This window comes from Cryptomeria japonica, chromosome 5 (genome assembly GCF_030272615.1).
Source record: "Cryptomeria japonica chromosome 5, Sugi_1.0, whole genome shotgun sequence".
NCBI lineage: Eukaryota > Viridiplantae > Streptophyta > Pinopsida > Cupressales > Cupressaceae > Cryptomeria > Cryptomeria japonica.
Window position 1 is genome coordinate 844,826,188 of NC_081409.1, and position 144,179 is coordinate 844,970,366.

The 144,179-nt window shown below is 36.7% G+C and overlaps 2 protein-coding genes across 5 annotated transcripts; one reads left to right on the plus strand and one right to left on the minus strand.

The window, feature by feature from the left end:
* The first annotated feature begins 5,455 nt into the window (after positions 1-5,455).
* Positions 5,456-64,558, plus strand: LOC131062719 (uncharacterized). Of its 2 annotated transcripts, none has more exons than XM_057996434.2 (2): positions 5,456-6,920; positions 62,621-64,558. In XM_057996434.2, the coding sequence occupies exon 2, from the start codon at positions 62,716-62,718 to the stop codon at positions 64,471-64,473; it is 1,758 nt and encodes a 585-aa protein (XP_057852417.2). In that variant the 5' UTR covers positions 5,456-6,920; positions 62,621-62,715; the 3' UTR covers positions 64,474-64,558. The 2 variants fall into 2 exon arrangements, with proteins under 2 accessions (XP_057852417.2, XP_057852415.2); XM_057996432.2 differs by lacking the exon at positions 5,456-6,920 and adding an exon at positions 60,514-60,914.
* LOC131062720 (probable serine/threonine-protein kinase PBL28) lies at positions 61,077-79,585 on the minus strand. Of its 3 annotated transcripts, none has more exons than XM_057996435.2 (8): positions 79,183-79,585; positions 68,013-68,585; positions 66,433-66,546; positions 66,235-66,348; positions 65,430-65,648; positions 65,193-65,308; positions 61,717-61,977; positions 61,077-61,628 (listed from the first exon to the last, which is right to left on the minus strand). In XM_057996435.2, exons 1-8 carry the CDS (start codon positions 79,271-79,273, stop codon positions 61,428-61,430), a joined length of 1,689 nt encoding a protein of 562 aa, XP_057852418.2. In that variant the 5' UTR covers positions 79,274-79,585; the 3' UTR covers positions 61,077-61,427. The 3 variants fall into 3 exon arrangements, with proteins under 3 accessions (XP_057852418.2, XP_057852420.2, XP_057852419.2); XM_057996437.2 differs by lacking the exon at positions 79,183-79,585 and adding an exon at positions 68,865-69,291; XM_057996436.2 differs by lacking the exon at positions 79,183-79,585 and adding an exon at positions 68,687-69,291.
* Positions 79,586-144,179: the final 64,594 nt, after the last annotated feature.

Sequence of the window (144,179 nt, forward strand, 5' to 3'; positions counted from 1 at the left end):
CAATCTATCCTTATTCCTTATAACTTGACCATTCCCATTCAATTTATTCCTAAAAACCCATTTAGTTGCAATGACATTTTTATTTTTAGGCCGAGGAACCAAGGTCCATGTGTTATTTTTCTCAATCTAATCTAATTCTTCTTCCATAGCTTTCAACCAGTATTCATCTTTACATGCCTCAATTACTGATATCGGTTCAACTTGTGAAATTAAACATACCTCATTAGTTTCCAGTCTTCTTCTTGTCGTCACTTCATTGCTCTTATCCCTAATGATCTGATCTTCTGAATGATTCAATCTCACATACCTAGGAGTCTTCTGACTTTCCGTTCCTCTTCCTTGATCTTCAGTTGCTGTAGAATTCTGTGATATACTGCCGGAGTAACTGGTTCAACTCTCTGTTCTGGTAAAGGTGCTACTGGGTCAGATATAATCATTTCTATTGTCGGTTTCTTCTAATAAACTCTGATTTGACTTCTGTTCAACTCATCTACTTTGACATAAACACTCTCCACAATTCTCTGCAATCTCTTGTTATAACATCTATATGCTTTGCTTTCGCTAGAATAACCAAGAAATATGCCTTCATCACATCTAGGATCAAATTCCCCAATGATATCATCTCTCTTGATATAACATTTACTACCAAAAATTCTGAAACACTTAACTGTAGGTGTATTGCCAAACCATAATTCATAATGTGTCTTACCGGTTTCTCCTTTGATATGTACTCTGTTGAATGTATAAATCGCTGTGCTCACTGCTTCTCTCCAGTAGATATGAGGTAAACTAGCTTCCATCATCATTATTCTAGTAGCATCCAAGATAGTTATGTTCTTCCTTTCCACAACTCCATTCTATTGAGGTGTCTGGGGAGCAGAAAATTGTCTTCTTATACCATGCTTGTCACATAAGTTATTAAACTCACCGGATGTGAATTCTCCACTATGACCTGATCTCAAACATTTAATCTTCAATCCTGTCTCAGTTTCCACTTTAACCTTAAAGATTTTAAAATTTTCAAATGCTTCAGATTTTTCTTTTAGAAAAGTAACCCACATCATTCTAGAATAATCATCAATGGTTAGCATGAAATATTTATCACCATGAAATTTTAAAACTCTAGCAGGGCCACACAAATTAGTATGAATAAGATCAAGAACATGATTTGATTTATCTTATATACTCCTAAAAGAGGTTATGACCTGTTTACCCATTTGGCATTCCTTACGTACCAGATTATAGGGCTTCATAATCTTAGGTATATCTCTAATTGCTTTAGTTGAACTGATCTTCACAATGCAATCAAAATTAACATGACATAGTTTTTTATGCCACAGCCAACTCTCATCAATTTGTGTAATCAAACATGTCTTTTCACCAGAGTTCAAATGAAATATATTACCTTTTGTCTATGTACCAGTTGCAATCTCCAAACCAGATCTGAGAATGATTTTGCATTTTCCATCCTTGAATTGTAATTGAAATCCCTTATCTACCAATTGTCCTACACTCAAAAAACTATGCCTCAAACCTTCAACATAATGAGCATTGTCAGTATTGTTCTTACCATCCAACGATATAATTCCTTTTCCTTTGATCATACATGCTTTGTCATCTCCAAATCTAACTAGACCGCCATCAAATTCTTGCAAAGACAGAAACTTCCCTTTATCTCTAGTCATATGATGTGAACAACTGCTGTCAATTACCCATTCATCTTTGTCTTTAATTTTAGCACCAAGTTCCTTCTCTTCAAGTACATTCTCTTCCAGTGTCGGATCATCTTCCTTGATAGCTAGGAACACCCATTCCTTCCCATTGCTGGAACCACTAGCAGAGTCTTTTATCGATTCATCATCAAAATCAGTAATGCCTTCTTCATCCGCTATGTAGCATGATTTGTCTCTGTTTTTCTTGTATTTATACTTGTTCTAATATCCAGGGTTAGGCTTAAATGATCTTCTAACTCTTTCTTCAAATCTTGAATTTCTTTCAAGACATCTAGATGCAAAATGACCAATCTTATCACATGCAAAATATTTAATAGGTGTTTTTCCTTCATACTTACTTCCTATCGGTCTTTTAGGTACTCTTCTAACAAATAGTGCTTCAAGTTGCTCAAACTCATCATCTTCTCTCTTCATATCTTCCATTTCCTTTACATACAAAGCTTTCCAGTCTTGCTTATTGGTTGTAGATGTAGATGCATGAAAAGCAGGTTCAGACTTCATAGCTCTAGAAGGTCCAAATTCTTCAAGGTCAAAAGTAGATAGTTTCCCAACCAAAGTATCTCTATTGACAAATGTATTAGCCATTGTTCTCAACTCATTAATAGAAGTAGCCTTCATTTTGTAAGTTGGTGGTAGGGCTCTTAGGACTTTAGAAACAATTTCATCTTCGCTTAGAGTTCCACCACAATATTGAATTCTCATAACAATCTCATTTAGCCTTTCCATGAATGCAGTGATCCTTTCATTTTCTTCCATCTTCAGGTTTTCATATCTCACCCGGTAACCATCAAGTTTAGCAATCTTCACTGTAGGGTCACCTTCATTAAGAGTCTCTAATTTATCATCCCATATAGCCTTTCCAGATGATTTGTTGGTTAATCCCATTATTTGTTGATCCGAAAGTGCACATAAGAGCACTTCTCTTGCTCTACAATCATTCTCAAGCTCCTTGTTCAGGTTTGCTGGAGGAGGATTGCCAAATCCCAGATTATAGGGTGTGACACCATTCTGTGTGATTTCCCAAATATCCTTGCCAATACATCTTAGATGAGTCTCCATCCAAATCTTCCATACTGTGTAATTTGTTCCATCAAGCCTCGAAATATCCCTTCAAAAGATAGCTCCAAAAGAATTGTACGAACTTGAACACTTAGTCGCCATAGGATCTTTCTCAAGCGGTTAAGCTTTTTGCAAAGAGGACCAAAGCTCTGCTACCAATTGTTAGACAGTTCAAATAACCGGAAGACAACTGAGAGGGGGGGGGGGAGGGTGAATCAGTTGTCACAGATTACTAGAACCATTAGCAATTTAAACTTTAATACTAGAATCCAAAACATTAATACCAGAATAGCAGTTAAACCAATTAAGCATAAACAATAACCATAGAATAAAAGCCATCCACATAACACCAAGATTTATACGTGGAAAACCCGGTAAAGGGAATAACCACGGTGGGAAGCCTACCCAAAGTCAGATAATACTTCTATAGTAAGTATGTGAATTACAATTTAGGGGCCTGCACTTGCAGGAAGACCAACAACCTAGAGTGCACTGCCATCACAAAAGGAGCCTCATTGACTACATAGAAATCCAAACTACAATCTGGAGAAGTGTTGAACTACAAAAGATAGCATCTCCTATGCCTGAGTATAGTTCCGATTAAGTTCAATACTGGATGACTAAATCCTCTTACATAATCCCAATTTGATCTCCAATGATTGACCAACTCCTCTACCTGAATGATATTATATTATTCGCACATTACATTCCTTGACCATGACCTCTAACAATAACCATGATATCTTCTACAATGAGATCTTCCATCTATATATACAAACCCTCGACCATAAAGGTCGGCCACCAGATAATAAACCAATTATATAATTACAAACCATGTCGGCCTTAGACCAAACAAATAATATCCAACACATAAGATATCCTGAAAATACATCGAGAGGTCCAATCCACATGTTACATTAAAGCCGGTCCATAACCCAAATCAACCGGGACCCCGTATAGGTCCACACGCTATAGCAATGATCTCCATTCACCAAGTCTCGAACATGATCACTGACAACATCCTGAAACTCCACCAGAAGTTGCATCAACACCACTTATGCAATTCATCAAAGATCTTCATCAAAAGATCTGCCGGTGAAACCCTCGTCGGAACCAGAAACCAAGCTTCTAAGCAAGCATGATAACATCTGATCATCAGACCTAAACCAACTGACCAAATATGAGCATGAGTATCATGAACAAGCCAATTCTATCACCAAACTATACTAGAGCCTACCGGATCATGCCGGATCCAAGTTAACCAGCAACCACTCAACCTACCGAGACCAGAAGGGTGTCGGTAAAGCATCCAAACAACTAGTGTTGGCATCAATGACAAAACATCAATGCAACACATAATCAATTCCACCAAATGACCAACAAAGATGGGATGTCTAAATGTTTCAACAATGACATCGAGGTCAAACAAGGGTGTCCTTTATCTCCCACTTTGTTTGGCTTATATATTAATAATCTTGAAGAGTGGTTAAACAATACTAATGGGGAAGGTATCCAGTTAGCAGGATATATGGTGAAATTGCTTTTATATGCGGATGATCTTATTCTTATTGCAAAATCTGCACAAGATTTAAGAGAGCATTTGAAGACTTTTGAGTTATTTTGTCAGGATGTTGGGATGCAAATGAATACTAGCAAGACCAAAGTCATGATCTTTTCTTTGAAAAAGAAGAAGCAATAGGTCGATTTTATATTCAAGAGCAGCCCCTTGGAGGTAGTGGTTGCATACAAGTACTTAGGAATTGATTTTCACAATAGGCTCAACTGGGAAACATGTAGATCAAAGAGGATCCAAGGGGGTTGGATAACTTTATACTTTCTTCAAAATCGATGTAGGAAAGTAGAGTTGTGGGATTGGAAGACTAAGAAAACCTTTTGCGGTTTGTTAGCGGTTCCAGTTATCCTTAATGGGTGTGAAGTTTGGGGGAATAGCATGTCAAACCTTAAATGGAAACAAATAGAGAGAATGTTGGGGGAATAGCATGTCAAACCTCAAATGGAGACAAATGGAGAGAATTCAAAATCATCTAATCACTAGTAGCCTCAAAGTCAAATCAACAATATCATATGAAGTTCTTTTGGTTGAAGCTGATATGTACCCAATTGAGGCTTTAGTAGTCATTCGATTGTTACGCTACTTGAAAAAGATAGAAAGTATGGATAAGCACCGTTGGCCCAACTTGATTGTTGAAGAGGACTTAAGTCATAGGAAAAATACTTGGAAGAAACAAAATAGCAAGTGGATGAACAAGTGGGACAAAAATTTACACGACTGTCCCAACAGTAAAGAGGAGATAAAAAAATGGTTGTTATAAATTCAAGAATGCCATGTGGACAAACCAGCTAAAGAAAAAAACGTACTATATTAAAGAATTCAACCCTACTTGGGAGCATGATGAAAAAGCTTACTTGAGATCCGTGATCAATGGAAATGCCAAAATTCTAATTACATAATTAAAAATTGGATCTCATCATTTAAGATGTGAAACATGTAGATAAAAGGTACGAAAAGAAGATTGGGAAGAAATAATGTGCATGTTTTGCAACAAAAAGACAGTAGAAACAAAATGACATTTCATAATGGGATGTGCATCGTAGCCAGTTTGATAATGAATTAAAAGTAGACAATGAACTTTTTAAAAAGTCAAGACTTCACAAATTTTTAATCAGGATTTAAAAAAAAAATCCAGCATGAATTTTTTTACTAATTTGAAGCCTCTCGATCTCTTAGACGGCTGGATCTAATGGACATCATTAAAATTCCTGTGTTCATTCATTCGTAGTCTTGTAGAAAAAAGTAAACAAACTTATATATTTGGGTGATATTCTTCAGGGAGGTCGAAATGAGCTGATAACTGGCACGGCAGGCTTGAATACTAAATACCTGGACGTGGAGTCAAGGATATTAAACGGAGGGCGCTACTTACCTCTATTTCCAGGTCGCGGGTTTATGCAGAAGGAAATATAGTGCGACTCTTATAGAATCCAGGTCGAGGGCACTTTGGAGCTTTGGAAGGGGTGAAATTCATTTTATCAGCTGATTGTGTATTCTGGAGGTGAAAACTGGTGCGTCTCCCTCAGATAATGGCGCGATTTCCTTCCTGATGGGTTTGCAAATGCTTTCCAGAGCCATTGCTTGTTCAGAGGTGGCGTGAGCTTTGGGAAGGAGGAATCAAAGCAAGAAAGAGGCATAATAAAATCGTTTTTTGATTTTATTTGGAACTGCATCCACTCACTGATTGCAACATTGGTCTGTAGCGAATACTCTGAACACCTTCTGCTGATTATCTCAGAGGTTAGGCACTACTTGTATGCCATTCTATATACATATTGTAATGAATGCCTCTTGTTAGAAACTGTATCGAGAAGAATTTCGAATAAGCCCTACTCTAATTCCTCTATAAGCGTTGAAATCTTCGTGAACTGTACCTAAATCTGTGAAGTACATTTTATATTTGTTAATTGCATAATTTACACAAACAAAGAATCTCAGTTTATCAGCAATTTTCCATCAAATCCTGAAAACTTCAAAAAGGGGGTTTGGAAACTTCGCATTATTATGGAAATTTCCAAAAGTGATCAGCAAAAAAAATATAATGATTTTGTCTTCAAGATGAGACCGCCTCTTTAGATGGCTATGAAATCACCATGACAGAAATGAAAATGGCTGCAGAAAACTTGAAACTGCTGTTCCAGAAGTGAAAACTACTGCACTGGAAATTTAAATCCCTGCTTGATGACAATCGGTGGTTTTGTCATGATTGTTGGAGTCCAGAATTTGAAGCACATAGTTTGATTCTTCCACTTAAACTTCCACTCTTGGTTTCTTCTACTGCATGAAAAGGAATGTTCTTGAATCTATTTAAGGGTATGGAGACCGTGGGTTTGATCATTGGAGGCTTGTGTGAGCGTTGTAGTGATCAAAATAAGATAAGTTCAGTTGATTGAGTTATTTTGAACTTGACAGAAAGCATAGGAGCAATTTCTAGTTGTATCTATTCTTTGTAGTCGTTCTTGGCCACCAATAACATTGGGATAGATGTGCAATTGCTGCTAGCAAGCTAGCTTTTCATCTTTAGCAGTTTTCCAGGATATTTTCGGAATTTCATGGTGATTTTCCTTTATTTCCAGGACTCAATTTAATTTTTTTGAGCAACATTTTATTCCAAGTGCTTTTATATGTTTAAACAAGTAGCACAGTACTATTATGCATGTTCTATTAATTTCTAATTAGTGAATTTGGGAAATTACGGACCATCTGATTAATTGAGTGCGTTGGGTTTTTAGAAAAGCCCTGATTCTGGAAAAAAAATAGAATAATATTACTAGATTAATTTGATATATGTGCTAAACTCTGTTCGATGAAGTATCACTTTTTGATTTCAAATTAATTGCTCAGACAAGCATTGAACTATAGCACATGAACTGACTGAGTGCATTCACAACATAACAAATATCTGGTCTAGTATTGATCAAATACATCAATGATCCAATCATCTGCCGGTAGAGGGTGGAATCTGCTGATTTAGAACTTGCAGCTGTCTCTCTTAACTTGTGTAAGTTTGTTTCCATGGGAGTGGACATAGGCTTACAATCCATCATTCCAAACCTTTTCAGAATGTCAATAGTGTATTTCCCTTGATTTAGGATAATCCCATCAGTCTGCTGCCATACTTCTAAATCGAGAAAATAGTGTAGAAGCCCTAAGTCCTTCATGTCGAATTCAGATGCAAGGTCTTGTTTACACTTGATGATGAGATGCTCTTCGCCTGTGATTAACAAGTCATCAACATAAAGAATAAGAATTAGCATATTCCATTTATTACCTTGAAGTAAAGGTTCGGATCTGCATCATTCTTTGAGAAGCCAAGTCCTGATAGATAGTGATCTATCCTTTCATACCAGGCTCGAGGAGCCTGTTTGAGCCCATACAAGGCTTTCTTCAATTTGCAAACATGAGAGTGTTGTCCATGCACTACAAATCCTTCAGGTTGTTCCAGATAGACTTCCTCCTCTATTACGCCGTTTAGAAATGCATTCTTTACACCCATTTGATGGATTTTCCATCCCTTTGATGCAGCAATAGCAATCACAGCTTTGACAAAAGTGTATCCGGCAACAGGAGCAAATGTCTCTTCATAATCAATTCCCTCCTTTTGAGAGAAACCTCTGGCAACAAACCTTGCTATGTATTTTTCAATACTTCCATCTGCCGCATGTTTGATTTTGAAAAGCCACTTAGAAGACACCATTGATTTGTTCTTAGGCCTAGGTACAATGTCCCAGACATCATTCTTGAGAATAGACTTATACTCTTCTGTCATGGCTTCTTTCCAGGCTTGATGTTGGGAGGCTTCCTCAACATTAGAAGGTTCTAAATTTATGATTTCACTCATTAGTGCAACATAGCTGGAGAATCTATTTGGTCTTTTATTTTCCCTGAAAGTTCCTTTTGGAGCTGTATAATTTTTAGCCTCCTCAATCATCTTCCTGGCCCATAGTGGTCTTTTCTTAGTCACATTAGTGTCTCTAGGTTCGTCATTATAGTCCATAGGTTCAATGTGATTGTTCCCTTCAATTGATTCATGAGTCTCCCCCTGAATCTCAGAGGAGTGATCCTTTTCACTGTATTGAGGAGATTCATCATCTGTTACATTAACATCTTTAGATCTTTTGAATGCAATATTCTCTTCAAATGTTGCATCCCTGCTTAGTTCAATTTGTCTTTGACCAGGAATATAGACCCTATAGGCTTTAGAAGTTTCACTATACCCGACAAAGATTCCCTTTTTTCCAGAGGGTTCTAATTTAGATCTTTTCTCCTTAGGGATGTGAATGTAAACAAGGCAGCCAAAAATTCTTAAGTGACCTATGTCAGGTTTGATTCCTGTGAATGCTTCTTCAGGAGTTTTGTCATCAAAAAAGGAATGGGGACATCTGTTTTGGATATACACAGCAGTACTAGAGGCTTCGGCCCAGAAAGAGGTATGAAGGTTCTGGTCATGCATCATGGCTTTGGCCGCTTCTACTATAGTTCTGTTTTTCCTTTCTGCTATCCCATTTTGTTGAGGGTTGTAAGTATTAGTGAACTCCCTCTTAATACGAGCATTATTACAAAAAGTTTTAAAGTTTTCAGAGATGTATTCCCCCCCATTATCTGATCTAAGGGTCTTAATACTTTTACCAGATATATTTTCTACTAGAGCCTTGAATTCCTTAAACCTTTGAAGGACTTCATTAGACTCTTTACACTTTAGAAAATATATCCATGTCTTCCTAGAATAATCATCTACAAAAATAACATAATACAAAAATCCTCCTAACGAGGATATTGACATAGGTCCACATAAATCAAAATGAACAATTTCTAATACATTTTTGGATTTACTTTCACTACTATGAAATGTGCCCTTGGTATTCTTTCCTAAGGCACACCCTTTGTAGATTCCTTCATGTTCTTGAGTCATCTTAGGTATGCCTGTCACCATTTTCTCTATAGAGGGTAAAGCACGAAAATGAAGATGCCCTAATCTTCTATGCCATAATTCACAAGTGTTAGAAGATTCATGAATAAGTGCTTGTGAAGGAGAGGTGCAAAGTTTGTACAGACACCCATGTTGAACTCCGATGGTGTGTGCCTTCTTGATATTTGAGTTCTTAGGCCAGGCTAAGACTTTTCCATCCATGAAGGTGATTCTGTATCCCTTGTCTTCAAGAGATGATATGGAAACCAGGTTGCGTGTGATGCTCGACACAAATAGTACACCTGTTAATTTAAGGGAGATGCCTGATTTTAGTTGAATGGTACAGGTTCTGATCCCTTTCACTGGGTAGTTTGAATCATCAGAATTTTCTACCATGGTGTCTAGGTGCTCTCTAAACCCTGTTATATGTCGGGATGCCCCATTGTCTATTACCCTGATGTTTAGGCTGGTAGATACTTGACTGGAGAGAGCTGAGTAGAATACAAGTCTTTCGGAATTTGAGTTGGTCTTACTGACTTCTACAATCGAGGCTTGAGGCTTGGGCCTACTTGGGCACTTTACAACAATATGACCATATTTATCACATCTAAAGCATTGAACTTTAGATAGGTCCCTTCTCCTTTTGAATGAACACTTCTCGGTTGAGTCCTTGCCTTTCTTCTTCTTGAAGTTATTTTTCTTTCCTCTTTTGTGCAACTGAGAGCTTAGGACTTGCATGTCTTCATTTGTAGAGTTTATTCCAATCCCTTTAGTGATCAATCTTGATTCTTCTTGTATGCAATCGGTTTTTAATCGATCAAATTTGGGAAGTTTGGATCGTGCACTAATCCCTTGAATAAATGATTCCCAAGAGGTAGGAAGCCCGTTGAGTGCCAGCATGGTTAACTCCTTGCTATCGAATGTATGACCAATTGTAGATAGTTGGTTCCTTAGCTCCGTTATCCTCATGAAATATGAAGTGATAGTTTCTCCTTGGTTCATCTTGATATGGTGGAGCTGCTGTTTTAGAGCAAGAGCCCTGCTAGTATTATTTATCTCAAACATATTCTCTAGAGTTGAGAACATTTGATATGCTGTATTTAACTATTGAGATAATAGGGACGATGTGATCTTTTACTCCACCCACCAGTAATTTCATGGCTTTGTTGTTGTTCCTTGTCCATTGAAGTTTCTCATCTTCTTCATTGGGTTCGGGTATAGCCTTCTCCACAAACATGTTCAATTCGTGTTCCTTTAGTGTGAGCATCATCCTAAACTTCCATGATACAAAATTTACAGCTCCTTCACGACGATCCTCGGGTCTAACTCCATTCACTATTTTGTTGAATATAGAATTCTAGAAAATTTAATGGAAGTTAGTTGTTTCTTCTTGTAAATCTGATCAGATCTTTCCTCATGCTAGCTCTGATACCATGTTAATGTTGATCAGATTTTGAAAGTAGAGGAGTTTTAATTTTATTCTTTATTGTTGTTACTGCTGATGAGAGATGAATACTAATATTTCAATTTAGTTCGACTTGATCTGGTGTATATCTGAGTATCAATGAAATTGACTTGCACTTTCGATATTGTACTTGCCATGAATCGATACTCATCTCCATATATATATTATTTGGAGGAGCCATGTCTTCAAAGAGTCATGGTCATGCCTCTTTGACGAGGCATGCTCCTCTAAATTAATTGGCTGTGATTAGACAGCGATTACATAATCGAACAACATTCTTTAATATAAGATCGATTCATAATTAATAGTAACAGATCAATACATAATCGAATCTCATGATAACGATTAGTTCTCTTTATTGATTTATATATGATCGATTTAATATAATGCTAGTATATATATCACCGATTCTCTTAATCGGTTTATATGATCAAGGTGGATTAATATATGATTAGTTTATATAATCGATTCTCATAATCAGCATGATTAACAATTACATACAATACAATTCTAAGTTATGTATATATGTGCTTACTGTTGACGTGTATTTTGTACACAATCATACACAGAATAAAATACCGACAGGCATCTTATCCTCTCTTGAGAAAATAGTCTCTAACTGCTGAAGATCTGCAAAAAGGATCAGTTAGATGGACTCCAAGGTTCTTTTAGTGGGGTCTCCACGTGTAGACAAGCTTTTTAGTGGTATGATGTGATTTGCTGTTTCCTCCAAGGCGTCTTACGTATTCAAAGCTCGAAGATTTTACTAGTCTAAAAGGAACTTTCAAAAAAAAGGGCAAAAGGACAGGGTTTAAGGAAGTCTAATCTAGCCTAACCCTATGAACGACTTAGCATGAATGAGATTTGGCAAGACTCAACCAACTTCAATTTTGCCATAAGATAACAACTCAATTGAAATTAGTGCGATCTTCTAAGGTAATAATGGTGTTCAATGCATCAAAGACCAAGGACACTACTATGAAGGTACATATCCTAGATACAAAAATGCTTGAAGGTTAAGGATGCAAAGTGTTTTCCAGTCGACCACGCAAGGCATTCCTACAATCAGCAAGAAGCTAGTGGTTTGGATTGCGAATCCTACCAAATATCAAATCTCACACTTAGTCTTTCAAATTAACAAACTACTTTGATTGAGCGTGATTCAAGTACATCCAACAACCATGAAGATAACTTAAGAAATTTGCAACAAAACACCATAACTTCAATATTTTATTGATTTCCAAGTCATCATATACAACAATTGCTTGAATTTCTCTCTTCAAGACTCAATCTTGCTACAAAATAAAAATTGCTTACAACTCTAATCTCTCTATTTCACTCTTAACTCTCTTACAAATGAAATGAAAAATGGGGGTATAAATAGCATCCCCAGTTACAATGAAAGGTCCAGATTGAAAGTAAATCAATGGACAAGATCATGACACCTAAACCCTAATTAGGGTTTGTTACAAATGACCTCCTTTTTACTGAACAATATTAAATACATAGCCAAATATTAAATTTGGCACAAAAATCTAGGAGGTATCAACCAATGAGAAATAAGATGTCATGTCATCTGTAACAACCTTTCATCTAGAATCTTATTCCCTTTCCAATTCTCTTTCTTAGCATATGCAATGAATTTTGTCACGATTCCTTCGATTTCTGTGTTGGGAATCTCGGGAAGATTCTTGATACTCTCTTCTAAGTGGATAACCTGATCAAATGCATCTAGAAGAGTTGTGTCCCAAGTAGGTTCAAGTTCCTTTGCTCTATCAATCAGGAGCATGGTGGCATACATCTGATCATATTGCTCATCTGTAACATCTGCGTCCTTGCGAAAGATGATCTTGATTCTATCCTCAAATTCTTGTAAATCCACATCTGTCTCGACCTCGATCCTTCTGCCAAGAATGGTACGAAGTACCTCAAATACTCTGTCCTGGATCGGATTGATCACCTCCTCAACTTGACCACATCTAACACTGATGTCCTCGAAGAGAACACTCTTTATATGGAGTAAGGTTGACCACTGAAACAAACTGTGAGAATCACCTTCTAAGATCTTCTCTTGTGCTAGAATTCTTCTAGATGTATGTCTTATAACTTTCAAGACAGGGATGACAACGTCCTTGGTATGGGCAAATGCAGCTACTGTTGCCATCAATCTGTGAATAATCTCAAGAACTTGGATAGCCTGATGGGTGATCTTCGACATCCTTGTAACAAACTCAATGGCCACCGTGTGAGATCTATCCATCCAACTACATGTACGCTGGACCGTATTCCTGAATCTTTCTGCTTCATTGATTGATTGAAGGGGCAATGCCTGCAATGGTGATCTAACTGGATCCTGACGTCCCAAAGGTTCATTGATGTGACTGAAATATGTCCTCCATGCACCGACCTCTCTCTCAAGCTTTCTATTCTTTTCCACTTCTTCTCTAAGCTTGCCTTTCAGGGCCTCAAATGTGTCGGTGGCATCATCTAAAGTCTGCTCTGCTGTGGATGGTCCTAACTCAATAGTCTGTATATGATAATCCTCTGCTAGGATCTCACCCTCATATTTGTCTGCTGCCGGTGTAGCTATCTGCAGTTTTCTTGATCCAGTCTCATCTCGAATCATCTTGGACATCTTTGTAGCCTTCTTTTTCTCTGTTGTCATATGTGAGCGTCCAACAAGGCTCTCTAAATCAATTACACTGTCCTCGTCCTCAATTACGATCACCTTAGTCAATCTTTCCTTCAACCAATCTGGGATATTTGATCTTGTCTCTTGAACTTGAATCTCCTTATGTACCATTTCTTCTTGTCTGGGAGGAGATGTTACTTCATTATCATTATCTAAATCATAGTCTTGGAGAGATCCATCGGATGAAACATGCTGTGCCTGTCCTTCCTCCTGTCTATCATTCTGTACCATCGATTCCATGGATTCTTCCACTTGAACTGTTCTATCCTCTGGCCTGGAAGAAGTACCTGGTGTTTGATCTTTGTTGGCACCTTGCTTTTTCTTGGAAGGCTCTTTCTTTTCTGATCTTTCCTTTCTCTTTGAACCTCTCGAATGGAGATTGCCCTCACTGGCACATCGAAGGTTACCTTCACCTGAATTCCTAGGATTAGGATTGCCTTCACTAACACTGGCTCCACCTTCGGCTGGCTTTTCTTCCAAAGTAAAAGACATGGCTATGCCTTGTTCTCTCAACTTCTGATGCTGAACGTCTACCCATCTGCGAGTACAAGACAAGACTGGTGCCATCAAATCATCTAAATCCACGGCCTCGGGCTCATTCCAATTCAAACTTATTGTTTTGCTTTCTCTATCATATGAAGATTGGATGTGCCTGCCGTTGTCCTGAGCTTGGTCGGCTACTCTGTAAATCTTACATTTCCTGATGAAATCCAAAGGCAATCTAGAATGTATCTTTCGTTTCACTTCGAGATCATCTAAGAGATTCATCATAAAATCTTCAATTTGGTACTCATGTCTAAATCTTCTACCGACCGTCTCCTCTAAATGTCCATGTGGATCAAAACTATTCCTCCAAGCAAAAGATGAAAAAGGATACAAGGCTAACTCCTTCTCTGCGTCATCCATGGCTAAGACATTAGGACATACCTCAACTGAATTACCCAAAATAATAGGTACCTGAACTCCATTCTGATGTCTGTGTCGGAATGCCTTCACATATGCTGCCAACTGCCTTGTTACTTCAAGTAACACAATTCTATCTGTCGGGTACCTTGGCAACATGTATGGAGGTAAAGGACATCCATGCACTCTAATGTAAGTGAACTTGGGAAACTGAATGAACCAAGCACCGTACCTCTTGATGAATTCCTGGGCATCCTGAGATAATCTGTTGTGAATCCCTCCTTGCAACGTCCTTGTGATGTTCATTGTGAAAGTATCATTGATTAACTTGTAGTTCTTCCCTGGTGGATGATGCAAGTAGGTATAGGATTCACAAAATCTGACCTCGCCGGGTCCTGTTCCAATCACTCCTCTGTGAGGTAGTCCTGCGTACTCAACGCTCCTGATTAAGGCATAGATGACGTATGAACTCATGTGGAAGGACTTAGTAGCCCTGAGTCTTCTCAACTGTACGTCTAAGCAATGGCTAATTATCCTAGCCCAATGTATGGTACCCTTTCCTTGAACAATCACCTGGATGAAGTAAAACATCCATTTCTCAAAATAGAAGGCATGAGGTGCCCCTGTAACTCTGTTGAGCATGGTAATCAAATCTCTGTACTCCTCCTGGAAATCAATCCTGTGTGGTGTGTTCGGTACTTTGCTTAGACGGGGACGACTCTTAAGTAGCCAGTTCTTGTTGATTATGCTTAGGCAAGCATCTGGATCATCATCGTACACTGATCTGGCTCCTTCAATGCTCTTGTATATCATGTCCCTGTGCTCTGGAAGATGGAAGGCTTCACTTATGGCTTCCTCTGAAAGGTACGCCAAAGTGTTTCCCTCATTGGACACAATTGTCCTGGACTGTGGATTGTAATGACGGGCACACTCGATCATCAACTCGTGGCACTGAATAGCTGGAGGAAAACCGGCCGCCTTAATGATGCCACTCTCTATTATTCTCCGGGCGACAGGTGATGGCTTGCCGATGTAAGGGACCTCCCGGAACTTCTTTGTGCTAAAATTCCCCAGGTTGGTATCTCCAATGTTGCTCCACTTGGACACGATCTTGGTCTCCACTTCTTCAGTCTTCTGATCTTCTTTCATGAGAGCCGAGCGACTGGTGGATGCTCCCGCCTTTGGGGTCGCCATACCTACACAACATTTCATTATAAGAAATAGATTTTTGCAATAAATAACGTAAATAAGAGAGATAAACTTTAGGAAACCTCATGATAAGTCTCTAGAGTTATCATTTCCTAAAATACAACAATTGAGCCAAGAGAAATTCAAGATTCAAAATTTCAAAATTTGAAATATGACGATGAATGAATAAAACAATAATAATTAAATCGCCATACCTCGATAGAGAGCTAACTCTAGAATGCAAAAATAAAATTTGCCTAGGCAAAGTTGAGGTATAAAGATAATCTTCAATATGATCCCCTCAAAATTGACTTCGCCACCTCTGGATAGAATGTGATCTTCACTTATCGCCTTGGACGTGGTCTCGAATGGATCTTCAAATTCGCACTAACAAATCTCCAAGTCCTTAGCAAATTCCCCTTTGGCGTGGTCTTAGATGGATCTTCAAATTCGCATCACCTTTTGATTGCTTACGCCACCTTTGGTTTGAATTCGCACCTCTTCAAACACACTTCGCACTCCACACAAGATGATACTAGCGCCACCTTTGGTTTGAAATCGCGCCACCTTTGGATGAATGAAACTCGCACTACATTTGCCTCTTCTCAATTCGCATGAAGGAAGGTAAAATAATGATGTAGAAAATGATAATTCTACCCCCCTTATATAGCGCATTCATCCTTCACCCCTTAGGCCGACTTAACAAAAATAAAACCATTTTAAACGATTTTTAAATGATTTGCAATGAAATAAGAAGGCCGACCTCCATATATGAGCGCTTGAAATCGATTTTTTTTTTTATTAATTAATTAATTAATTATTTAATGCCTTGCGTTTTTTTATTTGAGAATTTCGATTTTAAATAAAGGCAAAATAATTAATAAATGTCTAACGCCATATTAAATGCCAATTTAAATAAGATTTTCAATTTTTAAATCGATTTAGCATTTAAGGAAATTCGAATTGTTTAATTTGGCGCCAAAGATATGAAAATAAAGGGACGTACCTCATCGCTCTGGTCCCTTGGAGAGGGACAGGAGCGATCCATGATTTTGGTCTAGATTCTTGCGTTTTCAACGTTCAACTCCTTTACTTCCACGTCCCAAATTGATCATCTGGTGGTCCTTTCGAATTTGAATGCCTTTCTTGTGCGAGCAAATGCATCTTATGATCATTATCGCCCTGGTCCCTTGGAGAGGGACAGGAGCGATCCTAAGTTTTTTGCTTGAAATTATCCATTTTGGTACGATCCTTTCCTTGTATCATCTTCCAAACGTCATTTAGAACCATGTGCGTCCTTGTCTTAACGTGACTTTCAAAGAATGTCATGTGTTTTATCTAACATCGCCCTTGTCCCTTGGAGAGGGACAGGAGCGATCTCCATGTCTTCATGTTCATCTTGTATCTTTGACCTTCGAAATATCAATGCTTGTGTTCTTTTGCGCTTATTCCCATTTGCTTTTATTATGTGTTTGGATGCATTAAAGGGACCATCGCCCTTGTCCCTTGGAGAGGGACAGGAGCGATCCATTATTTCTCCTTGATCTTGGCGACTTTTAAACTTCGATCTCCTTTGCAATGTCCTTCAAACGTCGTCCTTCGCACTTCCTAACCTCGCTTCGCCTTGATCTTTGAAGGAACGTGAGTGTTTTGATAGTATCGCCTTGGTCCTTGTCCAAAGGACAGGAGCGATGTGGGGCCTTTACACGATTTGGCGATGTTTGGACGTTCAAAACTCTTGTTTATCACCTTGTTATCATACCATGGACCCTCCAGAACATTGCAATATATTGTCCTTACGTGAATTTTGTATGAAATGATCAATACATCTAATATCGCTCTGGTCCCTTCCTGAGGGACAGGAGCGAAGTTCATCATTATGTGCTTGTTCTTGTTTGTACCAACTTGCAATCAACTTCATTGCGTGGAATGACGTCCTTTCGACCTTCTTGGTTGCTCGAAACTTGTTTGCCTTTTGAAATCTACGCCATTATGTAGATATCGCTCTGGTCCCTTCCTGAGGGACAGGAGCGATCTGGGTCTTTAGAGCGCAAATCCTTCCATGTGATGACCTTTACAACCTTGCGCTTGATGGAAATGCCTTGAAATGTCTTCGCCACCTTTCGTCTTGACTTGGAGCGGTCTTGAACTTTGGAGGAACGACCTTGAACTTGCGTAGAGAGTATTATCATCATCATCGCCCTGGTCCCTTGGAGAGGGACAGGAGCGATCCTTCCCTTGTGGCCACTATCTCACTTTGCCTGGTTCCAAGTTTATATTCAACGGACTCGTCCTTTTTCCCTCTATTCGTTCATGCCTTGACATCATTTGTAACTTTGCAAGAAAAGCAATTATATCAAAAATCGCTCTGGTCCCTTCCTGAGGGACAGGAGCGAACTAGGCATTTAGCACTGGTATGGACGTCCAAAAAATCTTCAAATTATATTCAATGCATTCATCTCATGTTCTCCTTCGTTTTTGAACGTAAACTTGCCTTGACCCTTGTCTGGATTTTGCAAAATGGAGGAAGTCGCTCTGGTCCCTGAGAGAGGGACGAGAGCTACAAGGTACCTCGCCCTGGTCCCTTGGAGAGGGACAGGAGCGATTTAGTCAATATAGGTCATTTTCCTTCGTTTTTGCATCTCAAATTATATTCATTTGGCAAAGCATCTTCCCTTGGACGTCCTCAAATTGTTAAGTTATCAAAATCTTGCAAGGACGAAACGAAATTTGAATCGTAGCTCCGGTCCTTCACTGAGGGACAGGAGCGATTTTCTTCCTGGAGGCATTTCTGTGCTCATGAAAATCTTCAATTTATATTCAATGGAAAGATCTCGTCGTTCTCCATCACTTCAAACGTAAAATTTGTCTGGACTCTGCAAGGATGATGAGATATTTGAAATTGAGCTCCCGTCCTTCACTGAGGGACAGGAGCGATTTTGCTCCTACAGGCCAAAATAACAAGATTTTTCACATTTTAACACTTCACGAGGCGAAAACAAATCAATTCCAATGCCCAGGATCAAACTTCAAAAAAGTCAAAATTTGGTCAAAATATTCAATCAAACAAAAATTCATATTGACGGTCAACACTTAGACAAGTTTAAGCTCTGCATGAACATTCCAATTGAAAATTAGACCAATTTGGCGAATTCATTGCATTCAAAATTTGCATTCTAGAAAAGAAGCTCAAAAGCTCTCAAAAATGACTGGATTTTGGCTTGAAAAGGCAAAATTTAAAACCCTAAGGCTTGGCCCTAAATCCAGACGACCAACTGACTAACAAAACCCTAAAAAACGAAAGCGAAAACGAGCGAAAAACAAGCAAAAAGAGGGGGGTCCCCATTTGGTATGGGGCGATGTGTGAAATGGTCACAACATCTGGCGACACCACTGAGAAATGTTGCAAAACATTTGGGAATCAATCCTTCTAAAGGAAGACTCAGAAAACCTCCCTCAACAAAACCAGGAGTTAAGAAACACTTACAAGAAGAGACCATCATATTGAGACAAAGTATCAAGTCCACAGTTACCCATGTGTGTGCAAATGCGTTAATTCCCCTCAACAAGACAATCATGATCTCCAGGTTCCCCTGTGATAAGCTACGTAGTTCGTCTAAACTCCAAAAGCATCCTGGATAGAGCCTCGCTCCCAGTCAGACGTCCATAGTCCCGACGAGGTTATCGCCGCAAGCTCACGAACATTGCTCCATTGCCAGCCAGGCGTCTATAGCCCCGATGGAGTTACTCGAAAATTCCCTTTAGCCAATTTGATATTTCCTTTTAGCTCATTTCTCTTCTTTTGATCTTTTCTCATTTTTTCATCTTTTCTTTTGATACTGCTTTTCAGTTCTGTCAATTCTTTGGCTCGTGAGTACTAAAAACTCACTAGGGCTTGAGGATTGCGGTGGCGCTGAAGCTAGACTTTAGATTTTTCACTGATCACAGCTTCGCCTGTAAACCATAATGACTCGGAGATTATAAGTATGTGAAAATATAATAACTGAAGGACAAAAATACGTGAGTTCAATAAGCTAATCTACTTCAATGCAAATACGTCCTGACTCAAAGCTTCATTAAAAGAAACTCCCTTGGTAATTCCAAAAGACCTCATGATTTTCCAAATGCATCCAACAATCCAGCAGGAAGTCAGAGCGTTACATAACAAAATCACCCAATGTCAAATGGATACCCCTCAGGACAAAACAACCTAACCTAAAACAAAAACAAAAAACACCTAAACTAAGAAAAACAAAAGGGCAAAACAAAACGAGGAAAACAAACAAACGGAAAACAACGAAAGCAAACTAAACTAATTATGTACAAGGGAAGGCCTTGGCATTTTAGGATTGGAAATAATGTTTAAGATATCTCCCATTGACAGGCAACGGGATGTCTTCTCCAGTTAAAGTCTGCAACCTAAATGCATTCTCTCCTAATATCTCTGAAATTTGATAAGGACCTTTCCAAAGCTTATCAAACTTATCATGTTCCCCTCTTTTCTCATGTGCTTTGTCCCAATACAGGACGAGATCTGAAATTCAGAACGCCTTGACTCTTGCTTGTCGATCAAACCATCTCTTCACCACTCCTTGGTGTTTAGCAAAATTTTCTAGCGCTTGATCTCTTTTCTCCTCTAAGTTCATCAACTGTGTCAACCTGGCTTGCACTGCATCTATGTCTTCCATGTACTCCTGAATGAATCTCAAGGTCGGAATCCTGAGTTGCATGGGGAAGACTGGGTCTTGGCCATAGACTAGAAAATAAGGCGAAATGCCTAATGCGTTCTTTGTTCTGATTCTGTCTGCCCATAAAGCAAATCTCAACTGGGTGTGCCATTCTCTGGGGCTTCTCTCTAATAATTTCTTGATGATACTGAGCAAATTTTTGTTTGTGGATTCTGCTAATCCATTACCCTGAGGATAATAATTTGATGAAAACTTGAGGGTTATCCCGTACTCAAAAGCCCAATTTGAGAATCTCAATGATGTGAACGCCGATCCATTGTCGCAAACCAACGCGTAAGGGCATCCAAACCTTGTGATTATGTTCTCCTCTAGAAACTTGATTACAACTTCAGTAGAACAAACCTTAAGTGCCTGTGCCTCTGACCATCTGGTACAATAATCTGTAGCTGTAATGATGTACTTGTGTTGTGCTGAGGATGCGGGGTTGATGACACCAATAAAGTCCATTCCCCATTTAGCAAATGGTCTGGCTTCAATCACCGGATTCAGTGGCATGGCAGGATTTCTTTCTCTAATAGCTGCGACTTGACATGTGTGGCACGTCTTAATGTGATTGAATGTATCTTTAAAAAGCGTAGGCCAGTAATATCCTGCTCTTAGGATCTGGTGGGCTGTGGCGAGGTTGGCTCCATGTCCGGTTCCAAACTTGGAATGGAAATGTTCAATTATCTTCTTTGCTTCGTCTTTGCCAACACATCTCAGGTATACTCCTTCATAGTTTTTACGGTATAGAACAGATCCTTGAAGCACGTAATGTTGACACTTTAATCTTAATGCTCTCTTTTGTGTAGGTGTCATATGAGCAGGACATCTGTGATTAAGCAAATATGTCACAATGTCTTTGTACCATTCATTGTGTGTGACATCTTCCAATTCATAAATTTGTTGAACTAATCCTGGCCCATCTATTGCCAATGTTTGTGCCAAAGCTTGTCCTCGGACAAGTTTCATGGGCTGTATTTCAATATCAAATTCTTGGATAATGGCGACCCACTTTCCTCTTCTCTCTCCTAATTCATTTTGCATGAGAAGAGTCTTGACTGCCGCATCAGGCACTATTGCATAAATCTTGGCTCTCAGGAGGTAATGTCTGAATTTCTTAACTGCCTTTACTAATGCGTATGCTTGCTTTTCAATGTTTGGATATCTGAGTTCTGCATCTTTCAATGGGGTGCTCATGAAAGCAATTGGGTTTTCATCCCTCTCTTCACTTCTTTGGGTGAGAATGGCGGCACAAGTGTAATCGGAAGCGAAGGAATATAAATAAAATGGTTTGAGATAATCTGGACTAATCAAAACTGGTGCTTCCATGATGGCGGTCTTTATTTCTTCAAATGCCCTTCTGGCTTGTGGAGTCCACTCGACCTTTGCATCTTTCTTTAACATTTCATTTAATGGCCTGACAATCTCGGCAAATCCGGTAATGAACTTTCGGACGAAGTTGATCTTGCCGAAAAATGATTTGAGCTCTTTCTTACTTGCTGGAAAATTGATAGTAGATATGGCCTTCACTCTCTCAGGATCAATAGATATTCCTTTCTCTGAAATGACATGTCCTAAAAGCTTTCCTTCTGTGACTCCAAATATGCATTTCTTTGGATTAAGGGAGACACCGTACCTTCTACATCTTTGGAAGACCTTTCTCAAATCCTCTACATGATCTTCTCTCTGTCTGGAAAAAACTGTGATGTCATCCATATATATAATAATGCTTTTACCAATTAAATCTCTGAAAGCGATATCCATAGCTCTCTGGAATGTGGCCCCGGCGTTTATGAGTCCAAATGGCATTCTCTTATAGGCAAATGTTCCCCATTTGGTGGTGAAAGCAGTCTTCAGTCGATCTTCAGGTTCGACTAGGACTTGATTGTATCCTGAATATCCGTCTAGGAAGGACATCATCTGTGATCCATTGACGATCTGCAGTACTTCGTCTAATGATGGGAGCGGATAGTTATCTTTCTCTGATGCTCTATTGAGATTTCTGAAATCAACACACAATCTGATCTCTCCATTTTTCTTTCTAACAGGTACCAGGTTGGCGACCCACGTCGAGTGTCTTACTGGGAAGATGATCTTGGCTGTGAGTAACTTCTTCACTTCTTGGTATATCAGTGGTTCCAACAAAGGATTGACGGGTCTTTGTCTTTGCCTGAATGGCTTGCTTCCTGGCTTCAACGGGATTGTGTGAGTGATAATCGCAGTGTCGTAGGTCTTAAGATCTTCATAGCTCCATGCGATGACATCTGGGAAGTCCCTCATGTTCTTTAGGATTCCATCTTTTTCAGTCGCTGTGCAAGACTTTCCAATGAAGACATTCTTAACTTGTGTCTCGTCACCTAGATTGATCGCGTCGCACATATTGCCTTCTACATTGTGATTTTTCTTTTCTTTCAACTTGTCAGGATCAAAAATCCTTTCTAATTCAACCATTCCTTTCGGAATAGTGTTTGTCTTTAAGTTCAGGACTCCTTCGGCATCGAACTCAGCTTCACCCACTTCATCTTCATCTATGATCTGTGTTAAGAAGACGTCCGTGCTGGTTAGGAAGTCTAGAATGTGCTTATCGTCTTCGAAAACTTGGAAATTGGTGATGTTATCTGGGACCGAAGGAACTGATATTAACTCGATGGTAAACATCGCTAATGGAATCAATGAGCTCGCGGCCTGTGCAAGTGAATTGGCCACTTGATTTTGATGTCTATAAATTGAATTGATATTGAAAGCATCAAAACTTTCAATTAGATCCCAGACTCGATTTCTATACTTAGTTAGCCTTTTGTCATGGCAAACATATTGCTTCCTAATTTGCCTTATTGCGATTTCTGAGTCTCCATATACTTGCAGTATCTTTGCCCCCTTTTGGATGGCTAATAATAATCCATGAACCAAAGATTCATATTCTGCTACATTGTTGGTACAAGGGAACTGCAATCTGTGAGCGGCAAGGTATGTTTCTCCTTTTGGACTAATTAATTCATATCCAGCTCCGGATCCTTGTTTGGACTTAGATCCGTCGAACCTTAGTGTCCATATTTGATTTTCTTGATTGTCTGTTTCTAGACTTTCATGACTTTCATTTGTTGTATCGGACGAAACTTCATCTTCCACAGAACTTTCGGTGTCTGTAGAGCTTTCATTCTCTGAATCTTGAATTTCTTCTATAATTGGTGTCTGTGGGACCCTTTTGTATACTTGTTCCAATGCGGTCTGGCATAAAGCACAAGATAATTCTGAGTGGACGGCATTGTGGATTCTACACCAATTCGGAAGAAGCAGATCTCGGACGGATGCTAGGTTGCCAAGTTGCACACTTTGCTGGATGTTTCTTTGTACGAACCTTCTGAAGTTTTCAAACATCCCTTCGTCCTCTTGGTCGGATCCTTGATCGCTTTCAATGACGATCTCAGTTGACTCCATGACCTCTTGTTGGATATCTTCATCTTGTATATCTTGTATCATCAAGATCTCCTCTACTTTTGGTTTGTATGTTCCTAGGTCGGACTCTAAAAATAGGACTTCATTGTCTTCCCCATATTCAGTTATCATCAACCTCAACCTTGGGGTGCTATCAATTTTAATCTGGTTCGGGACTCCTCTCCATGGTAGTGTTGTGACCATTTCACACATCGCCCCATCGCAAATGGGGACCCCCTCTTTTTGCCTGTTTTTTTCGCTTGTTTTCGCTTTCGTTTTTAGGGTTTTGTTAGTCCGTTAGTCGTCTGGATTTAGGGCTAAGCCTTAGGGTTTTAAATATTGCCTTTTCAAGCCAAAATCCAGTCACTTTTGAGAGCTTTTGAGCTTCTTGTCTAGAATGCAAATTTTGAATGCAATGAATTCGCCAAAATGGTCTAATTTTCAATTGGAATGTTCATGTAGAGCTTAAACTTGTTTAAATGATGACCGTCAATGTGAATTTTTGTCTGACTGAATATTTTGACCAAATTTTGACTTTTTTGAAGTTTGATCCTAGGCATTGGAATTGATTTGTTTTCGCCTCGTGAAGTGTTAAAATGTGAAAAATCTTGTTATTTTGGCCTGTAGGAGCAAAATCGCTCCTGTCCCTCAGTGAAGGACGGGAGCTCATTTTCAGATATCTCATCATCCTTGTGGAGTCCGGACAAATTTTACGTTTGAAGTGATAGAGAACGACAAGATCTTTCATTTGAATATAAATTGAAGATTTTCATGAGCGCGGAAAGGCCTCCAGAAGGAAAATCGTTCCTGTCCCTCAGTGAAGGACCGGAGCTACAATTCAAATTTCGCCATGTCCATGCAAGATTTTGATGACTCAGCAATTGGAGGACGTCCGAAGGAAGATACTTTGCCAAATGAATATAATTTGAGATGCAAAAAATGAAGGAAAATGACCTATATTGACTAAATCGCTCCTGTCCCTCTCCAAGGGACCAGGGCGAGGTACCTTGTAGCTCTCGTCCCTCTCCCAGGGACCAGAGCGATTTCCTCCATTTTGCAAAATCCAGACAAGGGTCAAGGCAAGTTTACGTTCAAAAACGAAGGAGAACATGAGATGAATGCATTGAATATAAATTGAAGATTTTCGGGACGTCCATACCAATGCTAAATGCCTAGTTCGCTCCTGTCCCTCAGGAAGGGACCAGAGCGATTTTTGATATAATTACCTCTTTTTGGAAAATTCCAAACAATGTCAAGGCATGGACGGATCGAGTAAAGAAGGACGAATCCGTTGAATATAAACTTAGAGCATGGCAAAGTAAGATGAAAGCCACAAGGAAAAAATCGCTCCTGTCCCTCTCCAAGGGACCAGGGCGATACAATGGTGAAGATACGTCCCTCTCAAGTTCAAGGTCGTCCCTCCAAGGTTCGAGCCCGATCCAAGCCAGGACAAAAGGTGGCGAGGACATTTCAAGGCGCTTTCATCATGCGTAAACACTTAAAGGACGTTAAAATGAAGAAATTGACACCCTATAACATAGATCGCTCCTGTCCCTCAGGAAGGGACCAGGGCGATGTTAGATGCATTGGCCATTTCATGCAAAATTTACGTAAGGATAAGACATTACAATGTTTTAGAGGGTCCATGGTACGACAACAAGATGATAAACAAGAGTTTTGAACGTTAAATAATCACCAAAATGGATCTAGGAACCATATCGCTCCTGTCCCTCTCCAAGGGACCAGGGCGATTTGCTTTGGATTCCTTGTTTGTTTCAAGTTCAAGCTAAGTCAAGACGTCCTAAGATAGCATATGGTCCAAGGCGTCGTTTGAAGATAATTCGCAAGGGTTTTGAACGTCCAAACATCACCAAATAATGTAAAAGCCTCACATCGCTCCTGTCCTTTGGACAAGGACCAAGGCGATATCATCAAAAGCACGCACGTTCCTTCAAGATCAAAGCGAAGAAAGGTTAGGTAAGGTGAAGGACGACGTTTGAAGGACGTTACAATGAAGATCGAAGTGCAAAGTTGACAAGGTCAAGGAAAGGACATGGATCGCTCCTGTCCCTCTCCAAGGGACAAGGGCGATGATCCCTTCAATACGCTCAAAACTTCATGCGAGCAAATGGAATAAGCGCAAAAGACACGAACAAAGGATGTTATTCGCCCACAATAAAAGATCGAAGTTAAAAGATGCAAGATGGACATGAAAACAAGAAGATCGCTCCTGTCCTTTGGACAAGGACCAAGGCGATGTACACTCAAAAGGCACTTAAACACACATGCAAGAGGATCAAATGCGAAGAACCTATCAAGATGATCAATTTTTAACGCGGAGATGAAGAAGTTGATCGTGAAAAAATGCAAAACCAAGACAAAATAATGAATCGCTCCTGTCCCTCTCCAAGGGACCAGAGCGATGAGGTACGTCCCTCTATTTACATATTTTTTTGGCGCCAAATTAAAACAATTTGAATTTTCTTTAAATGCTAAATCAATTTAAAAAATTGAAAATCCATTTTTATTGGCATTTAATATGGCGTTAACACTTATTAATTATTTTTGCCTTATTTAAAAAACCGAAATTTGCAATTTAAAAACGCAAGGCATTAGTAATTAATTAATTAATTAATAAAAAAATCGATTTGAGCGCTCATAGATGGGGTCGGCCTTGTTATGTCATTGCAAATCATTTAAAAAATGGTTTTATTTTTTATTAAGTCGGCCTAAGGGGGTAAAGGATGCAAGCGCTATATAAAGGGGTAAAAGTTATCATTTCTACATCATTATTTTACCTTCCTTTATGCGAGTTGACAAGAGGCGAATATAGTGCGAGTTTCATTTATCCAAGGTGGCGAAGACACTCCAAAGGTGGTGCGAATTGCATTGAAGACCAAGGGTGGCGCGCTTAGACATTCCAAAGGTGGTGCGACTTCAAACCAAAGGTGGCGTAGACATTCCCAAGGTGGTGTGAGGCGTGCGAGGTGTGTTTAAAGAGGTGCGAATTGCATTGAAGATCAAAGGTGGTGCGAATTCGAAGACCACACCAAGAGCGAATTTGAAGATCCATCCAAGACCACGCCTAAGGCGAATTTGCTAAGGACTTGGTGATTTATTTGTGCGAAATTGAAGATCACATTCTCTCCAGAGGTGGCGAAATCAAATTTGAGGGGATCATATTGAAGATTATCTTTATACCTCAATTTTGCCTAGGCAAATTTTGTTTTTGCATTCTAGAGTTAGCTCTTTATCGAGGTATGGCGATTTAAATTTTATTGTTTTATTCATTCATCGTCATATTTCAAATTTTGAATTTTAAATCTCTTAGCTCAATCGTTGTATTTTAGGAAATGATAACTCTAGGGACTTATCATGAGGTTTCCTAAAATCTATCTCTCTTATCTACGTTATTTATTTCAAAAATCTATTTCTTATAATGAAATGTTGTGTAGGTATGGCGACCCCAAAGGCGGGAGCATCCACCAGTCGCTCGGCTCTCATGAAAGAAGATCAGAAGACTGAAGAGGTGGAGACCAAGATCGTGTCCAAGTGGAGCAACATTGGAGATACAAACTTGGGAAACTTTAGCACGAAGAAGTTCCGAGAGGTCCCTTACATCGGCAAGCCATCACCTGTCGCCCGGAGAATAATAGAGAGTGGCATCATTAAGGCGGCCGGTTTTCCTCCAGCCATTCAGTGTCACGAGTTGATGATCGAGTGTGCCCGTCATTACAATCCACAGTCCAGGACAATTGTGTCCAATGAGGGAAACACTTTGGCGTACCTTTCAGAGGAGGCCATAAGTGAAGCCTTCCATCTTCCAGAGCACAGGGACATGATATACAAGAGCATTGAAGGAGCCAGATCAGTGTACGATGATGATCCAGATGCTTGCCTAAGCATAATCAACAAGAACTGGCTACTTAAGAGTCGTCCCCGTCTGAGCAAAGTACCGAACACACCACACCGGATTGATTTCCAAGAGGAGTACAGAGATTTGATTACCATGCTCAACAGAGTTACAGGAGCACCTCATGCCTTCTATTTTGAGAAATGGATGTTTTATTTCATCCAAGTGATTGTTCAAGGAAAGGGTACAATACATTGGGCTAGGATAATTAGCCATTGCTTAGACGTACAATTGAGAAGACTCAGGGCTACTAAGTCCTTCCACATGAGTTCATACGTCATCTATGCCTTAATCAGGAGCGTCGAGTACGCAGGACTACCTCACAGAGGAGTGATTGGAAGAGGACCCGGTGAGGTCAGAGTTTGTGAATCCTATACCTACTTGCATCATCCACCAGGGAAGAACTACAAGTTAATCAATGATACTTTCACGATGAACATCACCAGGACGTTGCAAGGAGGGATTCACAACAGATTATCTCAGGATGCCCAGGAGTTAATCAAGAGGTACGGTGCTTGGTTCATTCAGTTTCCCAAGTTCACTTACATTAGAGTGTATGGATGTCCTTTACCTCCATACATGTTGCCGAGGTACCCGACAGACAGGATTGTGTTACTTGAAGTAACAAGGCAGTTGGCAGCATATGTGAAGGCATTCAGACACAGACATCAGAATGGAGTTCAGGTACCTATTATTTTGGGTAATTCAGTTGAGGTATGTCCCAATGTCTCAGCCATGGATGACGCAGAGAGGGAGTTAGCCTTGTATCCTTTTTCATCTTTTGCTTGGAGGAATAGTTTTGATCCTCATGGACATTTAGAGGAGACAGTCGGTAGAAGATTTAGACATGAGTACCAGATTGAAGATTTTATGATGAATCTCCTAGATGATCTCGAAGTGAAACGTAAGATACATTCTAGATTGCCTTTGGATTTCATCAGGAAATGTAAGATTTACAGAGTAGCCGACCAAGCTCAGGACAACGGCAGGCACATCCAATCTTCGTATGATAGAGAGAGCAAAGCGATAAGTTTGAATTGGAATGAGCCCGAAGCCGTGGATTTAGATGATTTGATGGCACCAGTCTTGTCTTGTACTCGCAGATGGGTAGACATTCAACATCAGAAGTTGAGAGAACAAGGCATAGCCATGTCTTTTACTTTGGAAGAAAAGCCAGCCGAAGGTGGAGCCAGTGTTAGTGAAGGCAATCCTAATCCTAGGAATTCAGGTGAAGGTAACCTTCGATGTGCCAGTGAGGGCAATCTCCATCCGAGAGGTTCAAAGAGAAAGGAAAGATCAGAAAAGAAAGAGCCTTCCAAGAAAAAGCAAGGTGCTAACAAAGACCAAACACCAGGTACTTCTTCCAGGCCAGAAGATAGAACAGTTCGAGTGGAAGAATCCATGGAATCGATGGTACAGAATGATAGGCAGGAGGAAGAACAGGCACAGCATGTTTCATCCGATGGATCTCTCCAAGACTATGATTTAGATAATGATAATGAAGTAACATCTCCTCCCAGACAAGAAGAAGTAGTACACAAAGAAATTCAAGTTCAAGAGACAAGATCAAATATCCCAGACTGGTTGAAGGAGAGATTGACTAAGGTGATCGTAATTGAGGACGAGGATAGTGCAATCGATCTAGAGAGCCTTGTTGGACGTTCACACATGACAGCAGAGAAGAAGAAGGCTACAAAGATGTCCAAGATGATTCGAGATGAGACTGGATCTAGAAAACTGCAGATAGCTACACCAGCAGCAGACAAATATGAGGGTGAGATCCTAGCAGAGGACTATCATATACAGACTATTGAGTTAGGACCATCCACAGCAGAGCAGACTTTAGATGATGCCACCGACACATTTGAGGCATTGAAGGATAAGTTTAGAGAAGAAGTAGAAAAGAATAGAAAGCTTGAGAGAGAGGTCGGTGCATGGAGAACATATTTCAGTCACATCAATGAACCTTTGGGACGTCAGGATCCAGTTAGATCACCATTGCAGGCATTGCCCCTTCAATCAATCAATGAAGCAGAAAGATTCAGGAATATGGTTCAGCGTACATGTAATTGGATGGATAGATCTCACACGGTGGCCATTGAGTTTATTACAAGGATGTCGAAGATCACCCATCAGGCTATCCAAGTTCTTGAGATAATCCACAGATTGATGGCAACAGTAGCTGCATTTGCCCATACCAAGGACGTTGTCATCCCTGTCTTGAAAGTTATAAGACATACATCTAGAAGAATTTTAGCACAAGAGAGGATCTTAGAAGGTGATTCTCACAGTTTGTTTCAGTGGTCAACCTTACTCCATATAAAGAGTGTTCTCTTTGAGGACATCAGTGTTAGATGTGGTCAAGTTGAGGAGGTGATCAATCCGATCCAGGACAGAGTATTTGAGGTACTTCGTACCATTCTTGGCAGGAGGATCGAGGTCGAGACAGATGTGGATTTACAAGAGTTTGAGGATAGAATCACTATCATCTTTCGCAAGGACGCAGATGTTACAGATGAGCAGTATGATCAGATGTATGCCACCATGCTCCTAATTGATAGAACTAAGGAACTTGAACCCACTTGGGACACAGCTCTTCTAGATGCATTTGATCAAGTTATCCACTTAGAAGAGAGTATCAAGAATCTTCCCGAGATTCCAATCGCAGAAATCGAAGGAATTGTGACAAAATTCATTGCATATGCTAAGAAAGAAAATTGGAAAGGGAATAAGATTCTAGATGAAAGGTTGTTACAGATGACATGACATCTTATTTCTCATTGGTTGATACCTCCTAGATTTTTGTGCCAAATTTAATATTTGGCTATGTATTTAATATTGTTCAGTAAAAAGGAGGTCATTTGTAACAAACCCTAATTAGGGTTTAGGTGTCATGATCTTGTCCGTTGATTTACTTTCAATCTGGACCTTTCATTGTAATTGGGGATGCTATTTATACCCCCATTTTTCATTTCATTTGTAATAGAATAGTCAGTTAATAGAGAATAGAGTTAAGAGTGAAATAGAGAGATTAGAATTGTAAGCAATTTTTATTTTGTAGCAAGATTGAGTCTTGAAGAGAGAAGTTCAAGCAATTGTTGTATATGATGACTTGGAAATCAATAAAATATTGAAGTTATGGTGTTTTGTTGCAAGTTTCTTGAGTTATCTTCATGGTTGTTGGATGTACTTGAATCACGCTCAATCAAAGTAGTTTGTTAATTAGAAAGACTAAGTGTGAGATTTGATATTTGGTAGGATTCGCAATCCAAACCACTAGCTTCTTGCTGATTGTAGGAACGCCTTGTGTGGTCGACTGGAAAACACCTTGAGTCCTTAACCTTCAAGCATTTTCGTATCTAGGATATGTACCTTCGTAGTAGTGTCCTTGGTCTTTGATGCATTGAACATCATTATTACCTTAGAAGATCGCACTAATTTCAGTTGAGTTGTTGTCTTATGGCGAAATTGAAATTGGTTGAGTCTTGCCAAATCTCATCCATGCTAAGTCGTTCATAGGGTTAGGCTAAATTAGACCTCTCAAACCCTGTCCTTCTTTCCTTTTTTTTGAAAGTTCCTTTTAGATTAGTAAAACCTTCGAACTATTGAATCTGTAAGAAGCCTTGAAGGAAACAGCAAATCACATCATACCACTAAAAAAGCTTGTCCACACGTGGAGACCCCACTAAAAGAACCTTGGAGTCCACCTAACTGATCCTTTTTGCAGATCTTCAGCAGTTAGAGACTATTTTCTCAAGAGAGGATAAGATGCCTAATGGTATTTTATTCTGTGTATGATTGTGTACAAAATACACGTCAACAGAATTGGCGCTAGAAGGAGGGCTTCTTTAGTTTCAAAGTTCGAAGTCCAAAGATTTTGAAAAGAGAAAAATATTGCGAACATGATCATGAAGTACGATGGTGTTGCCAGATGAAGGACGGAATCAAGTGGTGCAACCCAATTTGCAAATAGGCAATACCCAAGAAGACATCATTTCCCAATTGAATCAAGTAGCTTGGAACGCAAGGAGAAGCCAAGTCGAATATAACAGAGTTAGAATCATCTTAGAGCAAGAGGAAGATATAGCCGAAGAACATCAAAGGGTCATAGCTAGGAATCTTCGCAATCAAAGGAACCCACAATAATCCTTGCAAGACTTCACACTGGATCGCATTAGTTCTTTCTCGCCCGAGAAACATCAAAGGTTGTTGAGGTCCACACCAGGCATCAAGGATCTAAGTGAACTTCAGTTTACTTCCAAAGCAAAGCGAGTTAAAAGAGAGGACACTCCCAAAGAGTTCGAACTAAGATTGGAAGAATCTCCTGAGTCATCACAAGTTCTTCAAGAACAAGTCCAAGCGGCAATCCAATCTAGTATCCAGGCAATTTCACAAACAAAGAGCCAAGCTAGTTCATCAAGTTCAGTTTCAAGGAATACAATGGCTCATCGTGCTCCACCACCACCTCCTCCTCCTCATGTACTCAATGGTGCGACGTGGCTAGTCAACAATCCATCACCATTGGAATTTGCAGTTTATCATGATATGCCGAAGAATCCAGAACACTTTTGTTCCAAGTTCAATGTTAGTGATTTCCATCGCACAGCAGAAGATCACATCAAGATGTTCGAGGACCTTCTTCGAAACAGACAAATTGAATATGGAGATGTGGCATGTAGGCTTTTTCCCTACTCATTGGGAGAAGAGGCATACTTTTGGTTTATTCATTTGCCTACAGGATCCATCAGGACTTGGGACGCGATGAAAGACGCATTCATTGCCAAGTTTGGCATCCCAACTACACCAGCAGAGTTATACAGACAGTTTGTTGAGGTTCGAAGGAGAGAACATGAACCTATTACCTCCTTCAATGACAGATTTCACCGAGCATACACAATGCTACGTCCTCCTTATCTTATTGCAGATCCAAGGGAAATTTACTATGGAGCCTTAGATCATCTCACAGCTATGTTCGTAAGGACACATCCAGCTCCGAATGATCTAAATGCGGCATACACAAGAGCCATTGAAGTGAGTAAGCACATGGGACAAAACATCACTGGACCACTACTACACATGGGATCCGTCGCAGCACCTAACCAGATGCAGGCAGTTGGCACGGCTTTGGCCAACCAAACTCCAGTCATGAATCCAATTCCGCAAGCGACCTATCCAAGCATCCAGCCGGCAAATCAGTTGGTCCTTCACCCAGGAACTCCAATTTCTCAAGCCCCACCTGCTCAACCTGTGTACCTGCAAAATGCTACAAATTCGTCAAGGACACAAGAAGAGAAAGATGAAATGAAAGAGCTGATTGAGCAAGTCAAGAAGTTATCAACTGAGGTCACCCATTTGAGGAACCAGAATAATCAACTCCAGAGCATGCAGAGGGCCAACCATGGCCAACACGCGAACAATCAGAATTTCCAAGGGAATAATAATCAAGGATTCAGAAACAATTATCAAGGAAATAACAATCAAGGTTTCCAAAGAAGACCATGGAATACAGCTCCCAACAATGGAAATGTGGTGACGCCCTTGGACAATCCACCAAATGCGCAAAGTCAAGAGAACCCCTCTTCGGGCAAAGTGTTTTTAGCCGAAGCAGCCTTGTCTAGTTGGTGCAGACTCCACAACACGAACCAACATTCCGAGTTGCAGTGTCCTGAGTTCAAGATTGCGGCCGACATTTTCCAACAAGAGATGCGTACTACCAATCCGCCTGAAAATCCTCCCACCACAGGGTACGAAATTGTTCCAACCACGCAGTATGGTCAAGCCATGATCGTTGAAACCTGCAGATATTCACAAGAAGAAATTAGTCAAGAACAAAATGGGAGATTTCCTCCAGAATCGGCCAATGGACCGATGGTACCACCAGGATCTCAGTTTCCGCCAGCATCTGCAAATGGACCTGTAGAGGATTCAGAATACTATTTCCCACCATTGAACGACAGTGTTTTAGTAGAAGGAATCAAGGAAGTATTCCACCAATCGTCAGGAGGTGCAAACCAAAGAGTTTATCACAGGAATCAGAGAAATCCCGAACCATTAACAACATCGATTCCTCCAAACAATTTTTCGACTCCGCCGGATCCCCAAGCTAGCAACGTCCCTTAATATCCACAAAACACTCAAGAATACAGACAAAGAAGAAATATTTCACCTCCTGCGGGAAATGAAACGAAAAGATTGGCCGCCTTGGTGTTAGATGAACTCAAGAAAGTTAAGGTAAGTTTACCACTCTACGAGTTGCTCAAAGTGTCTGAAATTAAAGAGGCAGTGATCAATAGTTTGAGTGAACCTAGTGCAACAAGGTCAAATATTCAAGCCACTATCAATGTGACTCAAGAGGAAGCCGATTCTCAAGAACAACCCGAGCAAAATGAGTGCATGGTTCAAACTATAACCTTCCCAGCTAAAAAGGAAGATATGTTGGAAGGAAAAGTATTACTCAAAAGAGGCGAAACCAAGAAAGCTCAGCCTACAGTTAAAGAGAACCTCACCACTAACTTGGTTCTACCCGAGAAGGAAGTTACAATCAAGAAAGATGTAGTTAAAAAAGGAAAATCTGCAAGCCAAGCCAGTCAATCAAAAGAGGAGAGCCCAGCGAAGGAAGATCACTCAAAGATCAATCAAATTAAACATCAAGAACCAAGTGAAGAGAATTCAGTGCCTTCTCAAGGAAAGGACGAACCGGCTCCGTTCCTGCTATCAGTCAGAATATTTGGAAAGCTATTGCACAATTGCCTTTATGATTCCGGAGCCTCAAGCAATGTCATGCCTTTAGCCGTTTGTCAAAGACTTGGAATAACTCCTGCACCTACCAAGAGAAAAGTCACTCAGCTTGACAAGACAGAAGTTCCAGTCATGGGGGAATTGAACAACATTCACATGCAATTGGCCGCAGACCCAAGGGTCCAGAATTTTATAGATATATCAGTAGTGGATATTCCAGATTCATATGGAATGCTCCTGAGTCGAGATTGGTCCCGAAAGTTGAATGGATATGTATCGACCGATTTCGCACACATGTGGCTACCATGGAGAGGAGTCCCGAACCAGATTAAAATTGATAGCACCCCAAGATTGAGATTGATGATAACTGAATATGGAGAGGACAACGAAGTTCTATTTTTAGAATCCGACCTAGGAACATATAAACCAAAAGTAGAAGAGATCTTAATGATACAAGATATACAAGATGAAAATACCCAACAAGAGGTCATGGAGTCAACCGAGATCGTCATTGAAAGCGATCAAGGATCCGACCAAGAGGACGAAGGGATGTTTGAAAATTTCAGAAGGTTTGTACAAAGAAACATCCAGCAAAGTGTGCAACTTGGTAATATAGCATCCGTCCGAGATCTGCTTCTTCCGAATTGGTGTAGAATCCACAATGCCGTCCACTCAGAATTATCTTGTGCTTTATGCCAGACCGCATTGGAACAAGTATACAAAAGGGTCCCACAGACACCAACTATAGAGGAAATTCAAGATTCAGAGAATGAAAGCTCTACAGACACCGAAAGTTCTGTAGAAGATGAAGTTTCGTCCGATACAACAGATGAAAGTCATGAAAGTCCAGAAACGGACAATCAAGAAAATCAAATATGGACACTAAGGTTCGACGGATCTAAGTCCAAACAAGGATCCGGAGCTGGATATGAATTAATTAGTCCAAAAGGAGAAACATACCTTGCCGCTCACAGATTGCAGTTCCCTTGCACCAACAACGTAGCAGAGTATGAATCTTTGGTTCATGGATTACTGTTAGCCATCCAAAAGGGGGCAAAGATACTGCAAGTATACGGAGACTCAGAAATCGCAATAAGGCAAATCAGGAAGCAATATGTTTGCCATGACAAAAGGCTAACTAAGTATAGAAATCGAGTCTGGGATCTAATTGAAAGTTTTGATGCTTTCAATATCAATTCAATTTATAGACATCAGAATCAAGTGGCCAATTCACTTGCACAGGCCGCGAGCTCATTGATTCCATTAGCAATGGAAGGATTAAAGAAGTTTACAATCGAGTTAATATCAGTTCCTTCAGTCCCAGATAACATTACCAATTTCCAAGTTTTCGAAGACGACAAGCACATTTTAGACTTCCTAACCAGCACGGACGTCTTCTTAACACAGATCATAGATGAAGATGAAGTGGGTGAAGCTGAGTTCGATGCCGAAGGAGTCCTGAACTTAAAGACAAACACTATTCCGAAAGGAATGGTTGAATTAGAAAGGATTTTTGATCCTGACAAGTTGAAAGAAAAGAAGAATCACAGTGTAGAAGGCAATATGTGTGACGCGATCAATCTAGGTGATGAGACACAAGTTAAAAATGTTTTCATTGGAAAGTCTTGCACAGCGACTGAAAAAGATGGAATCCTAAAGAACATGAGGGACTTCCCAGATGTCATTGCATGGAGCTATGAAGATCTCAAGACCTACGACACTGCGATTATCACTCACACAATCCCGTTGAAACCAGGAAGCAAGCCATTCAGGCAAAGACAAAGACCCGTCAATCCTTTGTTAGAACCGCTGATATACCAAGAAGTGAAGAAGTTACTCACAGCTAAAATCATATTCCCAGTAAGACACTCGACGTGGGTCGCCAACCTGGTACCTGTTAGAAAGAAAAATGGAGAGATCAGATTGTGTGTGGATTTCAGAAATCTTAATAGAGCGTCAGAGAAAGATAACTATCCGCTCCCATCATTGGATGAAGTACTACAGATCGTCAATGGATCGCAGATGATGTCCTTCCTAGACGGATATTCAGGATACAATCAAGTCCTAGTCGAACCTGAAGATCGAATAAAGACTGCTTTCACCACCAAATGGGGAACATTTGCCTATAAGAGAATGCCTTTTGGACTCATAAACGCCGGGGCCACATTCCAGAGAGCTATGGATATCGCTTTCAGAGATTTAATTGGCAAAAGCATTATTATATATATGGATGATATCACAGTTTTCTCTAGGCAGAGAGAAGATCATGTGGACGATTTGAGAAGAGTCTTCCAAAGATGTAGAAGATACGGTGTCTCCCTTAATCCGAAGAAATGCATATTTGGAGTCACAGAAGGAAAGCTTTTAGGACATGTCATTTCAGAGAAAGGAATATCTATTGATCCTGAAAGGGTGAGGGCCATATCTACTATCAATTTGCCAGCAAGCAAGAAAGAGCTCAAATCATTTTTCGGAAAGATCAACTTCGTCCGAAAATTCATTACTGGATTTGCCGAGATTGTCAGGCTACTGAATGAAATGTTAAAGAAAGATGCAAAGGTCGAATGGACTCCACAAGCCAGAAGGGCATTTGAAGAAATAAAGACCGCCATCATGGAGGCGCCAGTCTTGATTAGTCCTGATTATCTCAAACCATTTTATTTATATTCCTTCGCTTCCGAATACACTTGTGCCGCCATTCTCACCCAAAGAAGTGAAGAGAGGGATGAAAACCCGATTGCTTTCATGAGCACCCCGTTGAAAGATGCAGAATTGAGATATCCAAACATTGAAAAGCAAGCATACGCATTAGTAAAGGCAGTAAAGAAGTTCAGACATTACCTCCTGAGAGCCAAGATTTATGCAATAGTACCTGATGCGGCAGTCAAGACTCTTCTCATGCAAAATGAATTAGGTGAAAGAAGAGGAAAGTGGGTCGCCATTATCCAAGAATTTGATATCGAGATACAGCCCATGAAACTTGTCCGAGGACAAGCTTTGGCGCAGACATTGGCAATAGATGGGCCAGGATTAGTCCAACAAATTTATGAATTAGAGGATGTCACACCTGATGAATGGTACAAAGATATTGTGACATATTTGCTCAATCACAGATGTCCCGCTCATATGACACCTACACAAAAGAGAGCATTAAGATTAAAGTGTCAACATTACATGCTTCAAGGATCTGTTTTATACCACAAAAACTATGAAGGAGTGTACCTGAGATGTGTTGGCAAAGGCGAAGCAAAGCAGATAATTGAACATTTCCATTCTAAGTTTGGAACCGGACATGGAGCCAACCTCGCCACAGCTCACCAGATCCTAAGAGTAGGATATTACTGGCCTACGCTTTTTAAAGATACGTTCAATCACATTAAGACTTGCCACACATGTCAAGTCGCAGCTATTAGAGAGAGAAATCCTGCCATGCCACTGAATCCGGTGATTGAAGCCAGACCATTTGCTAAATGGGGAATGGACTTTATTGGTGTCATCAACCCCGCATCCTCAGCACAACATAAGTACATCATTACAGCTACAGATTATTGTACCAGATGGTCAGAGGCACAGGCACTTAAGGTTTGTTCTACTGAAGTTGTAATCAAGTTTCTAGAGGAGAACATAATCACAAGGTTTGGATGTCCCTATGCGTTGGTTTGCGACAATGGATCGGCATTCACATCATTGAGATTCTCAAATTGGGCTTTTGAGTACGGGATAACCCTCAAGTTTTCATCAAATTATTATCCTCAGGGTAATGGATTAGCAGAATCTACAAACAAAAATTTGCTCAGTGTTATCAAGAAATTATTAGAGAGAAGCCCCAGAGAATGGCACACCCAGTTGAGATTTGCTTTATGGGCAGACAGAATCAGAACAAAGAACGCATTAGGCATTTCGCCTTATTTTCTAGTTTATGGCCAAGACCCAGTCTTCCCCATGCAACTCAGGATTCCAACCTTGAGATTCATTCAGGAGTACATGGAAGACACTGATGCAGTGCAGGCCAGGTTGACACAATTGATGAACCTAGAAGAGAGAAGAGATCAAGCACTAGAGACCTTTGCTAAACACCAAGGAGTGGTGAAGAGATGGTTTGATCGACAAGCAAGAGTCAAGGCGTTCCGAATTTCAGATCTCGTCCTGTATTGGGACAAAGCGCATGAGAAAAGAGGAGAACATGATAAGTTTGATAGGCTTTGGAAAGGCCCTTATCAAATTTCAGAGATATTGGGAGAGAACGCATTTAGGTTGCAGACTTTAACTGGAGAAGACATCCCGTTGCCTGTCAACGGGAGATATCTCAAACATTATTTTCAATCCTAAAGTGCCAAGACCTTCCCTTGTACATAGTTAGTTTAGTTTGCTTTCGTTGTTTTGTTTTGTTTTGTTTTGTTTCCGTTTTGTTGTAGTTTAGGTGCTTTTGTTTTTAGGTTAGTTGTTTTTGTCCTGAGGGGTATCCATTTGACATTGGGTGATTTTGTTATATAACGCTCTGACTTCCTGCTGGATTGTTGGATGCATTTGGAAAATCATGAGGTCTTTTGGAATTACTAAGGGAGTTTCTTTTAATGAAGCTTTGAGTCAGGACATATTTGCATTGAAGTAGATTAGCTTATTGAACTCACGTATTTTTGTCCTCCAGTTATTATATTTTCACATACTTATAATCTCCGAGTCATTATGGTTTACAGGCGAAGCTGTGATCAGTGAAAAATCTAAAGTCTAGCTTCAGCGCCACCGCAATCCTCAAACCCTAGTGAGTTTCACTACTCACGAGCCAAAGAATTGACAGAACTGAAAAGCAGTATCAAAAGAAAAGATGAAAAAATGAGAAAAATCAAAAGAAAAGAAATGAGCTAAGAGGAAATATCAAATTGGCTAAAGGGAATATGCGAATAACTCCATCGGGGCTCTAGACGCCTGACTGGCAATGGAGCAATATTCGTGAGCTTGCGGCGATAACCTCGTCGGGACTATGGACGTCTGACTGGCAGCGAGGCTCTATCCAGGATGCTTTTGGAGTTTAGACGAACTACGTAGCTTATCACAGGGGAACCTGAAGATCATGATTGTCTTGTTGAGGGGAATTAACGCATTTGGACACACATGGGTAACTGTGGACTTAATACTTTGTCTCAATATGATGGTCTCTTCTTGTAAGTGTTTCTTAACTCCTGGATTTGTTGAGGGAGGTTTTCTGAGTCTTCCTTTAGAAAGATTGATTCCCAAATGTTTTGCAACATTTCTCAGTGGTGTCGCCAGATGTTGTGACCATTTCACACATCGCCCCATCGCAAATGGGGACCCCCTCTTTTTGCCTGTTTTTTTCGCTTGTTTTCGCTTTCGTTTTTAGGGTTTTGTTAGTCCGTTAGTCGTCTGGATTTAGGGCTAAGCCTTAGGGTTTTAAATATTGCCTTTTCAAGCCAAAATCCAGTCACTTTTGAGAGCTTTTGAGCTTCTTGTCTAGAATGCAAATTTTGAATGCAATGAATTCGCCAAAATGGTCTAATTTTCAATTGGAATGTTCATGTAGAGCTTAAACTTGTTTAAATGATGACCGTCAATGTGAATTTTTGTCTGACTGAATATTTTGACCAAATTTTGACTTTTTTGAAGTTTGATCCTAGGCATTGGAATTGATTTGTTTTCGCCTCGTGAAGTGTTAAAATGTGAAAAATCTTGTTATTTTGGCCTGTAGGAGCAAAATCGCTCCTGTCCCTCAGTGAAGGACGGGAGCTCATTTTCAGATATCTCATCATCCTTGTGGAGTCCGGACAAATTTTACGTTTGAAGTGATAGAGAACGACAAGATCTTTCATTTGAATATAAATTGAAGATTTTCATGAGCGCGGAAAGGCCTCCAGAAGGAAAATCGCTCCTGTCCCTCAGTGAAGGACCGGAGCTACAATTCAAATTTCGCCATGTCCATGCAAGATTTTGATGACTCAGCAATTGGAGGACGTCCGAAGGAAGATACTTTGCCAAATGAATATAATTTGAGATGCAAAAAATGAAGGAAAATGACCTATATTGACTAAATCGCTCCTGTCCCTCTCCAAGGGACCAGGGCGAGGTACCTTGTAGCTCTCGTCCCTCTCCCAGGGACCAGAGCGATTTCCTCCATTTTGCAAAATCCAGACAAGGGTCAAGGCAAGTTTACGTTCAAAAACGAAGGAGAACATGAGATGAATGCATTGAATATAAATTGAAGATTTTTGGGACGTCCATACCAATGCTAAATGCCTAGTTCGCTCCTGTCCCTCAGGAAGGGACCAGAGCGATTTTTGATATAATTACCTCTTTTTGGAAAATTCCAAACAATGTCAAGGCATGGACGGATCGAGTAAAGAAGGACGAATCCGTTGAATATAAACTTAGAGCATGGCAAAGTAAGATGAAAGCCACAAGGAAAAAATCGCTCCTGTCCCTCTCCAAGGGACCAGGGCGATACAATGGTGAAGATACGTCCCTCTCAAGTTCAAGGTCGTCCCTCCAAGGTTCGAGCCCGATCCAAGCCAGGACGAAAGGTGGCGAGGACATTTCAAGGCGCTTTCATCATGCGTAAACACTTAAAGGACGTTAAAATGAAGAAATTGACACCCTATAACATAGATCGCTCCTGTCCCTCAGGAAGGGACCAGGGCGATGTTAGATGCATTGGCCATTTCATGCAAAATTTACGTAAGGATAAGACATTACAATGTTTTAGAGGGTCCATGGTATGACAACAAGATGATAAACAAGAGTTTTGAACGTTAAATAATCACCAAAATGGATCTAGGAACCATATCGCTCCTGTCCCTCTCCAAGGGACCAGGGCGATTTGCTTTGGATTCCTTGTTTGTTTCAAGTTCAAGCTAAGTCAAGACGTCCTAAGATAGCATATGGTCCAAGGCGTCGTTTGAAGATAATTCGCAAGGGTTTTGAACGTCCAAACATCACCAAATAATGTAAAAGCCTCACATCGCTCCTGTCCTTTGGACAAGGACCAAGGCGATATCATCAAAAGCACGCACGTTCCTTCAAGATCAAAGCGAAGCAAGGTTAGGTAAGGTGAAGGACGACGTTTGAAGGACGTTACAATGAAGATCGAAGTGCAAAGTTGACAAGGTCAAGGAAAGGACATGGATCGCTCCTGTCCCTCTCCAAGGGACAAGGGCGATGATCCCTTCAATACGCTCAAAACTTCATGCGAGCAAATGGAATAAGCGCAAAAGACACGAACAAAGGATGTTATTCGCCCACAATAAAAGATCGAAGTTAAAAGATGCAAGATGGACATGAAAACAAGAAGATCGCTCCTGTCCTTTGGACAAGGACCAAGGCGATGTACACTCAAAAGGCACTTAAACACACATGCAAGAGGATCAAATGCGAAGAACCTATCAAGATGATCAATTTTTAACGCGGAGATGAAGAAGTTGATCGTGAAAAAATGCAAAACCAAGACAAAATAATGAATCGCTCCTGTCCCTCTCCAAGGGACCAGAGCGATGAGGTACGTCCCTCTATTTACATATTTTTTTGGCGCCAAATTAAAACAATTTGAATTTTCTTTAAATGCTAAATCAATTTAAAAAATTGAAAATCCATTTTTATTGGCATTTAATATGGCGTTAACACTTATTAATTATTTTTGCCTTATTTAAAAAACCGAAATTTGCAATTTAAAAACGCAAGGCATTAGTAATTAATTAATTAATTAATAAAAAAATCGATTTGAGCGCTCATAGATGGGGTCGGCCTTGTTATGTCATTGCAAATCATTTAAAAAATGGTTTTATTTTTTATTAAGTCGGCCTAAGGGGGTAAAGGATGCAAGCGCTATATAAAGGGGTAAAAGTTATCATTTCTACATCATTATTTTACCTTCCTTTATGCGAGTTGACAAGAGGCGAATATAGTGCGAGTTTCATTTATCCAAGGTGGCGAAGACACTCCAAAGGTGGTGCGAATTGCATTGAAGACCAAGGGTGGCGCGCTTAGACATTCCAAAGGTGGTGCGACTTCAAACCAAAGGTGGCGCAGACATTCCCAAGGTGGTGTGAGGCGTGCGAGGTGTGTTTAAAGAGGTGCGAATTGCATTGAAGATCAAAGGTGGTGCGAATTCGAAGACCACACCAAGAGCGAATTTGAAGATCCATCCAAGACCACGCCTAAGGCGAATTTGCTAAGGACTTGGTGATTTATTTGTGCGAAATTGAAGATCACATTCTCTCCAGAGGTGGCGAAATCAAATTTGAGGGGATCATATTGAAGATTATCTTTATACCTCAATTTTGCCTAGGCAAATTTTGTTTTTGCATTCTAGAGTTAGCTCTTTATCGAGGTATGGCGATTTAAATTTTATTGTTTTATTCATTCATCGTCATATTTCAAATTTTGAATTTTAAATCTCTTAGCTCAATCGTTGTATTTTAGGAAATGATAACTCTAGGGACTTATCATGAGGTTTCCTAAAATCTATCTCTCTTATCTACGTTATTTATTTCAAAAATCTATTTCTTATAATGAAATGTTGTGTAGGTATGGCGACCCCAAAGGCGGGAGCATCCACCAGTCGCTCGGCTCTCATGAAAGAAGATCAGAAGACTGAAGAGGTGGAGACCAAGATCGTGTCCAAGTGGAGCAACATTGGAGATACAAACTTGGGAAACTTTAGCACGAAGAAGTTCCGAGAGGTCCCTTACATCGGCAAGCCATCACCTGTCGCCCGGAGAATAATAGAGAGTGGCATCATTAAGGCGGCCGGTTTTCCTCCAGCCATTCAGTGTCACGAGTTGATGATCGAGTGTGCCCGTCATTACAATCCACAGTCCAGGACAATTGTGTCCAATGAGGGAAACACTTTGGCGTACCTTTCAGAGGAGGCCATAAGTGAAGCCTTCCATCTTCCAGAGCACAGGGACATGATATACAAGAGCATTGAAGGAGCCAGATCAGTGTACGATGATGATCCAGATGCTTGCCTAAGCATAATCAACAAGAACTGGCTACTTAAGAGTCGTCCCCGTCTGAGCAAAGTACCGAACACACCACACCGGATTGATTTCCAAGAGGAGTACAGAGATTTGATTACCATGCTCAACAGAGTTACAGGAGCACCTCATGCCTTCTATTTTGAGAAATGGATGTTTTATTTCATCCAAGTGATTGTTCAAGGAAAGGGTACAATACATTGGGCTAGGATAATTATCCATTGCTTAGACGTACAATTGAGAAGACTCAGGGCTACTAAGTCCTTCCACATGAGTTCATATGTCATCTATGCCTTAATCAGGAGCGTCGAGTACGCAGGACTACCTCACAGAGGAGTGATTGGAAGAGGACCCGGTGAGGTCAGAGTTTGTGAATCCTATACCTACTTGCATCATCCACCAGGGAAGAACTACAAGTTAATCAATGATACTTTCACGATGAACATCACCAGGACGTTGCAAGGAGGGATTCACAACAGATTATCTCAGGATGCCCAGGAGTTAATCAAGAGGTACGGTGCTTGGTTCATTCAGTTTCCCAAGTTCACTTACATTAGAGTGTATGGATGTCCTTTACCTCCATACATGTTGCCGAGGTACCCGACAGACAGGATTGTGTTACTTGAAGTAACAAGGCAGTTGGCAGCATATGTGAAGGCATTCAGACACAGACATCAGAATGGAGTTCAGGTACCTATTATTTTGGGTAATTCAGTTGAGGTATGTCCCAATGTCTCAGCCATGGATGACGCAGAGAGGGAGTTAGCCTTGTATCCTTTTTCATCTTTTGCTTGGAGGAATAGTTTTGATCCTCATGGACATTTAGAGGAGACAGTCGGTAGAAGATTTAGACATGAGTACCAGATTGAAGATTTTATGATGAATCTCCTAGATGATCTCGAAGTGAAACGTAAGATACATTCTAGATTGCCTTTGGATTTCATCAGGAAATGTAAGATTTACAGAGTAGCCGACCAAGCTCAGGACAACGGCAGGCACATCCAATCTTCGTATGATAGAGAGAGCAAAGCGATAAGTTTGAATTGGAATGAGCCCGAAGCCGTGGATTTAGATGATTTGATGGCACCAGTCTTGTCTTGTACTCGCAGATGGGTAGACATTCAACATCAGAAGTTGAGAGAACAAGGCATAGCCATGTCTTTTACTTTGGAAGAAAAGCCAGCCGAAGGTGGAGCCAGTGTTAGTGAAGGCAATCCTAATCCTAGGAATTCAGGTGAAGGTAACCTTCGATGTGCCAGTGAGGGCAATCTCCATCCGAGAGGTTCAAAGAGAAAGGAAAGATCAGAAAAGAAAGAGCCTTCCAAGAAAAAGCAAGGTGCTAACAAAGACCAAACACCAGGTACTTCTTCCAGGCCAGAAGATAGAACAGTTCGAGTGGAAGAATCCATGGAATCGATGGTACAGAATGATAGGCAGGAGGAAGAACAGGCACAGCATGTTTCATCCGATGGATCTCTCCAAGACTATGATTTAGATAATGATAATGAAGTAACATCTCCTCCCAGACAAGAAGAAGTAGTACACAAAGAAATTCAAGTTCAAGAGACAAGATCAAATATCCCAGACTGGTTGAAGGAGAGATTGACTAAGGTGATCGTAATTGAGGACGAGGATAGTGCAATCGATCTAGAGAGCCTTGTTGGACGTTCACACATGACAGCAGAGAAGAAGAAGGCTACAAAGATGTCCAAGATGATTCGAGATGAGACTGGATCTAGAAAACTGCAGATAGCTACACCAGCAGCAGACAAATATGAGGGTGAGATCCTAGCAGAGGACTATCATATACAGACTATTGAGTTAGGACCATCCACAGCAGAGCAGACTTTAGATGATGCCACCGACACATTTGAGGCATTGAAGGATAAGTTTAGAGAAGAAGTAGAAAAGAATAGAAAGCTTGAGAGAGAGGTCGGTGCATGGAGAACATATTTCAGTCACATCAATGAACCTTTGGGACGTCAGGATCCAGTTAGATCACCATTGCAGGCATTGCCCCTTCAATCAATCAATGAAGCAGAAAGATTCAGGAATATGGTTCAGCGTACATGTAATTGGATGGATAGATCTCACACGGTGGCCATTGAGTTTATTACAAGGATGTCGAAGATCACCCATCAGGCTATCCAAGTTCTTGAGATAATCCACAGATTGATGGCAACAGTAGCTGCATTTGCCCATACCAAGGACGTTGTCATCCCTGTCTTGAAAGTTATAAGACATACATCTAGAAGAATTTTAGCACAAGAGAGGATCTTAGAAGGTGATTCTCACAGTTTGTTTCAGTGGTCAACCTTACTCCATATAAAGAGTGTTCTCTTTGAGGACATCAGTGTTAGATGTGGTCAAGTTGAGGAGGTGATCAATCCGATCCAGGACAGAGTATTTGAGGTACTTCGTACCATTCTTGGCAGGAGGATCGAGGTCGAGACAGATGTGGATTTACAAGAGTTTGAGGATAGAATCACTATCATCTTTCGCAAGGACGCAGATGTTACAGATGAGCAGTATGATCAGATGTATGCCACCATGCTCCTAATTGATAGAACTAAGGAACTTGAACCCACTTGGGACACAGCTCTTCTAGATGCATTTGATCAAGTTATCCACTTAGAAGAGAGTATCAAGAATCTTCCCGAGATTCCAATCGCAGAAATCGAAGGAATTGTGACAAAATTCATTGCATATGCTAAGAAAGAAAATTGGAAAGGGAATAAGATTCTAGATGAAAGGTTGTTACAGATGACATGACATCTTATTTCTCATTGGTTGATACCTCCTAGATTTTTGTGCCAAATTTAATATTTGGCTATGTATTTAATATTGTTCAGTAAAAAGGAGGTCATTTGTAACAAACCCTAATTAGGGTTTAGGTGTCATGATCTTGTCCGTTGATTTACTTTCAATCTGGACCTTTCATTGTAATTGGGGATGCTATTTATACCCCCATTTTTCATTTCATTTGTAATAGAATAGTCAGTTAATAGAGAATAGAGTTAAGAGTGAAATAGAGAGATTAGAATTGTAAGCAATTTTTATTTTGTAGCAAGATTGAGTCTTGAAGAGAGAAGTTCAAGCAATTGTTGTATATGATGACTTGGAAATCAATAAAATATTGAAGTTATGGTGTTTTGTTGCAAGTTTCTTGAGTTATCTTCATGGTTGTTGGATGTACTTGAATCACGCTCAATCAAAGTAGTTTGTTAATTAGAAAGACTAAGTGTGAGATTTGATATTTGGTAGGATTCGCAATCCAAACCACTAGCTTCTTGCTGATTGTAGGAACGCCTTGTGTGGTCGACTGGAAAACACCTTGAGTCCTTAACCTTCAAGCATTTTCGTATCTAGGATATGTACCTTCGTAGTAGTGTCCTTGGTCTTTGATGCATTGAACATCATTATTACCTTAGAAGATCGCACTAATTTCAGTTGAGTTGTTGTCTTATGGCGAAATTGAAATTGGTTGAGTCTTGCCAAATCTCATCCATGCTAAGTCGTTCATAGGGTTAGGCTAAATTAGACCTCTCAAACCCTGTCCTTCTTTCCTTTTTTTTGAAAGTTCCTTTTAGATTAGTAAAACCTTCGAACTATTGAATCCGTAAGAAGCCTTGAAGGAAACAGCAAATCACATCATACCACTAAAAAAGCTTGTCCACACGTGGAGACCCCACTAAAAGAACCTTGGAGTCCACCTAACTGATCCTTTTTGCAGATCTTCAGCAGTTAGAGACTATTTTCTCAAGAGAGGATAAGATGCCTAATGGTATTTTATTCTGTGTATGATTGTGTACAAAATACACGTCAACAGGTAGCCACATGTGTGCGAAATCAGTCGATACATATCCATTCAATTTTCGGGACCAATCTCGACTCAGGAGCATTCCATATGAATCTGGAATATCCACTAATGATATATCTATAAAATTTTGGACTCTTGGGTCTGCGGCCAATTGCATGTGAATGTTGTTCAATTCTCCCATGACTGGAACTTCTGTCTTGTCAAGCTGAGTGACTTTCCTCTTGGTAGGTGCGGGAGTTATTCCAAGTCTTTGACAAACAGCCAGGGGCATCACGTTGCTTGAGGCTCCGAAATCATAAAGGCAATTGTGCAATAATTTTCCAAATATTCTGACTGATAGCAGGAACGGGGCCGGTTCATCCTTTCCTTGAGAAGGCACTGAATTTTCTTTACTTGGTTCTTGATGTTTAACTTGATTGATCTTTGAGTGATCTTCCTTCGCTGGGCTCTCCTCTTTCGAGTGACTGGTTTTGCTTGTAGATTTATCCCTCTTAACAACATCTTTCTTGATTGCGACTTCCTTTTCGGGAAGAACCAAGTTAGTAGTGAGGTTCTCTTTGACTGTAGGCTGGGCTTTCTTTGTTTCGCCTCTTTTGAGTAATACTTTTCCTTCTAACATATCTTCCTTTTTAGCTGGGAAGGTTATAGTTTGGACCATGCACTCGTTTTGTTCAGGTTGTTCTTGAGAATCGGCCTGCTCTTGGGTCACATTGATAGTGGCTTGAACATTTGACCTTGTTGCACTAGGTTCACTTAAACTATTGATCACTGCTTCTTTAATTTCAGACACTTTGAGCAACTCGTAGAGCGGTAAACTTACCTTGACTTTCTTGAGTTCATCTAACACCAAGGCGGCCAATCTTTTTATTTCATTTCCCGCGGGAGGTGAAATATTCCTTTGTCTGTATTCTTGAGTGTTTTGTGGATATTCAGGGACGTTGCTGGCTTGGGGATCCGGCGGAGTTGAAAAATTGTTTGGAGGAATCGACGTTGTTAATGGTTCAGGATTTCTCTGATTCCTGTGATAAACTTTTTGGTTTGCACCTCCTGACGATTGGTGGAACACTTCCTTTATTCCCTCTACTAGGACACTGTCATTTAATGGTGGGAAATAGTATTCTGAATCTTCTACAGGTCCATTTGCAGATGCCGGTGGAAACTGAGATCCTGGTGGTACCATCGGTCCATTGGCCGATTCTGGAGGAAATCTCCCATTTTGCACTTGATTAATTTCTTCTTGCGAATATCTGCAGGTTTCAACGATCATGGCTTGACCATACTGCGTGGTTGGAACAATTTCGTACCCTGTGGTGGGAGGATTTTCAGGTGGATTGGTGGTACGCATCTCCTGTTGGAAAATGTCGGCCGCAATTTTGAACTCAGGACACTGTAACTCGGAATGCTGGTTCGTGTTGTGGAGTCTGCACCAACTAGACAGGGCTGCTTCAGCTAAAAACACTTTGCTCGAAGAGGGGTTCTCTTGACTTTGCGCATTTGGTGGATTGTCCAAAGGCGTCACCACATTTCCATTATTTGGAGCCGTATTCCATGGTCTTCTTTGGAAACCTTGATTATTATTTCCTTGATAGTTGTTTCTGAATCCTTGATTATTATTCCCTTGGAAATTCTGATTGTTCGGATGTTGGCCATGGTTGGCCCTCTGCATGCTCTGGAGTTGATTATTCTGGTTCCTCAAGTGAGTTACCTCGGTCGATAGCCTCTTGACTTGCTCAATTAGCTCTTTTATTTCATCTTTCTCTTCTTGTGTCCTTGACGAATTTGTAGCATTTTGCAGGTACACAGGTTGAGCGGGTGGGGCTTGAGAAATTGGAGCTCCTGGGTGAAGGACCAACTGATTTGCCGGCTGTACGTTGGGATATGTCGCTTGCGGGATTGGATTCATGACTGGAGTTTGGTTGGCCAAGGCTGTGCCAACTGCTTGCATCTGGTTAGGTGCTGCGACGGGTCCCATATGTAGTAGTGGTCCAGTGATGTTTTGTCCCATGTGCTTACTCACTTCAATGGCTCTTGTATAGGCCGCATTTAGATCATTCGGAGTTGGATGTGTCCTTACGAACATAGCTGTGAGATGATCTAAGGCTCCATAGTAAATTTCCCTTGGATCTGCGATAAGATAAGGAGGACGTAACATTGTGTATGCTCGGTGAAATCTGTCGTTGAAGGAAGTAATAGGTTCATGCTCTCTCCTTCGAATCTCAACAAACTGTCTGTATAACTCTGCTGGTGTAGTTGGGATGCCAAATTTAGCAATGAATGCGTCCTTCATTGCGTCCCAAGTCCTGATGGACCCTGTAGGCAAATGAATAAACCAAAAGTATGCCTCTTCTCCCAATGAGTAGGGAAAAAGCCTACATGCCACATCTCCATATTCAATTTGTCTGTTACGAAGAAGGTCCTCGAACATCTTGATGTGATCTTCTGCCGTGCGATGGAAATCACTAACATTGAACTTGGAACAAAAGTGTTCTGGATTCTTCGGCATATCATGATAAACTGCAAATTCTAATGGTGATGGATTGTTGACTAGCCACGTCGCACCATTAAGTACATGAGGAGGAGGAGGTGGAGGTGGAGCACGATGAGCCATTGTATTCCTTGAAACTGAACTTGATGAACTAGCTTGGCTCTTTGTTTGTGAAATTGCCTGGATACTAGATTGGATCGCCGCTTGTACTTGTTCTTGAAGAACTTGTGATGACTCAGGAGATCCTTCCAATCTTAGTTCGAACTCTTTGGGAGTGTCCTCTCTCTTAACTCGCTTTGCTTTGGAAGTGAACTGAAGTTCACTTAGATCTTTGATGCCTGGTGTGGACCTCAACAACCTTTGATGTTTCTCGGGCGAGAATGAACCAATGCGATCCAGCGTGAAGTCTTGCAAGGATTATTGTGGGTTCCTTTGATTGCGAAGATTCCTAGCTATGACCCTTTGATGTTCTTCGGCTCTATCTTCCTCTTGCTCTAAGATGATTCTGACTCTGTTATATTCGACTTGACTTCTCCTTGCGTTCCAAGCTACTTGATTCAATTGGGAAATGATGTCTTCTTGGGTATTGCCTATTTGCAAATTGGGTTGCACTACTTGATTCAGTCCTTCATTCGGCAACACCATCGTACTTCATGATCATGTTTGCAATGTTTTCTCTTTTCAAAATCTTCGGACTTCGAACTTCGGAAACTAAAGAGCCCTCCTTCTAGCGCCAATTCTGTTGACGTGTATTTTGTACACAATCATACACAGAATAAAATACCGACAGGCATCTTATCCTCTCTTGAGAAAATAGTCTCTAACTGCTGAAGATCTGCAAAAAGGATCAGTTAGATGGACTCCAAGGTTCTTTTAGTGGGGTCTCCACGTGTAGACAAGCTTTTTAGTGGTATGATGTGATTTGCTGTTTCCTCCAAGGCGTCTTACGTATTCAAAGCTCGAAGATTTTACTAGTCTAAAAGGAACTTTCAAAAAAAAGGGCAAAAGGACAGGGTTTAAGGAAGTCTAATCTAGCCTAACCCTATGAACGACTTAGCATGAATGAGATTTGGCAAGACTCAACCAACTTCAATTTTGCCATAAGATAACAACTCAATTGAAATTAGTGCGATCTTCTAAGGTAATAATGGTGTTCAATGCATCAAAGACCAAGGACACTACTATGAAGGTACATATCCTAGATACAAAAATGCTTGAAGGTTAAGGATGCAAAGTGTTTTCCAGTCGACCACGCAAGGCGTTCCTACAATCAGCAAGAAGCTAGTGGTTTGGATTGCGAATCCTACCAAATATCAAATCTCACACTTAGTCTTTCAAATTAACAAACTACTTTGATTGAGCGTGATTCAAGTACATCCAACAACCATGAAGATAACTTAAGAAATTTGCAACAAAACACCATAACTTCAATATTTTATTGATTTCCAAGTCATCATATACAACAATTGCTTGAATTTCTCTCTTCAAGACTCAATCTTGCTACAAAATAAAAATTGCTTACAACTCTAATCTCTCTATTTCACTCTTAACTCTCTTACAAATGAAATGAAAAATGGGGGTATAAATAGCATCCCCAGTTACAATGAAAGGTCCAGATTGAAAGTAAATCAATGGACAAGATCATGACACCTAAACCCTAATTAGGGTTTGTTACAAATGACCTCCTTTTTACTGAACAATATTAAATACATAGCCAAATATTAAATTTGGCACAAAAATCTAGGAGGTATCAACCAATGAGAAATAAGATGTCATGTCATCTGTAACAACCTTTCATCTAGAATCTTATTCCCTTTCCAATTCTCTTTCTTAGCATATGCAATGAATTTTGTCACGATTCCTTCGATTTCTGTGTTGGGAATCTCGGGAAGATTCTTGATACTCTCTTCTAAGTGGATAACCTGATCAAATGCATCTAGAAGAGCTGTGTCCCAAGTAGGTTCAAGTTCCTTTGCTCTATCAATCAGGAGCATGGTGGCATACATCTGATCATATTGCTCATCTGTAACATCTGCGTCCTTGCGAAAGATGATCTTGATTCTATCCTCAAATTCTTGTAAATCCACATCTGTCTCGACCTCGATCCTTCTGCCAAGAATGGTACGAAGTACCTCAAATACTCTGTCCTGGATCGGATTGATCACCTCCTCAACTTGACCACATCTAACACTGATGTCCTCGAAGAGAACACTCTTTATATGGAGTAAGGTTGACCACTGAAACAAACTGTGAGAATCACCTTCTAAGATCTTCTCTTGTGCTAGAATTCTTCTAGATGTATGTCTTATAACTTTCAAGACAGGGATGACAACGTCCTTGGTATGGGCAAATGCAGCTACTGTTGCCATCAATCTGTGAATAATCTCAAGAACTTGGATAGCCTGATGGGTGATCTTCGACATCCTTGTAACAAACTCAATGGCCACCGTGTGAGATCTATCCATCCAACTACATGTACGCTGGACCATATTCCTGAATCTTTCTGCTTCATTGATTGATTGAAGGGGCAATGCCTGCAATGGTGATCTAACTGGATCCTGACGTCCCAAAGGTTCATTGATGTGACTGAAATATGTCCTCCATGCACCGACCTCTCTCTCAAGCTTTCTATTCTTTTCCACTTCTTCTCTAAGCTTGTCTTTCAGGGCCTCAAATGTGTCGGTGGCATCATCTAAAGTCTGCTCTGCTGTGGATGGTCCTAACTCAATAGTCTATATATGATAATCCTCTGCTAGGATCTCACCCTCATATTTGTCTGCTGCCGGTGTAGCTATCTGCAGTTTTCTTGATCCAGTCTCATCTCGAATCATCTTGGACATCTTTGTAGCCTTCTTTTTCTCTGTTGTCATATGTGAGCATCCAACAAGGCTCTCTAAATCAATTACACTGTCCTCGTCCTCAATTACGATCACCTTAGTCAATCTTTCCTTCAACCAATCTGGGATATTTGATCTTGTCTCTTGAACTTGAATCTCCTTATGTACCATTTCTTCTTGTCTGGGAGGAGATGTTACTTCATTATCATTATCTAAATCATAGTCTTGGAGAGATCCATCGGATGAAACATGCTGTGCCTGTCCTTCCTCCTGTCTATCATTCTGTACCATCGATTCCTTGGATTCTTCCACTTGAACTGTTCTATCCTCTGGCCTGGAAGAAGTACCTGGTGTTTGATCTTTGTTGGCACCTTGCTTTTTCTTGGAAGGCTCTTTCTTTTCTGATCTTTCCTTTCTCTTTGAACCTCTCGAATGGAGATTGCCCTCACTGGCACATCGAAGGTTACCTTCACCTGAATTCCTAGGATTAGGATTGCCTTCACTAACACTGGCTCCACCTTCGGCTGGCTTTTCTTCCAAAGTAAAAGACATGGCTATGCCTTGTTCTCTCAACTTCTGATGCTGAACGTCTACCCATCTGCGAGTACAAGACAAGACTGGTGCCATCAAATCATCTAAATCCACGGCCTCGGGCTCATTCCAATTCAAACTTATTGTTTTGCTTTCTCTATCATATGAAGATTGGATGTGCCTGCCGTTGTCCTGAGCTTGGTCGGCTACTCTGTAAATCTTACATTTCCTGATGAAATCCAAAGGCAATCTAGAATGTATCTTTCGTTTCACTTCGAGATCATCTAAGAGATTCATCATAAAATCTTCAATTTGGTACTCATGTCTAAATCTTCTACCGACCGTCTCCTCTAAATGTCCATGTGGATCAAAACTATTCCTCCAAGCAAAAGATGAAAAAGGATACAAGGCTAACTCCTTCTCTGCGTCATCCATGGCTAAGACATTAGGACATACCTCAACTGAATTACCCAAAATAATAGGTACCTGAACTCCATTCTGATGTCTGTGTCGGAATGCCTTCACATATGCTGCCAACTGCCTTGTTACTTCAAGTAACACAATTCTATCTGTCGGGTACCTTGGCAACATGTATGGAGGTAAAGGACATCCATGCACTCTAATGTAAGTGAACTTGGGAAACTGAATGAACCAAGCACCGTACCTCTTGATGAATTCCTGGGCATCCTGAGATAATCTGTTGTGAATCCCTCCTTGCAACGTCCTTGTGATGTTCATTGTGAAAGTATCATTGATTAACTTGTAGTTCTTCCCTGGTGGATGATGCAAGTAGGTATAGGATTCACAAACTCTGACCTCGCCGGGTCCTCTTCCAATCACTCCTCTGTGAGGTAGTCCTGCGTACTCAACGCTCCTGATTAAGGCATAGATGACGTATGAACTCATGTGGAAGGACTTAGTAGCCCTGAGTCTTCTCAACTGTACGTCTAAGCAATGGCTAATTATCCTAGCCCAATGTATGGTACCCTTTCCTTGAACAATCACCTGGATGAAGTAAAACATCCATTTCTCAAAATAGAAGGCATGAGGTGCCCCTGTAACTCTGTTGAGCATGGTAATCAAATCTCTGTACTCCTCCTGGAAATCAATCCTGTGTGGTGTGTTCGGTACTTTGCTTAGACGGGGACGACTCTTAAGTAGCCAGTTCTTGTTGATTATGCTTAGGCAAGCATCTGGATCATCATCGTACACTGATCTGGCTCCTTCAATGCTCTTGTATATCATGTCCCTGTGCTCTGGAAGATGGAAGGCTTCACTTATGGCTTCCTCTGAAAGGTACGCCAAAGTGTTTCCCTCATTGGACACAATTGTCCTGGACTGTGGATTGTAATGACGGGCACACTCGATCATCAACTCGTGGCACTGAATAGCTGGAGGAAAACCGGCCGCCTTAATGATGCCACTCTCTATTATTCTCCGGGCGACAGGTGATGGCTTGCCGATGTAAGGGACCTCCCGGAACTTCTTTGTGCTAAAATTCCCCAGGTTGGTATCTCCAATGTTGCTCCACTTGGACACGATCTTGGTCTCCACTTCTTCAGTCTTCTGATCTTCTTTCATGAGAGCCGAGCGACTGGTGGATGCTCCCGCCTTTGGGGTCGCCATACCTACACAACATTTCATTATAAGAAATAGATTTTTGCAATAAATAACGTAAATAAGAGAGATAAACTTTAGGAAACCTCATGATAAGTCTCTAGAGTTATCATTTCCTAAAATACAACAATTGAGCCAAGAGAAATTCAAGATTCAAAATTTCAAAATTTGAAATATGACGATGAATGAATAAAACAATAATAATTAAATCGCCATACCTCGATAGAGAGCTAACTCTAGAATGCAAAAATAAAATTTGCCTAGGCAAAGTTGAGGTATAAAGATAATCTTCAATATGATCCCCTCAAAATTGACTTCGCCACCTCTGGATAGAATGTGATCTTCACTTATCGCCTTGGACGTGGTCTCGAATGGATCTTCAAATTCGCACTAACAAATCTCCAAGTCCTTAGCAAATTCCCCTTTGGCGTGGTCTTAGATGGATCTTCAAATTCGCATCACCTTTTGATTGCTTACGCCACCTTTGGTTTGAATTCGCACCTCTTCAAACACACTTCGCACTCCACACAAGATGATACTAGCGCCACCTTTGGTTTGAAATCGCGCCACCTTTGGATGAATGAAACTCGCACTACATTTGCCTCTTCTCAATTCGCATGAAGGAAGGTAAAATAATGATGTAGAAAATGATAATTCTACCCCCCTTATATAGCGCATTCATCCTTCACCCCTTAGGCCGACTTAACAAAAATAAAACCATTTTAAACGATTTTTAAATGATTTGCAATGAAATAAGAAGGCCGACCTCCATATATGAGCGCTTGAAATCGATTTTTTTTTTTATTAATTAATTAATTAATTATTTAATGCCTTGCGTTTTTTTATTTGAGAATTTCGATTTTAAATAAAGGCAAAATAATTAATAAATGTCTAACGCCATATTAAATGCCAATTTAAATAAGATTTTCAATTTTTAAATCGATTTAGCATTTAAGGAAATTCGAATTGTTTAATTTGGCGCCAAAGATATGAAAATAAAGGGACGTACCTCATCGCTCTGGTCCCTTGGAGAGGGACAGGAGCGATCCATGATTTTGGTCTAGATTCTTGCGTTTTCAACGTTCAACTCCTTTACTTCCACGTCCCAAATTGATCATCTGGTGGTCCTTTCGAATTTGAATGCCTTTCTTGTGCGAGCAAATGCATCTTATGATCATTATCGCCCTGGTCCCTTGGAGAGGGACAGGAGCGATCCTAAGTTTTTTGCTTGAAATTATCCATTTTGGTACGATCCTTTCCTTGTATCATCTTCCAAACGTCATTTAGAACCATGTGCGTCCTTGTCTTAACGTGACTTTCAAAGAATGTCATGTGTTTTATCTAACATCGCCCTTGTCCCTTGGAGAGGGACAGGAGCGATCTCCATGTCTTCATGTTCATCTTGTATCTTTGACCTTCGAAATATCAATGCTTGTGTTCTTTTGCGCTTATTCCCATTTGCTTTTATTATGTGTTTGGATGCATTAAAGGGACCATCGCCCTTGTCCCTTGGAGAGGGACAGGAGCGATCCATTATTTCTCCTTGATCTTGGCGACTTTTAAACTTCGATCTCCTTTGCAATGTCCTTCAAACGTCGTCCTTCGCACTTCCTAACCTCGCTTCGCCTTGATCTTTGAAGGAACGTGAGTGTTTTGATAGTATCGCCTTGGTCCTTGTCCAAAGGACAGGAGCGATGTGGGGCCTTTACACGATTTGGCGATGTTTGGACGTTCAAAACTCTTGTTTATCACCTTGTTATCATACCATGGACCCTCCAGAACATTGCAATATATTGTCCTTACGTGAATTTTGTATGAAATGATCAATACATCTAATATCGCTCTGGTCCCTTCCTGAGGGACAGGAGCGAAGTTCATCATTATGTGCTTGTTCTTGTTTGTACCAACTTGCAATCAACTTCATTGCGTGGAATGACGTCCTTTCGACCTTCTTGGTTGCTCGAAACTTGTTTGCCTTTTGAAATCTACGCCATTATGTAGATATCGCTCTGGTCCCTTCCTGAGGGACAGGAGCGATCTGGGTCTTTAGAGCGCAAATCCTTCCATGTGATGACCTTTACAACCTTGCGCTTGATGGAAATGCCTTGAAATGTCTTCGCCACCTTTCGTCTTGACTTGGAGCGGTCTTGAACTTTGGAGGAACGACCTTGAACTTGCGTAGAGAGTATTATCATCATCATCGCCCTGGTCCCTTGGAGAGGGACAGGAGCGATCCTTCCCTTGTGGCCACTATCTCACTTTGCCTGGTTCCAAGTTTATATTCAACGGACTCGTCCTTTTTCCCTCTATTCGTTCATGCCTTGACATCATTTGTAACTTTGCAAGAAAAGCAATTATATCAAAAATCGCTCTGGTCCCTTCCTGAGGGACAGGAGCGAACTAGGCATTTAGCACTGGTATGGACGTCCAAAAAATCTTCAAATTATATTCAATGCATTCATCTCATGTTCTCCTTCGTTTTTGAACGTAAACTTGCCTTGACCCTTGTCTGGATTTTGCAAAATGGAGGAAGTCGCTCTGGTCCCTGAGAGAGGGACGAGAGCTACAAGGTACCTCGCCCTGGTCCCTTGGAGAGGGACAGGAGCGATTTAGTCAATATAGGTCATTTTCCTTCGTTTTTGCATCTCAAATTATATTCATTTGGCAAAGCATCTTCCCTTGGACGTCCTCAAATTGTTAAGTTATCAAAATCTTGCAAGGACGAAACGAAATTTGAATCGTAGCTCCGGTCCTTCACTGAGGGACAGGAGCGATTTTCTTCCTGGAGGCATTTCTGTGCTCATGAAAATCTTCAATTTATATTCAATGGAAAGATCTCGTCGTTCTCCATCACTTCAAACGTAAAATTTGTCTGGACTCTGCAAGGATGATGAGATATTTGAAATTGAGCTCCCGTCCTTCACTGAGGGACAGGAGCGATTTTGCTCCTACAGGCCAAAATAACAAGATTTTTCACATTTTAACACTTCACGAGGCGAAAACAAATCAATTCCAATGCCCAGGATCAAACTTCAAAAAAGTCAAAATTTGGTCAAAATATTCAATCAAACAAAAATTCATATTGACGGTCAACACTTAGACAAGTTTAAGCTCTGCATGAACATTCCAATTGAAAATTAGACCAATTTGGCGAATTCATTGCATTCAAAATTTGCATTCTAGAAAAGAAGCTCAAAAGCTCTCAAAAATGACTGGATTTTGGCTTGAAAAGGCAAAATTTAAAACCCTAAGGCTTGGCCCTAAATCCAGACGACCAACTGACTAACAAAACCCTAAAAAACGAAAGCGAAAACGAGCGAAAAACAAGCAAAAAGAGGGGGGTCCCCATTTGGTATGGGGCGATGTGTGAAATGGTCACAACATCTGGCGACACCACTGAGAAATGTTGCAAAACATTTGGGAATCAATCCTTCTAAAGGAAGACTCAGAAAACCTCCCTCAACAAAACCAGGAGTTAAGAAACACTTACAAGAAGAGACCATCATATTGAGACAAAGTATCAAGTCCACAGTTACCCATGTGTGTGCAAATGCGTTAATTCCCCTCAACAAGACAATCATGATCTCCAGGTTCCCCTGTGATAAGCTACGTAGTTCGTCTAAACTCCAAAAGCATCCTGGATAGAGCCTCGCTCCCAGTCAGACGTCCATAGTCCCGACGAGGTTATCGCCGCAAGCTCACGAACATTGCTCCATTGCCAGCCAGGCGTCTATAGCCCCGATGGAGTTACTCGAAAATTCCCTTTAGCCAATTTGATATTTCCTTTTAGCTCATTTCTCTTCTTTTGATCTTTTCTCATTTTTTCATCTTTTCTTTTGATACTGCTTTTCAGTTCTGTCAATTCTTTGGCTCGTGAGTACTAAAAACTCACTAGGGCTTGAGGATTGCGGTGGCGCTGAAGCTAGACTTTAGATTTTTCACTGATCACAGCTTCGCCTGTAAACCATAATGACTCGGAGATTATAAGTATGTGAAAATATAATAACTGAAGGACAAAAATACGTGAGTTCAATAAGCTAATCTACTTCAATGCAAATACGTCCTGACTCAAAGCTTCATTAAAAGAAACTCCCTTGGTAATTCCAAAAGACCTCATGATTTTCCAAATGCATCCAACAATCCAGCAGGAAGTCAGAGCGTTACATAACAAAATCACCCAATGTCAAATGGATACCCCTCAGGACAAAACAACCTAACCTAAAACAAAAACAAAAAACACCTAAACTAAGAAAAACAAAAGGGCAAAACAAAACGAGGAAAACAAACAAACGGAAAACAACGAAAGCAAACTAAACTAATTATGTACAAGGGAAGGCCTTGGCATTTTAGGATTGGAAATAATGTTTAAGATATCTCCCATTGACAGGCAACGGGATGTCTTCTCCAGTTAAAGTCTGCAACCTAAATGCATTCTCTCCTAATATCTCTGAAATTTGATAAGGACCTTTCCAAAGCTTATCAAACTTATCATGTTCCCCTCTTTTCTCATGTGCTTTGTCCCAATACAGGACGAGATCTGAAATTCAGAACGCCTTGACTCTTGCTTGTCGATCAAACCATCTCTTCACCACTCCTTGGTGTTTAGCAAAATTTTCTAGCGCTTGATCTCTTTTCTCCTCTAAGTTCATCAACTGTGTCAACCTGGCTTGCACTGCATCTGTGTCTTCCATGTACTCCTGAATGAATCTCAAGGTCGGAATCCTGAGTTGCATGGGGAAGACTGGGTCTTGGCCATAGACTAGAAAATAAGGCGAAATGCCTAATGCGTTCTTTGTTCTGATTCTGTCTGCCCATAAAGCAAATCTCAACTGGGTGTGCCATTCTCTGGGGCTTCTCTCTAATAATTTCTTGATGATACTGAGCAAATTTTTGTTTGTGGATTCTGCTAATCCATTACCCTGAGGATAATAATTTGATGAAAACTTGAGGGTTATCCCGTACTCAAAAGCCCAATTTGAGAATCTCAATGATGTGAACGCCGATCCATTGTCGCAAACCAACGCGTAAGGGCATCCAAACCTTGTGATTAACACGCTATATATATACTAAGTTACCGGGTTCGCCCTTGGACCCCCCTGGTACTGGTCCTAGTTTGAATGGGTTCTTGGTTCGGGTCCGGTTCAGATTGGGTTCGACTCGGGTTCGAAAAACCTAGAGGTGGTTCGTTCTTGGTTCGGGTCCGGTTCGGACTGGGTTCGAAAAACCCAGAGGTGGTTCGTCCTTGGTCGAACCCGGGTCGAACCTAGTCGAACCCAGGCAGACCCAGGTCGAATCCAGGTGGCCCAAAAAAGCAAATTATATGCAAAATTTAATTTTTTTTTGAAATCCGCCTGCTAAAAAGTGAAACTTATATCCTAAAAGTGACTTTTAAAACATTATATTCACTCATTTCACCTCATTTGTGTTGCAAACATATGTTTTATGAGGGCAGGTTGAAGAAAGGGTGAACAAAATTTGGCTTCCAAGATCAAAGAGGAGTTGAAGACTGATGTTTGTTTTGTTGTTTATATGATGATATGTGACATGCAAATTTTTAATTCATGCTTATAGACTTCACAAATATCAAAAAATATATATATATAAAAAGAATTTATATGTTTTTGTACTAACAAACCCAAACGAACCCAAACCCCTTTTCAAAAATTTTGCCATACCGGCGTATCGGGTTCTTCGAACCCGAACCGGTAACTTAGTATATATATATATATCTATGCACATATATACATAATGATATCTTCCTAATTATTAATCATGCTGACTATGATCAGTAATAGAGATCAATCATGTATATGATAGTTTTACTCCGACCGAAGCTACAAATCATTAATATCATAGATAAAAGTATGTGTTCAATGCTACAAGACATTGCAATTTTTTTAAGTAGGTGTCATAGATGATAGTATATATATTTAATAATCATATTTTGATTTTAGTAAATTTCTTCCACGCAAAAGATTGATATACAACTCGATTATGTTGGAATGGTCCAATTTCTGGGATTTCTTCTATTACTATTTTTTTGAACAATGCTCACTATGGAGGCTTATTCTTGTCTCTTTGGAACTGGTGGAGATTGTCATATTTCTCTAATTTTGTTTTCCAAACATCAGGACTGCTTAAGACCTAGTATGAAACCCATGTACTCCCTTTTTAAAAATAAACACAAACTGCTAGGGGAGTATATGGTCATAATAAGTAATTCTATATTTTTAAAGACCAGGCCCTAACCTTCTTAACCCCAACTGTGGAGATAAACTCCCGAATGCCGACAGCTCTTTCAGGTAAAGGGATTCCTCTTCTATCAACTATTTGACTTCATTATTTTTATCTATTTCTATTTGACAAACCCTTATTTGATATCATGAACTAGAATGAGTTTTATTAGTAAGATAATGTTTCTTTACAAATGATAACAAAAGAAAAAAAATTGCAGATACAAAGAAAGCTGTCCTTTTATCTCTATTTTGGGAAGCATCCTGTCTAAATAATTCATCCATTCTATTTAATCCTAAAAGGCACTGTGTCTAATTAAGATTCGTTCATTATCAACGATGTTCTTTACATGAACTCCTTTTGAGCCTTTCAATCTACTTGATTGGGGTAGGGTTCAACAATCTTACATGTTCTCTAAATCCTAACTATTATCACTCCCATAAAATAGGATTAACAAAAAAATGTACACCTTCATGGGATAAATCTGATCTTACCCCTTGCTATATGGTACACATCTAAACTCACTATTTGAGATTAGACAATATTTTAACTTCTAATTCCTAATTTTTTTCTTCTCTCTTTTACATTGTTCTAATTGATATCTCAAGAGCCTCCTCTAGCTCTGACAGAATGTCTTTCATGCCTACACGTTTGAGCTTGGTGGCCGAGGTGCACTGGAGTGCAGTCTTCAGGACTAGTTCAAATGCATCAGTAGAGTAGTATCCCTTCAACTTTTTATCTGCAAAATCAAATATGTTCCCTGTTCTGGAAACCATTCTGGCCTGAAATAATAAAATCATTCTCATTTTTGTGAATGTCTTGCAAAAAAGAATTTAAATTTTGTGAAAGAAAGTGAACAATAGATATTACCATTTTGTCTAGTGTCATTGGTCTTTGTGTATCAAGGTTGATGACTCTTCGACCTGAAAGAAGCTGCAGAAGAGTAATCCCAAAACTATAGACATCACTGGAGGGTGTCAGTTTCCCTTTTTTGGCATACTCTGGATCGAGGTAGCCAATTGTTCCTCTAACTTCTGACACAACATGAGATTTCTCAAAGGCAATGACTCGAGACAGGCCAAAGTCAGAAAGCTTTGCCTCCATATCTTCAGTCAGCAAAATATTTGTAGGCTGCACACGTGAAGGAAAGATCTATTGTCAAAATTGTCAGTAAGTCAATAGTATGTCAAATGTCTCTTATATGCAACTTCTATGCAGCCATCAAACTGCACATTTGACCGTTTTAATTAATTAAAAACCAACAGCATTTTTATTTTCAATTAATTAATAAATACAATCAAATGTGCTGTCTGATGGCTGCATATACAAGAGTTTATATTTGGGTGTATCGGAAATATGAAATTGTCTTTTTACTTTTTAGTGGTCTGATAGGAAATTATATGGGATTTTTTTGCCTGTAGATACTTTCCTTATGAAGGATGCTTGGTCTAATATGAATGCATAATTTTGCACACAAATGTATTTAACCCTGCCCAACTAGCTTTCTTCAGACAGGTTTATGGATCATAGTTTTCAACACTAAGGTTATCTATAGGTTCTGGCTAGTTCCAATTTTATATGAGAAGCAAGGAATGTGAAGAGATATGTGCACTACCTTGGAATATTGTAAATTTATTTACCAGCTCTTTTCTATTATCTTTTTTCTAAATATTACTCTTAATTTATTTTCAGACAAAATATATTTATGGTATCAACTATATTTGTTTTATGGTAGATAACTGATGTGCTTTTTGGAGGTTCCTTGCTAATACAGGGGGTCCAGGTGGAGGTGTTCAAGCATGCATAGGTGCGACTCCAGAACTTAAAGCTATTCTAGAAAAAGAGTTGGCTGCTTCAACGGTAGGCAAAATGAAGAAGGCACAAAAAAAACAGAGAATTGAAGGAGATATATCTAGATTCACATCTGGCATGTCTTCCTCTTCTGTGCAATCCAAACCGGTGAGTGTATCAAATCAGAGTGGAACACTGAACAACTTTTGGAAACCAGTAGAGAAACAACAGGTGGATGATGCAGTTGCTGATTTGTTTTACACAAGTGCTATTCCATTCAATGTTGCGAGAAATCCTCATTTCCGTAATGCAGTTCAGAAAATTGCAGAGTTTGGCAAAGGGTACACACCCCCAGGTTCAGAGGCTATCAGGACAACGCTTTTGCAGAGGTCAAAAGACAGAGTGACTGAAAAATTAGCTGATGTCAAAGCCACTTGGAAGGAAACAGGTTGCACTATATTGAGTGATGGATGGTCAGATATGTGTCAAAGGCCATTGATTAATGTTTTGGTGTCTTGTCCTGAAGGTGTTGTGTTTTTGAAAGTCATTGACACCATGAACCACAAGAAAACTTCAGAGTATATTTTTCAAATATTAGAGGAAGCCATTCTTGAAGTAGGGGTGGAAAATGTGGTTCAAGTGGTAACTGATAGTGCAACAAATTGTGTGGGAGCTGGGAGGCTGGTTGTAGAGAAGTACCCACAGATATATTGGAGCCCATGTGCAGCCCATTGTCTCGATTTGTTGCTTCATGACTTGGCTAAATTCCCATGGGTAAATGAAGCTATTCATAGAGGGAGAGCAATTGCAAATTTCATACGGAATCATCGTCTCACATTGAGTATTTATAGGCAGCATGCATCAAAGGAATTGTTGAGGCCTTGTGAAACAAGATTTGCTTCATATTATATCACTTTGAAAAGAGTGGTTGAAGAAAAAGCAGCTTTGAGATCTGTTATTTGTTCCAATCAGTGGGAAAGTTCAGTGCTTTCTAAAGGCCCTAAGGGGAAGAACATAGAGCAAATCATCCTAAACAGCAATTTCTGGGAAAGTGCAGCAAAAGTTTTGCTTGTATGTGAACCAATTGTTGATGTGCTTCATATGGTTGATGGTGACTCTCCTTGCCTTGGCATGCTTTATGAAAGCATGGACCGGTGTAAGGAATCTATTCAAAAAGCACTAAATAATGAAGAAGCAGAATATATGCAGATATGGGAGATAGTTGATTGCAGATGGAAAATGATGCACACACCTTTACATGCAGCAGCTTGCTTTTTGGAGCCTAAGTTGTTTTCTATTGATAGAAGGGGTGATAATGAAATCATGGTAGGGCTTTACCAAGCCATTAGCAGGTATGTACCAGATCGAGAAATTGCAGCACTAATCAGAGATCAAAGTTGGCAATACAAGAGAGGAGAAGGGATGTTTGGAGGGGCAGAAGCCAAATATGACTTGCCACGTATGCCTGGATATAGATGGTGGATCGCTTATGGATCATTAGCTCCCGAACTGCAAGAGTTTGTTATTCGAATTTTGAGTCAGGGAGCAAGTTCATCAGCTTGTGAGAGGAACTTGAGTTGCTTTGACCACATCCATTCCAAAAAGAGGAACAAATTACTGACTGGAAAGTTGGGAGATCTTGTCTATGTTCGCAGCAATTTGAAATTGCTGATGAACAATTCAGCAAAGAACACTTCTTTAGAACAAACTCTTGAAGGCATAGCAATGCCAGATGCAGATGAGCTTGACTTTGCAGATGATGAACTGAGTAGTGATACAGATGATGATGATTTGGCATCCCAGCCAAGTGCTCTTGATGACTTAGAGTTATTTTAAAGTTCTAAAGTTTTTGATTGTTATTGTACCTTTTTGACAAAAGAACATCTTTGCAATTGTGAAAGCATATGTTTCCTATGGTTTATATTTTATAAATGTGTCATCTTTTTGTAATGATTTCAAATCTATTTATCAATGTTAAACTATTTAGGCAATTTTATAGATATATTACATATATTTATTAAATTTAAAAAAAAATTACATATGGTGAATTTAATTCGAATTTTATACATTTTGAATTTTTTCCGCATCGAACTTCGTTCGAATTTCAAAGCTGTCGAACTTCGAATTCGAATTCGAACTTGGTGACTTAGGTTTTTGGGATAAATAACTTGACACTCTTTGGCTAGGTTGACAAGGTCTGCGGGGTAACACTTAAGCCAAAATGCCTGGGACTTGAAACCTAGCATCCTATAGGATTGGAACCTATCATATTGTAGGCAGCTATGAATGAGCCATGGGTGGATGGACTGGTCTACCTAATTTTAAACAGTACCCTTAAGAAAGATTCAGAAAGGATACAAATCCAGTTTCTCACATAAGATTGTAAATCTAATCTTAAGCATGAATTCTTTTGATGTTACATACAAATGGTTTATAAATGGGGTTTTGATGATATTTCCCGCACTTTTCCTATACAGTACATTTTTTTTTTTGTAAACGAAAAAACTTATGACAAAGTTTTTAAGGTTTAAGGATACGAGGGCCAAGCCTAATACCTTTATATCTCGGTGAACAATGCAACCTTGTGGGTGTGAATGAAGGAACAATAGACCCCGAGCACTCCCAACTGCAATATTTAGTCTTTGATTCCATGACAACGTTTTGTTGTGTCCTACCATTTTAATTGATCATACAAAATTCCAGGATATTAGTTGGACATATTTGCAGAGTGAAAATGAAATGCTGAAAATAGAGAGAAGCTAAAAAAAGGCTAGGTGTGGTGATAAAAATACCAAAAAGCCATTCAGCCAGATTTCCCTGGGAGCATAGCTCATAAATCAAATAATATTCATGCCTGTCCTCACAATAGCCCAGTAATGAGACCAAATTTGGGTGCTTGATTTTTGAAACATTTTTGACCTCCCTAAAATAGGTCTCTACAAAATTATCTTTGACGATTTGCTTCACAGCAATCTGCTTTTTGTTGCGCAAAACTCCTTTGTAAACCTTTCCTGCAAAGTACATGACAAAATTAATCAATATCTCTTTTAAATGGGTATCTTGAGAAATTATATATGCTGAGGTCATGAGATTGCAGAAAATTTATAGGAAATACTTATAAAAAAATTATTAAAAGTTAAGAAAACTGCTACTTCCATGGTCTTTCTGAACAATGTTTCCAATAAGAGGACACAACACTTATTAGTTGGGAGCCAATGGATGATGAAACAGATCTGCCTCATGGAGGGTGGGACAACCCTGATGATTGGGAGTCCCCTCCTATCGTAATGCTGGTTTTATAGCTTTAGCTGCATATGTTTTTATGAACTATAAACATGTGATGGTGTAGATGCCTTTTTCCTTTTTGGAGCTGTGTTGTGGTGGCTATTTCGTCTTTGGGGCTATAAGATCCTTTGTTTCTGGGCTTGGTTAGTTTGTTCAGTTTTCTATGCACACAATTCTCTCCTATTATATGATTCAGGAATTATATACAACTTTTCTGTCTGATACAAAAATGGTTTAACCAAAATAGTTGAAATCATATTTTAGAAGAGAAATAATTGTAGAAGTTTTTGTGAGTCTGAATAAGTTACTTGCCAGCAGTCCCTTCACCAAGGTAGTTTGTATCATTGAATTCGTCTGTAGCGTTGTAAATTTCTTTGCTGGAGAAGCTGTAGCTATTAAAACTTTCGATGGAACACTGATCATAATCTGCATTTTTAAGAAGAATTTAATTTAGGAAGTTGATTTCTGGCAGGGAAAGTATATAAAGAGAATGGAAACTTCATGTGGTACCCTCGATATTCTTTTCCTCCTGTTTCCATTTCCCTCTGCAGAGAAGCCCTCCAACAATGGCTAACAGTGATACTGGTGAGAACCCATATAAAACCTTGTCAGTCTGTTCTTCATCTGCGAATGGGAAACCAGTCAAAATTAGTTCATATGGTGACTGCAGGAAATAACAGTAGGCCAAGCAGAAAGAAATGGAAGCGGTAGCTCATTACAATTAGAGGAATAAATGTGTATCATTTATGCTTAGAGAAGAATGAAAGTTATCCTTTACCAGCCACTAGGTTTTAAAAGTAATAAAGGTAAGCAGTCTATTGTTGTTTTCTCCAGGCATAACTTTGCTGTGATTTTTTTTCTTAGGTCTAGTTCTCAAGGGTATTATTCCAAAGCTTGAGGTACAGAAAAATGATGGTGATTGCTATACATATCCAAATGAAGCGAATGCAATTATTTCCAACAAAAATAAAATGAGTTGGAATATGTTACCAAAACATAAGAAATCATATCATGCTTTCCAATGTAAGGCAAGAAAAAAATTAAAGGACATATGATACAATAGCCATTGCCTTCACCTACATAAGTGTTCTTGTTTCAAAATATTTACCGTCTGTTTCTCTTTGATCATCTGAACACCTTGAATCAAACAAATTGTTCCTGAAAATGAAAATGAAAACCCTGATCTGAAAGCATTATGGTTCAAATGCATAATAAATAGTAGGATGCACGATTTTCTATTATCAGAAACAATGATGGCGATTCCTATATATACCCAAATGAAATAAATGCAATTTCATTTCCAACACAAATTAAATGAGTGGGAATATGTTATATGTAAGGCAAGGAACAATTGAAGGACATATGATACAATAGCCATTGCCTTCACCTGCATAATTGTTCTTGTTTCTAAATATTTACTGATTCTGTTTCTCTTTGATCATCTGAACACCTTAAACCAAACAAATTGTTCCTGAAAATGAAAATGAAAATCCTGATCTGAAAACCTTATGGTTGAAATGCATAATGAATCGTAGGATGCACAATTTTCTATTATCATCTGAAATTAACACAAACCACAACGAACTGCTCGTGAAAATAAAAATTAAGATACTAATTTTAGAGCTGAGTGGAATGATGCACTTTTCACGCCATCAAAACATATTCTCTTGTAGCTTTCAGTAAAAAACTTACAATGTGAAAAATGAAAGCAATTTCATGCAAATATTTTCTTCTTTTAATTTCAATTTTCCTTTTCCTTGCAAATAATGAACATGACTGTTAATTCAAACTTTTAGGCTTCTGTCAAAGTCTTACGCAGGCATAATTAAATTTGAATTGCTACCTAATCACTTTCTGAAGACTAAGTACAGAAAGAAAGTGAATGTAAAATATCTTATATTTACATCTTGAATTTATTATATCCTTCATAATCGAGTGTCTTTTGATGTAGCAGTTTATGGTTTTATAGGCACAAACCACAGAATCCAACAATGTATTCAACTTAAACAAGATTACGGTGAGATTAATTGAACCTTAAAGAAGATAGCATGAAATAGGAGTATGCAAGGTTTCCGAGTATTTGATGGTACCTTTTGTGGTCTTGATCATTAGACAATTGCGGAAGGCATTAATCCACTCAGTGTCGTTTATATTCATGCTAATCAGTGTAATTTGGAGGGCTATCCCACACATAGTAGTGCTAAAATTTCGTTGATTAGCATTTTCTGCTAGTAGTTTTACTGTGGCGAAACTGTATTTTTGAAGACAGCTTATGCAGGCATGAGTTTGCTTTTTACCTGTTAGGCTATTGCACTCATTCTTCAAGGACAGAAAATCGTTTCCAAGAATATCAACAACATTTTCAACTGTAAGCTTTGAACAAGCATTATTATTGAACGTAAATTCTTCCATCCCACAGTTCAATTCCTTTATGTTTGGATACTTCTCATAAAAATCCTCTCTGCAAAAACTTTCTTCTGTCGAATTCAGGAAGATGTAAGATCTATTGGCAGCAAGAGATGCTCTTGCAGCTAGTGCATAAGAGACCATGTTGAAAGCATTGGTGCAACGATCTGTGGTTCTTAGTCCACTCCAAGTCAGACCTTCCGCATTGCAGTCTCCAGAGTTACCGTAGGCAGATTCTTTGAAATTTAGGCCACAACCTGGTCCAATACCATAAAAAAATTCAGTTGGATGTCACAATGAGTACTAAACAATTTGAATTTACATAGATTCCATAAAGAATTGTAGAAACTTCCATAACCTATATATTAATATTCTCTGTGAATAAATTACGTAGATGCAAATGGAGAACAAGTGGTTTGTGTGCTCTCTTGTACGAGCAAGGGCTGAGGTTTATTTCCAAGGCTAGCTTTTAGAATGTACGAAGTAGGTTCATTCTGTAAAATTCTAGGTATCTTGATAGCACTGAGTTCCCTTACAATAAAAATCAATAATAAAATGTAGGGCATGGCTGGTGGACAATCTGTTTGTGAGTTTCCTAGTAGAATTGATACAAAGTCTCCAAGTCCATCCTTGGTGTGTGATGTAGATTTCTTTGATTTACGAATTAATCTAAAAAAACAATACTCCGTTCCTGCCATTCAAGATTCTTCTTTAGGATCTGTATCAAACACACTCAGTAGACTACAAGAGAAAGAACGCATAGAAGGATCTATAATACTCATTAAGATATTCTCCAAGCTAAGAAATGAATGCAGCAAAATGTATAGCTATAACTGAAGATAATACTCTCACACAACACATTATATCATATTTATATTAGACAAGAATCCTTACAAATTATCTACCCTATCTCATTTTATATCGGATTGAGATTATTTCTAGATATCCTCTATATTCCAAAAACTCCTCAAAAAAACATTTAAAAATCTATTTTCTAAGAACTGTGCCAAAAACGCCCCTCCTTTTTCCCCAGCAACACACCCCACACCCCACAAGTAAATAAAAACATGTCAAAAATGGGTAAAGCCCCACCGAACCATTATAAAAATTAAAAATTACAAGTTCAATACAAAGCTCCCATCCCAAATATTTTTTAAAAATATGTAAATGACTCGAAATTGACAAGAGGAGGTTCAATCATTAAAAAGACAATTACAACATCCTCCTCATCTTCTTAAAGTTTTGAACCTCCTAATTAAAAAAATGAAGAACTTGACTGCCATGGCTTGCCTCTGCCCATGTTGGATACTTCTGCACTTTTTTTAACTTAATTTCTTTCTATGTTTCCACCCAGAAATCCGCAATAATCACTTTGGTTACTACAATTTTTTTAAATCATGATACCTTAAGTACTATCTTAATCAGCCAAGCTACCTTTATATAATGTAGAAGTCTTAGTTTCATAATCTTACCCTAGGCCACATTTTTACATATTCGCGCTAGAAATGGCAAGCTCCTAATATCAAGAGTATCCCTGGACCCAAACCTAAATCTCAAGGGCTTATCCATAATGGCCTTGTCTATGTATCAAAGGCTTTGTAGTTCACACACCAATAATAGATAGGCTTCATCCATTGTTACGAGATTTTTGTTTTCCTTTTAAATTATCAACTATTAATTGATCTTATGCTTTCAGTTTGATCCATTCACAATAGTATGATAGCAAATGCATTCTAGTCAAATGTTACTTCAATGCCAACATCAATGTACATACACACAAAAACTCATATAGTGATCATAGCTCATATGTACATCGCATGTACACACTTGGTGACCTCATACCAAGTGTCATGCATCTACACAATTCGACTAGCTCATACACACATCATAGGTACACATAATGACTAGCTCACACATACCTTACATATACACATTGCAAATAATTCATGCATGTGTCTCATATTCTAGTTCAACTAATGTGAAAACTCATGCATGCATCACATATACATAGCGTGGGTAGCTCATGCATACAACACACACACATAATGTGAAAAACTCATGCATGCCTCATATATACAAAATGTGACTAGCTCATAATACACACACATATGTAGCATGCGGATAACTTTTGCATGCATCACATACACATAGTGTGACTAACTCATATATAAAACACACATATACACCACATGAATAGCTTAACCACCTCACTTGTACACATAGTCCTCAACTAGCAAAAAGAAAGTAGTTACAATTTTATTGCAAGCTTCTTCTTTTTGTAGTTCACTAACATATAAATTCTTGTGTATAACTTACCTAGATAAAGGAATGTCAATGTAGCCCATACTACATTGTTGGTCCCATCCTTTTTCCTATATCACTACTAGTTGTGGTGACAAACAAGCATCAAATACTACTTGTCATCACCAAGAAGGGCACAAGTATGATGTCACACAACACATACACACGTGCACATTGATCAACTCATGTATACTACAATGACCAAGTGGATGTGATCCTCTTACATCCATTTCCCATAACTTGGTTTACTAACACTTACCATTTAAGCACATCCTAGCTAGGAAAAGTAATGTTAGTGCATCCCATACTACACCATGTGTCTCATCCTTTTTCCAAGATCTCTGATAGCTTTGGTGACAAAGAAGATACCCCTACTACTTTTTGTCATGAGTGGAAAGGGCATAAATGTTACAACATACAACACATGATGTTGTTAATGAGATTTTCACAATTCGCTAAATCATTTGAGTTTGTGGATCTTGACATCTATTGCCTCCATGCCATTGGGGAAAGATGCTCCAAACCGGTATAGGGTAGCACTTGGTATCTACCACCCAGATGGTATTGTTGGAAGTTGGCTAAGCCCTATTATATGATGGGTAGCTCTTGCATCTATTACCTCTGTGCTACTCATGATAACCAACTAAACCTTAAGATGTGACATATGAGTCTTAAATATTTTTTACTATATAGTACTAGTGGTAGTCAACTAAACCAAATTTGTTTCATAACATGAAAGCTTTGACAACCTTCATCTCCATGCTATTACTAAAAGTTGACCAATGATTAAATACAATGAATCACATGAGGTATTTTTCACTTGCACGATATTGGTAAGAACCAACTAGTTGCACTTATATCAAACTTAGGGCCATAGCTAGATACATAAAATCATGATATCACAAATATTCACAAACATTGAGTAGGTTGACTTAGTTACATACCATAGAGTGATCCAATTTACACTCGAGGTCTTATAGGTTTTGGGGTCAAAATTGCTGATACACACACAAGAATAAGAATCACATTGAACCACATGATTTGGCCTCTGTCCAAACACAAACATAAACCAATACCAAATCATAAAGCAATCTCAAGGCATTTTAAAACATTCAAATTGCTACATGGAATCAAATTATTTATTAAACATAAATTTAAACTCAAAGTAGCATTATTAGATAAATTTGACTTCTAAGAACATATCATTTTGTATATACCAATCATAAATCTTAGCCTACAACTATCCACCAAGTAGATATAAAGGTAAAACATCTGCCACATGGTAATTTTTATTGTTATTTGCCCACATTTAGCAAAGACAATCAAGGAAACTCCATCCTAACTTAACAGAGACCCAAACACATATTAGAGTAGGCAAATCATCCACACATTAAAAGTTTCTCACACCATCAGATTATAATGGCTTAATTTGGTATCATCATTAAATGCAAAGTTAATAGGTTTCCTTATCTCATTTAAAGTCATGTCATGGTCAAGTTTATCATATCATTATTTAGAATAATAGATCTCATTAGTGTCTTGAGACTAACCTATACTATCCTATACTTATCACAAAGCCAAAACACAATGCCATAGTGTTCAACACACAAAACTTTGATAGTTTCAATTAAAACTAGTACAAAGACATTCTTCTACATTCACATAAAAGATAGACCCAAATCCATCCAAAATTGGAGTAGATTTTGGAAAATCCAAACACCACAAATCACAAAGTAGATATAATCAATGAGGATGGATTCCCTTTTTATTGGCTCATACCTATATAGTGGAGACATATTATTGGAAGGGTTAGTTCACAACAATTTGATACAATTAGCTCCAAGATGACACATTAAAGAGGGAAGGTTGATTTTGTTTAGGTGCACCCTATATTTTGGAATGATTCCTTAAACCCTTTCCTATGGATTTGGGTTATAGAGGCATCATTTGTACAAGGGCTACCTACATAGTTGCTTCCAAATAGGATTGAAGTCCCACATAGTTCTCGTAGGATTTCAACTATTAAGATGCGAACTTGCACTCTCCCTAGAAGTTAAGACAATCTATATAGACACTAGACATGACCATTTTTGTCTCCTACATCCTGAAGGTATAGCCTTTTTGGATTCCCAACCTTGGTAATAGTTTTGCTAAAGAAGTCAAGGACTACCTTAACCAAGAATGATTGTGAAGATGATACAAAACACAACTATATATGATTTTACTTGGTTGAATTAGTTCAATGTGTTAATATGAGGTCATTACAAGAAGGTATTCAAACTAAGTCACATACAAAGGTCCCAATTATCAACTATATTTATAACACAATTAAGCATTAAAATATCCTCCATCTTGACAACACATGTTAGACAATAGTGCCTTATAAGGATAGATGGTCTAGTTGGAATCCATACACAAAAAATATGCATAATAACATCAATATAAAATAAAATTCATTGCTTTAGATCACACGACATTGATTGCTAGAACATCTTCATAATGTAACAATTATGAAAACCTTAATATTGTTTGCATGATGTCTTATGGCAATATGATTCAATGATATCAAGCACCATACTCATATTATATTATGACCTCCCACTTAATTAGAACAAATCATGCATCAAGGTCATACAAAAGCTATCCAAACTTTGAAAGGCTTACAACTATAATTATAAAGTTGCTTTAAGTGTGATCAATACCCAAGTCGTGCCCAGGACAATCAACAATACTAAATCCATTAGATCACGATAGGAAGACACACACTTAATAATAATCAATTCCAAGAGGCATTCTACAATGGTGGAATGTAATGGTGCGAGTGTGTTAATGTTAAACTTTATCTTTTAGCGTACATTTGACAACCATTCACATGTCAAAATATTAATATTAATTATAAACACAATATTTTAAAAATAAACACCATATAAATTAAAATGTACCCTCATCAAAATTATAAGTTCTAGATAGATATATAAATAAAAAATTAAAAATGATTTATAAAAAAAAATACCATTTCATAATTAGAATATGTAGCAAATATTATTTTTTTAAATTATTAGTAGAGAATAACTAATTCAATTAAAAAAATATATTTTATAAATTTTGATTTTTACTGATTTATTTGAATAATGATGAGAAATTTAAAATTTTAATTAGATTTTTTGTTTTTTTGTAGTAAACATAATTTAAAGTAAAATAAAATAATTTTAAGTTAAATACAATAGTTCCAATTGATATCTCTTACCATTTCTTTAGATAGATGTATTTAAGATATCTATACTAGTCTTAAAATCCTAATTTTGTTTGCCTTATGTACAATCCAATATTCACAATTGCCACTTATATCAAACCTGACTAATGGTTATTTATAAGTGATTTGCTAGTGTAGAATTTAGTTTGCAACTCAACCATCATAGTAGATTTTAGCGGTCATAAGATATAGAGACTTACATTACATATTTCAGAGTCCAACATTAGTTGACTAGTAGGTAACCCAACACAACAATATAGATGCAAGATGTTTAAAATTGATTAACAATCCTCACAATTTAATATCCAACATGCATGAACAATTCTTAATTTAAGTATTTTTGAAGGATGGAGATTCTAAGAGCATAAAGCCTCAAGTGAATTAATAATTCACATTGAGTTAAATCCATCAAAATATTTCCTAATTACTTACCCTATTATCCCTTGTATATCATATCTTATCACTCAAAGATTCCCACACCTTTGTCATGCCCAACAATGACTATGAACAATGCAATCAACCTTTTCTAGACAAAACCAACTTTCATAGTCCTGACCTTGATCATAACAATCCTTTGGCATTTTGATCATATAATATGATTAGAAGTAACACTAGTTACCATTATTGCACTAGATAATGATAATCAACAAATTAATCATAATCCTAAATTTAAAACATTAATGTACAAATTTTTGTGGTGGTATAGTTATTCTTTTCTACTCATCATTATTGCAAGGAATGTGTCTAAGTGATTTTATATTACCTCCATACTAGCTTGCAAGAGCAACCCATGATGAGGATACTTATCTTCAACCCCTTTATAGGGGAGAGGAGCCAATAGTGGAGCAGGGTCCAATAGTTGGGATGGTAATTGGGCACAATTAGTCTATTAGTGGAGCACAAAAAGTGTCATGTCAATACTTATCCCCAATAAGATTCCAGTAAAATTTTAAAAGCAATCAATTATGTGACGCCACATCAACACACCAATAAACATGACTTAATGCACAACTACGGGTCTTACTTCTTTTTGGGACCATTTTTGACACTTAGACAAAAAAACTCATGTGATGTGGCATCATATTTGACCACGTGGACTTGAAACCAAATTTTTTAAGTAGGGTACTTGACAAGTAAGCAACTAGCCAAAATTGAAAGTGATTTCAAATATCTATTGTAGATTTTGGAAGGCTCGAAGTTAGGGTGCTCCACTATAGGACCCTCTCCCCTATTGTGGTTAACAAAGCCTTCTCATAATCGATTATATTTCACCTTAGATACCAAAATTCAAGATCAACCTGACATCACTATCTAGTACATACCTTTGTATCATAAATATCACAAAATATTAAAGAATATTATACCTATTCGACATGTAGCCATAGGAATTTATTAATTCATGTCAATAATAGATCTAGAATGTTATGGGCAAGTTAGGCCATCATACAAGGCATAATGCAAGGCTATCCATTTTTCTTACCCTAGGTATCATGTACATGTGGTACTATAGACACCAATGCTTTCAAGTGGTTTAAACTACTTATGGTATTAATTATCATATATAGCTAGGTATACAAATATTTATCAATGATTAATGAATATGAATTTGAATAGATCTTAGTAAGTTAGTCCACACTTCCTCCCTCACATGAGGTATTTAGAAACTACAAGAAAATTCACATCCGATTCATGCAAATATAAAGTATAAAGAGAATTAGTCACAATTTGAAATCATTCAAAAGAAGTTTGTGCATAACTTCTCTGTTAAATTCTATGCATAAGTTTTGTAAAGGTTGTGGTGAGAGGATAGCTTTTGCATTACGACATCTAACAAAAATATATTTTTAGTCATGTGGTATCCATACCCTCTTATAAAGCTCCAATGTGATCATAGGTAGGTAGGGGACTTGTTTTCATTTAAAGGAGAGAGACCTATAGTGGTGCACTCTATTTTCACTCTTCTCAATTTTGTACAACAATTTAATTTTCAAATCTCCTACTTAAAAACAATATTTTCAAGTCCACATGGTCAAATATGATGCCACATCAACATGCTTTTTGTTGAAGTGTCCAAAATGGTCCCCCAAAAAATAAGATCGATAGTTGTCCACTAGGTCATTTTTAGTGGTGTATTGATATGACATCACATAGTTGGTTGCCTTTTTATATTTAAAGGAATCTTTTTGGGAAGTATTGATATGACACTTTTAGTGCACCAGTATAGAGCTCATTTTGTGCCACTATTATCTCATGCATCGATACCCCACTCTACTATAGGTCCCTTTCCCCTAATTAAAATTTTCTAAGGCCTTCTCAACAAACCTTGTTGACAATATTACGGTGATAAGAGATTTCCACAACCCATGTAGGATCAAAAGAATGTTATTTCTGGATTCAATTGTTTTCAATTTTTTTTGCATCAATGTTTCAGATCACACTCTGTGATCCATCACCGAGATGAAGAGAGGAAATGAGTCACATTTTATTGTGTCCTTCGACTCTCTTCATCCTGATGATGGATCACAAAGTGATCTGAAATGTTGATGCAAAATGTTTTGAACACAATTGATTCCATAAACAACATTCTTCTAATATTATGCCACCATGGCATTCCACAAGGTTACATTTGTTTGAGACACTGGGTCAAAGAATTAACATGCCTTATCTGTATTTCCCATTTTTGCATCTAGGTTTACCTTATGTGTAACAGCGTACCTTAACATATAATACCAAACATTTGACATGGACAACATCAAATTAGTAGAGCTCCTCTTGAAGATGAGTTACTACAAAAGTTCTCATGCCTTCCCATTTCCTACCTCTTCCTTTTGCCCGTCAAACTCTAATTTTACACTCCTCCACCCTTCCTCTTGCTTCCTTATCATTCTCGTTCCTTCTCTACTACCTACACTTAAGCCATGCCAAGGAAAATATGCCCTTCTTTCAGCATCACGAGATTGTCTTAAACCCTTGTTCCTACATGTCATTCCTTAGTTTTGTCCTAAAGATGTGATGAATGATAATATGGGGATATCATTCCTCAATAATGACATGGCAAATAAACCCTTTATTTCCTCAAAGTACCCATGCCCTCACCTTTACTTTGTCTCCTTTTATGACATCTATTGCATTCGAGTTATTCTATTTCCCAAAATGATGGTTGGGGGATGCTTTGAGCTTCTTGATTTTATTCATTTTTTAATTCTTATATTTATCTTCATCTCTATCATCTCGCCTAGCCATGTCTAGTGTGAAAGTGGCCTACACTTCCTTTGCTAGTTTGTTCTCCTTCTCTTTTCCCAATTTCTTGTGGTCCTCATCCACTAAAAGCCATTATGGATCTTCTCATTACTTGTCCAACCTTTTAAAAATAGAACTTTTTTTGAGTCACTCTTTCTAGCATTATACTCTTTAGCGTTTTTCCTCTTTTATGAGGAGGTATTTGTTTCCTAGCTCTATTTGATGTCTATAAAGCTTTGGTTGCTTACAAGACAACTCTTTCACAGCTTTGATGCAACGCAAATACATATGCCTCTTCTTCTTCCTTTCATCATTCTCATTTCTTTTCTAACAAAGAGATTATCTTCTCTTTTTTCATCAATTATGGGTTTTTCAAGACATCCTTTCAGCTGCTCCTTTGATGTGCTCTCAAAAATCAATATGAATTTATCACATATGGCCCCCAAAACATCTACATCTTTGTTATAGCTTCATCTCCAATGTGGGCCACTCCATAGCTCCAACATGTTGGGCCACCTTCATTGATAGGTTGCATTCTTTTTCATTGTAGTCTTCAAATTCTTCTCCTCTCCCGTTGTAATCATCAATATTTTTCCCTTCTTTAGAGTAACATAACTCAACAATTTCATCCAATTCATCCTTTTCATCTTCATCCCCTTTATGTATCTTCTCTGCCAAACTCCTTGCAAGTCACATTTAAATGTCTTCCATCCACTAATAATTCTGCCAACTCCAGAATTGATTTATTTTAATCCTATTCTAGTAGTTTTGTCCCTCAGCTAATCTTAAACATTACAATTTTCCTTTTTAAAAACAACTCTTGCTCAGAAGGTGAGTATTCATTCTTAACAATCATTTTCACTTATGCACAAACCTTAAATGCCTATGATACACCTTCCTTTCTTTCTTTTTTGCCTTCTCACTATGGCATGCTTCATTTGGCTCTAACATCTATCATAATTCTGTCTATTCAAACTCCAATTTTTATAACTTCTTTTTGCTAGTCTTTTGTTTGATTTTGATTTTGCTTCTCCTTCCAACTTGATTATTCTCTTTTTCACATCACAATATAACTTTAACGTTGCATCCATAAAAAGAGCCACAACTCTTTCTGAACTATTTGGAATTCCTATTTCTTTACTCCTAACACTAATGATGCTTTGATACCAAAAACAAATGCAAATTACTCTATCTGCAAGTTAATCTCTAAAAACAATACTTTGTTTTTGCTACTCAAGATTTTTCTTCAAGAACAGTATTAAACACACTCAGCAGACTGAAAAAGAAAGAATGCATATAAGGATCTATAACACTTATTAAGATATCCTTCAAGTTAAGATATGAACGCTATATAATGTAAAGTTATTATTAAAGATAATACTTACACAGAACATAGATCATACTATGTCTCAAGAAAAAAAATCTTATAAAACTATCTAACTCTTATCTCATTTTATATCAGACCAGGACTATTTCCTGATCTCTCCGATCATCCAAAAACTCTTTAAAAAATCCTCTGTCAAGAACTCTCCTTTTTTTCCCACTAATGCATTCCACTGATAAATTGAAACCCCATGTAAAGAATGAGCAAAACCCTAGTAAACCATTACATCAATGACAGATTCATAAAAGGCAGCCATCACAAATATTTTCTTAAGACTTCTAAATTATTTGAAATAATAGGGAGATGGATATAATCATTAAAATCGTTGAAATCTGATATACCATTTAAAATCTATAAATACACAAAATTAACAATGACAATTAATGATACGCTTCCCATAAATATGGGTAGCTCTTTTCATATAACAAAGATCTTAACAAAGAACCCTCAGTTTTGGGTGCTTGTAATTGATAGTTAGGCATTTGATGAATTTCATCTTAAATTCTTTTAATCAAACATGTAATTTCTCTTCAGATTGTTATTTTTTTATGAGCAAAACTATGACAAAGAATCCCCAGTTTTGGGTGCTAGTAATTGACAGTTTCCATCTAATGAATTCTGGCCCAAAAAGATAAAACATTCAGTTACTCAGAGCAACAAGTACTAAACAAAATACCTGTGTTTGTGGCAGATGTTCTCCGGACAATTACAGATCCAAAGCACATATAAACTGCTATAAGAATACAGCAGTACTTGTCAATCTTCATTTCTTCTTGAAGCTGAAGCCTATGATTTGATATGCAAAATAACAATCTCGTCCTCTGATCAGAGCCACCAAAATCAACTCAATAACTTGTTATCATTTCTTCCCTGCTCTTGATAAACTCGATGAAATTGAAAGGAACCCACAAACACATTTTAAAGCTGGCTCTCTGGTTCAAATTGTTTCAAACTCCGCCATAAACCACAAGATTATGTGGTTGATTAATCCATTGCAATATTTGTTTTTCATTAGGCCTGCAGATAGAAGACCAAGCATGGCATATAAATTCGCGAGTAATGACAAATGCCAGCAGACAGAGAATAATACAAAGACTGAGTGTTTGCACAATAAAAGGCATTATAGCTTGACTGGTAATCAATCCAATAAAAGTTCATATTATTTACAAGGGAATTGGATGTTTTGTCCTTTCCTCTCGATATAAACGTCCACGAACAAAGTTTCAAAAGTCCCTTGTGGCGGGGTCCTAACGAGGATCAGAATATTCATGAAATTATTTGAATTTTGCAAATTTAGGTGGTGGCAATCCCTCAAGCCTGCCGCCTTTCATACTACTGAATATTGACTCATATTTTGGACTTCATTTCTACAAGGTGAAATTCTTAATTCAGAAAAAAATTGAGAACCTTTTTTCAAAAGTTTATGGAGATCCGGCACAAATTTAAGTACTGTCTTTACTTGGTTTTAGTTTTCTATATTGAATCCATAGATTCACTTAGCTATTCAATATGAGAGTATGAGCTTTAGGTTGAAACCTATCTAACTAAGAGTTAAAGGTGAGGTATATTTTGAGTAGTTTTATTTGTGTAGTTCAAAATAAAAATTAGTGAGAAATACAAAATCTGTTTCAATCTTTGTAGTAGTTAGGAAAATGGGTGTTCGACACATTTAGAATGCATGTTAATAGCTGCTTAGTTTACATGAAATGTGTTGTATTCATTAGCTTGACCCTCAAGTATAGGAGTACCCACATTTTTTTTGTTTTGTTTTATGTATGTTCCTCTGCAATCTGCATGGACAACAAGTATGGAAAAAACTCAAAATGCTTCTCAGAATAGTTAGTATTTGGGATAAAGCAATGTTAGAGTCGCAAAAAGGATGTCGGGTTTACGTGGATTCAATTTTGAGCTTTTTGAAGGAATTAAGATGGATGATGAAGAATAAGAGGATATTTTGAGTGTTTTAGGAAACAGAAGATGAAAATGATATTTGATGAAGTGGTAAGCACAAATATTTTGGTGGTGAGATTAAATCCTCTTAGTGAAACTATGAAATATTAGAGTCTAAGATCATTGCAAATTGTGCCCCTTAGCTTTGAATCTTGTAGAAAGATGACAAGAAAGTCATAGAGTATAGCATTGAGAGCATTACCCTCCTTTCTAGTTGTCTATTCCAAGTCCTCCTTGCACTGTTTTAAGTATACATTTTTTTACTAGGATTTGGTGTAGTGCACTACTGCATGAATGGATTTAAATATATAATGTTGTAATTAAATAATTATTTAGTTGTGGTACATCTAGGTGATGTGGTTGACCACACTAGATAACTATTTGGGGCCACTTGTATAATATTAGTGTAGTGTCATAAAATTGTGACCCTAGCAATTTACGACTGCATTAGGTTCCTCATGCATGTGAACTTGAATCCTCTAGCCTGATCAGAGACCAGAGAGTGCTCGACTTGCGAAAACAACTTCTTCCTTGGCCTCCACATCACTCTGTCCGCACTCTACCCTGGAGAAAGGGGTAGGACAGGGGCGTGGTGCCCTCGTCCTTGCCCTATTTTGGGGTAGGACCTTCCTAGAGCATGCATTGTGGGTTGTGCAGTGAGCGGGAAATCTCCCCGATGTCTACCCGTGACGAAATTCAAATCCTTCTAACATGTATTTAAGAGGCATTTGTCCTCTCATTTGCATAAGTTGGATAAGTGGGAATTCACAAGTGATCAAGCATTCAAGAGCATTCAGGTATTCTTTTCCAGCATTGAGCATTCTCAATTCTCCCTTCAAGACTAGGTGTTGCATTCAAGTCAATGATTCAACCATTGAAGAGTCCAGATTGATTCCAACATACAATTCCATACAAACATTTATATCAACATTGCTACTACAACCTCTCTTGAGGTGATTTACAATTCAGTCTTTCATTTACATCTACTTGCAAGTACTTTCTTTCATTACTTGGTTAATTCCAAAACTGGGGTTTGACCTAAAGGCAAACCCCCAATCCCAACATATTTCTCTCTCTTTTCTATGTGTAGGTTGCAGGTGCGTAGCTGTACTTTCAGATTCGAGCTAAATTTGCAGAGGGGGAAAAACCCTTTTCATTTCGCAGATTTTTCTGAGGACTGTGTAGATTCCTGCCACAGTTTGGACAACTTTTCGTCAAATTTGCAGGGCGACTTTGTCTCGACATTTTACTACCAAATCCAGGTGCACAAATTCATCCCATATTCAGATCTCAAGTTATAATCGATTATTTGTCACTTTTGCACTACATAATTCAATCAATTCCTTTCCAAATCAAACAAAGGAAGAAGGGATCATCCTAACACTCTTAATTCATTTAGAATTCAATCTATCATCTTTGTGTGAAGATTGATTCTAGTGAGTTATCCCTTATTTTCCTAATGTAATGGTGAAAAATGCTTAGAGGATAATGAATAGTGAAACTGTCATCTCTCTTTGGGGGAAAGGGTTAGTTTTTCTCTTGATCAATCACTCATCATTTTCCCACGATTACATTTTGGTGAACCCGACGTCTTGCATGCTATCCTTTGAACAACATTGCATATTTTTCATTTAAAAGTTTCAACTTTCTACAAACTTAGTGGTTAATTCATTAAAAACCCTAGTTTTTAAATTAAAAATTGAACTTGTGATTTGTAAAAATTGCTTGTAGTTGTTTTAGATCCGAAAATTGTTTTGTTTGTCAAATTCAATTTTCTCATTGTCTTGTTCAATTTGCAATTAAAATTTACAAAATTAAGAGGTTACTTGTTCAAGCCCTAATTTTCAAATATCATATTGAACTTATGCAAAAATTGGATTTCAATTTAATTTTTAGATTTCTTATTGTTCTCATATTTGTCTTCAATCCTACAATTCAAATTTTCAATTTCCCCCTTTTTCCCAAAATTCAAATTTCAAAATTAAGTGGTTAGGTCATCAAACCCTAATTTTTAAAATTAATTAGATTTTGTGTGAATTTCAAATCAATTTCAGTTACATTCAGGTTTATAAACATTTTTCAAGGTGTCACTATCAATTAGGTTTGACCCCTTTCAAAATTGCAATTCAATTCCTCTTTTCTTCAAAACCTTAATAGGGTCCTATTTTCACCTTTGTGCCTTCATTTCGCCCATCTAGAGATCATATAATTCACCAATTTTGTGGGGTTAGCTTTAAAATCATCATAATATCAATCCTTGAAAATTTCAAAAAAAATTGGTCGAACCATGTGCATTCCCGCCACAGTCCTTAGCTTTTTTCCCGAAATTTCGGGAGACTATTATGATTGTATTTAGTAGCCTAAATCCAAAAGATTGGCTGATTTTATCGATTTTTGATCCCTCTAGAATTAGAAATACCTTCAAAATTCAACATTTCACCTTTCAAGAAATTTTTTAAAATTAAGAGGTTAATTATTGTCTGCCCTGATTTTAAAAATTCTAATTTTAAAATTAAGTGGTATTCCCTTGGCCCTAATTTTAAAATTCCAATTTCCTTTCATTCTTGGAAATTGTGTCATCCTCTTCCTCCAAAAAAGTTCAAATTGTGTAATCATTATTTCTTTGCATTTTGCATTATTCAATTTTGTTAACTTTGTTCTACAATTCAAAATTCAATTTTTCCCTCTAGTGCATGAGTTTTACCACTATTAGTCCTACCTATCCTATCCCCGTTAGACGAAGCATTAGAATTAAGACTTCCCAAGGTTTAATTATCGAGGAGATGGAGCCTGATTTGGGTGACTTTAATGAGGGTCATGCTAATTCTTCTCATCCTAATCATGTGCCTATTCACCCCATTGATAATTCCCATGATGAAGAAGAAGCTTTAACTAGGGTTTCTTTAGATCAACTGTCTACATTGGACAATCAATTTGATAGCTTTCAACAATGGATGTCTCAAGAATACCCTAATAGTGAAGCTCTTCCATTAATTTCTTAAACACATGCTTCAAAGTGATAAGAATGGAATTGATATATTGCGTGGCATTGTACATATTGTTGATTTTAATGTTATGCCTATCAAGAGTTGTGTCGAAACCCTAGGTTACTCACAACCTTCAACACAAGTTAATTCCTCTGTTCCTTTGACCAATCCTATTACTAGTATTCCTACTTTCACATCCAACATCAAGGCTACTTCAACTCAAAATGTCATTCCTACAATCATAGGTCATGGGGGCAATCCCTATTATTCATTCAATCCTCCGTCGTTACCTACGTATTCCATGAGTATTCCTACCATTCCTCAACCAATCGGTATGACACAAGGGGGCAATTCCTTCAACAAGTTTATTCCTCCTTTAAGTGTCCCTTTTCCTACCCAATCATCATCAATGCCTACTTATCATAGTGTCCCACCACCTTATTCTCAGTCCATGCTTTCTTTCAACAACATCACACCACCTTCTCAATCACCTATGTCTAACATGAATTCTTCCACCGAAATGACAATCAATAATCTTGCCCAAACCGTGTCTTCCTTACAACAACAAATTGCTTCCATGAGTCAATCCAAGTTTAGTGCGCCCACCTTTGATGTTGGGAGCCCACTTCCTCTTGATATTGTTAAAGCCGTGCCACCTAAACATGTTGAGATCCCTCAATTGGAACTCTATAATGGAAAAGGTGATCCTCTTACGCATGTCAAAACAATTCAAACCTTGTGTATTGATTTTACCTATGATCAACGATTGCTTGCAAAACTATTTACAAGAACACTAAGAGATAAGGCTTTACAATGGTATTATTCTCTGCCTTCTTATTCTATCACTTCCTTTCAACAACTGGAAAATGCTTTCATCCAACAATTTCAAAACAACATTGGTCCTAAAATCACTTTGACTGATTTAATGCATTGTAAACAAGGTGTTAAAGAGAAAGTGACTGATTTCATTGGTAGATATAAGCATTTCATGTGCCTCCTATTTCTAAATTTTTCCAACGAGAAAGACAATTTACTCCTTTGAATGAATCTTTACATAGTATTATGTCTCAGTTATTGCATAGAAATGTTATCAAACTTCCTCCTATAAAACAAGTTGATCCTTCCAAACTTGCATCTCCTCATTTTGATAACAATTCCTTTTGCCAATTTTATCGTCAACCTGGTCATGATGTACTGAGAAATGTTTTGCATTGAAACATAAGGTTCAAGACTTGATTGATAATAATACTATATGTGTGGCAGGTGTGAATGATAAAGGGAATAAATTAGTTGCTCCTAATCAAAATCTTAATATTTTCATTGATCCCTCGCCATCTCATACCTCTAACGTTATTGAGATTGTGCCTAATTCTCTCTCTTCTGAAATACTCATTTGTATGGCTCCAAACTTGGTTAAAATGGTAGAAACACAAGATTTGTCTAAGGATCCTTGTATTACATTTGACAATAGTGAGACCATTAGAGCACCTGATGGCCCTTTATACATAGCTGCAAAGGTTAAGGATATCCCTTGTCGTGGTGCCCTGATTGATCCCTCTTGCATGGTTAATGTCATAACTGAAGAGTATATTTTCACTTTACAATTGCATAAACCACTATATGATGCTTCTAATGTAGTTGTGAAGTTATTTGATGGCTTTTCTTGTCCTACCATTGGTTCTATCATTCTTCCTGTTGAGATTCATGCTAAATCCATGGATATTGACTTTCTTATCATACCTTCTTCTGAGGAATTTTGTGTGAAGTTGGGATGTCCTTGGCTATCTTCCATGAAGGCTATTGCTTCTCCAATCCACAAGTGTCTTAAATTTATTCACAATGGAGAAATCATAACCGTGAACCATAGCTTATTTCATCGATCTGAAAGAAGCCCCGTTGTTCCTATTGATCTCTTTTGGCCTCAACAATTTCAATCTCTTCCATCAAGGAGCGATGCTCTTTTTCAATCTTATCAAAAATGGAAGAACGATACGATCTTATCCTTAAGTCAACCTAGATCGCCAACACTTGACATTCCTATTATTCTTTGAGATGAGGTTCTTCCCCTCTCGGATAGAACTAATCTCCCTCCTAAGGAAAATTGTCCACCTACTCCTATGGATGTGACTTTACCTTTTCTTAAGGAGAACACCAATATTCTTCCTAAGGTTAGACCTATCCCTCCTCCCCATGATGGACTTGATCTCCTTCCTACACCTAATATTCCTCATTTCTATGGTGTAGTTCCACTTCCTTCCTCTTATCGAGAGAAGAGGCCTGCCTCTCCTATTGTTCAACCAAAAAGACCTCAACCTAAACCTTTCACTATTAAGGGGAACACCATTCCTACTTCTTCAAGTGTTCCTCCTCCTTCTCAACCTTTCACTAAGACTCGACAAAATCACGCCAATGAAGACACCATGTTCGAGCTCGTGAAGCTATCCTTCAAAATACTCAATCTACTTAGACTCCAACAGTTGATATGATTCCCTTTTCTCCTAAGCAAGATGTTCAACCAACATCTCCAAATCATAATGGCAATACAACTCCTAATGCTTCTGACATTGAGCATGAATATATTAAGGTGGACAAACATTTATCGGATGAGTTTTCACAAACTTTAATCCTAGCTCCTAGAATCGAATAAAGTGACTTACAACATGAGCATAGCCCTTGTTTGTATCTTGTGATAGCTCCATATGTTGTGCTCGATGTTGCTCCTCTGGCATGTTGCTCGCCTTCCCGAAATAGTGATCAGCAAGATCAGGAGGCAGATGTCATGCTAGATTAGCAATATTAGCACTGCAGATCTTCTCTCTCCTTTCTTTCTCTTTTGTGATCATTCTTCTGTGTATCCCTGTTCTTTTATTGTTCCCTTAATGTCTACTCGGGGACAATGCAAAGCATTGAGATCTTTTCTTGGTATCTTTCATGTTGACTCAAAAGACATCCTCTCTTCCCTTTCTTCTAAGGTAGTGTCCTTCTTTGGGGCATGAAGATTATTATATGCATATACATACATGATATACATGAGTTATCATTCAACATACTGACCTCGAGGAAAGTGACACTACCTCGTGTGTTGTGTTAATTATCCTTGGGTTTATAACTCAATTGGGGGATAAATCCTTGAGATAACGTGCTCACTCTCTTCTCTTTCTCTTAGGTCTATCCTACCTTAAAGCAATCGCTCTCGATAAGGCGCGTATGATCGCTTTAACATGGGGGCATACACTCCGCTCATACTTTCCTTGTGATACTTAGAATTACTTAGTGAAATTTTCTTTTCTTTGTAATATTTTGTGTCCTTTCTTTCATGACTCATAGTGAAGGGAACTTTGCTACTTGCAGTCATGGTTCTCTCCTTCTCGATTTTCCCTTTTACTTTGTCAATCGAAGTCATAAGATCCCAAGTCCATTGGGGGCTTGGCGCATCTTGTCTCCTTGATGTGGTGAAAGTATTTCAATCTTGTTTCCTTTTACTTTACCGATAGTATTGGCGTACACTTATACTCTCGCTAAAGTGGGGGATAAATGTAGTGTCATAAAATTGCAACCCTAGCAATTTACGACTACATCTTCCTTGGCATCTGCATCACTCTGTCTGCATTATGCATTGGAGAAAAGGGTAGGATAGGGGCGCCACGCCCCTATCCCCCCTTGGACAAGGGTGTGACACCCTTTTCCTCCCAAGACAGGGGCATGGAACCCTTTTCCCTGCCCTATTTTGGGGTAGGACCTTCCTAGATCATGCATTGTGGGTTGTGCAGTGAGCGGGAAATCTCCCCAATGTCTACTTGTGACGAAATTCAAATCCTTCTAATATGTATTTAAGAGGCATTAATCCTCTCATTTGCATAAGTTTGATAAGTTGAAGTTGGATAAGTGGGAATTCACAAGCGATCAAGCATTCAAGCATTCAAGTATTCTTTTCCAGCATTAAGCATTCTCAATTCTCCCTTCAAGGATAGGTGTTGCATTCAAGTCAAGGATTCAACCATTGAAGAGGAGATTGATTCCAACATACAATTCCATACAAACATTTCTATCAACATTGCTACTACAACCTCCCTTGAGGTGATTTACAATTCAGTCTTTCATCTACATCTACTTGCAAGTACTTTCTTTCATTACTTGGTTAATTCCAAAACTAGGGGTTGACCTAAAGGAAAACCCCCAATCCCAACACATTTCCCTCTCTTTTCTATGTGTAGGTTGTAGGTGCGTAGTTGTATTTTCGGATTTGGGATTCATTTGCAGAGGTGGAAAAACCCTTTTCATTTCGCGGGTTTTTCGGAGGTCTGTGTACACTCCTACCACGGTCTGGACAACTTTTCGTTAAATTTGTAGGGTGACTTTGTCTCGACATTTTACTGCGAAATCCAGGTGCACAACTTCATCCCATATTTAGATCTCAGGTTATAATCGATTCTTTGTCACTTTTGCACCACATAATTCAATCAATTCCATTCCAAATCAAACAAAGGAAGAAGGGATCATCCTAACACTCTTAATTCATTCAGAATTCAATCTATCATCTTTGTGTGAAGATTGAATCTAGTTAATTATCCCTTATCTTCCTAATGTAATGGTGAAAAGTGCTTGAAGGATAATCAATAGTGAAACTCTCATATCTCTTTGAGGGAAAGGGTTAGTTTTCCTCTTGATCAACCACTCATCATTTTCCCAGCATTACAATTAGGTTATTATTTTATGTGTGGAAGACATAGGATAATTATTAATATTTGAAAACATATTTAATAAAGTGAAAACTTAGTATCTAATATTCTAAATGAGGGGTCAATGTTTATTTGTTTCGTGGTTTTGGGGCATATGGTTTTACTTTACAACTTGGTTGTATTTATGTGAGCTTATGTTTATAAATACAAGCACACCTTTAGCCGTTAAGGTTGGTTGGCTAAATGGGCTATCATATTATTGAGTCTTTTTGAGGAGTGCATATGTGAAGCGTGCCATGGGATGTGTGGATTCATTCTTAGACACATTAAGGATGCATTGAAGAGGCTTGTTTAAAGCATTCTTTGTAACTTTGTAAGTGAGTGTATTGCTTTATTGTTAACTAATTAGATGGAGTATGGATGCTTTTGGAGGTTGAAGTTTTGTCTCTTGAGAGTTTTCCTAGCGTATATCGTGTGTTATCTTGTGGCTTGTCTATTTGATCTATGTATTGTGGTGATTCAATAATCTTGTATGCATGCTTCTCTCATGGGATATGTAGGAAATTGATGAATGGATTGGATATGGATGTATTATTTCTTAACAAGTGTATCAAAGGTTTCTTGGTTGTGGAAGATATGAGTTATCAAGATTTTAAGTTATTGAGTGGATCTATTGCAAAGTTGAAGCCATAACTATGTAGGAAATATTTGGAACAATATGAGGTATTAAACATATTTGTAGATTGTTTTATTGTAAATTTGAGAGTTTGGGGTTTGTTTTTATAATGGGTTGGTTGCAAATTTAGGGTTTGAAAAATGTCAGGTCAAAAGGGTTTCTTGGATGTGTTTCCATATGAGGATTTTGTGGGGGAAGGTAGATGACCCATTGAAACAAAATAGACCTCACCATTGGATCTCGGAAGGTTGAGAAAAGAAAATTGATATAAAATTTGACTTATTTTTTAAAAGAAAAAATAACAAAAGAAGTTTGCCTGCAACCCTAGCCATACAATTGTATGGGTCGGGTTAAAGGCAAAGCATTGTCAAATAAATAAATTAATAAACTTAGTAATGGAAACCTTTGAAATGTTTTACTTCCAGAAAAATAAAATAATAATTAAAAATATTAATGTTTTGTGGGGGAATCTGTAAACCCCTATACCCTAGCCAATGTAGTTGCCCACATTTAAAAAAATTCACCGCCATTTAAAAAGATAATATTTAAAACTTTGAAAAGAAAAGAAATTAAATTGCATTGTATTATGCCATTGAGTCCACCAAGGAAGATCGTGCCACCCATCACACCACCACACCACTAGTGCACCAGCGTAGGGCCCATCATTATGCCACTCTTGGGAACCATTTTGGGAGAAAACCATGACAAAATATTGCTTATATAAATTCTCTTTACAAGCTATGTAGGTACCAACCTACTAGAGACACAATCCCCATAGTTAATAGGAACCAACCTGCTAGAGGCACCAACCCTCACTATTAAGCACCAACTTAGAGAGAGACACGAATATCTCCTTTAGGAAGCACCAACTTCCAAACAAAATTCCACCTTATGAATGTTGCTTCTACAATAGATGTGTTGTCAATTGAAACCTCGTAGGTTGAACAGAAAAGCATTTTCGAGATGAGTTCTACTGAGCTCGTGATGATGGCTGCATAGAAGATGATGAAGGAAGGATCTATGGACAAATGAGTTATTGATAAGTCAATCACAATATTGCATAGACTTGTCTCAGAGGGCAAATTTGACAAAGAAGAAAGCCCATCCGACAATCTTAAAGTAATCACAAAACAAATTTCTAAGGAATTTCAATCTTAATAGCATATATCAAACCGATAGGCACTGGAGAGGTTTATACAGGCTAAGAGAGTAACATTTGATCAGATGATTGAGTCGGAGAAGAAGGAGATTAATGATAAGCTGAAGTTGATTGATAATGCTTTGAGGCAGTGTACTAATATTTATAGAGTATGTTGTAACACGTGTTTATTTTTAGCTGAGACAGATAAAGGATTAAGGATACTCAGGAGAAGATTGTAGGTATAGTCAATTATTTTGATGGATCACATTCCTTGACTACATCTATTGCTGGTCAAAATTTGGTTTTGGAAGCTCAAGTTTTAGCTCTTGAGAGGGATAAAGATAAGATCATAAGGAGAGCTAGATGTCTTAGAGGATTGGTGAGTCCGCGTTTGGATTCATTAAGTGTACATAAGGAGTGTATTGATATGGTTGGTAATCCCACACCGACAGAACTTAAGGATAAAGAGTCATATGCCCATATGCTTAATGGACTTGTATCTATTTCCGACACACTCAAATGAGGTTGGGATACCTATCTAGAGCTTTTGGAGAGAGCCTATTTGGAAATTTTAAAATATATTAAGCTCCGGTAAGGTATTATGGGACATTCTTTGTACAGTTTTTCATTCTTCGTCTTGATTTTTGTTATTTTTGGCATTGATGTCAAATGCGGAGTATAGGTGAAAAACATATTCTTGGCATCGAGAGATATGGAGGTATGGAGTATTTTTGTATTGATCATGATCTCAAATGGATATTCAGCTTAGGGGGAGCAGTCTTAGGATGAAACTGACAGATGGAAACCATTATCATTTTTCACATGAGTGTTGCCATCAATGCCAAAGGGGGAGAATGTTGGCAATTGACACTCAATTGATTGGTTTCAATATCTTGTCATTGATGGAAATATGTTCCGACTTTCACATTTTGGTTTGGTTCATTATCGACAGACACTTCACCAGCACCGACACCGACACCGACATGTATCTTCACCGGTAGGAGGAATTCTTTGGTTACTGACATTGCATGCCGACATGACTTCATCAGGTTATCGGTATTGGAGGCCGACATCATTTTGGGAGATCCGACATTGGCAATTGATTTTGATATTTATGTATATATGTAATTGAGATGACATGTATATTCATTTTGTAATTATCTTTGTAAGCTGACATAAGGCATGAAAGTTTGTAAGGGTATATAGGTCAATTGATTAGATCATTTTGGTAGATGAAAGGTTATGGAATGTAATGTAAGGAGAGGAGAATATGATAATGTTTTTTAATGCAAAGTTTATGTAAGAGGTTATTCCGGTAAGCGCTTAGGGTTTCAGACCGAAATAGACAGAGCTTAACCAGAACTATAATCAGGCATAGGAGATTTGATCTTTGTAGTTCACTCATTTCTCTGGATTGTAGTCAAGATTTGTATGTAGACAGTGAGACTCCTTTTGTGATGAGCAATGTGCTCTAGGCTGTAAGCCTTCCTGCAAGTACATGCCCCTATATTTTGTAATATCTTTTCATATGACCAGTGGATTGATATTGTGGGTCACAAATTCCACCGTGGTTTTTCTTGTTTGAGTTTTCCATGTATAATTATCTGTGTTATGGTATTCATTTGTGTGATCAGATTATTGGTTGCTTTACTTCTTTCAATCTTATATGTACTAGTATACCGGTTGGTGAATGCATGTTTTAATAAGGTTAAAATTGTTCATTCTGGTAGAACACTGATTCACCCTTTGAGTGTTCTTGGATTCCTACAAGATGAAAAATTCAATTTCCTTCTTTAATATTGTATGCTTTCTTGAATATTGCACCTTTAATGAGTGTTACTCATAAAATTCCTCACAAAATTTACCTTGAACAATTACTCTTATGTCCTCATCAATTTCCTTGTGTTTGAATAATGGATCCTCACATAACACAAATATTTTCTTCACAAATTTGTTGGTATACATATGATATATCTTATTTACTCCACACACTTTTCTCCACTTTCTACACTAGCATCTTATATCAATATGCCTTTATGAAAAGAGGCATCTCTTTGAAAAGAGATAACTCTTTAAAGTCATCGCCTTTGTTAACAAATCCTTTATACTTTTATTTATTTTTAAATTGCTACCTCAAAGATAATTGTTGCCTTCACAAATTAGATTGCTCCCTCCCTACAATGAATTGTTGCATATCCTTAGTAATATGAATCACAACCTTTTAAGTAATTCCTTGAAAAAGCCTTTAAACACACCTTCATATTTACTATGATGGTATGATGAAAAAATAAGGATCCGATCAACTACTGAGAGGAGGGGGGTGAATCAGTAGATAGAAAACTGATATAAACTTTTACCAATCCCAAAATCAACCTCTCAAAGCAAACTCAGAACTGATAAAAATGCAATATCACTGTCAAGTTAAACTGGTTGACTGTTATAACAGACTAACAGTAAAACAACTTAAAACTATCAAACATCCAAATACTTTACTGGCATAAGTAAACCTCATTTCAGATTGTTGTCGGTTAACATAACATATCAAAGTGGATTTAGCAGTTAAGCAACTCAACCATAGTAAACATAACCACAAAAGCATTCATCACTTGACACAATATTTTTGACGTGGAAACCCAAATGGGAAAAACCACGGTGGGGATGAATATCCACAAGTATTCTGAACTCTTCTGAAGTTCGCCCTGTTAGGAGCCAAGCCTGTTAAAGCTTTACAATAAGTCCTGTTAAGAACAGATCCTGTTAGGGACCACTCGATTAAGGGATTGACTATAATGCCCTATTAGAAGGAATACCTTGTGAGGAGTAAACTCGGTAGAGGATTTGAAATCCAAGCTAATGGACCACCTGGTTAGAGGATTTGAATAACACTAAACTTGTTCAGATCCTTTTCTTGCTCCTATCTGCCTTTACACAAACTATAGATTCATCATCCGGTTCGACAACCACACTCTCACTCTCAACTACAAATTGCCAACTCTACAACAAAATAACTCATCGACCTTATAAACAAATCAATAGGTCAGTAACACAACACAAACCTAATTCTCTCATAGTGATTACAAACAAATTGACTCAAGTATTATCGTTGGATTACATAATAATCTTTGTACATCATTCAAGATAGTCTCAATCGCTCCTTGATCACTGCTTCATCGAACACTGCAACTCATCACGCGGTTTGAATTACATGCAATATACTTTCTCATTCCCAAGATAAAAACCATTATCTCAAAGCACTAAAAACCATTTGAAACTCTTCTTATACAACATGCATACATGTCATAATCATTACCGCTCATCATCAGATCATAAACCAATACAACCAATTCACCAAACTTCATCAGTTAGGGTTTATCATATCAAAAGGTAGGGTTTACCGGTTGATCTTACTTCTTCTCTAGTAATACCGATTTCCTCCACAAATTCACTTACTGGTTGCAGTTCCCTTCACTAGCTCTTCCTACTTGTTACAAAACAATATTATAACAACATCATTACCGATTAATTGACATCAATGACAACATAACATTTCATTAATGCAATCTTCATGCAAATTCCAACAATCTCCCCCTTTGGAATTGATGGCAATACAAGTATCAATACCCTTGATTGCTATGATTGTGAATAAGAAACCTGGCTTACATTTTACCATGCACTCTCCTTGTCTTCAGCTAGTAACTAGCTATAGATATTCTCTCTGTCAATCATACAATTCTTCTTCCTCATAATCACATATTTCTTCTCCCCCTTTGACACCAATTCCAAAGTGAAAGTAAAACATACAATGTCAAACTTCATTGCTAAGCATCATCAACCTACAACTTGATGCTCCCCCTATGGAATAACTCCACTCTACACCAATCTTGCTATAAAATTCTGCAAGTAGCTCCGGGACTGATGTACTCTACATCATACTCAATTGACCTCATGGAGGCGTACAACCCCTAGATGAATTCTAAGATACTCAAAAGTAGTCTTAGGAAGAGGTTTAGTAAAGATATTTGCAAGCTACTCCTTGGTAGAAACATGCTCCAATATCACATCTTTACTCTGCAGTTTTTCCCTCAAGAAATTATACTTCAATTCAATATGCTTGGTTTATGCATACAAAACAGGGTTCATGGAAATATTTATGGCACTGGTATTGTCACATAAGATCTTTACTGGTTCTATAAACTTCATCTTGAAACCTTCTAGAATGTTTCTCATCCAAATAGCCTAGGTACAACTCATATAAGCTACAACATACTCAGCTTCACAAGTAGACTATGATATACAACTCTACTTCTTGCTACTCTATGAAACAAGTCTTCCTCCAAGAAAAAATTCTCCACCGGTTGTTCTTTTCCTATCATCAACATTACTTGCCTACTCTACATCTGTATACACCTTCAAATCAAAGCTACATGTATATGGATACCATAATCCATAGTCAATAGTGCCTTTCAAATATTTGAATATCCTCTTGGTTGCTATCAAATGTGTTTCCTTTGGATTCTTTTGAAATATAGCAACTAGACCAACTGCATGAGCTATATACAGTCTGTTGTGAACAACATAGTGCAATTTCCCAATCATTGACCTGTACTCCTTTTCATCAATAGATGTGGCTTCATCTTCCTTAGACAATTTACAACTTGTAACCATTGGTGTCCCAATTGGTTTACAGTAACTAATTCCAACTGTCTTTAATACCTCTTTCACATACTTAGACTGTGTGATGAAAATACCACTCTTCATTTGTTGTATTTGCAAACCTATGAAATTTGTTATCTCTCCCACTAGAGACATTTCAAAAACACTTTTCATTTCATTTGCAAAGTCATTGCTCATGTCATCATTGCCTCCAAATATGATATCATCCACAAACACTTCACTAACTAGTATCTTATCTCCTTCAGATTTGAGATATATGTTGTTGTCTTCACTGGTTCTCTGAAAAACCTATCTTCATCAGGTGTGAATGAAGCCTTTCATACCATGCTCTTGGTGCTTGCTTTAACCCATATAGTGCCTTGTGCAATTTACATACCATGTCTTTTTCATTAGTCAAAGCATAAGCATCTGGATGCTCAATGTATACTTCTTCTTCTAGTATTCCATTAAAAAATGTTGTCTTCACATCCATCTGATATAATTTGAATCCCTTATGTGCTGCAAATGCAAGTAAAGTCCTAACACCTTCTAGTCTAGCAACTGGTGCAAAAGTCTCACCATAATCTTCTCCTTCTTCCCGTGCATAACCTTTGCAAACCAATCTAGCTTTGTTTCAGACTGCTACACCATCTTCATTTAATTTGTTCCTGAATACCCACTTAGTACCTATCACATTTTTATTCACTGGTTTGGGTACTAGGGTCCATGTGTTGTTCTTCTCAATTTGATCAAGCTCCTCCTTCATAGCTTTGATCCAATGATCATCTCCGAATGCTTCCTTAGTAGTTCTAGGCTCAATAGTGGAGATCATACAAGAATTTTCTCTAATTCTTCTTCTGGTTAACACTCCATCATCCTTATCTCCAATAATCTGGTCAAGATTGTGATTGAGTCTCACATACCTCGGAATAACATGATCATTATCTCTAGGTTCTTCTTATTCATTAACATCATCTTCTTCTGGATCTACCTATTCTGGTTGAACTAGTACTGCTCTTTCCATTAAGAGAAATAGTTCCCTCACCTTTTACCATGCAGGGTGAGTTTTTACCAAATCTCACAACTCTGCCATCAAATTCCTTCAAGGTAATAAATTTTCTCTGGTCACCGGTCATGTGATGTGAACAACCAATATCAATTATCCAATCATCAGAATTATCCATGCGAGAAACTAATACTTTCTGATCAGATGTTTCTTCTTTAATGGCTACAAAAACAATGTCTTCATTAGCATCACCCTCAGATTCCTCATTAGTGATACCACCATCAACTGCAATAAGACAATCTCTCTTGCCTTTTCCTTTGTACTTGAAATTTTCTCATTTGTTCTCATTGTCACCATTAGGACAGTTAGTTGCAATGTGTCCAATCTTGTTGCATGCAAAACATTTCAAAGGTAATTTACCTCTGTATTTGCCGGTACCTCTGGGAAATCGCTTGGCCAACAATGCTTCAAGCTCAACCAAACTGTCTTCATCATCAACTTCTCTGTTGGATCTAGATCTTCATAACTGTGACTGATATCGGTACTTTTCCTCATAGATGAGTTAGAAACAGAAGCTCTAAATGCAGATTCAAATTTCTGAACACTACCATCATAAACAATTAATTCAAAAAGCAGTAAGCTTACCAATGATGGAGTCAAGGGTTACTATAGTTTTGTCAATTGACTTTAGCTCCTGCATGGCTGCAACTCAAATAGTGCAGTCCGATAGAAGGGTTCTCAACACCTTGCTAACCACTGTGGAATCTTCCACTTTACCACCAACACTCTTGATCTTACCAACTAGCTCTTTTATCTTCTGACCATACTGTTGAATATTCTCACCTCTAGCCACCCTCATGTCATCAAATTTTCCTCTTAGACTCTCTTCTTTGGCAATCTTCACATGTTCATCCCCACTATAAATCTCTTCAAGTTTCTTCCATACCTCATAAGTAGTCTCGAGACCATGGACATCAACATATTCCGCATCAGATAAATAACTGATAATAGCCTCCAGTTCTTGATTGTGTTCTTGTTTCTCTTTCTTCTGATCACCAATCATAATCCCACTAGGTGCAACATATTGAATACCAACATGTTCCCAATATTGACTTCCTAGACTCTTTATATAAATTTTCATTCTATCACTCCATATCCTCTAGTTATCTCTATTAAACTTTAGACCTTCCTTCTTCATCATGTTCTACAAGATCTTTACCTCAGCTGTTAGGCTTAGACCTTAGAGAACTTGAGAAGCTTTGATACCAATTGATGGTATGATGAAAGAATAAGGATCTGGTCAGCTACTAAGAGGGGGGGGTTTGTGAATCAATATATAGAAAACTGATATAAACTTTTACCAATCTCAAAATCAACCTCTCAAAGCAAACTCAAAATTGACAAAAATGCAATATCACTGTCAAGTTAAACCGGTTGAATGTTATAACATACTAACAGTAAAACAAATTGAAACTCTTAAACATCCAAATACTTTACTGACATAAGTAAAACCTCATTTGAGATTGTTGTTGGTTAATATAACATATCAAAGTGGATTTAGAAGTTAAGCAATTCAACCATAGTAAACATTCACCACTTGACACAATATTTTTGACGTGGAAACCCAAATGGAAAAAATCACGGTGGGGATGAATACCCGCAAGTATTCTGAACTCTTTTGAAGTTCTCCTTGTTAGGAGCCAAGCCTGTTAAATATTTACAATAAGTCCTAGTAAGAAAAAGTCCTGTTAGGGACCACCCGGTTAAGGGATTGACTATAATGACCTATTAGAAGCAATACCCTTTGAGGAGTAACCTCGATAGATGATTTGAAATCCAAGCTAATGGACCACCTTGTTAGAGGATTTGAATAACACTAAGCTTGTCCAAATCCTTTTCTTCCTCCTATCCACCTTTACATGAACTGTAGATACATCATCCAGTTCGGCAACCACACTCTCACTCTCAACTACAAATTGCCAACTCTATAGCAAAACAACTCATCGACCTTATAAACAAATCAATAGGTCGGTAACACAACACAAACCTAATTCTCTCATAGAGATTACAAACAAATCAGTTCAAGTATGACTGTTGGATTACATAATAATCTCTGCATATCATTCAAGATAGCCTCGACCGCTCCTTGATCACCACTTATGTTGGTATTTTGGTATGGTTTTGTCATTGATGTCAACACCTAATAAAACTCTAGCACTTTGGAGATCCAACAACATTTACCGGCAAGCAAGTGACTTTTGCACGGTCACCGGTATATGGTACACCGGTAGGAAATAATGATCACTGGCACTTGGAATGACTTGGAAAACACTTGGTAATGTCGAAGACATTGTTTGGACATCTTATCTTGAAGAATTGTTTATTGGCATATTCATATTTGCATATTTGCTGTTACCGGCAAATTGGTCTAGGTTATACACCAGCAGGTTTATCTTTTCCAGATCAACATGGCACGCTATGGAGATGATTAATTATTGTTGTAAATGCATTAAGCTGACATGTTCAATCGGTTATTGCATCGGCTAGCGTATTGTTTGTAAAATGATTTTATTGTAATATCTTGTAGAGCCGACCTACTAAAATTGGTCTTAGGTTATGGTATAAATGTAAGGTCTTAATTGTAAGATCGATTCTGGAATGCGAAAAAGGATTTGTACGAAGGTATATGCGAGATTAAGCAAAGCTATACATGCAGACATCATTTGAAGGTGAAGCTAGGTTTTTGTAAAGCTTATCAGAACTACACCGGTACTGAATCCAGCATATGAAGATGCTATTTTGAGCAGTACATTGTTATTGGATTTAACCATCCAATTGTAGTCAGTGTGACTACCATTTGTGTTTGAGCAGTGAGCTCTAGGCGCTTGGCCTTTCTGCATGTGCAGACCCCATTTATGTACACTTACTATCTGCAGTAGTATTATCTGATTGTGGGTAAGGTTTCCCACCGTGGTTTTTCCCCTTACAAGGTTTCCAGGTACAAATATTGGTGTTATGTGTTGTGGATAACTTTGTCTTTTAGTTTCATGCATTAATCTTTACCGGTATTGCATTTATCTGTTAAATCTGTCCACTGGTATAATAGACTGTTTCACCGGTATTAAGCAATAATTTCATTAAGTTGTTTTTGGTTTAATATTATTAGACAATTGATTCACCCCCCCTCTTAGTTGTCTCCAAGACCTAACAACTTCATCGAACATTGTAACTCATCATGCGCCAAAAATTATTTGAAACTCTTATCATACAACATGCATACGTGTCATAATCATTACCACTCATCATCAGATCATAAACCAATACAACCAATTCACCAAACTTTATCGGTTAGGGTTTATCATATTAATAGGTAGGGTTTACCGGTTGATCTCACTTCTTCTCTAGTAATATCGGTTTCCTCCACAAATTCACTTACCGGTTGCAGTTCCCTTCACTAGCTCTTCCTACCGGTTACAAAACAATATTATAACAACATCATTACCGGTTAATTGACATCAATGACAACATAACATTTCATTAATGCAATCTTCATGCAAATGCCAACATACTAATCATGATAGATTCTTTTCACAACTTTAAATCAAAACATAGTGTAATAGGGAATTTGAGCATAAGATTCATAACCTATATTAGCTAACCACAAAAACTAACATGCTATGAAAGAAATCCCAATACATTCAATAGAGCTATGAAGACAAAGCACTTAAAACAAATATGCAAACCATAACGAAGTACTTCCTCCATTATTCTCCATTGTTTCTCTTTTTCCTCCATGTATGTGGGCTTCACCTACAAAATGCAAATGTGAGAAAGAGAGCAAGATTGCAAATGAGTTCGACAACATGAGGATATTTGAGAAGTGGTTGAAAATGATGAATAAAGGAGTCCAATTTATAGAAAAATTAGGATTGATTGGATGACCAAGATTGAACTGAGACTGAAAATAATCAACGGACAAGATTGAGTGCACAACAAAGATGCCATTCAGGAAAGGATGAAAAAAGAAGAAATCAAATGAGAAGATATTATGAAAATAAATAATAAAATTTTTAATTATCTTCTCATAAATACCAAATTAGCAAGTTGAAAATATCTCCTCACAAAATTAAAATTAAAGAGATATTGCCAAAAAGATTGATTTTTGAAAATCAAGGAAAGATATTAGTTTCCAAATTTAAAAATTAGGAGAATGTATGAGAAGATTTAATAATTAAAAATTATTAAATATCTCCACATAAGAGGATAAAATGGAAGATTAAAAAATTAAGAAAAGAAGGAAATAAAGATGAATTAATAAATAAAATTTATTAATTATCTTTATTTTGGAGGAAGATAAATATGATAAATTAATAAAAATGATTTATTAATTTATTACTCATATTTATGAATTAGTTAATTAAATAAAATGAATTTATTTAATTAATGGACAAAGGGGACAAATAAATAAATTTAATAATTTATTTATTTGGGACTTAGAAGAATTGTTAGTAAAAAGGGGTTTAATTAAAGACTATTCACATGATATGTTAAAAATAGGAGACACAGGTGTTGACCATTTTTTAGTGTCTACATTTTGCCCCTCTTTGAGACAATGCGATTTTGAGCATTCTTTCAAAGAAAACTGATAAAATGATCATGCCCCAACAAACTAAGGGATGGAGGTAGGATGCCCCCTTGAGAGATTGTATGGAAGAAATATATGATCTCTCAATATCAAAGTAATATCAATTAGCTAACCACAAAGCTAAATTGCAATGAAAAGAAATCCTAATACATTCAATGAAGGAATTGAAGATAAGATATAAAAAAGAAATGCAAACCAAATACAATCTTCTTCAATTGACCTCCATTGTCCTTTCTCTTTCAAATTTGTGGATTCCACCTACAAAGCAAATGTGTTGCAAGCAAGATAATGATGAAATTGACAGAAAATTAGACAACATAAGGATACTCGAAGCGTGGTTAAAAATCAATGAGAAAAGGGATAAATTTATAGAAAAATTGAGATTGATTGGAGAATCAAGATGGATTAAAAAAGATGGCATAAAGCGGATTTTGACTGGACATATCTCCTTTTTGAATTTTAAATTGAGATTAAAGAGATATTTTCCAAGAAGATAAATCAAGAAAATCAAAGCTAACTAGTTATTTCCATTTTCAATTTTTAGGAAGATATGATAATGATTTTTGAAAATCATATAAAGCAGATGATCACATACTTTCCATTTTTTAAAATTGGGAGAATATGAGAAAATAATTTATTTAAAATGGATAATGATTTATTTTAATTTTTAAATCATTTTCTTGACTTATTGCCATTTTTGAATTTGGATGAGGATAATTAGAAATTAAATTAATTAAATAAAAACAAATAAAGATTTTTTTTCCATTCTTGATTTTTAGAAGAAGATAATTAATATTTTATTAAATAAATAGAAATTTATTTAATGATGATGAAAAAATTAGCTAATTAAATATTTTAAAGAAATTATTCAATTATGAGGAAAATGAAATTGAATTTAATTAAATAATAAAGATTATTTAATTAAAGTTGGATTGAACTTAATCAAATAATAAAGATTATTCAATTAATGTTAGGAAATTAATGATTAATGATGAAATGGTTAAAATGATTAGGAAAATAGAAAATTTAAATTAGAAGAATGACATAATATCAACATATGATGAAAATCAAATGTGACATGGAAGACATGTTAAAAATTAGGTTAATGACACAGGACTGATGACCAATTTTGAGTGTCTACATTTTGCCCCTCTTTGAGACAATGTGATTATGAGCGTTGTTTCAAAGAAAATTGAAAAAAAAGTCACCCCCAACAAACTAAGGGATGGAGGTAGGATGCCCCCTCAAGAGATTGTTTATGTATGAATGAAATATATGATCTCTCAAATGAAGCGAAGAAATGTTAGAAAGAGAAAATATGATGAAGGAGAAAAATGTTAATAAGAAAGGAAGAATGTTAAGGGATTGTAGAAAAATAGGATGATTGATACCAAACAAATAAATTCTTGATTAGTCAAAGGGAATAGATAGCATGATAATGATCGACTTGATGAAAAGATGAAGGATTCATGGGATAGAGGAAATGTTAGCCAGAAGAAATACAAGCGAGAAGTGAAGAATGATTAATGTGATGAAATCTTGCTTTCACAAATGCAACTAGTAGGTGAGATTCTTTATTTGATATGGTAAAATGGATGCGACGCACCATGACAATGAAGGCTAGGGCGATAATGCAATCCCTTTGCGTAAGAAAAACATGTTCACAAACAAGGAATGGTTCAAAAATCCTAAGACATACTTGCCCCATAATGTTATGAAACACTTCACAAATAGAAGACAAAAATAATAAAGGACCATGAGCCATCCTGACCACTCTAAATCACTTAGTGACATCATTGAGCAACATAGGAACATGGTCGAAGCCAAAAACAAATCAATAAAAAGATAAGTCTTGCAAATTCAAACAAGTCAAACAAGCATTATGATCTTCATTGCCAAAGTGATAGTGTCATGATAAAAGGACGATCATGTTGCCTGGTTTCAGGGAATGCAGTACCCCGTGTAAGACAGGACATAGTCTGGTTTCGAGTATACCACATCCTATATAAGACCCATGATAATATTGACAAGGACAAATGATATTGATGTTGATTGATTGACATGACAATTTTGATCAGTTTGAATGTCTGGTTTGATTAAAAAGTTCATCTGTTAATGCACGATTTGTTAAGCGCAGTGTTGTAACGTGTTATCTGTTTGTTGTCTACACAAATGTTTGTCTATGTACAAAAAGGGATAGTTTATTGGTGAAATGAAACAAAAGCGATTGTTTTTGAATTTTGAAATTTTTAGGATTTTTTAACATTTAGATTTTTAGGGCTTTTTTAAGGACATTTTATGAATGTTTTTGAATTATTTCGGGACATTTTTTGATGTTTTTGGATTATTTCAGGACATTTTTTGAATGTTTTTGGATTTTTAGGACATTTTTTGATGTTTTTGGATTATTTCAGGACATTTTTTGAATGTTTTTGGATTATTTCAGGACATTTTTCAATTTTTTTAGGATTTTTTTAAATTTTTATGATTTTGCCCCCAATGTCTAGCAAGGCAAGGAATATGATAGGTGAATAAATAGGCTTGCTAAAATGTTGGTGGATAGAGGGAAGACAAAGGCTTTTTATTATGGAGACAATGGGACAAGAGACTGGATATGATAATGTCATGGTGTGAGGGACATATCAAGAGGTTTTTGAAACCATGTTTAAATTTTGCATCCTTATGTCAGATCAAGATCAAGGAACAAAAAAAGAGTGTATAGATAGTGATAAGATATGGATAGGATAAGCAAGACCAAGAATGGATAAGGGACATGGACTAAAGGTCAGGATAGGCTACGGGATAGTGGCAGAAAGTTGCAATAAGCCAGGGAATATGGATGAAAGGTTGTAATAAGCAAATGGATAAATACCAAAAGCTATGATAGACTAAAAGCTACAAACAAGATGCATGATGTTCATGACGATCCCCAACCTTATGAAGATCAAAGGTGGAAAGGGAAACTGGACATGAGGCATGATAGGACAAGGAAGGGGTATGACAAGAGTATGATAAGATAATGAAGGCCAATAGGATAATGAAGGATGATAGTAGGAAGATAGGATAAAATAAATGAAACTTGCGCCCAAGTGTGGTGTGCAAGAAATTCATGGATTATGCATGATACATGTTTGCCAAGTTTTCATCATGGTACTTGCCCAAGGTGCCTGTTTGCCAGGTTGTCACCAGTGGATGAATTATTTTTGCTTTACTTTTTTTTTCTTTTTTCAATTTTTTTCAATTTTTTTTTTGTATTTTAACTTTTTCAATAGAAGATGGACACATGATAGGGGATGGAAGAAGGACTCAAGATTGACATTGGCACACATCTTGAGGGGTGATGGACTGATGGAGAAAAAATGGATTTTGGATATTGAGATTTTGATGGAGTAAAGGATATGGATTTTGGGACATAAGGGCCCAAAATGGATGAAGAAGGTGATGGAGGAATAGACTTGGAAAGTTCAGATGGAGGAATAGCAATTACAGATATCAATCTAGGTTTTTCTTGTTGTGCTTCAAGGAGCCTCTTGGGAATCCACATGGTTTTTGATGTTTCATTTTTTTGTAGTTCCTTGGAGTGCATTGCTTGCATAAGGGATTTAGGAACCCATATAGATTTTGAATTTTTTTTTTGAGCAATGGGCCTTTGTGACCTTTTGGATTTTTCCTTTTCTTTATAGATCAAATTTTTCTTTGTTTTGATATGTTGATTATATTGGACATGTGGATCCTTGAATACATGTGGATTGCTAGACTTATTACTTTTATACTTGGCATCCAAATTGCTTGGAGGGGGAAAGGAATGCATGGATGGATATGAATGAAATGGAGTTCTTTTGGATGGATGAAATTTACTCAAGGATGTGTGCCTTTGCTGACCTTGCATAGAGGACGAAGGGATATAAGGACCTAAGATGGATGGAAGGTATGGTGGGGAAGGTGTATGTTTTGATTTTGATGGAGGGATACCAACATCTTGAGAGTGAGTTGTGTAGACATGACCCTTAAGATCTTCTTTGATATGGAGGGGTTCTTTCTCATGAAGGTCTACCCCTTTGCCTTTATGAATATTTTGACTTGTAGGATACTTTTTGCTTTGGAAAGAAGACACGAGTCCATTATGAGGTGGATATGATATGAGAGAAATAATGAGATCATAAAGTGGATTGGAATGGACCAAAGTGGAAGAACCCATTGTGCATGTAGGGGGTTCATGAACATCTTGCACCAACATGTTAGAATCATGAGGGGGATTAGGATCACTAGGGGGATCAAGATCACAAGGGGAACTAGGATTGTCTGGTGGACATGGATCAATGATATGCTCTTCAAGAGATGGAATGGGATAAATAATGGGATCATCAAAAGAAATGAGATCTTGGAGTGTGTATGGAGGATTAAGACAAGGAGATGGAGGAAGAAAAGGATCTTGTGGAGGATTTAAAGGAATAATTTGATCTTGACAAGGAGGAAGATCATTGGAATCCTCTTTAAAGGTTCTTTTCTCTTGACTTTCAATGGGATCATCGGAAAGGATGGAAGGGATATCTTGATCTTTCTTAGGAAGTGGAATGTAAATGGGATTTGAAAGGAAATTTTGTTCATGAAATAGAAGGGGATCGTTTGGGATTGGATGGATTGGGATATCTTGATCTTGCTCATGGAATGGAGTGTCAATAGGACTTTGGATATGATGGACAAGAATAGGGGAATCATCATGAGTGTCAGGGAAGATGGGAACCCGGTCAACGATTGGTGGGATGATAAGGTTTCAAGACACGTTTCTGCATGCTCTAAATTATCCTCTTGACATGGGGTTGGACTTTAGATATGCATGGGGGATTTTGGCAAGGGATCAATGCTTTGGCACAAAGGGGATGGACTTTGAATGAGACTCTCTAAAAGAGAAGCATTCGATGGCATTAAATCTTGCCTTTCCAAATAGTACAAGGGATTTGTATAAAGGATTTGATTAGCATATATTTTTTTGGCAAATAACCCTTGGGAGGATGCATTATTTGATGCATCATTTGGAGGCGATGGTTTAAATTTCTCTTGTGAAACTTCAAAATATGATGGAATGGGAGGGGAAGTGGAGGCCAATTGAGGGTCAAATTCTTGATGGATGAATGAGCCATTGCTAGACATTGGTGTATGATTTTGATCATCCTCAGGAAAATCACTTAGGACTCTCTTTAAGATTTGTCTATTAAGGCCACCTTTCTTTGGAGACGCATTTGAATCCTTGCGAGGTTTTGACATGATTGGATTTGTATTTTGAACTTGCTTGGCAATAATTTGGTCTTGGTTTGATGTCATGTTTTGATATTAGACTTGGTTCAATTGTTCTAACATGTTTGAAACTTGTCTTGGTGTGTCCTGCAACCGTTGTTTTTGAATGTTTGGTTGTGGTTGTTGACATTGATATGTTGATTGAACTTGTTGATATTCTATCATTGGTTGTGTTGGTTGTATATGTTGGACCATTGGTTGTGTCTGTTGGAAATGTTCGAACTACTGAACAGTTGGTTGTGATGGTTGAAAATGTGATTGATAGTAAACACCTTCTTGTTCTTGTTGTGGAGGCACATAATGTTGTTCTCTCTTTTCTTGAAATTTTTTCATCGTCTCTATTTGTGAGAGGAGAGATGGTATGTCTGATAGTTTGATAAGAGATCTTACATCAATTGGCTCAATATTTGGGTTTGGACCTTGAAATTTTTGAAATGTTTTGGACATTTGGGATCTAATCTTCTCACTGTTTTTCACCTTTTGTTCAATGATCTTTGTTTCTTGAGCTAGTTTCTCCTCTAGTTTTTGTATTTGGAGACTTGTTTCACCATAAAAAGTTTGACTGATATTTCCTTGTTGTTGGGTTGGATATAATTGTGATGGCCTTGGATTAAAATTTGATTGTATTGTGGGTTAATATGTCAAACTTTGTTGCATCATTAGAGCTTGGAACCTTGTTTCAATAGACATGTCACTATGCAATGTTTTTGGGATTTTTTATTTTTAGGAATGATGTATGCAACTAATGCAACCTAGGTGATTGACAATGCAACTAAATGTTTATGTACCTTTTGAATTTTTGGAGACAAAATTTTGAAATGCAAAGCTAAAGACACAACCTTGGGAAATTGAAATGAAGCCAAGACCTTATTGACAAAAGGACAAAGGACAAAATGATGATAGGACAATGACAATGTCTCACCTATACATTTGGATACTAAGCTAGGTTTGACAAAATGATGTTGGTGACAAAAGGACAAATGTTGGACAAGGTCAAGACTCCCTAACAACAACTTAGGGTTTAATCTAAATTTTTAATTTTTCAAGTTTGGAAAACCTAATTTTGAGACTAAATACAAGAGGACAATGATAATGACAATGACCTAAGGATATGATATGTATATGATATGGTTTCAAGATATGATATGATATGACAAAATAATATTAACCAAGGATATGAATAGAAATGTTTGACAATGTCAACCTAAGAAAAGACCTAGGGTTTGGACTATGCAATGACAAAGCTAATATGATAGGGATATGTGAAGACCAATGACTTTGGAAATGCAAAATACAACCTAAGCCAAGACCTAATTTTGGTATGATAATGATAATGCAATGGAGACTTAGGAAAATGATTCCAAATCTAAGTGCAAAGGAATTATGACAATGCAATGGACTAAATATGAAAGGCAAGACCTAAGTTTGGACTATGTAAAGTCTAATCCTAAGTGACATCTATTTTGAGATAAATATTTCCAATGTTTTGACAAGCCATGTTGATAAAAATTTTGCAAATTGTTGGATGAATATTTTGAAGTTCTTTGGACCAAGGTTGACTTTGTTTGAATCTTGTTTGGACAATTGAAACTTGTTTTTGACTTGTTGAATGTTGTTTGAACTTTGAAAACAAGGTTGTGTAGGACCACTTGTAACAATTGTTTTTAATTTAACCTTTTACAAGCATAGAGGACAAGATGTTTGTTTGACTTTGACCGAAGACAATCATGCACTTTCAACAACAAATCCTATGGTTGGCAAGGACAATAGTCATTGGATCTCACTTGGTTTTCTAGCTACGCTTACTCAGAGCGGATACTTAGATGCTTGACCCCACTGGCTCCACCCTTGGCACTCACTTCTTTGGGGAAGCCAAGCATTAGTTCCCATGAAAACTCCCCATGGCGAAATTTGTATCTCTACTAAGAGTCGTAAAAGTGTGAGACGACATAAGAGGTCCAACCTCTTGTACCAATGACTAGAAGGTTTTTGGTCTATAAGCACAAAGGTTTTTAGTCAGGGCATCCATTTGGGTGGATGTAGATCCGACAAATTTAATTGTCGCTACGCCATTCCAGCACCCGTTGTGTACAACTTTCATTGCAACCACAATTATTTATAGTGGTTTGGAAGAGGCTTGGCCTTAGCCCTATCACCACTTAGGGTCGTTCCCTCTCACCAATTCTTGTCGAGGTACCAGGCAAATTGGGAGGCAGGCCCACAATCTAAAGGTTAAAACACACAAGCAAATGAAAAAAAAACATGGCATACATGGTGTTCATTTATCCCTTAGAAAATGAAGTGTGCAACTAAGCTAGAAATAAAAAACACATGGTTTCAAATATGTCTTTGGCCACATCCTACAACAAATATGTCAATAGTTTTAATGTTTTTCTTCTCCCAACAAATGCCAAGGTGTTGCACAAAATGATTAGTAACACATAAAACCCGCTTAAGTAGAAAAAACAATATGCAAAAAAAAAGCAACATGCAAGAAAAAAGAAACATGCAAGCAAATAAAAGTGACATACAATGAAAAAAGATACATGCAATTTAAAAAAACAACAACATGCAAGTGGAGAAAAGCGACATGCAATGGAAAAAGCTACATGCAAATAAAAAAGCGGATATGCAATTAAGCTAAAATGTTGACATGTAATAAAAAAAGCTAAAAAAATGACATGCGACTAAAAAGGCTAACGTGCAACAAAAAAGCTAAAAAAAACTAACATACAACTTAAAATAAATGACATGGAACTTAAAAAGCTGACATGCAATTTTTTTTAAAAATGACATGCAACTCAAAAAGATAACATGCAATTAAAAAAGCTAAAAAAGCTAACATGCAAAAAGGTTAAGGAAGCTGACATGCAAAAAAGCTTAAAAAAAGCTAACATGCAATTTAAAAAAATAAAATATAAAAAAAATGACGTGCAATTTAAAAAAAGTTAATATGCAGCTAAAAACCTAGCATGCAACTAAAAAGAGGTTATAGGGTTCATTTAACCAATTTGTAAAATAAAAATGAAGATTGTGGTTAATTTGATCCCCTATTTAATCTAATATTGATTGAAAATGCAAATTGTGGGTTCTTTTTTAACCAGATGAGGGAAAATGCAGGTTGTGTTCAATTTTAACCCATGCAATGAAAGTAGCTGCAACTTGTTGTTAATTTTAACCAAAATGAAAATAAAATTTATGTTAATTTTAATCCTAAATGAAAATAATTAGTCCAAACTAGTGATTTAAACCTCCTAATTAGACTAAATTGGAGATGTAGATTTGAGCTCAAAACTATGATGGTGGATGCAAAACACTTCAAAACCTGCACAAAACACTTTTAAAATCTACCTCCTAGTTCCTGTGTGCAATCAAGAACTCATAAAAAAACATCAAAAATGTTAGCACAATTGTTAGATTCACGTCGGGTTCACCAGAAAATGTAATAGGGAATTTGAGCATAAGATTCATAACCTATATTAGCTAACCACAAAAACTAACAGGCTATGAAAGAAATCCCAATACATTCAATAGAGCTATGAAGACAAAGCACTTAAAACAAATATGCAAACCATAATGAAGTACTTCCTCCATGATTCTCCATTGTTTCTCTTTTTCCTCCAAATATGTGGGCTTCACCTACAAAATGCAAATGTGAGAAGGAGAGCAAGATTGCAAATGAGTTCGACAACATGAGGATATTTGAGAAGTGGTTGAAAATGATGAATAAAGGAGTCCAATTTATAGAAAAATTAGGATTGATTGGATGACCAAGATTGAACTGAGACTGAAAATAATCAACGGACAAGATTTAGTGCACAACAGAGCTGCCATTCTAGAAAGGATGAAAATAGAAGAAAGCAAATAAGAATATATTATGAAAATAAATAATAAAATCTTTAATTATCTTCTCATAAATACCAAATTAGCAAAGTTGAAAATATCTCCTCACAAAAAGCAGATTTTTGGAGATACATACCTCATTTTTTAAATTTTAAATTAAAATTAAAGAGATATTGCCAAAAAGATTGATTTTTGAAAATCAAGGAAAGATATTAGTTTCCAAATTTAAAAATTAGGAGGATTTATGAGAAGATTTAATAATTAAATATTATTAAATATATCCACATAAGAGGATAAAATGGAAGAATAAAAAATTAAGAAAATAAGGAAATAAAGATGAATTAATAAATAAAATTTATTAATTATCTTTATTTTGGAGGAAGATAAATATGATAAATTAATAAAAATGATTTATTAATTTATTACTCATATTTATGAATTAGTTAATTAAATAAAATGAATTTATTTAATTAATGGACAAAGGGGACAAATAAATAAATTTAATAATTTATTTATTTGGGACTTAGAAGAATTGTTAGTAAAAAGGGGTTTAATTAAAGACTATGCACATGATATGTTAAAAATAGGAGACACAGGTGTTGACAATTTTTTAGTGTCTACACATAGTTGTCGTTCTTTAACTTATTTATTGTTCTACATTTACATTAATCGCTTCACATTTTCTACATCAGTGCCCATAAATGATGTATTATATATATCACTTGGGCATTCTAAAAACTCCAATAATCTAGCATGAACTTTAAATGACTTTTTCTTGGACACTATGGATGAGGTTGACCAACATATATTTAAATCTTTCTACCAAAGGTGGTATTATCCTTATCTATCTAACACATATATATGCTTTTAAACATATGGTTGGTTAGTGACCTTTGGGCACATCCACAAACAATGATTTTCTTCTTGAACCAATGATTTTTGCTTTGACAACAATGACATTCTTCATCGACCATAAATGACATCAATGACAACAATCTTGCCAATAATCTCATCCATACACCTCTGACATCGATGCCAATATTGCCAACAAGTATGATGTCAATAGGATCAAGGATCGCTTGCTTTTGGGTGACAAGCATCTTAATGGATGCCATCAACATCCTACAATTACGAATGAATACAACTAAATAGGATATGATGGTGTAAGAATGATGTCAACATTGTATATTTTATGAGAAAGATCTACTAAATTGAATGAGTGTACTGATAAAAATGGTTTAGTTCAATAAGTGAAGGAACTTATATGGAAAGAATAATGAAAAGGTAATATTGATGTCACCTTGTATGGATTGTGGATTTTGATCATCCAAGTGAAATTCCATGTTTGACTAGCCATTTGTGAGTCTTTCACTTGCATCTGCCTCTATGAATGTTTTCATTTCTATTGTATTTGTGAATTTCTACCTTGGTAATACACTTTACGTACTCCAAACCTACTACTACACCTCAACATTTTTGCAAGAAACATGTGATTGTAATAGCTAAGATCAAATATAATTCTACTTTCAAGCCACTAACAAATAAATATCAATGCATGCATTTTGGAATCTTTAGTGAGTTGTAGAAGAGTGATTGAGATCAAGAAACAATATGAATCTACCCCTATGGTAGAATTGTGTTGCCATACATTAGGGTTTCGATTCATTTGCAATTAGAACACTAATTTTGTTATTGTAGCATATTAAATTTAGCTATTTGATTAAGCAATATATAGGATTCATTGATCCTAACTTCATTTGAAATAAATCAAATGAAAGAATATTAACATTTGTTTTATACCAAGAAAAATATATTTGTGTGCATAAAATTATGGCTGAAAATAATTACTGTGGTTAGGATTTTGGAAATAGAATTTGAAATATCACTCTTGTAATAGAGTGAAATTTGATAATAAATTAACTACTTTGGATTGACTAGTATTTATGTCTATATTTTTTAGATTTGGGGTTTTGTTAAGGATACCTAGAAAATTTCTCATGAAACCATTATCGACAACTAAATGTGAAAACTAATCTTGTACATAGTTATGAAAATTTAAATTGATAAGATGGTAATGGAGGATGTAAATTGATGAAAGTAGGAAGCATTAATTCATAAAGTGAAAATAAAAATGCTACCCCTTTGTCATTAATAATGTACAATCGCCATAATATTTAATGAATTATTATAATAAAGAATATTTGTTGTTAGAGCACCCAAGAGAACAATTTGTAAATGAAAAGACAACTCCACGATAACAAAGAGAGACAACACTCACGATGCTATTTCACCAAATGTGAACAATTGTATTGAGATGATACAAGAAGTACAAACACCCCAAATATAAAACGAAGGTGTGATGAGGTATGAGTAATTGTCATCTAACTACCTCAACCAAAAAATTAAATGCACTATAAATATTATTAAATAGTAGCAACTCATAATAATAATGTATTATGTTGGTTACCTAAGTAAAACTTAATCCTACACCAATATCAAAAGGATCCTTCAAATATCACCAATTATCCTAAATCATGGAAAGAGAAATCCTTGTTAGAATCAAATCATCCACATAAAGCATAAGAATGAGAAGATCCCCTCCATGTCTCTGAATATAAATTGTAGGATTAGAGTGGCATTTGGTGAATCCAGAAGCAAGCAAAAAAATATCCATCTTTTGATACCAAGGCCTAGAGGCTTGTTTGAGACCATTAAAGGAACAACAAATCCTGAAAAATAGTGAAGGATCATGCACAAATCCTAGTGGGTGCTCCATGTAGATCTCTTTTTGAATATCGCCATGTAGGAAAACACTCTTCACATCCATCTTATACACTAACCAACCCTTAGATGCAACAATAGAAAGTACAAGAAGAATGGAATCCATATTGACCACAAGATCAAAGGTTTTGGAATAGTCCATGCCCTCAAACTGAGAAAACCCTTTAGCCACAAGATGAGCCTTGTACTTGTTAATAGAACCATCAATTGCAAACTTGGTACAATACACTTACTTGCACTGAACCAACTTTCTTCCCTTAGGAAGAGGAACAAGATCCCAAGTATGATTCTTCATTAAAGAAGAATATTCCTTAGCCATTACACTATCCCACTCTGGAAAACCTAAAGCATCTAAGAAATTTTGAGGATCAATAGAAATTACATGAATCAAAAGACTGATAACTAAATTTTGAGAGTAAGTGTGGTGAATAGTTGTGGATCACCTACAAGATAACCAACATCCTCAATAAGTATATGACCCCAAATAAGTTGAGTGGGTACTAGCAGATAAGACAAAGAACCCTCATCAACAAGATTGAGACCATCAACTGAAGCATCACCATCATCATCTGAAGGAAGCAAAACATTCTCTAAAAAACAACTAGGAAGAAATGAGGAACATGCATGTGATGAAGAATCCAATGAAGTGAAGGACTCATCAAAATTAACATCCCAATGAAAATGAACCTTACGGGTGACAAGATCAAGTAAATGATAACCTGTCACATCATCACAATAATCAAGAAAAATCAACTACCGACTCTTCTTCTCCATTACTTTGTGAATACCATGTGGAATGAATGTTCATGAATCACTACCAAATATTTTGAAGAAGGATACCTTAGTTTTGACGTGAGATGAATCCTCCTCGGGAGTCATATTTTGTATTGTCTTATGAAGCATATGGTTTTGAATATAGTTGGCATAATTGATAGCCTCTGCACAAAAAGATAGATCCATGGACCTATATTGAAACATACAATTGGCCATCTCTCACAAATTCCTATTCTTCCACTTGGACATAACATTTGGTTGAGGAGTGTATGGGATTGTGTGTTGATGAAGTATACCTCAATCATTATTAGAGTCTTGAAATGATAACATGTTCCCCCCCATTATTTGTGTGGATATTGTTAAGAGAAAGACCTTTCTACTTTTCCACAAATTCTAGGAAGATAATGAAAAAATGAAGAACCTCATCCTTGTACTTCAAAAAATACACCCATGCATGCTGGGTGAAGTCGTCAATAAAAGTGAGCACATACTTAGCCATTGAAAATGAAGGATCCAAAAATGATATGAGGTCAGTATGTACCAGCTCAAGGGGTGTCACAACATGTGTGGCCATACCCTTAGGAAACAAATCCTTATGATGATTTCAAAGTACACAACCTTGACAAACTCTCTTTGAGCAAGAGATCCAAGGAAGAGCGATCACCAAGTTTTGTGTGCTCACCTACTAGAGATATATAATTTAGGTTTTCAAACTATTCATGCCAAAGCTTGCTCACTAAATCTGCATGAGCAATAATGGATGATCCTAATGAAGACTCAAATCCATCAAACCTATACAAATGGGTCATGTGATCAAAGGACATGGTAAAGAAATGTGTTTGTTTTTTCATCCTGATATATTTGTGGACTAAATGATCATTTTGAATAAAAGGTTTTGAAATACTAAGTGGAAGAAGGAATCTATCACAAAATATATGCAAATGAATTGTGGATGGTTTTATGGATCCAATTGGCAAACATAACATATATGTTTAAGAAGTTTTACAAGCATGCATATTCATATGTAATAAATGATAAAAATCAAGAAAAGTTGAAATGTTTGAGTAAGGATACAACACGCCAAGGTGGATGTTGCTAAGCGTGTCAAGGGGGTGTCACCTATTATCCTTGTTTTAGTTTTGTGTGAAAAAAAGGTAATCTGCTACATTTTTTTCTTAAATCCGTCCTCATTTCTCTAAGTTGTGAGTTTTGAAGCATTTTTATCGATTCACTCGTCATTGAACACTTTGTGTTTAATCTTTGAAAATCTTGTCTTCTTAGTAAAAAATTTAAATTTTAACTTAAGAGCGAGTTTTTCTTGTTCGGTGCAAAGTCGAGGTTTAAATCTGACTCTACACCATTTTGAGCCTTTAGGTATAAAATTGGGTTCTAAACTTGAAAATGCACTTGCCAGTCCTTTTTTAGAAGTAAGTGGGACCTACATGTCTGATTTACACCTCTTAGGGCATGATGATGCAAATTGGACTTGCATGTCTGATTTACATCATTACAAATCATGTATTGTCATTTAATGTTTTGGAAGTTCGATTCTTATCAAGTTTCTTTCTTCCTTTACTACCGTTTCATTATTTACAAGGAGATTCATAAGGTGCTGGAATTTCTTTTGAAGTTGGATTTTCTCAACCCGTGGTATGTATAATTTTGCCCTATCCTCATATTTTATTACAAGCTTTATCTTTGTCAAAGTTTTAACATTAATAGCATACATTGAAGTTTTACTTCAATGAATATTGTTGATATTGAAACTTGCATTATCCTTTTTATCGATTGTATTGAAACCCTAGTTTTTGTGTTAGGTCGGTTTTAAGACCTGACACATACCAAAGCCTTTGCTTTGATGTGTGTCGAGCCTTCAAACCCGACCCATATCATTTTTTCCTTCCACTTGTTTTGTCGTGGCTTTGTATGGTGTGAAGTTGGGTTTTGAACTTGACACACATCAAAGCAAATGGCTACAATGTGTGTCAAATTCAAACCTAATCCACATCATTTAGCACTTTACAATTTGCACATTCCTTGGTGCATGGAAAGGTTATTAACTTTCTGCCCGCCATCACCATTGTCTTTCTTCATTGTGGTGTCTCTCAAGATTGCATCCTTGCCCGACACCACCTTGCATATTAACTATTATTTTTGCTAAGTTCCTTTCTTTAGGTGTGGGTCAGGGTTGTATGCCCAACTTACATCAAATAGGTCCCTTAAGGTGTAAATCGGGGATGCAAATCCGATTCACACCTTATGTAAATTTATTCTTTGAGCAGTGCAAATCAAACATACAAGTGTGATATGCACTTAGTCAATGTTTTTATTTTTAATAAGATGCAATGTATATTAGGTTTACAACCCTGATATGCACCTCTTGATATTTTGTGGTCTTCCCTTAATGTATATCAGGGATATGAACCCGATATACACTTAGTTTCATTTTTGCCTATTTCATAAGTGCAAATCGGACTTACAATTCCAATATGAACTTGTTGTTGATTTCACTTATATTAGTGCAAATCGGACTTGTAAGTCTGATTTACACCTAATACACACACTCATAAATTGGTTATTTTTAACCAATTTGTGATCACTCAATGAATTTTGTTCTATAAAATTAGATTCCTATGGAGGCTAATCTTCTCAATATGGTGATAAATTTTTCATGTTGTAATGTAATTATTGAAAATGACGGAGCCCTCTCCAAGTAATAGAACAATGAAGTTCAAAAAGAAAGAACTCCATCTAGTCATTCCTCCTTCTTTTGTATCATCCAATATTGACAATATCAAGGATACAAAGATTAGCCATGTGGAACTTGAATATTTCTTGAAAAGAGTCAAAGATCCACCAATGTCTTACAAGCTGGAGGCCACCATCAACAATGGACTTCACCTAGTGGCAACCTTTCCCTTGTCAGATCAAAATCTGGAATTTGTGTTAGCCCTAGCTAACAAGTATGACCCTACAACAAGATCAGTGAAGGATGCAGATGGAAAGAAGACGCTCATCAAGCCTGATGAGGACTTCTTTGACACAATTTTGAAGTATCCACCAATAGACCAATATGCCAATATTGATATGCAATCAACTGTTACCTACTTTGATATTAACTCAGATAAGTGCTACGGAAGAACATCAATGAAAATTGATTAAAGAACCCTAGGCCTACAAATGAAAGGTGGCTAGAGACTCTCCCTCATAGTGATTTCATTCAGGAGGTCAATGATATTATTACTCTTCTTAGCATGGTAAAAGCCCTCCCAAATTCTAACACTTACTACAAGTGGATGTATCCATTATTCATATTATCATACAAAATAAAATTAAGATCTACCGGGGCAAGCAGATTGTAGATACTTTGTGTGAGCAGTTGATCAAGGTGCCTACCACCTTGAAAGTTTATTTGACTTCATATCTTGTCTATACAACTTCCTCAATGAGGCATTTTCTAGGTTTATCTATCACAGGTGACAGGAGCCAGGTTCTTGTTTATAAGTACTTCACCTAGTTGACTCTCAAGGAGAGTTTACATCATTTTGGGAGGGTCAATGATGTTTTCTTTTCCACTACATGTACTTGTTTGATAAAGATCTTCAGAACAAGAGAGTTTCAGAGAGGCCTCGAAGGTAGTAGGTGAATATGGTTGTATTTTCTTGCAGTTTCCTACATTTACATATATCAAAATTGGATGCTTTGGTGGAGAACCCTTCATGCTTCCTAGGTATCCATCAGATAGGATCATCCTTATGGAGATGGCTCACCAAATAATATCAATCCATGAGCACCAATCCGGAGCTCATAAGACAAGTCTCAAGTTCTCCATTTCCATTGGAAGATACTTCAACTCCATCTACAAAGATCGTGCTATGGACGAGGAGATGAGGAGAGTGACCATGAGACTATTCAAGGCCAGAAAGTATTTTGATTACAGGGGTATGAAGAACAAAATCAAGAAAATCTACAACCATTTCCACCCAATTGAAGATATATGGATTGATTGTAGAACTGAAGAAGACATCCAAAGATTTGAGTACTTTGTCTGATGGTAGAGAAATTTGAGAATTTTGATCTTGTTGATGTTCCTAAGGATCTTGAGGAGGATGGAGAAATCCTAGATCCTATGTATGAGAATAAAAAAGTTGTTGGATCACCTTTGTCTCTTATCCAATGGTCTCAGAAGGAAAATACTTAAATAAGGGTCATGTTCCAAAGCATCCTTACTGATACGAATGTTTGGTTGAATCTACATGGTGTTTAGCTGAAGCCTTTTTTAGACCAGATCCAAGGATGACACCGCATAACCTGTGGGAAAGACTTCAGAATTGAGGACCAAGAACATGCAAGATCCTATGGCTCCTAAAGATCCAAAGTTCAAGTTCACAGTTGGAAAGGGTAAGAATCAAGGTGAGTCTTATTCTCAAGAGACTCAGACTCATGAAGAGGTTGATGAAGGAGAAGAAAAAGATAATGAAGTTGAACAACAACAACAAAAAGAAACTAAAAATGACCAAGAGAAAGAGGAAGGAGAATTTGATGAGGGACTACCTAAAATCCCATGTACTTCCCAGTCTCAATAGACACATGAAGGTATTCCTCCAACATCATGTGATGTCATAGGTACTACTTCAGTCTCAGTTACAGATACTACTCCTTTAGGTTCTACTATTTTATTTTTGTCACAAGCTCCTAAAATTCATGTCATTCCTTCCACACCCACAAGTGAATATGCCCTTGATACACCTCAAGACAATCTTAATACTATATTCCTTCCTAATTTATGTGAGGTTACTTCTTCCATGTTGGATGATTTTGATAAATTCATGTCAGAAACCCAAGTTCCTCCTAAGGTTTCTATTGCTCCAAATCAACCTGTCATTGTTACCTCAGCTCCACCTATTGTTACTACAAGTGTTCAATCTTAGGAGTTGGCAACACAAGTGTTGACTGTGGGAGTGGATGATGACACATCCTTGCCACTTTGGCTAGTGTCTAACACTCCTAAAAGAAAGAAGAAATCAATCTCTCTAGATGACTTTGATTTTAGTCAGTTGGTGCTTGTTAAGCTCAAGGGTACAAAGAAGGCTAAAACTTTGTCCAGGTTGAGAGTAGATAACTCAAAGAATAAGTATGTGGAAATGACAATTCCTTCCCTGAACACAGGTTTGGATAAAGTGCAGCCTACTGACTACATCATCAATAGAGTTTATTTGTGCAAACAAACACATGAAGGTAAAGTAGAAGATGCTCAAACTTCTTTCCAACATCTTGTGGAAATGTTTAATGAAGAAAAGGTCAAGAAAGATAAGTTGAAGAAACAAGTAGATCAACTCATAGAAGTCTTGATCAAGATAACCAAATCATCAGAGGTAATTGAGTCTGACACTTCTTTAGTAGATGAATAGATCATTAAACAAGTTGAACATGCCAATTCTCATGGGAGGAAAGTTGGTGAATGGAAGGACAAATTGTTGAGCCAAGGAAATGATCTCCTATGTTCAACGGTTACTGTAATGAACAACTTGGAGGAGGTAAAGATTCAAATGGATAAAACTTTGAATTTATTTTCAAGTGAATTGGAAGCACATGAGAACGACTTCGACTCTTGGTTGAAGTTAGAGGATTTTGAATTATATGTTCTAGTTGATAATGTAGTGCTCCCCTCAAGCGATATGTACCTTGAGAAAAAGGGAATATTGGAACATCGAATGAACACAATAGAGGTTCTTATCAAAGATTTGAGGAAAGCACAAAAGGAATGTAATGATAAAGGGAAAGACATCATTGAGAAGATATCATCTCTTCCTTGTACCTTCCTTGATAAGAACTAGAAGCCCCTTCATGAGGATGATATTGTCAAAGAGTTCAATGTGTTAATTTATGAAGAGGTTGACACACAAACTTTATCATTGTAAAGTGGAAAATTGGACCCTAGTGGTTTCCCACCTAGGAGAGAGAAACAAAAAAAACTAGGATGATTTTCACTTCGGAGATACTTTACATTCAAAAGAGGGGTTGAATCCACTAGATCCAAATCCAAGGAGAATAAAGATGTGAATACCAAGTGGATTGTAAGGGTTAGAATGCAATTTGCCCTCTTTTGTAAATAGATATGTTGACTTGTTGACTATGTAGAAAAGGGAGACAAAATGGATGAAATAAGGAGCTACCAGTTCGAGAACGCACTGTAACTTTAGATCTGAGATATTTAGACTGATACGGATCTGCCCTATAAATTTGGAGAAAAGTCATTGTGACCAGGTTGAAAGTGTACCTGGTCCTCCAAAAAATCTGCACGCCGAAAAGGGTTTTTCCATCTCTACAAATGAAGTCCAAACCTGCAATTACAACTATGCACCTACAACCTACACATAGAAAAGAAGGGGAAAAGGGCCATGGATAGGGGTTTTCCTCAGTCAAACCCTGGTTGAGGAATTGACCTTGAAACAAAGTAATTGCAAATGAATGTTGTAATGTTGCTCCAAGGGATGAATAAAGAAGACACATAAAGAAGGAGATGTTTGAAGACTTGAATGCTTGACGATGATAGTGAAGACCTTCCTCTTGAATTTTTTTTTATTCTTCTATATATCAAATGAGGTAATTGAATCTCCTTTTATGCATGCCTAAGAGGATTAATTTTCATCCCATCAAAGGCCGACAAAGGAAAATTTAAGTCCTTGAAGAGTAAATTATGTTCAAGAGCCGGATAGACATATCTTAGGGCCACCCTAAGAGGGAGGACAAGGGCACCATGCCCCTGTCCTGCCCTATCTTGGGGCCTAGATAGGGTCTTGAGGTGTCATCAGGGCCGAAATAGGAGAAATTTGAAATGAATGTGTAAAGAGGGGTCTTAGTCGAGTAGAGAGATTCAGTCGCATAAGTGAGGGCCTAAGATGTGGTCAAAATTGTGAGGGTCACAATTTTATGATGCTACATTTAGCCCCCACTTTAGCAGGAGTATGGCTTACACAAATATTATCAGTAAAGTAGAAGAAAGAGAGAGATGAAGATGAGAGATGTAGAAATACCACAAGGAGTGAAAGACATCACTAATCTTGAGGAACACAGCCCCCAATCTTAGGATCTTAACTCACTCAAGCATATGCAAGAGCACACAAAACAAAAAGGATAAGACAAACAAAACAAGACAAAGCACAAAAGACATACGACATAGACCAAAATATAGGATCACACATCAACTAGCCGAAGAGACCTCGATACTAATATCTCAAACAATTAATTGAAACACAAAGACAAATGTCATCACATAAACACCAATAATCACATAAAAGAGCAAAGCTGACATCATCCATTAACCATTAATAGTAAAAATATGAGCTCATGAGAGAAAGCAAAGAGAGGACATGAATACACACTTGGGTGATCCATGAGAAGAAAGACGAATGAAGGGAACCATGGACATATCACCCCTAGAATTAGGTGATTCATGGAGAAAAGAGGACATGCAAAACTAGCCCCCAAATTTTGTCTAGGTGATCCATGTAAGGGAAAATATTGAGAATGTCGTTAGTTCCACTCAACCTCATGTGCATGTGTGCAAGTGAGGTTCAAATAACCTCATAGGATTCTTTGCCCGAGTATGCTACAACCTGTATAAGATGTATAGTACAAATATCAATAAAGGCATGACATCTCTCTCTAAGAGACTATGCTCTGGTTCCGAGAATAATCACCCTATATAAGAGAAAAAGTGGTGACATCTCACTCTAAGAGGATGTCCTTTGGTTCTGAGAATGAACCACTGTACAAGAGAAAAGTGACGATATCTCTCTCTAAGAGGCTGCAATCTGGTTTTGAGAATGACCCACTATAAAATAAGAAAAGTGGCAACATCTTGCTCTAAGAGGTTGCCCTCTGGTTCCGAAAATGACCCACTGTAGAAGAGAAAAGTGGTGACATCTCATTTTGATCAGAATGACCCACTTTATAAGGGAAAAGTGGTGACATCTTTCTCTAAGAGGCTATCCTCTGGTTCCAAGAATGACCCACTGTACCAGAGACACAATGTGTGAGAGAAATATAGTACAAAAGGAGTAGTGTGGGTGCCCCCCCCACTTAAGATGTCAACACAGTTTAATGTTGATATCTTAAGGAAATTAGAACAAGGATACCTTCCTTCGACACAAATAAGATATCCATCATGCAACAATGTCATAAATCCAAGCAAGAGAGGGAATGCTCTTCAAGCAAGGATAAGATAGTTGAAAAAAAGATATTCTATTATAAGTGTAAAGGAGATCCTTGGAGGAGAAGAGATATTTGTTCAAAAGGCATCTTCCTCCAAGAGGAGTTGTCTTAGACAAATATAGCATCTTCTAGAACGAAGCACATAAGAGAACAATAATTCAATCCTTCCTCCTATTGCTAGGTGAAAGGGATTCTTGATGAAGGATGACTCACTTTTATCCCAATGAGGATGGGTGAATTTATTATAGATGTACATTACCAAGTGTGAAAGAGGTTGTAGTCAAGGACTTACACCTCTTCTATAAAAGTGAACCCTTGAGAAAACAACAACAATTTCACACATGAAAAGACATCAAGTAATGAATCTCACACCTTTCACAACATAGGAAAGGGTGGATCCTTAGAGAAGGAGAAAGAGAGAAATAATTTCCCCCCAAGTGTAGGAACAACGAGAAGAGCTTACACAATCTTCTAGAGAGAGATTAAACATAAGCAGATGCACAATTAACTTACATGCAAGAAAAGAGAAGGGAGAAAGAGAATCACATACTCCCTAAGAGGGATTAGTCATAAGAACATACCATTGTAATAAATGATAATCACATATGAAAAATGCAGCTGCTAAAGGTAATAATAATGTAAAAAGAAAGAAAAAGGAGCGAAATCCTTGCCCCCCAAGTGAGAAGAACAAGGAGAAATGTTACACTTCTTCTAATGGTGATTATTTTCAAGCGATATGCCTTCCTAATGGATCAAACCCTCTCAAGGAAGGGTCGTGTACTTGACAGGAGATCATTCCATGCTAGGGGCATATCATACTTGTAAATAATCAAAACCATAGAAGAGTTAAGTTTTCCAATAGAATTAAATGAATAAGAAGAAGTGTATTACTAATTAAAGATGCTCCTCTTCAAGCAAAGAGAAAAAAAAGAAGAACAATTATATGCTCATATAATAATAACTCTATGCAAGAAAGGAGATCTAATAATGAATAATGCAAAAAGATAGAGATAGGGAAGTGAACTTCATGTTGCTACCCCAAAGTATTTAAAATTGAAACAATACCACCACAAATGATAAAGAGCCCCCAATTAAGTTGGCTAGTTATTTCATAGGGTGAAGAGCAACATGAAAAGAAAAGAAGTGCTAAGGCACTATGTTCGTGTCAAGGAAGACAACTAGATTTATTGTAAAAGAAATTTGTGCAAAATCATATTGCTTTTGAACAAATTTCTTAAATGCATGACATTTTTCAAGAGAATGTGAATATGAATCATGAAAGATACAATATTCCTCACCTTTCACTTGCTTAAGATTCTTGTTTTGGTTTTTAGGAGAAAAGGAAATAGTTTTATCATATTTCAATCTCTAATAGATTCTTGTAGCTAGTCTTTTAGGATGATAAATGTGTTTTAATTTATTTTCTTGACATGAACGAGAATGATTATTAGAAGAAGAAGGATTATCACCTATGATTCTAATTTTTCTACTATAGATGCAATCTTGATTAGATTTTTAAAAATAAGGGAATCATCAGCATTATGATCATAGTTTTGATGAAATGAGCAAAAAGGGTGTTTTGAAGAAGAAGCATTCTTGCGGGTTCTTTTGATTTGTTGTCTTTGGAGATAGTTTTTAAAATTTTGGAGCCTAAGGAGTTCATCCATAAAGAGAGGATTCTCACTTCCTAGACCTTATGTAGTAACTTGTGTGGGGGGGTTTATAGGGACACAAATTCCTTGCTCAAATTTCCCAAGTCCTTGTCCTCTAAAACCTTGTTTTGTTATTATATGAAATCCATGTCTATAAGAATGTTGCAAATGAGTAGTTTGGCTAATAGGATCATGAATTTATTTTAAATCTGATGTGTAAGGGGGAACAAAAGGATTTGTAGATGAAGAAGGAAGATCATGTGAAAGGATAATATGCTTTCCTTTATCATGTTTATCCTTTTTGGGAGATTGGGAATAAACATCTTCATCATCTAAAGGCTCATCTTTACTTATTTCTATGTGAGGGGAAAGATCATGAATAAAATGCATAACATCATCCTCTCTACATATATTTTAATGTTGAAGATAGGTTCTAGGAGAATAAGGAGGGTCTAAAGATGTAAGAATGTTAAAATTTTGATTTTGACCCCCTTTCTCAAGGGTATGTGTATAAGAAGAAGATGGGCCAATATTGCTTTCCAATGCTTTCTCTTTTTCAAAAGGATCATTGGTTGATATAATAGCTCTCATCTTATTCACACAAGATACCCTAAGAGAGGTGCAAGAATTAGGATCTCTGGGGTTGGGATCTACAAAAGCCTTAAGGTGATTAACATATGAAATTCATTTTGTTAATAATATCACCATAATGCAACAAAAATGATACATGAAAGCTTTGAGATCAATTTGAAAAGGAAATAATTTTGAAACCCTAGCAACACAATATGACCAAGTTCTATGAATGAAAAGAAGCAACATGAAATGAAAGAAGCCATTATTAAACAGATGATTATAATAAATATATGTTACAAATAAGGTAATCATATGGGAAATGGCAAATAAATCTAATCCATTAATTGCCATTGAAAGTCTCTTAATTAAAATCTTAATTTACTTGAAAAGAAGATATAAAAATATGACTTTTTTATGAAAATTAATTTAAAGGTTAAGAGTGTGGAAATTTGAATTTGTATTCAACCTTAAGGGGTGCAAAAATTGATAAAGTATGCCAATTTTTTGGATTTAAGCAAAAAAATACAGTCAATTTTGACTCCCAAAATTTCAAGAAAAAAAGCCAGGAACCAGGTGCAAAGTGTACTTGGTCCGACCAATTTTTTCTAAAATTATAGAGATTATGATTTTATTGTAGAATCCAAAAGAATGGCTGATTTGGAGATGTCTAGATCAGTCAAATTAGCAGTCAAAGGCCAAAATAGGAGATTCTTAAAAATTAGGGTTTTTTCTTTTTAACCACTTAATTTTCATAATCAAAAGACAGATTTGAATTGCAATTTTGAAATAAAAATCAGATCTAAAACAAGCAACTAAAATGCTACACTTCACAATCTTAATTTTCTCAAAATAAAAAATTAGGGTTTCTATGCAATTAACCTCTAAAATTTGCAAAAAGATCAAACTTCGAAATGAAAATTTGAAATTCAAATTGCAATTATTCAGATCTAATAATAATAAATCAAAATTAAGGTGTAAGGACGTCGGGTTCACCAAAATGTAAAGTGGAAAATTAGACCCTAGTGCTTCCCCACCTAGGAGAGAGAAAGGAAACCACTAGGATGATTTTCACTTGGGAGATACTTTACATTCAAAAGGGGTTGAATCCACTAGATCCAAGTCCAAGGAGAATAAATATGTGAATACCAAGTGGATTGCAAGGGTTAGAATGCAATTTGCCCTCTTTTGTAAATAAATATGTTGACTTGTTGACTATGTAGAAAAGTGAGACAAAATGGATGAAATAAGGAGCTACCAGTTTAGGATCGCACTGTAACTTCAGATATGAGATATTTAGACTAGTACAGATTCACCTTATAAATTTGGAGAAAAGTCACCTGGACCAAGTTGAAAGTGTACTTGGTCCTCCGAAAAATCCATGCACCGAAAAGGGTTTTTCCATCTCTGCAAATGAAGTCCAAACCTGCAATTACAGCTACGCACCTGCAAGATACACACAGAAAAGAAGGGGAAAGGGTTGTGGCTAGGGGCTTTCCTAAGTCAAACCCTGGTTGATGAATTGACCTTAAAAGAAAGTAATTGCAAATGCTTAAATGTAAATGATGGAAATGTATACCTTGTAGATCTGCAATTGATTGATGATAGTTGCTTTGCTTCTTGAATGTAATCACACATGTTGTATGAAATCACATGTAACATGAAAAAATCCTAGCACACACACATGCTTGCAAATGAATATTGTAATGCATCTCCAAGGGATGAATAAAGAAGACACATGAAGAAGGAGATGTTTGATGACTTGAATGCTTGAATGCTTGACGACGATAGTGGAGACCTTCCTCTTGAATTTTTGCTTATTCTTCTGTATATCAAATGAGGGAATTGAATCTCCTTTTATACATGCCTAAGAGGATTAATTTTCATCACATCAAAGGCTGACAAAGGAAATTTTAAGTCCTCGAAGAGTAAATTATGTTCAAGAGCTGAATAGACCTATCTTAGGGCCACCCTAAGAGAGAGGACAGGAGTGCCACACCCTTGTCCTAGGGGGGGAAGGGGCACCACACCCCTATCCTAGGGGGGAAAGGGGATCCATGCCCATGTCTTAGGGGGGACAGGGGCACCACACCTTTGTCCTACTCTATCTTGGGGCCTAGACAAGTTCCTGAGGTGTCATCAGGGCTGAAACATAAGGAGTTTGGAATGAAGGTGTAGAGAGGGGTCTTAATCGAGTAGAGAGATGCAGTTTCATAGGTGAGGGCCTAAGATATGGTCAAAATTATGAGGGTCACAATTTTATGACGCTTCAATCATTATCTGCAATTGATAAGTTGATAGATATCCAAGTAAATCTGGATGATCTAGCCTCTCTTTTGAAAAAGCATAAAAAATGTTGCCTCGAAGATTCCATCACCTGGGTCAAGGTCATCATTAGTCACACCAAGGGACCTGATCAAGAATAGATGAAAGCAACTCTACAAGACTTCGAGGAGTTCATGAAGCAGGATAAAAATGGAGTGTCTAGTGACACTTATTTTTCATGTAGTAGATGCATTTTTGAATAAAACTTTGACACCTCAAGTGTCATTTTGTATTTAGTTTTTGCACTTAGGCAATGCACGAGTCCAAAGTCAAATAGGAGTCTTCTTTGAATTAGTCATACTTTTTCCTATATTTTCTCAATGCACCTCTTCTATATACATGAGGTTTCTTATTGTAATTTGGATCTAGAATCTTTAATCTATGTACCAAAACTCTGCCGAAGTGAAGAGAAAAAGTGAAACTTTGTGTTCCTATTGTGATTTTACAAATTTGATCAAATAAGAAGAAAGCTTTGGCATTCAAACTTTTTGTTGGATTCATTTGTGGCTTATGGTGAGAGTGTTCTTATGCCATTATTGTTAGAAATTCTTGTTTTTCTCAAGTAAAGGTGTTGTTGAAGGAATATTGTTAAAGAGTAGAGGCAATTGTTAATTTGTGAACTTTGTCTCATATTTTAACTCTCGTTAATAGAATTAGGAATTAGTGAATGTGATATCATCTTGAAAACTTTGTGCTTCATATTGGTATTTTCAAGATAAAGTTAGCTGAAATATAGTAAGATAGCACCTCGAAGACTTTTTGCTTTATTGTGCCATCTTGGAAAAGGAAATCATAACTATGATTTTCTTTGATTTTCTTAATTAACACATTGGGTTACATAAGTATTTGTAAAAATGTTGATAGGACAACAATGGGTTTTAAGACTTTGAGCTTAAGCACTCTTTCTTGTCTCAGAGAAGCAACAATGGACTTTGGGCCTTTGTAGAAAATTTCCTTCTTTACTTATCCATATTTTGATCGTTCTTGCATTATAAGTTAGTTTGTAATAGTGAAATTGTAAGAATTATTGCTGCTCTATATTATAAATTTTTTCCAAAAAAAAGAGGATAGAATAACATCTATCATGAAAAATAGGATAGGATGATGCACCACTCATGTTAGATAAGAAGTTGAAACTTGTATCTTGTTTTAGAAAATTGGAGTAGTGAATTGAAAGGGGGAGCCTTCCCTTATCAATTAGGAGAGATGTAGTCTCATTTGTTGTGGTTGAAACCACAATTTTGTAAACTCTCCTAGTTCGCAAAATTCTCAACCAACACTGCTAAAAAGAAGTAACCAATAAGGGTAAGACTACAATAAAAACATGTCATAGAAACAATGAACCATGGAAAGAAAGACATTCATGAATAACACAAGTGACTTTACCAAGTTGTCTTGAGGACAAGACAATGTTTTAGGCTTGGGGAGAATGTTGACAGGAAATACAGTTGTGAGGCACCACAGATGTCATTTGGGTCATTTTTAGACCCATATATCCATCATATATCCCTTAAATAGCCTTAAAACATATCTAATATGCCTAAATAAGTTATAAAAGACTAAATAACTATAGTATAAAAGACAAATTTGTGGGAATAAGATAATTAAGAGATTTGATGAAAGGATACAATGGAAAGGCATAAAGAGGCTATATAAAGAAGGAAAAGTGAGAGATAAGAGTATGAATATATGATGTAATAGATGTGAATACATGAATGCATGCAATTTATTTTATATTAGTTTATATTTATTACATATACAAGTTATTCCTTTTTATTGCATCATACCAAGGTTGACTATATATGATAGCATATTAAAACTTACACTTGGGTCAAGGTTTTTCTAGTGAAAATCAGGTGATGTGAACCACCTGAATCAAGAATCCGACTGTCGCCAATAGATGAAAAATATGTATACGAGAGAGCTTGCCCTTTTCCAAAGAATAAGACTTAAGCATGTAAATGTTGTTCTTACTCATAGCTTCCTCCAGTGCTGCTAACCTTGCAAAATAATGTGCATAATTATGCCCTAATTTTTCATAAAAGGAACAATTTTCCTTCTTTTTAGATTTGGAGGATGAATCCCTTGAGTTAGAAGGAGGAGGTGGAGGATTGTAATTTTGATAATTATTTTCCTTAGGCTTGGAGGGAGGCTTATCACCTGTAGAAGAATTTATTCTTATTCTTAGCCTTTTCCTTGGATGATTGAGCCATCAAAACATGAATCTTAGGAAGAGCATCTATTTGAACCAACTGGTCTTGCTCTCTAGTAAGACAATTACAAAACACCTCAAAATAAGGCATTTTATGATCTTCTCTCATAGCATCCACTGTAGAATAAAAAGTAGAGGCAAACACTTAAAGAGAACCTATACGCTTATACAAGATCAAGAAGATACACTCCATATCAAATTTTTCATGATCAAATTCTTCCAATTTTGACAAGATTAGCTTAAACTATGCAAGGAAATCCTGAATAGTGGGAAATGCATCTACAAAGAGAAGTGAGATCGACTTGAAACTGCATGATGCTGAACTGATTGACCTTACCATACAACTTACCAAGCTTATCTCACACCTCTTCAAGTGTCTTACACTCTGTAATATGAAACAATAAATTATCAGAAACTTGGAGATTGATGAGTCCTTTCTCCTTATTTATTTTGTTTCTATGAATAAACTGCTCAAATGACTTTGTAAACTCAAGTTGATCTTCATCCAACATTTTCCAAAGAACTTGAGATGATAATAACTATGACATCTTGATCTTCCATGTGTGATAAATGTATGGAGTGAGCAAGTTAATGTGTTATTGTTCTAACATGATGTGTAAGTGAACACAAAAGAAAATAGGCATTTGTAGTGCAACTAACACCCCTCAGAATGGATAAAAAAAAATTCCAATCCCTAAAACCAATTTTCCAAATAACATCAACTAAAAGCAACTTGCAACTTCAAACTACTTGACTTGTCAAAAAATGGTAAAATATTATACCTAGACCACCATAAAGTTTTTCGAAGCAACTTTTTGATGATATTTTGAAAATACCTTCATTTGCAGAAGTCATGCGAGTTTGGAAAGAGGACCTAGAATAGGGACTTTCAAAACCAAGCAACACTAGGGGCTTGATGTAGAGGGATATTAGTGTCGTCCATGTGGCCACAACCACACAAACTCCAAGAATCACACAAGCCACAACACACACTCCCAAACTGGTAATGGCTTCTTAGAAAAATGAGCACAATGATCTAGAAAGCAATAACAATCATGCCAAATGATAATGGAATGATAAAATGCCAAAATCAATGCCTCTAGCTACAAATAGAAATCACCTTGACCTCAAACACAAACTAATGAAACTTTGAGTAAGGGAAGGGTTGCATAATTGATTGTTCTAATACCATGTTGTAACACTTTGGTGAGAAATTCACAAACCAAAAGAAACCTTCACGATAACAAAGAGAAGCAACACTCACGATGCTATTTTACCAAATGTAAAAAAATTATATTGAGATGATACAAAATGTACAAAGGTGTAATGAGATTTGAGAAACCTCTAACTATCTCAACCAAAAAATCATAAACATATAACTAATAATGTATTATGTTGGTTACCTAAGTAAAATTTAAGCCTAAACCAACACTTTCCTCACTTAAAATTTGAGTACCGTCAAATAAATTATATTAATTAGCCTCACTTAATATACACCTAATATAATTTAAGATGATATGAATATGGCATTCTAAGTGAATCCATTCCTAAATTTTGGTGGTGACCACCTCTTTGATAATGTTTATGATGGTTGAGTATTAAACCTTCACATGAATTATAAATTTGTGTAATTGACATATTACTAGTATACCTATATTTGAAAAATATATGTACTATTATACCTATATTCTAAATATATATATATAAAATAATGCCGAGAGATCACATAATTGTCTTGCATGTTTATTATAAGGTGTCAAGGAGGACATGGAGCTGAATAATGCTCCACTCTTTCACTCTCATTAAAGATGTAACAATTTCATATACTTAGAGACAAGTGGCAATGATTCTATTTTATTTAGAGTAATAAAATAATAGTTATAGATAAATTGAGACATGCATGCATTTACCTATCATCTACACGTCAAATTTATTCAAAATCAATTTTGTTTTAACGGATATTTGTATGTCATTGTAGATGCCTCTCGGCATAACAAGTGGCAATGATTCTATTTTATTCAGAGTAACAAAATAATAATTATAAAGAAATTGAAACATGCTTGCATTCACCTATCATCTACACGTCAAATTTATTCAAAATCAATTTTTTGTTTAAGGATATTGTACTTCATTGTAGATGCCTCTCAGCATAAAAATATGTCGAGAAATATCTTATAATAGTAATAGAAGAGAATCATCTATAAAATAAATGTTCTTCTAAAATACTAAACATCAAGAATACAAATTCATAAAAGTCCTACATGCAAAAATTTGTGAATCTAGCTGGAGACAAGTGGCGAGGGTTCTATTTTATTTGGAGTAATAAAATAACACCTCCACAAAAGCTGAAACCTGACATATTTCATGCATTTACCTGTCAATTGCATGTCCAATTGTTTCAAAAATGGATTTTTGTTTACGGACATTTTGATGTCATTGTAGATGCCTCTTGGCATAACTAGTATACCTATATTAAAAAAATATATGTAAAATATGCCGAGAGATATTTTATAATAGAAGAGAATCATGTGTAAAATAAATGTTCTTCTAAAATACTACGCATCAAGAATATAAATCCATTAAAGTCCTCCATGCAAAAAGTTGTGAATCTAGTTGCAAGGGTTCTATTTTATTTGGAGTAATAAAATAACCACTCCACAAAAACTGAAACATGGCAATATATGCATTTACCCATCATTTGCATGTCAAATTATTTCAAAAATGAATTTTCATTTACGGACATTTTGATGTCATTTTAGATGCCTCTCGACATAATCAATAAAGAACAAAATCTCCCTAAGAGAACTTAATGACCTTAATTCCCCATGCAAGATGTGTTGGAAGTCTAAAGTGGTGGAATAAAGTGAATGAGTAATGTAGAAGAGTTGTGCGTCATCTTGAGAACTTATCATATTTAAGTCAAGTGTAAATTTTTCAAGTATTATAGCTATATGATGAGAAATGATTAGTTAATATGAAATGAGCCATGCATGGTAAATCACAAGTCACCATTTCATTCTTAAATACTCTTCTATCCCTATACTTTCATTAGATAGTTATATTGATTAAGATCTTATTCCATGAAATGATCAAGGTAGAGTAGTCATAATGGTAGACTAATTTGTGTATGCTTATTTTTTTCTTGTCTTGTGATCTTGTTGAGAGGTTAAACTTAAAAATTCTCATGTGTTAAATCTCAAGGGGTTGAAAAAGGAAATGATATACGAGATAAAGGATAAATCTCTCTCTCTAAGTAAACTAGCTATTGTAAAAGTAGGTAAAGAGTAAAGAATGTTTTATGTGTTTGGGGGGTGGTTTTTGTTATATGTGTCATCCTAGTCTTGTAAGGATATGTTGTATCTTCTCATGTAACTATTTCATTTTATATTAATATATATCTTCACAATTTTAGTTATATTTGATGGATCAATAAACAAGAAAGATGTATGTATGTTTTTGTTAAGAAAGCTAATTCGACTATGGATAAATATATAAAATGATAAATTATTACCTATTTTTATTCACACTCTCATTGGATATTATATATATTTAGCAAATAATCCTACATTAATTAGAAATAGATAAACTGAAGAAAAGAATATTGTCTTCCTTACTTTTGTACTTTCACATTAAAAGATTCATAAAGATTAATGAATACATATTACTAACGGAGTAAGTTTAAATTATATAATTTTATAAATCCATTTCCTTGTTTAATATATCTCAACATCTATGCCCCCATTTTAATTTATATGCTTAGCTACTGCCCCATGTACATCTTGGGATAATTGGATTCATTTTATAGTATCAATTATTTGTGCACTCTTTTGGAAGTCCTTTTTGGTACGCATTTTATTTTCATGTATTACTTATTTTAGAATTTATTGTTTCTCAACATGTGTTTACTAACTACCCCATGTAAATATTAATGGTTTTATCTAGTTGTGTGACATATTTTCTATTGATATTCCTTACACAAATCATATGCACACCCTTATTACATGACTCAAAATATTGTGTTCTACAAGTTGCATCAAAAAATCCAAAAATCCACTAGTAGTGAATTTTATGTATTTATGGTCATCCTCTCCTCACTTATAATAAAAAAATCCACAATATTGGTTTCTACTTCTTTCACCTCCATAATTTGGACAACCTCTAGCTCATCCTTTCCATTGTAGAACACATTATTATTGGGGTGCATACTTGGTTTGCATGCATATCATAGGTGAGACAGTTACTATTGTTGAGGTATATATTGGTTATAGGGAATGAACTAGGGGTTATCATATTGAGCTTAACATGCATATTGTGTTTGTATAAGTGTTAGTTGTACACTTGCTTTGATATTTATAGAGTTGTCGCATTCTTGAAAGTTAGTTTATAGCAATCGAATGGAATATAAGTCACTTGTTAAATGAATCAAATATTTCCAAAACTATGCTAGTAAGGTTATTTTCACTTAATTAATCATACATAATAATTGATTTGTGAGTGTTAAGAATGAAATAAATTGTGTGTTCTAGTGGTTGAATCATAATATATTGTGCTATGACAGGTATCTCCACACTTTTAATTTGTAGGGTTTAGAAACTAATGACGAGTTATGATTTCATGATATCATTAGGATTTTAATGTTTGACTATGATGTAGTTCCATCATCTCAAATGAAAGTTCAAACAAATGAAATAAATTATGTATTTTAGTAATTATGTCATAGTATATTATGTTATTATAAATTTAATTAGTAGATCCACACTTATAATTAGAAGGATTTATATTCTAGAAGCTAATGATAATTTATGATTGTGACATTAGTGTTTGACTATGATGTAGTTCCATCATCTCACATGAATGTTGAATGACATGTTAAATAATCCTTATATTGATTAATTATGACCTAATATAGATTTTGTTAATCACGAAGTACCATTGTCATTAACTTAACCATAGAAATGAATTATAATAGTAGGGTTTGTATAAAATGATAGGCCCATGACATTTTGTATTCAAATTTTTGAAGGTATTATTTAATTTCAAGGTCATGATATGAAATTTTATTTGACTTAGATAGATTACTCTTTCATAATGGAAAGAGAATAATCTCGTCATGCCCCAAATTCAACAATATAAAAAAACATGATACAACACTCAATTTTTTTTTAATGTGACATGTGGTAAGACCAGAGATCATCTTTATACACTAGATAACTAAATTTGCAATTTTCTTATGTAGTTAATTAGATATCTAAGTATAGTAACTACTATCAAGTTGAACATGCAATCATGGTTAATCTTCTACATATCTACGAAGGATGAATAAGTGGTAATGAGCATATGCAAAGTTAATCATAACGTGATAAATTGAGTAGTTTTTAGGAGGTCACATAAGAGTGTTTTATGTTTACAAAAAAATTGGATAGAGTGTGTGTCATTGACCTATAGTAGTAAAAAATGATCTTGCAAGGGTTCTTATGGGCCTAACCCACAATAGGGAGAAAGAAAAAAGATATGTTACCTATTTTTAAAAGAAAGTGGCTACAATTCCCATCTTTTTAATATGAAGCAACTTATGTACAGTAATGAAATATAAATATTTCTAGTAGTTTATAACTATATTTTTTTAAAATTAAACAAGTTAATTTGGTACAATTCTTCGTAAAATTGTCAATACTATTTAAATGCTAAAAAAATCATAAGACCATGTTAATGAGGGCATCAAAAAATTTGTAAATTTTTTTTTCTTCTAATCATTTTATATATTGTGAACTTGATAGTTTAGTGTAAGAATTTTTTTAATTTCAATAAATAGTTTTTAAATAAATGTCTAAAGTAGTTTTTGAGACATAGACCAAGTAGTTAGTTATTAAAAGACACGAACATTGGTTGTGAACTTAAAAGCTTGGTAATACTACTCAAAGATGAGTTAGTCTTTGGCTTGGGAGTTATATGTATTAATGTGAAGTTGTCTATGAGTCGAATTCTTCTAATTATTAAAGAAATGTTTAAAGTCACATGTCCTAGAAACAAAACATTTTTATGGGATGAAAACATTTTGTTGTTAAATTTATCAAAATTGGAAAAAGAAAAGATTGACTCAACTAGGACTCTCCTCTATTGCAATGAATTTTTCACTTTCTTTTAAGATTTTTTCTTTGGTCCAAAATCAAACTCAACTTTAGGGCTAATGGCCCACTTGCCATAATTTTTAAAAAAAACTATTCAAAGTATTAAACTATAATAAAAACTGCATTTATAGAATTTGTTGAATGCGATCTATAAGAGTATTAATTTTCCTAAAAAGAACATTATTTACAATGTAAAATTCATCAAAATGGAAGGAATTTTTTTTTTGTTGCCCCAATCTATAAAATAAAGGAAATTGATTTCTTAACTTTGCCACCTAGGCTGCCAATAGACATGTTTGATTGAAAGGGTTTAGGCCAAAGGTAGTTTAATCGAAACAACTTGAGTTCAACCCCCACATACAAAATGAGAAATCAATGTTTTCACAATTTAGGAGGTTTGACCCAACTTGATTAAACCAAACCAAGTTAGAGAAAATCACACATTTATTGCATGCACACTACATCTACACCATGAGTTAAACTATGCAAATGTTTTGGGTTTTCTAGAAGGGTGACACAACTTTGTGGTTTCCTCCAAATAGTCAAATTTGTGGATGCCTAAGAAGATAATCTAAATAGTCAGAGGGGATCCTAGTAGGATACCTATTGACCTAACCAATAGTAGTAAGAAAGACTTCTACAAGGAATCATCATCTTATGATAGCATGTTGATTCAACATATGATACACACATATAGAACAATCCATAAATTTTGAGCATACACCTTATGTGCATATATGTTTCCTCTCATAATACAAAGGATATATTTTCTTTATATGTTTATTGATTGAGTATGTATGAGTAAATGGTGAATTCTAGAAATACAGTTTATTGTTTGTGGGATTAAATATTGAAGATATGTGATATTAACTTTTTACAAAAGAAAATAGTGTATCCTCCACAAAACAATCGCGATAAACTTAATGAATCAAGGTAGGGTCATTGTAGTCTGTGAAATCTTTGTTTAAAAAAAAATTTATGCCTATTTTTGTGATTGCAAAATCAATCTAGTAAGTATAGAGTTTAATCCAGCTGATTTTTAGATATTCACTTTCAATTTGCTTTTAATTTCTTAGTATGACCTTCATATAAAAACTTGATTTATGTCATTTGAGAGTTTGCACATGACAAAGATATTCAACTTCCTTGTGTCGAACCAAAGTAAAGATATTAAGTCAATGATTTTGAGCAAGATTGAGAACAATACACAGTCAAGTAGTATGTACTAGAATATTAAAGTGAATGCTAATATCATTAAATGGTTCTTGCTATACTCTTTGATGTGTGCTAGAAGGTGTTCAATTCATGAATTCACCAAATCTAAATGAATTAAAATTATCCTTAGATACAATAATAGAATATTAATGCAACGATATTATCACTAAATGATTCTTGTTATACACCATGATTTGTGCTAGAAAGTGTTCAATTCATGGGTTCACTAGTTCTAAATGAATTAGAAGTTATCCTTATCAGAACACTCGAATATTTAATTCGACTATTTCACACTTTACAACTACCCAATTTATTTATATTTTTAAATATCATTCCTAGAAATACAAAAATAATCTCGATCACTTTCACAACTACTTATTAATCTAATCTAAAACTAATAGTTGCATGGTTTGCATGCAATGAAAGCTGATAGGCCGTGGTGGTTTTTTTTTGTTTGTATGGTAATAGTTGTGGTTGGTTATGTTTTATTTTTTGTATTATTTGACATTGTATGTTTATTTGTTCTATATTTGTTTTTGTTTTTTATCAGGAGAGTAAAGTATGTATTAATGTTGTAGTATTAGATGTAGTATGCATTACAGGGAAAGGACATTGCAAATATGGATAATCATTTGAATTTTTTTGGAGGGATTAGGGAATTGATAGGAAATGTGAAGTTATAGAAGGGGGATTGAAGTGATTTCATATTTTTTTGAGATGTTAACTACTGTATGGATGTCCAATGCTATGTATTAGTTTGTTTGTTTGTTTTTTGATTTGGGGTATATGATAAGCATGGTGTTAAACTTTTGTTGTTGGTATTTTGGTATGGTTTTGTCATTGATGTCAACACCTACTAAATACACCTACTTTGGAGATCTAGCAACATTCACCGGCAAGCAATAATCTGTGCAACAATTACTGGTATATGGTCAACCGATAGGATATAATGTTCACCAGTACCTGGAATGACATGGAAGACACTTGGTAATGTCGAAGACATCATGTGGACACTTTATTCTGAAGTAATAATCATTGGTATATTCATATTTGCATATTTGCTTTTACCGGCAAAAAGGTCCAGGTTATCTAGGGTTACACCGACAGGTTTATCTTTTCCAAATCAGCATGGCACGCTATGGAGATGATTTATTATTGTTGTAAATGCATTAACCCGACATGATTAATCAGTTATTGCATCAGATATTATATTATTTGTAAAATGTTTTTATTGTAATATCTTGTAGAGCCGACCTAGTAAAATTGGTCTTAGGGTATGGTATAAATGTAAGATCTTATTTGTAAGATCAAAGTGTGGAATGCAGAAAAAGATTTAAGTAAAGGTATATGCGAGATAAAGCAGAGGTATACACGAAGACATCATTTGAAGGTGAAGTTAAGTTTTTGTAGAAGCATATCAGCATTACATTGGTACTGAATCTAGCATATGAAGATGCTATTTTGTGCAGTACATTCTTATTGGATTTAACCATCCAACTGTAGTCAGTGTGACTCCCATTTGTGATTGAGCAGTGAGCTCTAGGCTATTGGCCTTTCTGCATGTGCAGACCCCTTTTTGTACACTTACTATCTGCAGTAGTATCATCTGATTGTGGGTAAGGTTTCCCACCGTGGTTTTTCCCCTTACAGGGTTTCCATGTACAAATATTGGTGTCATGTGTTGTGGATGACTTTGTGTTTATGTTTCATGTATTAATTTTTACCGGTATAGAAATTTACTGTTAACACTGTCTACCGGCATACTAAACTGGTTTACCGGTATTAAGTATTAAGTTGGTTAATAAGTTTTTGATTTGAATTTATTAGACAATTGATTCACCACCCCCCCCCTCTCAGTTGTCTCTGGGACCTAACAATTGGTATCAGAGCCTAGTCCTCCTTTTGCAAAAGTTTAACAACTTGAGGAGATCCAATGTCTACTAATTATTTCAGGAAGGACAGTCCTAAACTTGATGGAACCAACTATGGGATATGGAAGATCAGAATGGAGACACATCTGAATTGCATCGGTAAAGACATCTGGGAAGTTACCAAGAATGGTTATACTGCTGCTATAGCTGGTCAGACTGCTCCAACTACCTTAGCCAAAGATGAAGAAAATGATTGCAAAGCAAGAGAAGCACTCTTGAGCACATTATCAGATCAACAAATCATGGGATTATCAGATAGGTCTACTGCTAAAGCTATTTGGGATCATTTGGAAACACTGAATGAAGGAGATTCCACAGTCAAAATTGCAAAGCTTGAAAGCTTCCAAGTCAGGTATGAACATCTGAAAATGGAAGAAGATGAAATGATTTCTGCTTTTATGGAAAGAGTAAATGAAATTGTTTTGGGTATCAAATGTTGTGGAGGAACCTTGAGTGAGGATGAGATTGTTTCAAAAATTTTAAGAGGTTTGCCACCAACATATAAAATGAAAGATACTGCTATAAATGAGTTGAGAACAATGCCTAATACATCAGTAACTAGGGATACATTGATTGGAAAACTTTCAGCTTTTGAAATTGAGGAATTTGGTCATGTTGCTACTATAAAGACTGATTTGGCCTTTAAAGAATCAACATCATCTACTCCATCTTTTGACAAATCAGACTGGAGAGCCTTTTATGCAAGAGAACTTGAAGAAACCAGGAAGGAGAATGAAGAGCTTGAAGAACTTGAAGCACTATTTGCAAGGAAAATGCCAAAAGGTCCAATTGGAAGTAAGTATGAAGGGAAAGCACCCTTTAAATGTTTTAACTGCAATAAGATTGGTCATATGGCTTCAAGATGCCTTGATAGACATGCTAGACTAAGAGAAGAAGCTAGAAGAACATACAAGCCTAATCCTGAATATTAGAGATACAGATTTAAGAAGAACAAAGATAAATCTTGTTACATTGCTGATGAAGGTGTGATTGATGATTCTGATGAGGATCCAGCAGACAATGGATGGATTTTTGTTGCTATAACAGAAGATCAACCGACACCTACTGCTCAACCGGTAGAACAAGCCCTAGCAGCTAAAGTTGAATCAAAGGATGAATGGATTATTGACTCAGGATGCTCACATCACATGACTAGAGACAAAGGTAAATTCTTGAACTTTCAAGAATACAATGGAGGTTTAGTAAGATTTGGAGATGACAAAGCCTGTTCAATCAAAGGTAAGGGTTCAATATCTCTTGATGGTAAACATAACACTGACAATGTCTACTATGTTGAAGGATTAAAGCATAATCTTTTAAGTGTTGGTCAATTAGTTGAGAAAGGTTTTCAGTTACAATTTAAAAATGGAAAATGCAAAATCATGAATAAAACTGGTTTGGAGATTGCAACCGATAATCAGACTAGAGGTAATATCTTTCATTTGAATAATAGTGAAAAGGCATGCTTAATTGCACATATAGATGAAAGTTGGTTATGGCATAAAAGACTATGTCATGTAAATTTTGATTGCATGGTAAAAATCAGTACTTCTAAGGTAGTTAGAGATCTACCTCAAATTGTGAAACCCCATAATACAATTTGCAAGGAATGTCAATTTGGAAAACAAGTTAGAGCTAGTTTCAAAAGTATTCTAGAAAAATCCAATAATGCTCTTGATTTAATTCACATTGATTTATGTGGTCCAGCTAGAACTAAAAGCTTACAAGGTGATAGATATTTCATGCTAATTATTGATGATTATTCTAGAATGTGTTGGGTTACTTTTCTCAGAGAAAAATCAGAAGCACTTGGGAAGTTAAAACTATTTAAAGCAATGGTTGAAAATGAGACTGGTAAGAAAATCAAATGTTTAAGATCAGATCAAGGAGGAGAATTCACATCTAAAGAATTTAATACATTTTGTGAAGTGAATGGAATCAAAAGACAGTTATCAGCACCTCGGACACCACAGCAGAATGGAGTTGTTGAAAGGAAAAATAGAACTATCTTGGATGCAGCAAGAAGTATGATATCAGAAGCAAATCTACCACATGTGTACTGGAGAGAGGCAGTAAGCACTGCTATCTATACATTCAACAAAGTTCACATCAAAGGTGAAATCGGTAAGACCCCTCATGAACTATTGTTTGGTAATATTCCTACTCTTAAGTATTTCAGAATTTTTGGAAGTAAATGTTATATTAGAAGAGATGAATATATTGGCAAATTTGATCCTAGAAGTGATGAAGGAATATTTCTTGGTTATTCATCTAAAAGCAAGGCATATAGATGTTTCAATAAAAGATTACAGAAAATTATGGAGAGTACAAATGTAAAGATTGATGAACAATTCAGAGGAACTTCAAGATATATAGACTTTGAACCGGAAACAGAAATTATGACAAATGAACCTACAATGAATCCACCGGTATAGAATGATGATCCATTTACTCTGGTATCATCAGAGGATTCCACAAAAATTGAAGAACAACAACAGACTAAGACACCCCAGTATGTAAGACTAAATCATTCTGAAGATCAGATAATTGGAAGCAAATTTAAAGGAGTTATGACAAGAGGAAGATTGGCAAATGAAGAGGTATGTCTTATTTCTCAAATTGAACCATTATCTATCAATGAGGCATGTGAAGATAAATTTTGGATTAAAGCTATGGAAGAAGAATTAGGACAAATTGAGAAAAATAATACTTGGACATTAGTTCCCCGGCCTAAAGATAAAAATGTAATTGGAACCAAATGGGTATTTAGAAACAAACTTAATGAAAATGGTAAGGTTCTCAGAAATAAAGCAAGACTAGTGTGTAAGGGATATTCTCAGAAAGAAGGAGTTGATTACAATGAAACCTTTGCACCAGTAGCCAGAATTGAGGTAGTTAGATTATTCTTGGCTTTTGCAGCTCACAAGGATTACAAAGTTTATCAAATGGATATTAAATGTGCATTTTTTAATGGAGATCTTGAAGAGGAAGTTTATATTGAACAACCTGATGGATTTTCTTTGACAGATGACAATGATATGGTTTGCAGATTAAGAAAAGCTCTGTATGGATTGAAACAAGCCCCAAGAGCTTGGTATGCAAGATTGGATAAGTATCTTTTAAAGATTAGTTTTACTAAAGGAAATGCAGATAGCAATTTATATTACAAAGTAACTAATAATGACATCTTGATTATTGAAGTATTTGTTGATGATATATTCTTTGGAGGAAAAGATGGATTATACAAAGAATTTTCTCTTGAAATGTAGCAAGAATTTGAAATGTCTATGATTGGAGAAATAAAATTCTTTTTAGGATTGCAGATTTTACAGACTGATAAAGGTATATTTTTGAGTCAATCCAAGTACTTGAAAGAACTACTAAAGAAATTTGGGATGGAGAACTCTAAATCGGTAAGCACACCTATGACTACAAATGACAAATTATCTCAAAGGGATGAATCTACACCTGTTAATCCAACTAGATACAAATCTATGATAGGAGGTTTACTGTATTTGACACAAACCAGACCTGATATTATGAATGCAGTATGTATAGTTTCTAAATTTCAGAGTAATCCTAGGGAAAATCATGAATCAGCAGTGAAAAGGATTTTCCGGTACTTACAAGGCACAACAAATCTTGGATTATGGTATCCTAAAGATGAAAATTTTGATCTATGTGCATATACAGATGCAAATTGGGCAGGAGATGTGGATGATAGAAAAAGCACCAATGGAGGAGCATTCTTTCTTGGAAAGAGATTAGTTTCTTGGTTAAGTAAGAAACAGAGTTGTACATCTTTATCAACAGCAGAATCAGAATATGTTGCAGAAGCAATAAATTGTACACAAGTACTTTGGCTTAAGAAAATGTTGAAAGACATAAAGGTAAAATGCAAGGAACCTATTACTATATACTATGATAACACTACAGCAATTGATATATCTAAAAATCTGGTATTACATTCTAAAACAAAACATGTTTCTATCAAACTGAATTTTCTAAGGGAAAAAGTTGAAGAAAAAGAGATAAAATTGGTTTATGTGAATACTAAAGAACAGCTTGCAGATATTTTCACAAAACCTTTACCTAAGGAAACTTTTGAGTATCTCAGAGATCAGCTCGGAGTCATACCACCACTGGTAGAGACTTAGACAGTTGATGATTGTCATCAACTGACAAAATTTAATGGACAAATCTTTATTCTGGTATTTGTGAGGAAGCTACTTCAAAGGGGGAGTAGTTGGTATATTGAATTGGTTGGTATTTTGTATGAACTTGACCTTTTGTGACTTTGGCATTTGATGTCAAAGGGGGAGAGATATCTATGAAAAAACACATTATCTTTTTGGTAAGGAAAAGAGATTTTAGGGGAGAGATTTTGAAACACATATTTAAGAAGAAATTGGTATGGAAGATTGTTACTCCCAGGGGGTGAAATGGAGATTGTTAGTTTTTGTATTTGGCATTTCTATTTTGGCACTGTGATGGTTTTTCCATCTTGTGTTGCCATCAATGCCAAAGGGGGAGATTGTTGGTATTTTGGTATGGTTTTGTCATTGATGTCAACACCTACTAAATACACCTACTTTGGAGATCCAACAACATTCACTGGAAATTAGTAATCTATGCAACAGTTACTGGTATATGGTCAACCGACAGGGTATAATGTTCACCGGTACCTGGAATGACATGGAAGACACTTGGTAATGTTGAAGACATCATGTGGACACTTTATTCTAAAGTAATAATCATTGGTATATTCATATTTGCATATTTGCTTTTACCAGCAAAAAGGTCCAGGTTATCTAGGGTTACACCGGCAGGTTTATCTTTTCCAGATCAGCATGGCACGCTATGGAGATGATTTATTATTGTTGTAAATGCATTAAGCTGACATGATTAATCGGTTATTGCATCGAATATTATATTATTTGTAAAATGTTTTTATTGTAATATCTTGTAGAGCCGACCTACTAAAATTGGTCTTAGGGTATGGTATAAATGTAAGATCTTATTTGTAAGATCAAAGTGTGGAATGCGGAAAAATATTTAAGTAAAGGTATATGCGAGATAAAGCAGAGGCATACACGAAGACATCATTTGAAGGTGAAGTTAGGTTTTTGTAGAAGCATATCAGCATTACACCGGTACTGAATCCAACATATGAAGATGCTATTTTGTGTAGTACATTCTTATTGGATTTAACCATCCAACTGTAGTCAGTGTGACTCCCATTTGTGATTGAGCAGTGAGCTCTAGGCTGTTGGCCTTTCTGCATGTGCAAACCCCTTTTTGTACACTTACTATCTGCAATAGTATCATCTGATTGTGGGTAAGGTTTCCCACCATGGTTTTTCCCCTTACAAGGTTTCCACGTACAAATATTGGTGTCATGTGTTGTGGATGACTTTGTGTTTATGTTTCATGCATTAATTTTTACCGGTATAGCAATTTATTGTTAACACTGTCTACTGGCATACTAAACTGGCCCCCTCTTAGTTGTCTCTGGGACCTAACATTTGTATCGATAGAAAATTGTGTATTGTTTTTTATATGATTTTTTGTGGAAAATTAATAACTGTGCTATCAGTGTTTTTTGTAAATTAATAATTGTGTTATAAATGATTAATCTATCTTTGCTAAATTTTTTGTTTGAATGGTCGAATTTAGAAGTGTTTCTTTTCCTTTGGGAATGATAAGGGAGTTGTGGGATTTGTGTATGTATAGTAGATGCAATGGACCTTGTAAAATAACAATAGTTTTGCAACTTTATAAGTTAATTTGAAGGTAAAATAGCATCTTTCTATTTTAAAAAAGTGTGGGATAATGCTTTGTATCATGTTAAAGTGTATGCAAAACCGAGAGTAATATTAAGTTTTTTTTTGTTATCCATAAGTTTTTTTTGGAGGTAACATAGCAATTTGTGTCTAAAAACAGGGTAATACTATGTTTTGTGTTAAAAGCAGAGTAAGATTATGTTTTGTATGATTGTAAAGTATATGAAAATTCAGTAGAAATAAGTATTGGTTTGTGTTGTTTTCGTATATTAATAAATGGGTTATAAGTGATGAATATCTATGTTAAATATTTTTGTTGTAAGGTCGAATTTAGAAATGTTTTTTCCCTATGGGGTACGATAAGGGCGGTGTGGAATTTGTGTTTGTATAGTAGATGCAATGGACCTTGTAAAATAACAATTATTTTATTTTTTATAAGTCCATTTGGAGGTAAAATAACATTTTTTTAAAAAGTGTGTGATACTATTTTTGGGTCATGTTAAAGTATATGCAAAACAGAGAGCAATGTGTATTGTTTTGAAAAATTATGTAAATTTATAAGATTTCAATAATTCATAAATATAACTATTGATAAATATGCTTTCAGATTTGTTTGTCAAGAGTTAAAATGATTAGTGAAAAGAAATATTACAAACAAGATATTGAAACTTTGCACATTTCTTTTAAAACAAATGAGGTTGATTATTATTATTGAAAAGTGCATATTAAAGGTGAACATTAATGGAAGTTTGAAAGTATGATTAAAGAAGAAAGTAAAAGAGTTGGATAAAAGTAGATAAATAAAATGAGTTAGATATATTGAATGTCAGGAAATCAAGTAAGTACATAATAAAATTTGAACACAATTTTAGACATTTTGAATGGTTTTGCTAAAAACTGAAGTACATAATAAAGGGGGAAATTTGATATGAATGTATCATAAAATTGCAATTTGGAGAAGTATATATATAAATAGGAGAAGCAATGTCACATCTTTTCACTGAAAGAATATTGTTGAAATTTACAAAATAAAAATGTTATGTTTGGAAGCCATAATAATTGTACAATAATAAGTATTTCATATCAGCCACTATAGGCAATGATAACATTTGAAACAACTTTTTTTTTATGGTTTCAATGTAAAATTGTAGAGACAAGTAATTGTATTTTTGGTATGATGAAAATGCAATCAGAATATTTGTAATGTCAT

What these genes read in the sequence shown, in the direction of transcription:
- LOC131062720 (XM_057996435.2), bottom strand. Translation starts at nt 79,273, where the DNA reads ATGAAGATTGACAAGTACTGCTGTATTCTTATAGCAGTTTATATGTGC. An exon ending in AATGATCAAGACCACAAAAG is followed by an intron (nt 66,547 to 68,012) that starts GTACCATCAAAT and finishes TCCCATTCGCAG; the next exon opens with ATGAAGAACAGACTGACAAG. An exon ending in TCTGGCTGAATGGCTTTTTG is followed by an intron (nt 65,309 to 65,429) that starts GTATTTTTATCA and finishes TTAAAATGGTAG; the next exon opens with GACACAACAAAACGTTGTCA.